A 113,250-nucleotide genomic window follows, 5' to 3' on the forward strand; every position below is an offset into this window, starting at 1 on the left:
TAAGGTGGTGGTGAAAGGTGAAAAAGCTGATCCTTTAAAAGTTCTAGAGAGAGTTCAAAGGAAAAGCCATAAACAAGTTGAGCTTCTTTCACCTATCCCTAAACCACCGTCTACGGCGGAGGATAAAAAACCAGAGGAAAACGAAAAGCCTAAATCTGATGAAAAGAAAGAAGAGGTCTTTACTCTTTCCCCCTAATACTAAAAAGATTCATTTTTTTCACCATTTTTGGCAGTAATAAAGTTTGGGGTTTTGTTTTTTGGCACAGCCTCAAGTAATCATGGTGGTGTTAAAGGTTCACATGCATTGTGAAGCTTGTGCTCAAGGAATTAAGAAACGTATTCAAAGAATGAAAGGTTCGTTTCTTCTTCTTTTCATGTATTAACGGTCTGATCTGGGAGCCAATTATATATATATATATATATATATAAATATATAGTATTGTCTTTTTTAACTTTGAATCTTTGATTTTTTTTTCAACTTTCATTTGACCCCATTTCATTTGTTTATTAAATTCAATCGACCCCAAATTTATATAATTAAAAAAAGTTGAAATTTTCACTCAGGGGTGGAATCAGCTGAACCAGATCTGAAGAGCTCAGAGGTGACAGTGAAAGGAGTGTTTAGTCCACCAAAACTGATTGAATACGTTTACAAAAGAACCGGGAAGCATGCAGTGATAGTGAAACAAGAACCGCCGCCGCCGCCGCCGCCGGAGGATAAAAAGGAAGAAGAAAAACCCAAAGATGGTGGCAAAGAAGAGAAGAAAAATGAAGAGAGTAGTGGTGAAAAAGACAAGAAAGACTCCTCTTCTGGCGGTGGAGATGACAAGGGTAAAGACAAGAAAGGAAGCGGTGGTGGTGAAGGAGGAGAAGCAAATGTGGCCGCCGGAGGAGGAGGAGAAGTGGCGGAAGGTGCGGTGGAAGAGACTAGAGTGGCGGTGGAGCTGAAGAAAAATGAATTCTATTATTACCCACCAAGGTATGCCACTGAGTTCTATGCTTATCCTCCTCAGTACTTCAGTGATGAGAACCCTAATGCTTGTTCTATAATGTAATCAACAAAAAAATGTTGGGTCCTCTGTTAATCTCCATGTTCGTCTCCTTGTTCTGTTTAATGGCTATAAAAGAAAGTATAATCTACAGTGAAACTGTAGAATTTTGCCATTTTGTATTTTTCTTTAAGATGTTATATATAATTATATCTAAAATAATGATATAGTTTGTAAGTTGTACATTTTTTTTTCTATTGGGTTAATCTCTGCCGTTTTTACTTCTTATCATTTTTTATTTATTAAAGAATCAATTGACTGATCAGTTTACACAATCACATTAAGCCATCTGATGTTTTAATAACACTCTTGGCATTAAGTCGAAGCCTTACTTATTGCAAACGCCTGGGACAAGTCAACAAACCCAGCATCCATCAACAATCGCAATAGTGAGACGTTACAGTTGCCTTTAATAAACTTTGAAGCCAAGGATCATTACTAGCAAACCTTAATAGGATTCCCACCTTCGTTATTAAAAACTAACTCATTTTGAACTTCCCACACAACTCATTTACAACACTTTTGAACAAACCTTCCCACCATAATCCAAAGTTTTGAAACCCCTCCCTTACCAAAAAATTGAATGTTTGCAGTTTGCAGTACGTGAATGTTTTATTTCATATTTTTCTCTTTGCTTTGTCAAGTTACTAATAGAGAAAAACTTTAAATCAGAATCTGACTGTTAATGAAAGATTGGGGTCACGATAATTTTCCTATTTTCAGCACTAAAAATGGATGGATTTCAGAAAAAGAGGAAATGAATTGAAATGGGTTTCTTAAGATCACCATTTGACTTTAAAATCACTTCACCAACAAATCAAAGTCACTTGATACCGTATTTCTATTTTCTTATCAATTGATATTTTTAAATTAAATGTGAAAAAAAAATCAATATTTTGTATTATCATTATATAATTTTATATACAAGAGAGAGGAGGAAGGAAAGTGTAGGGCTGTTCAAATTTCGATTAAAATCAAATTAACTTATCGAATCGATTTCATTCCTTCAGTCGGAGGCCCGTTAATGATTTTTTGAAAATTCGGTTATCGGTTAATTCGGTTCAAAATCGGGTAATTAATTGAATTAACCGAACTTCATAATTAATAATACAAATTAACATACAATGGTTTAGTGAGAATATCGGTAATTTGATCACAGGCTGGCACTTCACTGACAACGAGGGACCCATTAGCTACATTTTCGTGGACAAAAAACAAGTCAAGTTCAACGTGTTTGAATTTGGAGTGTAAGACTGGATTAACTATAACAGTTACCACACTTGAATTATCACAGTAAACTATAGGAGGATTAGCAGAACTGATTTGTAACTCTGTTAACAGAGACACTAACCACGTAATATCACTAGAAGTTACAACTAGACTTCGATATTCAGCCTCTGCCATGGGCCGAGACACAACTTGTTGTTTCTTAGAACACTACGAAACATGTGTATGACTAAAGTAGACACAAAACCCCGTAGTAGAGCGACGATCATCAAAATCAAGACCCCATTTGGCATCAGCATATCCAACCAAAGATAGTATGCTAGATCGTCGAAAAACCAGCCCATGAGTGATAGTACAATGTAAATATCTCATGATACGTTTTAAGGCTAGCAAATGAACAGTAGTAAGTGCATGCATGAATTGACGGACACGATTTACAGCATAGGCAATATCTGGTCTATTTAGAACCACATACTGAAGAGCACAAGCTAAACTTCTGTATTTAGTAGGATCATCAAGCCTATCACCTTCATCTTTAGACAAATTCGATGAATTAATCATTGGCGTATGAACACTCTTTGCATTAGCCAGAGAACTCTTGTCAAAAAAGTCTTGAATGTATTTGCGCTGGCATAAGTGAAGACTACCAGTGGAGGACCTACTAACCTCAATTCCTAAAAAATAATGAAGCTCACCCATATCCTTTAGAGAGAATTTGTTATGTAGTTGTTGAATAAAATAATTTATTTCATCAGTCGAACTGTCAGTAATAATAATATCATCCACATAGACCAAGATATAAACAGTGGACGTGGTTGAAACTTTAACAAACAATGAAGCATCAGCTTTAGATAAGACAAAACTAATAGAGATGATAAACTGTTTCAACTTTTCAAACCAAGCACGGGGAGCTTGCCATAATTCATACAAAGCTTTCGTTAGACGGCACACCAATGGCTCACCATTTGGTGCATATTGAACATATCTTGGAGGCTGCTGCATGAACACTTCATCAGTCAAGTCTCCATTTAAAAAAACATTGTTTACATCGACTTGACGAAGTTTCAATCATTACATACAACAACAAATAAAGTGGTTCAGATAGTAGCAGGTTTGACCACTAGGCTAAATGTTTCTTTAAAGTCACACTTAGGAACTTGAGAACATCCCTTTGCTACCAACTGTGCTTTTCGACGAATAACCGACCTATCAGGATTCTTCTTGATTTTGAAAAGTCATTTGCACCTAATTACTTTCTGACAGGAGGTAGAGAAACCAGTTCCCAGGTAGAGTTGGCCATTAAAGCATCAAATTTAGCTTGAACTACGAATTTCCACTCCGTATAAGTAAGAGCTTCCTCAACAGACCAAGGCTCAAAATCTACAATGTCGATTGATAAAGTTTTAGGCTTAACAATTCCTGTCTTAGACCGAGTAACCATAGTATAAGTATTTCCTACAAGAAGAGAATGAATAATTAGAGACACACTGGATTGACCGACCGGACTAGCTTCTGTGGACGAACTTGAAAGACAATGCTCCTTTATATTATTCCCAAATTCAGCCGGCGAATCAACTGAGACGGACTCACTAGGATGACACGTATCTGGTAACTCAACTGAAACAGATCAGTTAGAATTGTAACTTGGATCAGGAGGTAGAGGTAGAGGTACAACCGGTGACAGGATGGTGGTCTTCTTTGGGTTCTGCGATGAGCCGAATGTAAGAGGTCCTAATATAGGAACATATATAGAAGAACTAGAAGTCGGTGAGCAATGGCGAGCAAAGAATGAAACAGAAACCGACGTTTATCAAACACAACATGACGAGAAATAACAACCTTACCCTCTGGTGTGAGAAAATGATAACCCTTATACTAAGAGCTATACCCTAGAAATGTACATGGCTGTGAGCGAAAATCTAGTTTGTGTGACACAAAAGGACGTAAATACGGAAGCAATAATAACCAAACACCCTTAAGTGATCATACGTAGGCTCATGACCATAAAGATTCTGATACGGAAATGACCATTCAGGACAGAAGTGGGCAGTCGATTAATAAGATGCACAGCACTGCAGAATGCATAACCCCAATAATCCATAGGCAGATTAGCCTGGGCCAAAAGTGTAAGACCAGTCTCCACAATGTGTTTGTGTTTGCGCTCAGTAACACCATTTTGTTCTGAAGTATAGGGGCAGGAAAGACGATGAAGAATCCCATGGCTAGCTAGAACTGAGGTAAAAGCACGAAACTCACCGCCCCAATCACTTTGAAATTTCTTAATAGTCTTCCCAAACTAAGTGCAGACCATCTTCTGAAATTAAAAAAATATTCAACTACTTGAGATTTACGTTTAATCAAATAAACCTAAGTAAATCGACTACACATGTCAATAAATGAAACATAATACTAATTACCCCCACAGTCAACAGAAACTGGTCCCTACAAATCAGAGACAACCAATTCAAACAATTCCATATATTTAGTAGTAGAGTGTCAAAATGGCAATTTATGTGATTTTCTTTTCTGACAGGTAATACAAACATTATCAAGACATTTTTTATTGGAAACAATTCGACACTTGTCAAGCACAAGTTTAACAATCGCAGGAGAAGGGTGACCAAGTCTTTTATGCCACAGTGTAAAGACATCATCATCCAAATGACAATCTTGGATCCCAGTGTTGTTAATAGAGGGAATTGTATTAGAAAGGACAGATGAACCGGCCGAAAATTGATAGAGACCATCACGAACTTTCCCCCCAATAAAATTTTCTGTGTTTGAATGTCCTTAATAACAGAATAAGAGGGGTGAAATTCAAAAAAAATACATTATTGTCAATAGCAAATTGAGAGACAGATATAAGATTTTTCCGGATGCTTGGCACGCCCAAAACATTAGAAAGATGTAATAACTTCTTCTTTGTTGGTAGAATAGTATTCCTAGTAGACGAAATTTTAGTGGGAGCCCAATTTCCCATTAAAAGAGAAAAGGTACTTGTATATGAAGTGGAGGCATTTAAACTAGACGCATTCTAACAGACATGATGAGTGGCCCCTGAATCTGAATACTATGATGAGGTTCCTATTGGTATAGGAACATATGAGTTAGTATTATCAAAGTTGGAATCATACTGCATGGCATCCAAAAAATTAGACGTATAAAAATTAGGGATTAAGGGTAGCCCAACACACTGTGAGGAGTCAAAATCAAATATACGTGCTCGTGTTTTAGTCCGCCACGAAACCTCAGGATCATTATTTTGTATAGAGCCTTCAAGATCAACATAATTAGCATTAGGCCCAAGTGAACTGAGTCTAAATTATTGGTTAGCATTGGCCTGCCTACTATTCGGCCCACTATTCTGTCCACCAGCAGGCCCAAGACACTGGCCTGCATTCGGCCCAAAATATTACCCACTATTTTGCCCAAGGGACTGGCTTGCATGACTCGGCCTATACACCACAGCAGATGGCCCGACACAATGCTGGCCCAAATCATGCCTTAGCTCACGTCCCATATCACACTGCATGTCGCGTCTTATAGATGGTCTAACATATGAACCAAAAACATCAGGTGGGCCACCAGTAGACCCAAAACAAGCATTATTCGATCCACCAGTTAACCCAATTCCATGACCAATTTCATTAGGGTAAGAATATTAAAAAGGAGTACCCTAGCTTGCAGTAGATAATAGCCACAATTTTGAAAGTGTGGCCAGCCTCCCCAAAAATTACCACCAAATCCAGAACTACCAAAAAAAACAGAACGGCCAGAGAAGTCATCATCTTGTAGCCCTTGTCCATCATGCACAGAAGAAAATTATGTCATGGTGGAAGTGTTCGGGATGCCGTAGTTATGATTGAAACGATAGAAGCAACACTGCGTCAAATGACTGAATCGGTTGCATATTTGACACTACATTCGTGGTTGAAATCCACGCCCACATAAACCTACCGTAAAACATCTGCCACGTACATCGCGTGAAACTGAGTCGACTACCGCAGCAACTAAAGATGTTTCGACTAGATGGGCATGCATTGGAACCTCACGCGCCGCTCGCATCTGTCGACTTTCAAATTCCATAAGGACGTTAACTAATCGTTGTAAGGGAAGAGGCTCCGTTAAGAACAAGGCCAAGGCCAACACTACATCAAAATCTGGCGAGAGGCCAGCCAAAACAACTTTTACCTTTTCGACTTCTAAAACTGTCGATCCAGAAGCTGCAAGTAACGCACAAATATTTTCTATTTTTGCGATATATTCTTTTACAGTTAAATCACCCTTCTTTGTAGAGTGTAGGTCATGTTTAATATGGGAGACTTTCGCACCAGTTGAAGCAGTGAAAAGATGATTCGCTGTGCTCCATATTTCACATGCAAATTTAGCAGATGTAAAGCATGATAAAAGAGATAAACTAATTGTACAGAGGAGCCAAGAGGCTGACAACTTATCTTGTTGATTAAACATAGATGCATCTGGACTTGGAGTGAGTGCACCTTCTGGAGATGCGATGAACCTAGGCAGAGCAGACAACGTGCCCTCCAAGAATCCTTACAGCTGATATCCCTCTATTATCAACCGAATATGTTGCTGCCATTGGACAAAATTTCCTTTCTCTAGTTTCACCGTGTCATGGCGAGGAAATGATTGAATTAGAAGTGCGCTAGAAAATGATGGACTCGTATGATCAGCAGAGGTAGAATCAATTTATGGTTCCATAATACGGAAGCGGAAGCACGTACTAGGACTAGGCGACTGATACCATGTTAGATACTATGCAAAAAAGTATGAACAGAAAGATAAACTACAGAGTAATTCTTTAATCAATATTCCTTATCTGTTGAATGAACACATTGATGAAGTTTATATACTCATATAAGAATAACTGCTCCTAACCAACTAATTAACAGATTTGATAACAGACTAACAATCTTAACAATCTTTATACTATTGTTTAACACAAGGAAATAAAATGTATTAAACATAAGAGTCTCTCATTACAAGCGAAGATGAGACAAGTGTTGCAGCTAAAATAGTTGAAAATTTACATCTTTATTTTGATAATTTTAAAAGATTATTTTGAAAGACGTTTTCTATGAACTTAATTTTTTAAAAAACTTAAATTTAATTGCATGTTTATTTAAAGATAGTTTGAACGCGACTTTTAATAATAGTATTGTAATTTTAGAAATCATCCTCTTATTTGTAATGCATGAATAGCAAATAATCTCATACTTTATCAAATCAAATTAATATATATGTACATACTGCTTAAAACCGGAAAAATTGACTCTAATAAGGCGTAACTTTAACTTTCAAGACTTGATCATATTAATCAAGAAAAAACTCCTATGCTTGGGAAAAATTGAAATTAAAGTAAACTTAAGAATTTTAACTTGTACTCTATTTCTTTCTGTGTCTTAACCACAAAAGAAAGAGAGTCCTCTCCATCTTATGAACTTCAAAGAATTCTCCATCATTTGTTTATCCGCATTCTAGTTTGACTTCGGATCAACATAAATAAAATCTTCACTCTATATCTCTACTGTGGTCCCCTTGACCTTCATATCGTGGGCCATGGAAATAGTACATGAACTCAGAAACGCAACCAATAAAATTGAAAAGAAAGGAAAGGAAAGGAAAAACAAAATCACAAAGGAACGAAAGCAGACAAAAGATGGAAAGAAAAATAAACTTGTTAATCCTTTTAAATATTATTAGGTCTATTTTAGAAGAATTTCATGTGATTTTCATTAAACTTGTTGTTCTTTGAATTGGATTCTATAATGTAAGCATGATTTCTTGTAAAAGTAGCATCTGTTATTTCTTAAAATAAAGCTATGATTGAGAGACAAGAGACCCAAATAATTCAAAGGATTGAAAGATGGCAGCCATTGAGAAGTGACAAAATTTGATGGTTTAAAGTGAATTCCTTTAAGGTTATGAGTGGGCTGGTTGAACTCAATCATACCCTACTACGTACCTGACACTCGATTCTATACCACACCTCCTTGTTGGCTGCGTCACCATATTATACCCACATGCATTGTTTTCCTTTATTCCAATAATTTATAATCTAACTATGCAGGTTGTACTTTTAATATTAATGTAAATAAGTTAAAAAAAGGTTAAACTATACCCAAAGTCATTAAATTAAGTAAATTTACGTTTTGATCATTCAATATTAAAAAAATAGAAAATAGTCACTAAATTATTTGAAAGTTCTCATTTAAGTCTCCGGGTTGTAAAATTGTTATTGTGTGGCCTCCTTTATTCATACCACTTGCACCAATCAAAAACTTTCATTCTACTTTTCTTTTATAGTTCAATTTTTTTCATAAAATAGTTTTAAACATCAATAATCTGCGAATCAAAATCCAAACGGTTTTCTTCTCTTATTTTAAACATTGATTGTCAAATTTGTTTGGATCTAAGTTATGTTCTTCTACTCGTTGATGGATATTGATCTATCGTATCGATCATCAAATCATTGCTTAGAGCTCACTAGCTGGATTTTCTTTAAAAATATATTTAGCAACCTAGTGGCCTAAATAAAAACTTTTAAATAATTTAATGACTCAAATGAAAATTTTAAAATAATTCAATCATCAATTTATAATTTTTTAAAATTAAGTAATAGCTTACGGATGAGTTAAATAAAGGTTTTACTTCTTTAATCCCAGCCAAACCGTGTGCCTCCGAGAAAGCTCCTTCAACGTTAAACTTGAGAAATTCCAAAGGAAAGCCAAATTTCGAAAGAAAAAAAATTACGAGTAAACTATTTTCTGTTAATGGAGCTGTTTTTTTATAAAATAATGTTTATTATTTCAATTATTTTTTAAATTTTAAAGTTTTGGGTTCGTAAACTATGAAAGGAATATAAGCTTTTTGTGGCCAACTTGTTTGACTCTCTAATTTGTAAAGTTAAGACAATATTCTTTATTCTAAGTTGTTTTTGAATTGAAGAGCTAACTTCTCTTTTGGCATTTATTGGGAGTTCAATCCAATTTCAAAAATAGCTAAACCAATTCCTATTAAATCATTTTTTATATTATAAATGTTTGAAATTAACATCAATTTTGATTGAAAAACACATGTAACAAATGCATTTAAATTTTACTTGTCAAAATGTTTACCTTCTACTATTTTCAAAATCGATGCAACAAACATATTATCATATGTGTAATACTATGTCACTTATTATTTCGCATATTACTCATTAAAAATCTAGTTAACGGATTAATGACATCACTTGCGTCAAGATTGAAGTTTCAAAATTTAAAAAGTATAGAGACCGAGAATAATCTAATTGAAGAATATAGACTAAATCTACAATTGTATGCATGATACATGAGTAGTAATTGAATTTAATTAACTAAAAGTTCAAATTTTAAAAATATATAGACTAAAATTAACCGACTCAAAAATTAAAAGATTATATTTATAACATTCACAAAAGATATAGAGTCTGATATCAAAATTTAACCATTATTATTATTTTCTCAACCCTACTTTTGTGTCATTGGTTTTTTATAGTTGATGCTTTTAGGGTTGTATTTTTCTCATCATTACTTTTTATTTGAACATTAATCTCATTATAAATTTTTATCATATATGGGTTCTTTTTATAAAATGCTTAAAACAAGAGGATAATACGTTTCAAGTATACTCAAACTCATATTTCCTACGTTGACAATAATATTAATACCAATTATACTAATACTCAATCAACTTTACCAATTATTGGGTTACTAAATTCTGAATCTGACAAATTCCTCTCATTTAAATAATAATAATAGCATTGAAAAGTGGGGTCATTATTTTTATGCGTACTCACTCACAATGACCGCAGGTGAAAAGGTTACTGTGCTCTCTTCATGTCTTCTCTGTTTTGCTTTTTTCTCTTTGGCTTTTATATTGGAGAAATGAAGAAGAAAATAAAATTTATTTATTTATTTATTTATTTATGAAATTAAGAACAATGCCTTTTTAATATACTTTGCTTTTGAGAATTCGCCGCCGATAATCCAACATTTCCATATCTACTTCTATCTCTTCTTGTGTTTCACCCGCGCGTTACATTCACCTTTACCATCATATTTATCTAAAGGGTTAATACTTATTTTTCTCCTTCAATTTCTTTACTTATATCAATTTGGCATCTATCTTTTTCGGGGGTAAAAAAACCTCTCTTATTCTTCTTGATTTTGAAATTGAGCGAATCGGAGTAATTTAATCTTTGTCGATTTTAAAAATGAGCAACTAAAGACAATTAATCACGATGTTAATGTCTTTTGTCAATTGTATATAATTTTAATTGGTATAATAACATTTTAGCACTCAATGTTTACATGTTTTGTTAATTTGATCTTTATTATAAAAATTCAATAACTTTAGCCTCAACTTTACACAAATATTGCAAGCTAAATTTGTTAAATCATGTCCAAATTAATAGAATTTATAAATTATGAGAGCTAAATTTAATATTATATTAATAATTTTATGTAAAATTAACAAAAAATTAATGTTGTGATTAATTGTCCTTAGTTACTCACATTCGGAATTATTAGGGATTAAATTACTTTGATTGTTTTAGAGGGGGTAATTTTCTCAAAATTGAATTTGAGAGAGACTAGAGAGGTTTTTTTTTACCTTTCTTTTATCTTAACCAATCCTTAAACTTGAATCCCCTTATAGAACTCATTACCTCTAGGGTAATGCTGTTAGAAATTGATGATGTGGCACCAACAACTAATCACACGATGATATGTAGTAGTCTCTCATTATGGCAAGTGACAAATATAAATAATTATAATCTTTAAATATATATAATTAATAAAAGAAAGTATAAAATTATTTTCATGTGAAGAATAATCTAGAACAAATGGTTACTCAATCCCTTCGAAAATAATTAAAAGATCAGTTAAGCCTCTCGGCAAAAAGTGCATCCAATTGAGCCCTCTGAATCATGTTTGGTACCCAATTAAGCCCTCGAATTCATTTTTCCATTGAAGCCCCTAACAGCCATTAATTGTCGATGGAGACATGGTATTGGCAGGTGATGTGGCCAAAATGATGACATGGCACCTGACATGGGAATCTAGCATGAAAAAATGATGATGTGGAGAGTTTAATTGATTTTTATTATTATTTTACAATGGTTTAATTGATTATTTAAGTAAAAATATTTAAAATCTAAAAAATAATTTTAAAATATAAATTATAAAATTCATAAAAAAATATTAGAGAATTTTTAAATGTTATAAAAGTCTTTATAAAAATATTTAGAAAATTTATTGAAACATAATTAAATGTTATAAATTACTATAAAATTTTAGAAATTTTTAAAATTACAAAAAACTACAAATAAGTTAGGAAAATTATTAAAATTAATAGAAGTTTATAAAATAAAATTTTATTAAAAAATTTATAAAAATTATAGAAAAATTTATTATTTTGCTGGTTTGAAGTATTTGGTTTTGATAATAAATAAATGGGGAGATTGAAGTGTGATGTTCAGACTTGTTTGGGGTGTGGAGTGAAAGGTTTGAATGACGAGTTTAGTGCTTGATAGCTCAGGCTGAGTGATGAGTAGTGGAGTTCATCCACCGATCCAATTTACTATTCAATAATTAAAAACTATAAAGTAAATAAGTCTATATTAATACTTTATAAAAAAATTATTTTAAAAATAATGAAACAAAACCATTTCGGTGAGTTAGGTCTTGTTGGGCTCGAGCCTAGATAATTTGAGATGACATCTACATAAATCTTTCCATTGTAACTTATATGTTTTATTTGTAACATGCCGTAACTAGATGATATTTCTTACACACTTACCAAACATTTAATATGACATCAATTTAAGTCTTTTCATTGTAAACTTAACATGCATGAGTCAAGATAAGGACTCACTTGAAACTCACCTTACTGAAGCTCGGCGTTCCAAACTTGATCGCCCTTTCCAAAAAAGCAGCAGTAACTACTTAAAAGAACATGGATTCACTATTAAAAACTCATTTATAGATAATTTGCTATCATTTCATTTACATATGACCCCCGTGCAGGGTCTCTTATTCATATCTTATTGTTTATGCTTCATAACATTTTTACTCTTTCAAAATCCTAACATGCAAAGATACCAAACTTACTAGAGGGTTGAAACATCCACTAATAACCCCAGAAACCTTAGCTTCTAGTTTAACGAAGAAGAAGTGAATATTTAATCTTAAGAAAAACTTAAGCATAGAATAGAAGGAAGAAAAACCATCTAAAAATTCCCTTCTTACCATATATATATACAAGTGTCAAATGCATACAAAAATTGTATCTATAATGTCCTACAAAAATTGGAGAAAATATAAAAGAAAATCCAATGTTGATGCTATTTGACTAGTCAATCTATTCAAGTGTCTCCCAACCAATAGCGTTACAAAATCCATTTGGCATATCGTTCGAGCACACCTAGCATATCACACCTATAGCGATAACTCGTATGGTGTGACCTTAAAGACACTTTTTCCCCTTACAACATTAACATATATCTTGTAGGCGCATCCTACTTCACTAAAATTCTGAGGCGTACTATTTATTTGTTGTACTCTTTATTCAATTAAAGAATACTACGAGAACAAATCCTAAAATACTTCTACAGCGGATACTTTACGCAAAACTTTAGTCCGCCAAAAGCCTATAAATTGGCAGACTAACTACCATAGTAGACCAAAATAGGTAACCTTCACTTCTATACGTCTTTCTTTCGGACCCCCCATTTTTGGGATGTAACACTTGCCATGTCACTTGCCACATCAACAGCTAACGACTATCAAGGGATTCAATAGAAAAATCATTTTAAGGGTCTTAATTGGGTGCCAATCATGATTCAAATGGCTTAATAGGGTTCACTTTTCAATGAGGGGCTTAATTGAATTTTTTTCATTATATTCAGAAGGCTCATTTGGCTTTTTAGCCATGTCTTTTGTCAATTGTACATAAATTTGACTAGTATAATAACAATTTTAGTCTTTGATGTTTACATATTTTGTTAATTTGGTCTTTATTATGATAAATTCAATAAATTTAGTCTCAACATTTACACAAATACCGAATACTAAATTTGTTAAATCATGATCAAATTAATAGAATTTATAAATTATGAGAGTTAAATTTATAATATATCAATCAAATTTATGTAAAATTGACGAAAAACATTAACCTCAGAACTAATTGTCCTTAATTACTCACTTTCAAAATTGACAGGGATTAAATTACTCTATTTTTTAGAGGGTCTAATTTTCTCAATATTGAAATTGAGAGAGACTAAAGTGGTATTTTTACTCTCTTTTTTTAACTCATGAATCCCATCATAGAATTTGGTACCTCTAAGGTAATGTTGTTAGAAATTGATGATGTGGTATCAAACAACTAATCACACGGTGATACCTAGTAGTTTCTCATTATGACATGTGACAAATGTAATAGCCCGTTTTTCAGTGGTGTCAGAAACAGTAGTTTCGGCGCCACCAAATCCGACAAGTAAGTTTGTAAATATCATATTTAATATTTACAAGTTAATTGTGATTTTTAAAAAGTTTTTTGATATAGTGATTTTCGTTTCATAAATGATTTATTAAGTTTAAGTGGTTTTAGAAAATGAGGTATCGGGATCTTGTTTCTATAAACCGAGCCATAAATATTTTTATAAATATTTACGGAGTGTAATTAATGTGGTATTAAAGTTTTTTTTTGGAAAATTTTATCGTTTCGATAGTTAATTAAGCAAAAATGACTAAATCACGTAAAGTGCAAAAGTTGTGTTCTATAAGCTAAAGGTATTAAATAGCTATAGAAATTTAAAGTGGAAGTTCTTGTATGGTAAATAGACCATTAAAGGTGATATTGAATTTGAATGGCTTGGCATTAGTGTAATTTTTAAAGTTAGGTAAGGGTAATTTTGTAAATAGGTAATTAAAGATAAAATGAATAAAAGAAACCAAGCTATCATCTTTTTATTTTCTTTCCCAACCGATTTTTGCAAAGAAAAAAATTCATGGAAGCTGGAAAATTTCAGCTAGAAAAATTCCTTGCATGTAAGTTAGTTTCTTGTAATTTTTATGTTTTTAAGATCGTTGCAACTAGATCTAACTAACCTGTACCTTCGATTTTGAAACTGTTAAAGATTTTGAAGGTTTACATTGATGAATCTTGTGATTTTTTATGTTAGATGATGAATTTGGAATGTTGATTTATATTTAAAAGTGTTTTGTTAAGTGAATTTGATGAAATTTTTCGATTAGGGACAAATTTGTTAAATTAATAAAAGTACAATGATTTAATGTGAAATTGTTCCATAAATGGGCTGTTTTGGATACCATTAACATTCAGCTAAGCTCAATTCTGGGTAAAAATGATTAATTTGCATGTTTTGGGTTAGAGACTAAATTGAATAAAAGTAAAACTTTAAGGGCAATTTTGTAAAAATATCAAAATGACCAAATTGTATGAAATGAATTTTTTTATTGTCTAAATTAATATATTGAATGAAATTATTAATTTAGATCAAGATCGGGTGGAAAATCGAGGAAAATGAAAAATTACCAAAATGCCCATGCACTTTGGTATTTCTGTAATTTAGCCAGGTAAGTTCGTATGAACTATACTATGCATACTGTTGATTTAATTGAATGCTATTATATGAATTTTATTGAAAACGAAACGATATATATGTTATTAAACAATTAGCTTATAATGAAACGAGGAAAATTCAACGACGCACGACGATAATCGAGTCTCGTTTGAACCTTAGAAATTCATAGGATACAAATGACATGTCATTAGGGTTACCGATTCCAGCTCTTATGAGCTTATCGATACTCAGCTCGTATGAGTTTACCGTTATTCAGCGTAGAGGAGCTTACCGTTATTCAGCTCAGAGGAGCTTACCGTTTATAGCTCGTATGAGCATACATGTGCAGGAATTGACAGATTACAATTTAGTACACCTCGTATGTACTACCCGCATATCTACCGATATTCTAAATTGTTCAACGGACACAATTCTGTTACGAGGATATATGGGTTCAATACGAACTGGAACAAGTATTTACGTGAATTACATGAAAATGGTTTATACATTGATATATTGAAAGAAATGATATATGTATATGATGAAACAGTAAGATAATGATATGTATCATGACATGTACACATATGAATATATTTGATGTGTTGATACATGGTAATTATGTAAGTTGAGACGAGTAATAAACTCAAGTGTGACATATTGAGAAAATAAGGTTATCAAAGTTGAATTTATATGAAATATGTTCAAGTATGCTACCATGTGTTGTTGTTTGATGCTTAAGCAAGTGCCAAGCTGTTGTTTGAATGATATTTTGTTTACTTATAAGTTGCATTGAAATGGTAAGTGCTCAAATGGAAATATGCTTGTACTCATGAAAAAGTAGTAAGGTTTAAAATTATGCAAATTCTTATGAAATGGCTTATTATGTGATTAATTCGAAAAAAAAAACTATGTTTAAATGCACTAGCTTGTGGATATGGTTGAATGATATGCTATGTCTTGTATGTTATGCATATGGAACGGGTGTGGAAAGTAGTGAAATGCAAATGAAAATAAAGAAATTTGGAAGAGTTTAAAGTTTTTTAAAATCTTACTATGCTAGAGATAATATGTATAAGTGATACTATGAATTTACTCATTTTGTGAGTTGTTGAATGTGGTTTCGTGAATCGTGTAGTGTCTGTATATGATTATTCTTAATATGTATAAATTTCTTGTTGGAAAAGAATTAATCTGAATAAAGTAAGCATTCAATACTTACGTAGTTATTTTTCTTTACTTTTCAAACTATCGGAAGCTCAATCAGGTTGGAAGCTTGTCAGAGATTTATCACACTATCCAGCGATTATATTAGTAGATTTTGATATTTTGGTTAAAGTTATAATGGCATGTATAGGTATTTTGGCTAATGTTAGCCTATGTGTTTTGGTAGTGGAAATTACCATTTGGTTAGTTTACATTTTGGTCTTGTGCTGGTAAAATGATATATATTATATGGTGTATATAAGTAGCCTTGTAATGGTTGATATATGACTTGTTATGGTTGAATGATGCTAGATAGAAAAGTAGTTGAATGTGCATATTAGATATGACATGTAACTTGTTGTGAATTGGTGTTTTGCCATAGTAAGCATATATGTATTTTGATGCTAATGATTATGTGGTACAGCTGGTACCAAATGGTATGTTTTGGGTAAGTGATTTGCATATTATGTAATGATGCAAACTTAGTTAGAAATTAATCAATTATTTTGGTCAAATTTAGTACATAGTTATACATGTTTAATTGTTGCCATTTGAGGTTCCTTTGGGCATATTAGTTGGATGTTATTATACCATATATTTTTGGCTTGATTATGCATGATTTTTGTGCCTTTTGAGGGCTTTTGTGTATGTGCAAAAGGGATTATAGGTACATGTTGAAAAGGGTGAGAAAAATGACTTGTAAAATAGTCTATTTTCGTCCACACGGGCGTGTGTCTCATTCGTGTGTGACACACTGTCAGGTAGCATGGCCGTTTGTCCCCTGTAGTTTTCAAAGGGTTGCAAGTCAGGTTTTACATAGCCTAGCACACGGCCTGGCACACAGGTGTGTGAGGTTATTTCAAAGAGTACACGGCCTAGCACACGGGCGTGTGGTTTGGCCGTGTGACCCAAGTCAGTGAGTTACATGGACACGGACACGGGCTGGGACACGACCGTGTGTCCTTATTTCAAATGCCTACACGACCTAAGACACGGGCATGTCTCTTGGTCGTGTAAGTCACACGGCCGTGTGACCCTTACAGTTTGTAAACTTTCATCTTTTCCCTGAAATTTCTATATGAGTCGATTTAGTCTCAATTTATTTCTAATGTATTTTTAGGGCCTCGAGGGCTTGTATAAAGGACAATATGTATGCTATTGATTGGTTTTACTATGATTGATGATATGAATTAAATGTTTTAAAATTTTTTATAGTTCTGAAATGTAATCTCTGGTAATGCTTCGTATCCCTATTTCGACAATGAATATGGGTTAGGGGTGTTACAACAAACATAAATAAAAAATCTTTAAATATATATAATTAATAAAAGAAAGTATAAAATTGTTTTCACATAAAGAATAAACTAGAACAAATGGTTGCTCAAGTTCATTTGTACCTCGACAATTATTTGTTCAGGTTCATTCCAGATGTGCTTTTAGTATTTTATATAGTTTAAATTTTTATAAGATATCATGTTCTTGTTATAAAATTATATAAATTAAAAAATATAAAATATTTTCATATTAAGATGGACCTAGAAGAATGGTTGTGAAGCTTCAGATGAATTTGAACAATAATTTGTCCAGATTAATTTTGGGCATGCTATTTTAGAAATTGTATATATTTTATCAAAATATAAAATTTCCAAAACAATAATTAGATAAAAACCTAATATTTTATAAAGATATTTTATATAGATTATAATTATAATCTATTTTGTCTTCTCGTTCACTTTTTGTTTTTAATAATTTTTATGTAGAGACATATTAACTATTAAATTTTAAACTTAAATTTAAATATATTTAATTTTTGTTGTTATTCAATATCTAATTAAATTCCCTAAAGTCACCTTCACGCTCCCCCCAATCGCGTCGCCACCGAACTTTTATTTATTGTTGTCATTGTCGGAATGTGGAACATGTTGCATGTCGGGTTGGTGCAAGGGTCCCACGTGATGGGTCCATTGTATTTACGGGGCTGAGCCCACGTGACCCTATTCCTCCCCCTCCTTTACCATTTTCACGCTCCTTGTCCTTGCCCCCTTTAGACAAAATTTTTTATCGTTCAAGGTATACACGGGAGCGATCCAAGGACGAGCTTTTTTATGTTTGATAGGGTTATTAACGAGTAGACGTCAGTCACGGGTTTTAAAACCATTTGATTAATTAAGGTAGAAAAAGTTGTTGTCATCTCATTTAATTTTCCTAATTTCCTTTAAATTAATTTTAAATATACTTTATATATATTAAACTTTATAACAATATAAATATGTGGATTATTTAATGAATTCTTTTTTACCAATATTTCTCCAACAAGTTTTGTAAGCTAAATTAAATGCATTTATTTGTTTTGTTGTTTTTCTGTTAAGTAATGTTTTTATACGACATAAATTTATTTTATAAATTCACTCAATTGGTCCATGAATGCTTATAAAGATTAAAATAATTATGAAATTATTACTAAATTGAGTGAAAAAGATGTCATAGAAGTGATTAAATAAAAATAATATGTAAATATATATTTTACAATTTTGGTTAGTAAAATCATATGATTTTTTAGAATTTATTGTTGATATAATGTGTTTTGTTATTTCACTTAATATTTCTCAATTTAATCTTTAATCGGTGAAGATTATTAGATCATATTTCCTTCGATAATTATATTTAAAATATTCTATAAATTTAATATATCAAAAAATTATATATTTATTATAAAACTACAATGTCCCACTAGCATTGAACTAAAGATGTTGGAATTAAGAGGCGAAACACAGGGGCTGGAATTAAGTAAACATGTAGTGGGGAGGATGTAAATTCATTTACAACTTACTAATTATAGTATACGTATACGACAGTTTAAGTACGTAGAAAGGTTGAGTATACTAATTATAGCATACTACAATGGTCAAACAGCATTGCTGCGGAAAGTGAAAAGAGTAGTTTTATAACTCACATGCAATTCCACGTAGGATCCTATTAGACATACAGGTGGCTCTGTACTTTTTGTTGGCTGCATCTTCGATGCTGTAATTATTACATCTACGTAATAAAATTTAATTTCTTGGTAGTATTGATTTTTTTCCAATTAATCTAATCTGTACAAATTATTTAATCTGCTCTACAGAAGTTTGAAGTCCTCTAAATTGTCGATTATTGCGCTCCCTCTAGATTAAGTAAATTGTTGCATTTCATGCTAGTTTGAAACTCAAATCCTCTTAAATTTCATGCAAGCTTTCAAGCTTAGTCTATGAATAAATTTATTTATCCCTTATGTTTACTGTAAAAGACATTTACCTTCTATGCTTTCAAAAATACCCATTCACCCACCTCAGGTTTGAAGAAAATTTCTTAACCCCTAGAGATATATTTTCTAGGTAAATTTTAAATGAAAAGATAATTATAAAATAATTCAAATTTAGTTACATATTAAAGTGCTATAAAATTAAGTATTTTTAACTTTTTCATAAAGAAATGAATTTTTGACTTCAACTAAAATTAAATATTTTAAATTTATATTTAATTCATTTATATATAACCTTTACGGGATGAATTAATTAAATTATTTTATGTAAAATTAATTAGTTACTATTATTAAGAAAGTTTTAATGAAAAAATGGTTAAAATATAAAAATAAAAAATATCCTAAAGTTAATATTGTAATTAAATAATTAAGATTTATTTGCATCTTTTTTGATACTGTACAATAGGGTTAGTATCACTCGGTAGCTAGGGATATAACTACACCACACAAACAACATTACGTCCAAAAGGGTTGCCCAAATAAAAGCTTACTATTTGCTCCCTGAAAGCTTGAACTCGTGAACATTCTCTTGGACTATTTGGTACACTAGCAAGGTATTTTTTTATTCCACAAATAATTTTAAAAAATTGACATGTTTTTTTTAATATATATATATATATATATATATTAATACTTTATCTTTATAAGATACTTGTTAACATCCTAACTTTATTTGTGAAGTCTAAAATCTCCACTGATAGTGTATTAAATATTTTTCCATATGTATGTATGTAGTCCGAGTGGCTGTGTAGTTACCCATAAGCGCCCTACATGCTATAAGACATGGGTACAAATATCATCAAGAGTAAATGTGAAGATTTCTTAGTGGGTAATCATGTGCATTTGTATGGTGTGCCTTATTATGCATCCGCCGAGGCGCTCCCACTCTATGAACCAACTGCCTTTTTAGGACTTGAGCTCTTATTAGAATCAACAGAAAAGAACTCCAATTGGGGATAATATTGACCCATTGAGAGGCCCATCATATATCAACAGACAACACTTCGCATATTTCTCTTGACGAAGTCAACCTTCTTCAACAAGGCCTTAGCTTAATAGGATTAAGGCCTTCGGAACTTTAAGAGCCTATGATTAAGTCTTACAATATATAAACCATGTGTGGGTTATTAATCTATATTCATTATAGTTTTTGTTCCATTGTATGGAGACTTTGTATAGATTTATTCTTGTGTAGGTTTGAATATATTTGTGTTATCGTTCTGAAATTGCTTTATAATGATTAATTCCTAGTTATAATTATTCAAATATATTTTTGTAATTGCAATTATCGTTATATGTGTTAAACAAAAATGAAAGATTAAAAAATGATAAAATATATCACAAGTTCATGTACTCTTCATAAATTTAGAATTTAGTTCATGTACTTTTAATTCTAGGAATTTAGTCGCTCTATTTTTATATTTTAAAATTCAAGTTCAATTTTTAACACTGTTAATTTTGTTGGTATAATATTCGAAAAATAAACACTCATTTGGTAGTTATATAACTGAAAAAATGACATTTTAATGAATTTAAATTTTTAAAAAATTAACAGTATTAATAAATAGACCAGAATTAAAATTTTAAAAATAAATAGATTAAATTATTAAAAAAATAAAAATAAAAATATTAAAATTTAAATTTAGGAAGAGTTAAAAAATTATATTTGTAAATGTAATTGGACTGAATAAATGTGTTTTGAGAGAGTGGGAGACAGATAGTAAAGTGAGAGGTTAGTGTGTGTGGTCATCACGTGGTGACATTTAATTGGTTCTTTGTCTTGTCTACCTAGCCAGCCTATCCTACTTCCTTGTGGACCCCATTTTTCTATTTACATCTTTATTATATTATATAGTTTTTTGTATTCCTCTATGGACCGTCACTGCCTTTATTACATTAAATAAAAAATACATAATGATGTTAATATAATTTTGTATTTTTTTCTATAAAAATTTCGTATCTTTAACCAAAAAAAAAAACCTTTTCCTTCATTTTTATTTACTTTTATCCCTATTTCTTAAATATGTATTTTTTTATTTGTATGTATATTTATTAAATATTTTTAACTTATACATTTTTATATTTTATAAGTTAACTAATTGAATTGAGATGAAAATTCTAACCGATTTGGCCTTCAATAAATGTTTTTGGAATTAGATCAATGAGGAAATCAATAAATCACTGTTTTTAATTTGATTGGTCCTATTAGTCAAGGTGGTTCAAATTAAATAATTTATTAAAAGTTTAAAAATTAAAAATTATAAAAACCAACTCGTATCGATTCACAAGTTAATTAATTTTTACTACAGTAAAATAATACTCTAATCAATTTCAGATCCAATCAATTTAACCAACCTTTAATGTCAACTTGAGGGGAAGATTTTATTATAGTTTTACTTGAAATAGGACAATAGATTTTATTATATTTACAGCAAGTAAATATATCGCCCATCTAAATTTATTCTCAAACTTGTATATGTGATGATTTTTATACTAATAAATTAAAAGTGGAAATAGAATAATTGGGTAATATTATCTAATTTGTTCTTTTATGAGAAAGGTTACAGGAATCTAGAAGAAAAATAGGAAATTGGATTAAAGAAAACATGGACCACATTGATGTTACAAAAGGTATGCATTCATACGTAATTGGTACAATACTTATCTTGTAATAAATTTGTCTATGGGAATAAAAGTGATGGGTAGGAGAGGTAGGATTAGGCCTTGATGAATTTCTTACCATATCAAATTTTCTTTTATTTTAATGCATATCATAACTAATAACTCAATATATTCAGACTTAACGTAGAATAAATCTAGAGAAAACTCACACGTGGTGAGAATTGAACATTTGATCTTAAAGTTCAAGGATCTATTCTTTAATATTAAGTTAAAATTTCACTTACTAATTTAATAATCTATTTTAGACTTTTACAAGTACAAATATAATTCAAGTACAAAATAGAATCAGGCCATTGTGAACAAACAATCAAAACAAAACCCACACATGGGTTTTTTACTCAAATAATACAAAAAAATTAAAATAATACCAAAATAGTACCACAATTTTATTATGTACCAAAATGGTACAAACAATAATAATAATAATAAAGCTAGCTGATGAAGTGACAGGACCCTGGTTGAGGGTCTGCCACAGGTGGTACCAAAGGTGCCAACGGCAGATGCGGCACCAAATGTGCTACTGCCACAGGCGTCACCCATTTGGGACCATTATAATGGTCCCCAAAGTGGCAAAATGAAGCTGCGGAAAAGAAGAGAAGAGAATAAGAAGAAGGGGAAGGAGGCGCAGAAGGAAGAAAAAGGAAAAAGAAAAAGAGAAGAAGAAGAAGAAGAGGGAGGGAAGGAAAAAGAAAGGAAAAAAATAAAGAAAGGTAATTTTTTTTTAATAGAGTAAGTAATGGTATAAAGGAAATTTGTTTATTTTTGTTGTTATTATTATAATGTGATTGGTTTTGATTTAATTGAGATTTAATTTTAAATTTATTTTTTGCAAGGTATTATTTGATTAAAAGAGATATTAAGGTATGTTTATATTTATCTATATTTTCATTCATTCATAATTTAATTTTAACTTTTATGTTATGTACATTCTATGTTTTATTATTTATGTTATGTACATACTATGTCTTATTATTTTATTATTTATGTTTTATTATTTATGTTATGTACATTCTATGTTTTATTACTTTATTTTATTTATTTGTTAAGTGTGTTTTATGTTGATTAGATATATTTTTATGAAATTTATTTAGCATGTTGTAATGAGATTCTTTTACAAAAATAGTATTAAAATAAAATACCAAAAAATATGTTTATGAAAAATAAAATACGAAAATGAATAAAAATGAAAATAGTATATTTTTGAAAGTAATAAAATCCGAAAAAAGAAAAATACGAACAAAGGGCCAAAATAAGGGTTTTTAAAAATACGAACAAAGGGCCAAAATAAGGGTTTTTACTAAATTTATAAAAACAACATAAAATAATACATTTCAAACATTATGTACTAAAATAATACAAAATAATAAAATACGAAAATAGTATATTTTTGAAAGTAATAAAATCCAAAAATAAGAAAAATACGAATAAAGGGCCAAAATAAGAGTTTTTACTAAATTTATATAAAAACATACTAAATTAATACATTTCAAACATTATGTACTAAAATAATATAAAATAATAAAAAATAGTGTATTTTTGAAAATAATAAAATCCGAAAATAAGTAAAATACGAACAAAGGGCCAAAATAAGGTTTTTTACTAAATTTATATAAAAACACACTAAATTAATATATTTCAATCTTTATGTACTAAAATAATATAAAATAATAAAATACAAAAATAGTATATTTTTGAAAGTAATAAAATCTGAAAATAAGAAAAATACGAACAAAGGGCCAAAATAAGGTTTTTTACTAAATTTATATAAAACACACACTAAATTAATACATTTCAAACTTTATGTACCAAAATAATATAAAATAATAAAATACGAAAATAATATATTTTTTCAAAGTGATAAAATCCGAAAATAAGAAAAATACGAACAAAGGGCCAAAATAAGGGTTTTTTACTAAATTTATATAAAAACACACTAAATTAATACATTTCAAATATTATGTACTAAAATAATATAAAATACGAAAATAATATATTTTTTAAAGTAATAAAATCCAAAAATAAGAAAAATATGAACAAAGGGCCAAAATAATGATTTTTTACTAAATTTATATAAAAAACACACTAAATTAATACATTTCAAACTTTATGTACTAAAATAATATAAAATAATAAAATACTGAAAAGAGTATATTTTTGAAAGTAATAAAATCGAAAATAAGAAAAATACGGACAAAGGGCCAAAATAAGGGTTATTTACTAAATTTATATAAGAAAATACACTAAATTAATACATTTCAAACATTATGTATTAAAATAATATAAAATAATAAAATATGAAAATAATATATTTTTTGAAAGTAATAAAATCCGAAAATAAGAAAAATACATTGAAATTAAAAACAGAAATTTGTTTTGAAGTTGCAGGCATCGCAATGGCTCGATTGATTAACGACGATCCTCACATATCTGATGCGACTAATAATATGGTAATATATTATTATTTGTTAATCACGAGTTCTATTAAAAAAAGGATATACGTGATATATAGAAATAAATCATGTTATCCTAATATTTATTTTCTGTAATTTAACACTACCAGGGCTCGTACCGCTTGTTAAAGGGTCGGGTGAATGGTATAGGATATCCCCTGGATGAACGATTGATGCCCTACTTGGAGCAAGCTGGATTCGAGTCAGCAGCATTGATCCGGACGTTCGACTTGCGATACGATTTAATATCTACACTAGTGGAGCGGTGGCGCCCGGAGACCCACACTTTTCATTTTCTGTGTGGGGAGTGCACAGTGACTTTAAATGATGTTGCACTGCAGCTTGGGATCCCAATCGACGGGAGTCCCGTAACGGGAGTAAGTGCATTTGCTGAGCCGACTGCACTATGTTATAGCCTATTAGGAGACTCGTCCGACGATGATGAGTCAAATTTTTCGGGCTTCAAATTTACATGGCTGAAAGTCAAATTTGGACACTTATCAGCTAATGCCATTGAAGGAGAGTTGATGTGCGCTGCTCGAGAGTACATCATGCATATTATAGGGGGAGTACTGATGCCTGATTCAAACAACAACAAGGTTCATATCATGTTTTTACCTCTATTAGCTTATTTGAGTAATGTTAGCTCGTATAGCTGGGGCTCCGCAGTTTTGGCAGTGTTGTATCGGGAGCTTTGTCGGACGACAAAGCCTGCTGTCGTAGACATGGGCGGATGCCTTACATTGTTGCAATCCTGGGCACTTTATCGGATGCCATTCTTGGCATCAATTCTGGCAGTTCTAGCAGTGTTGTCTCGGGAGCTTTGTCGGACGACAAAGCCTGCTGTCGTAGACATGGGCGGATGCCTTACATTGTTGCAATCCTGGGCACTTTATTTGATGCCATTCTTGGCATCAGTTAGTCACCAACCATATGTATATCCACTAGTTAACAGGTGATAAAATATAACTTGTCATTAATTGTAATGATACTATATTGACTTAAAATTTATTTTCGTAGATGGAGTATTTATTCGGGTATCGGGATGTCATACACTGTCCCGATATACCGTCTGATGATCGAACAGTATGTCAGGGAAAGGGTAAGCTATTCTAATATTCGTGACATGTTACTTTCTACATCTTACTCACACCGTGTTAAATTATAACCATGTTATTAATCGTGCAGTTTATATGGATGCCATATCGTAGACCGAAAATTGCTGCTATTATACCCTCGTCTGCCTACGTTCATTCTCATATGTGGTGCACTAACGCACAAATTATAAATTTCAATGTAGTCGAGTGGTACCATAGGGATCGAATGCTACGACAGTTTGGTTGCATCCAATATATCCCAGATTCGCCATGCGAGGTGGGGGTGGTTCACGGCATCAACAAGAGAGGGAAACCGCAATTAAATTGGGGGGTTAAGCACCAGAGATTTGTTGCGCTATGGAACAACCAGATGGCTCGAATACCTTAGATGGTTATGGCTTCCGATTTGCAACCATCAGTAGAGTACATACAATGGTACTCTAGTTTGACAAAACCATATCTACTTGGAGGGCAGTCAATTGTAATCCCCCCGCACATGCAGCGAACTGGGGCATATGAGCCAGTGCCTGATATGGAGGTTTTTTATTGATAATATATTGTGTACCAAAAACCCCCCACATAAGTGGAACATGAGCTAAAACCAAAATTTTATTGATAATTTAATAAATCAATTGTAGATGTTAAGATTAGAATCTCACAACTAAACCAACATAACTAAATCCCTTTTGAAATTAATAAATTTGAAGGTGTTTGCTTTTTATAACATGGTAGCTTAAAGTGTCCAAGGCTACTATTTAGCAAAGTTGTTTTATTATTATTAAAATAGGAAAGTGTAATCAAGAAGAAGTCAAGGATGTGAGGAGAAACTAGTTAATTATTTTATATATGGTTTGGTGGTATGTACGTACAATTAAGTTATTGAACTTATAAATTACTGTCCCCCAACTTGGTCCAACATTTCCACTAGAAAGGAATATTTATTTATTTGAATCATTAATATTTGGAACTAATAGTCTACCTCACATGTCTTCTCTTGATTGAGAATTTGCCAGAGAAGAGGAAAAGAAAGAGATTCTCTTTCAGCTAAGATTATACAATCTTGCTTTTTGTTATTGTATTGTATCCCCATCGGATTGAATTGAGTTGTGATAAATATCAATTTTAAATATTTATACACAAAAATAATATTAATTTTAAATCTTTATTTGAATATAATTAGTCTTAGATCGTAAAATGAAATAAAACACTTGTGATTATGTTTAAAACAATAATATTATTAATTTTAGAGGCAAAATTTCATATAGGTTTTATGTATGTGGACACCAAGTCTAGAATATAAACCATGTATGTGGAAACCTTGCACCTTTTCTCTCAAGAGTTGTATAATTATAATGTTTGTTTCGTTAAAAAATTAGGTTAAAATAAGTAATAAGTCTCTGCACTTTTTTAAAAATAGAATTTAATTATTTTATTTTTAGATATCAAAATTTAAGTCTAGCTATTAATATTGTTAAATTTTTTGATGTGATATTTTGAATTTTAAAAGAAAACTTACTTAGTAGCCATATAATTAAAAAATGACATTATAATGAATTTGACTTTAACAAAACAAATAACAGTGTTAACAATTTGACTGAATTTTAAAATCTAAAAATAGAGGACTAAATTTCTAGAAATAAAAGTATAAAGACTAAAATTCAAAATTTTGAAAAGTACAGAGAATTATGACATATCTTAACCACAATACTAATATATTTTTCATAGCTCAAATAAGAATTTAAGGTTGGGGAAAAGATTTTGATTCTTATTAAATTAATGTTTTCAATGCTTTGATTGATCACACATTGAAGGGATATTCTGTGGTGAAGAATCGTTGCAAAATTCCTTTTAGGTTATTAAGGAATTGAAAGTGCACATCAATGGCTTTTGGAGGAAAAGTTTGGTCCTTTTATTATGCTTTTTTTTGGGTCCCCTAGAGTAAGTTCAAAGAAGGCATAAAACAACGGTTGAGGGTACTTCTCCTCCAATAGGTCTAAAGCTACACTTTATTTATAGAATACCATTAAGGGTTTTCTAGTTTCTCTTTTACCCTTTGATTGAAGACCTCAATTAGTGGGAAGAATGTTCATTATTTTTGACATTTTGAATCAAAGTTGTAGTAGGTCTTTAGCCTTTTTTTTATTATTATTTGGGATTCACAATCATAAAATTCGTTAATTTTCTTTTTATGTCCGGCTAAAATTTAGTGAAAGATAAGACATCCAAGGGTAAATATATATATATATATATATATAATGGTTAACCCAACCCTTGACTTGTTAAGAGTTGGATCAAAGCTTTAGATTGGAATTTTTTCTGATTAAATATAATTTTTCATCTTTTGCTATACTCAAATTTTGGATTAGTCCTTTGAGGAGGTAAGAATTATCTGGGGTTTGAAACCAAAGCTATATGTAAACTTATGTTTTGATAATAATTGAAGCTTTTATTATTACACCAATGATTAGTTAATTTGGTATCTTTTAATCTCTATTTTTATAATGTTATTAGCTTAAATAGTTACACAGTTAATTATTCCAATTAAAATGCTTAACTGGATTTTCCTTAAAACAGATGAAAATTGTGTTAACATGATAAGTTGAAAGGGTATTTTAAGAAAAATTAACGTATTTTAATCAGAAAAATAAAATGAAAACAATCAATTTTTTCATCATTCCTACTAAACACATTCATAATATGTATTCTCCCTTCAATTTTCTTTCTTGCTTTGCTAGTGCTACACGATCACATGGACCAATGCTACCTACAAAAGGTGTGTGTGAGAATTTTGGGTCTTATCCAGTTTAAAGTCTAAGATGGGCTTTGTGCTTTGTTGTTTATATATCAGAATCGTCTGTCCAATCTCGAGCTGGTTTTTTGTTTATAGCAATTGTGGGTCATCTACATTTTCATGTATCCCAATGTAGTTTACCAAAGTGATTGATATTGAAAGTTTTATATATAATGAGATAAGAGATGTCAGTTTCATCTATACATGTTACATTTATTTACAATAGCGAGGTATTGTTTAAAAAAATTGGGAGAGATGCTAACGGTGTGGCAAATTCATTGGCAAAGTCGGGGTGTTTTGGATCTCAAGTGTGTTGAGATTGATGATAATTGGATGTTGTTGAAGGCTTTATATAGTGATGGTGGAGCATCGTTGAGTTCGATTGAGATAATGGCTTCATTGTTGTTTCAACAAAGGTGATTCACCGAATCATTTGGAGCGGTTCTAAAACTGTCAAGCAGCATTAATCTGTACCTATTTGAATGTCGTTATTTTTATTTTAAGGTGTGTTGTAGTTGTATAATGGTTTTTACTTGTATGCTTTTGTCCAAGTGTGTTTCTAATCATAATTTGGAAATAATGTAGAACTATTGAATTATTAATAATAATTTCTTTGACTTAGAAAAAAATAATTAATATTAAATGGGTTAAGTAAATTTTATTAAAGTCCATCCCCTTCCGATCAGAAACTTTTAATAAAAAAATTGATCTAACCTAATTAAATTAACTTTTTTTTAAATAAAAAAAAAATGAAACGGATCAAGTTGAAACTCGATAATTCCAGATTATTATTATTTTTTTGCCATCTACTTGTGAATGTTGTGAACATAGAACACAAACTTATGAAGTGATACATGTGTAGGATTATGGCCTAATTTGGAAGGATGCAATAAAATTCCCAAGTTTGGCTTCAGTTCGGGTCTAATGGACAATTAATAATAAAAAAAACCAGCAAACAAATCCATCAATGGGTTAGCCCATACGACAATTAGAAAGAGGGATAACTCAGTGTAGGTTAGGGTGTACAAAATCCCACTCAATTGGGAAAACGTTATTAAATATTTCAAATTATTTGAGGTATTGATTTTGTTGTATCAATTTGAATTAAATATCTTAATTTAGATTTGACTTATGTAACTCGAGTTTTTTGAACAATACTAACTTTAAGTTGTTAAAAAAGGACACCAATGAATTAAATATTTTTGAATGTCTTAATTAGTAATTCTTATTCCAGAGAAGAGCTAACCCACCACTACGTCCCAATTCGTCGGCACAGAAGTACAAGTCAAACTTTAAGAGGATAAAATTGCTCAAAGATTGCCCCATCCTCAACAGTTCCAAGCAAGGCAAATCATTGTTCCTGGCAGGCCCTGGGCTGGGGATTGATCGATACCGAAACAGTGGAAGAAATTGAACTAGCCGACGTATTAGCCTTTTCACCGCAAGCCACATAGTTGTGCAATGGATCAAGCATCGATTCTCTAGGGCCATCCTTTGGGCATGTATAGACATATGAACCTCCTGATGTAATTTTTTGAAAGTTACATGACGATTCCTATAACATGACTTCACCTTACCTAATTTAATTATGATTTTATCTTTCTTAATATAAAAACTCACTAAAAACGAGACATCCAATTATAAAAATGTTAAAAAGAATAGAATTATTCCAAAATTAAATGTAATTGATTTCAAAAACATTATTTATTGATATTTATTATAATTAATTGGCATCTTAAATTTTATTTTAATATTATAAAATGCTGATTGTTTATCAATGATGTCCACCACTTTTCACACTATATACTCCTTCTTAGTTTGAATGAAAACTTTACTTTAGGTAATATATACGATTATAAATGTGATATTAGATTATAAAATTTTCAACCTATCCAAATATTATTAAAAATTTTGATAAAATAAAACTCGATTAAATCAAAAATACATTTGATTCAATTTAACTCGATGCAATAATATAAAGGAGGATATAATTTTTATCTTTGAATTTGGTAACTAAGTTCACTTTGATGTTTGTATTTTTTTAGTCTATTTTAACACTTAAATTTGACAACTAAGTTCATTTTAGTCCATGAACTTGAAAAATATAAAAATTTGATGATGTGACACTCTAAGATTGTGCCACTTCACCACTTGAGAATTAAAAAAATTATATAAATTTTTAGGTGATGGTGTGGTACAATATCATAATGTCACATTCAATGTTTTAATAATCGGATTGGTGGTCAAATTGTTCAAACCACTAGTTCCCAATTCAACCAGTTCGACCACCAAACCAACAATAATTAGATAAATAATTAAAAATTCATATAAGTCTAAAAATATAAAAATTTTATTAAACCGATTTAACCTGTACAACTGTCAATTCTTGTCTTGATATTCAATTTTTACCAATTTCAAGCAATTTATAAGTCAATTGATACAAATCATTTGTTCAAACCGTCATATCAATCAGTTCTTAGTCTATCCGATCTAGTCTTGTTCATTAACATTGGCCACATTAAGACAGAATTCAAGTTCAAGAACCAAAATAGATCTAATTGTCAAGTTTAATAACTAAAGTAGATAAAAAAATACATGTATCAAAGTGGACCTAATTGATAATTGAAAGGTCAAAATTTTATATTATGCCTAATATTAATGTTCTATAAAATCATTATACTAAATAAATAATCTAAATTTAAGATCAAATAAGAGACCTAAAGGCTCATATCCAAAGAAGAAAAAAAAGATTATAACTCCACAATAAGTTTAATACTATCATTTAAGATGCTTAGTACAGGTCTAAAGGTCGGGGTTTTCTTTTATTAATTTTCAGTTCAAGAAAAAATATGTAATAAATGAAGCAAATTCTATATAATGTTTGAATTAACTTTGAGTTTCCAATGTGGAAAAGAGTATAGGTTAGGTTAGGGGGTTCCTCGTGCATACTAAACACCGGCCTATTTAACCCAGGTTAGGCCAAGAAACCAACTTCCAAGCTTCCTATTTTGAGAATATATATATTTTTATATTGGTTGAAGGTTCCTACGGTTTTTATCTATGTTAAACCAATGCTTGGAGAATATATATCTATATAATTAATAAAATTATTGATTGATTCAGTGCGATGGATATCAACTCGGTTATAAAATTATCAAAATATTTTTTATAATCAAAATATGTCATATTATTCGAAAGTATTTTAATCTTTTTATTTTAACCAAAACCAAGAAAAATATGCATGTGGTAAGATTTGAACACGCATCCATTCGATTAAAAAATTTAAATTTACCACTCAACCAAAAATTTTATTTTGATTTTTATACATTTTTAAATATGCAAGATTTATTATCTCCACCAATTGTATATATTAATAATGTTTTTAATTGAGTTGGTGCCTTAAGTCAACTCGACACTAACTCACAATGGATGACAAAACCATGATAGTGCATGTAGTATTATTTATATGATGTATTTATGTTTTTAAATTTTGTTTTACTAATAATTTAATCTAATTTTTATTTTAATATCGTATATATTTCAAATCATACGTTTCATTTTTTATTATATATTACTTTTAAACACGCATCTATATTCTAAATCAGTAGTTTCTATATGTATTCGTGTGTGATAGGATTTTAGTTGTTTATTATAATCAACATAAATATATATATTTTATCGACTAAAGTTATACGAAATTTATAATTTCAAACTAATTATTTTACCATGGATGAAACTCAAAAATCTTTGATAGAACAACCATCTGTATAACTTATTTGCATATAGAATATAAGCCACTTTAAGATCTTCAATAATCACATTTTGCTCTAATTATTTTTAATTCAAATCAAGTTAGATACAAGAGGAAAAATTTTCTGTATAGCTTTCAATGTTACAATAATTATTGAATATAACATTGTAAGTGGCGGTTTTATTAGAATGGAATGTTGACAATTTTGATTTATAACTTTTTAATATTGAGATAATGCAATAAATATAAAATTTACTTGTAAAAGAAAATCAAATATTTTTAGAGTCCTTGTTTCACGGGTTTATTTATCATCCTTATTTGATACTGTCGAAACCATTTTTTTGAAAACACAAAAAGTTTAGTTGTCGACTTAAAAATGAAAATTGGAGTCGCTACCGATCTTTTATTGAGGTGTGATCGGATCACCTTGAAAGTAATTTTAGGTCTGCGAATTTTGAGAAAACAGGTATGGGAGTCGGTTACGCACGAGGTAGGGTTAGCACCCTCGTAACGCCCAAAATTGGTACCGAATTGATTGTTTAATGTCTCAATGTCGAAATTTTGAAAAGATTTTAAAATACGACTTTTTTTAAAAAAGAAAATTTGAATATGATAATGTACCCTTATTTTGCAGAAATAAATCGCCACACTCAGTGAGTTAGGATACAACAATTCGATCTTCAAAATTAAATTTGTTCCTTTTTTTAAGAAAGTCATGTATTTTAAGAAGGATATTCGATTATTTAAGTCAATCGGGAAATTTGAATCCAGTAAGTTAGGGATCAATTCTCTCAAAATTCTTAAACATCAAACATTGTCTTTTATTTTAAAATTAAGATAACGAAATGTCGTATCCAGTAATGTCGTATCTAGTAAGTTTGGATCCAACATTTGAAATCTCAAAAGCTTTATTTAGAAATCATAAGGTTTTTATTACAAAAGAAATACTCGACTACCTAAATTCATCAGAAAAATTGAAGCTCAATAAGTTAGGGTACAATTCTCTCGCGAATTATGAATATTGAGTATTATGATATCTAAAAAAGGGATTTTGAAACTTAAACCATATTAAACACAAAATTTTTAGCAAATGAAACACGGCGGAATAATGTACAATACTAAGCGATAATTTGTAACCAAAATGCATTCTAATGAACTACGAATAATTAGCAAATACAAACAAGCAATACAATACATCTAAGAGCAATTCTCACATCATATATTATGTTAACATTTAAAAGCTAATGAATCTAAAGTCCATCAAAACACTAAATAAATTAATACACATGAAAATGTACAAGTTTTTTTAAATAATTTAAGATGTATGAAAGAAAGGAAATTATAATTCAAATAAATTGAAAATAAATAATATATATATATATATAAGAATTTGAAATAAATCAAAATTATAGTTAAAAATAAATATCAAATGGAATAATAGTATCCGAATAAATTTTAAAAATAAATATTATAATTAAAGAAAATAACATATATTTATTAATTTAAATAAATAATATTTGTAGAAATAAAAAATCAAAATGGATAGTAACATATAATACATAAAAAATGAAATAAGTGAAATATAACAAAGTAGTTTTTTAAATGAAATAAATTACGTATGTATTAATAATAAGTGGAAAATACAATAAGATCAATAATATACATTTATGTAAAATAAACATAATTTGATATAAACTATATATACATATGTATATAAAATAGTGTTATATAAAGGTATTATTGATTTTTTAAAGCACCAAAGTATATATGAATAAACATTTTAAGAAAATGTATTATAAAAATATATAAATAATAATTAACATAAAATATATACTAATATATTAGAATAGAAAAGAATTAAAATAACAATATGTAATGAAATAAAGTAATGTACATGCATATATATATATGAAAATAAGTAAATATGTATACTAATATGATAATAATACCAATAATAACAATAGTAAAGATAATAAATTAAATGATTTTGGCAATAATAACAAAACAGATGACAAAATTGGCATTAAAGTAGTAATTCAGGGGAGAAATCTAAAACAAATAAAAGAACAAGTCCAAATTGCAAAGCGCGAACGACATGGGGGACCGAAAGGGGAATATTCCCCACCCTCCAAAACGCAGCGTCTTTAGCGTGGATTAAAATGAAACAAAAATGAAATAAGAGATTAAATTGAAAAAGAAATAATAGTACGGATTGAAGCACCCTTGAAAAGTGGAGGGCCCAGTGGCGCAAATCGCCTAACGGAGGCCAAAACGCGCGGATCCTTCCCCGGGTCGGGTCACCGCCTGGATCCGATCATCGAAACAGCACCGTTTCAAAGTCATTGTACTGACTTTAAACGACGACGTTCCAGCTTCTTGAGTAAAGTAAAAAAACCTAAAAATCTATTAACATGGAAAACCTAAAGAGAACTAAGGTTTTCTGCGCCGTTCTGGGTGTTGGAGGTACTCGAGCAGTCATTGATCCTAGCCCTTGCTCCGATGACGCTGAAGAGAGCCAGGATCGTGCTACTAGGTACGTTTCCCTCCCTTTTTTTTACTATTCCTCTTTGAAACAGCAATTGATGAACATAAAGACTAGAAAAAGAAAAGTAAAGAAAAGAATCAAGTAACCAGCAAAATAGAAAGAAAAAAAAACTCAGAAAATCACATTTCTCTGCTTTTGATTTTTTTGTATTCTCAATTTTTTTGTATATTCAATGCGTATGTGATCTTTTTTTACAGATTTTGCAATGGCCTTATATAGCCAAAAGAAAATACAGAAATCCCTCTCTTTTTTTTTTGTTTTTGCTTTTTTTCCTTATTACAATTTTTCGCTCCATTTTGTTGTGCTATTTTCTGTTCGTTTCTGCATGTTGTAGGCGTACGGATAAGTGGACGTGGAGGCTCGCGTGGATTTGGCGGGTACGGAGGGGCACGTGAGAGCAGAGACGCGTGCGGGGAGCGGCTCGAAAGCGTGGTTCATGCGAGGTCAGAGCCTGGTTGCGGCGCTGAGGGTTTGTTGCTAGGGTTTCCGCAATCTCTTTGGTGTTGGGCTCAGAATCGAGTCTAAGCTTAGGTACTGGGTTGAGATTTGGGCCATTGGGCTGGTGTTGGGTTATTTGATATTCAAGCTAGTGGGCTTAGGTAAACGAGGCTAAGTACAATTGGGTCATTTAGGTTTAATATTCTGGGCCAATGTAAATGGACTATGAACTTGGTTTTATTTATTTATTTATTTGGGTTTTAATATTTAGGCTCGGGCCGGGCAAAATTTTGGTGTTACAGATACAATCACGACCTTGTGTATGGATGATAAAGAGGTGATTTAGTGATTTGGATATTCATCAATTCTTGCATTTATCTAGATGATGGCGATACGACTAGTTTATTTTACTTGCTTATAAAAGGGTGTTGCATCCTTGACATTGAAATTGAGGTTGAAGAGAGCACAAATTAGTCAAATGTTAATGAAAATTCAAGTGCATAATTGTTCTTTATTATTTCACTTTCTAAGAGATTGAATTTAGCATTTTATAGTAAGTGTATACAAATTTAATGAAATTGAGGCCATAATTATTCTTGTGGAGTTCAGATAGATTAGATTATTAACAAATGTTGTATCAAGAATTTGTATAGTAGATTTATTCTCTATGCTTCTCTATGCAAGGCCAATAGATGTAAGTTTATCTATCGAACTACGTAAATAATCTCTTGTCTCCTTGTCATTTGTTTTTGTTATTCTTAATTGTTTCACTACATTATTATAATTCACTATTGCAACATAGATTATAACATTCATCTAGAATAATCTCCAGACTAGACATTTTTCAATTGGTATTAGAGTTTATCACCTAAAATATCATGTGAGATCCCGTGTTTGATTTGTATTATGGAGGCAATGAAAAAAGAGAGTTTTGTCTCAAGTCTATCAATGTTGATTGGAGCTTCTAACTATGCCTATTAAGAAAGGATGGGGGCTTTTATGAAGGTTGTTGATGAAAGGGATTGGAGAGCTATTGCCAATAGCTGGACAAGGCCAGTTATTACTAATTGCTTATGGCACAACAAGTCCTAATGAATAAAAAAAAAGATAATAACTAATGGAAAAATGCTAACCAACTTCAAATTGAAAGCCCAAAATTTAATCTTTAATGGCATAGATGTTGGCAGTACAAAATGATTTCAATGTACAAATCTACTAAAGATGCTTAGACAATTCTTCAAAATCAACATGAAGAGATTGTCACAATTCGCATATCCAAACTTCAACTCATCATTGCCAGGTTTGAAAATTTGAAAATGAATGAAGATGAATCTATTTTTGAATTTTATGCTTGATTATATCATAATTTTAACGAGGCATTATATCATGGTGAATATTTTTCCAAGATTAAACTGGTGCATAAGGTTCTTCAATCCTTTCCAGAAAATTTTCTATAAATCCACCTTATTGAGGAAGCTAAAGGCATAAACACTCCGAGACTTTACAAACTTTTTGCTTCACTCAAAACATTTAAGATGAATATGGAAGAGTCTAAAAGGAAAAAAAAAGTAAAAGTGGAGAAAAATATTACTTTCAAAGTAAAAAAAAAATGTTCTAACAATTGTTTAGCCAATAACTTCAATAGAAGAATTAGAAGAATAGTTGGCACTCTGACAAAGAATTTCAATATAACATTAAGAAGGTTCTCCAAAAAGGGATACACCTTTAAATATGGGAATTTAGTGTCAATATGTGAGGGGGTATAGCTGTTGGATCTGGTGCCCTGAGTGTAGTATATTCATTTGTAAACTTGTAATTTTTTCGAATAGACTGGTTAATAAAACAAATTTATTGATTATATTAATAAACTTTGTATGATTGTCCTCATATGGTTTTTGCACGCAAAGCAAAATGGAAGCAAATGTTGCTCATTGGTTGTCTAATATTTAAACTAATACTAAGTTGTATTACATAGTCGGATCATAATACAGAAAGACAACTTATATTAGTAGACGAACCTAAACATGTTCTTAGTCTAATTAGAAATGAGCAAACTGATTGAAAAACTAATATGTCGTCTATTAAGTCCAAATGAGAAGATGTTTTGTCTTAGGTATTGGAGTGGATGACTCCTAGAAGATAGAGACATATATGTGACTAATTGAACTGATAGTACATTGGACTAGACCCAAGAAGAATAGATTCTGAATCCATTTATGGATTTATTCATTTATGACGTTCATAGTGTTGCATACCTAAATCCTAAGTGGATGACAGACTATGTATGTGTGACTCGTACACCTTGATGTAAGTAAAAGCTTGAGTTTGAATAGATAAGGAACCGAAAGTTGGTACATTGGGTGTACAACTTTTGCAATATGTAGTGTCATTCACAACAGTGGAATTCATAGCCCGAGACATGGGTAAAATATCCTCTTATTAACATTACATGATTGATGAAAAGTAAACGTGGCCACGGGTCGTTCGTCTTTGTGATAGATGACTTGATTAGTATTTGATAGTAATTAACTTTTCATGAAGGAAAATGTAATGGTTACCATGAGATAAAATAAGATAATATTGGAAGAATGGATATTATCCCAAGGAGATTAAAGATGTCCTATGAGGGTAACACACTTATGACAAGGTTATTGGACGAGCATTGATCGAGTTGCTTTTGTAATGGTTTGTCATTGGGGAAAATTCAGTCACGATACTATAGTGGAATGATTTCGTGACTAAATGAGTTTATAACTAATAGGTGAAAAACTGAAACTTAATTATTATAAATCATTTAAGCCTCAATTGCATATGTCCAATCGATCCCTCCTCTAACTCTTTGAAACTAGAAATTAATTGCATGTTAGATCAAATGAACAAAAATGAATAGAAATGGTGAAATGGGAAATCATTTGAAAATGATTATTGTTTTCTCCAAAATGAAAATGGAGAAATAGAATCGTTCGTAAATGAATGTGGTTTTCTCCAAAATGAAAAATGAATTTTGTTTTTCAATTAAATGAAGTTCAAAATGAAAATAAATCATTTGGTCATAGTGAACTGTTAAATACGAAAATATTAAATAAATTTTCTCATAGATTCTTTTATGGTAAAATTGTCATGATTTTAACGGAATTAGAATTGGGTTGAAAAAAATATTAATTGGAAATATATTTAAATTTATTTTGGGAAATAGAAAAATAAATATTGGGTTAGATCAATTTATAAAGTATAGGGTTAAAAGTCTATAAAGTACTTATAATTGGACCCGACATGGAAGAAGCCCAAAAACTCCTTATGTAAAAGGGTAGAACGACACCAATAGTATTATTAACTAGGGTTGTTGCCTCCCTATACTCCTAGGCAAGGAGTTCATTTTTCTCGTTGAAATAAACTTCTACAATTCAACAAGAGTTCTATCTTCTCTCTTTATAAATAGATGACACCGGTAGTGCTATGAACACAAATTTAGAAAATGATTTAATTACCATTTTGAGGCTTTGGCTAATTGCAATTTAAGTCTCTAAGTCTTTGGACAATTAAAAACCTATAGGGATTAGACTTTTATAATTTAGCCCCTGCACCTAAATTAACTATTAATTTGGCAAAATTAGTATACCAAACTTAAAAATATATACGGACTCGGTTTATGAAAATGGGATTCTGAAACTGCATTTTTCGATACTATTGAAAATCGAGTTGTTATAGTAATAATTTTATATTGTTGGATGAATTGTTTGCATATTGCGCATACATTGGTATGTTGGATTTGATTCAATGCTTGATGAGTTTTATGAGGAATCAATATTGAGGGAGTTTTGATTATGCTTTGCTTTGATAACTTTGATGTTTGATGTTTGTAAGGATGCATCTAGGAAGGGGGAGTTTGTTTGTTGGACTAATTAGCCAAATACTAGTTCATTTGAATGGGTGTGTGAAACTTATTTTGTGCAAGTTTTGTAAAAGAAAAAAGAATCAAAGGAGAGATGGTTAGAATATTGGGTGTTTATTTCTAATTGTTACTTACTTTGAAATAAAGCAGCAAAGTAAAAGAAATTATATAGTTTTAAGTCCTTATATTGTGAGATTATTCACATCCTTTATTTGAGATAATCATGAAATTTTACTTGCTTATTATAAAAGGATGTTGAAACATAGATCGGAGTGTAGCACAAGTCTGTTAGTTTTAAGGAACATCAGAGTGCGTAATTGTTCTTTGTTATTTTAGTTTATGAATTTAGCATTGCATATAATTTGTATGATTTTGAATTTATATTCAATTATCATATATATTTTAAATGTATATAAATATGGATTTGTCAAATTCAAAATATTTTAAGAATTTCAAATTCATTATTAAATAAGTATCTAATATATCCATGAATTTGTGAAATTATCGTTAGGAGCGAAGCTAGAACTTTTTTTAGGAGGGTCGAAATTAAATTGTAATTTTTACGATAATTCACTTTCCAAAGTTATCTTGGTATACTAAAAATTATATAATGAATTCATTCCTTTAATTAAGACCTTTCAAAATAAGTTTATCAAATGAACTTCATAAATATTTTTTTCATTTATTTTAACAGTTGCTACATACTTTATAATATTAATGTAAAATAATATTTACATAATATGTTTTTCACATTAGTTAGAAGACATATAGTTTTGTTGATTGAGTCTTAACTCAATTTATATTACTATCATTACAATATATAATAGAATGTAAGTTTAAGGCGCTTATGCACGCTTTTATTCTCGATTTAGTTTGAAGGTTATGAATAGTTTTGGGATTGTATTAAAATATATAGAGTTTTTTATTATTGTTGAACCTTAATAAAAGGTTAAAATATGTTGTTAGTTCCTATACTTAGATAAAATTTAAAATTTAGTCATTATATTTAAAAGTTAAATAATTAAGTCCTCTTACTTTTATTTAAAAATCTTAATCTAATTATTAACATTGTTAGTACTTTCTGTCAAAATTTACTAACTTGACATGTTTAGTAGACTGTCCTTATATGAATAAAGGTGTTAAAACAATCGGTTCGATTCATACTCGAACTGGCCTAACAATTTTTCTTTATTTTTAATTCAAAGAAGTGTAAAATAAATTAAAAACAATAACAACATTAAACTAAAACATACTAACAAACATTACATTAAGAACATTAATTTTACTTTTCTTTGTTTATTTACTTTTTGCTGAATTTTTAAATTTAATTTTTTAATATTTTTAATTTCCATAGTACTTTTTAAGCTCCATTATTTATAAATTCATTAATTTTATATACTGAAATTATCTATAATATATTCGACCTATAATATATTATTAATAATTTGATTTAATTGATTAATTATATAGTGTCAAACTAAATTAATCGATAACAAAATTTCCAAAACCTTTAATCATCCCCAATTGAAGTAGATTCGTGATCAACCGATTAATTGAAGTAATTTGGTTTTATCGGTTAATTCAGTTAAAATCAAAAATACACACTCCTAAATATGATGTTACATATGATTGATAAAAATAAACATATTAATTTTGATAGAAATTATAAATAACGGTAATGATTTGACTAAAAAAGTAGGCGAAATAAATTTTTAACTTTTAAAATATAAGGACTAAATATCAAATGTGAATAAATACGAAGATTAATAACGTATTTTAACCAAATAAATAAATAAAAAGTACATTCACAAATCTGCAACCGTCACACCAGAAGATACCGTGGATAATCGAGAAGGAGATAACAAGGAGGTGTTGTCTCACAATTGATTCGGACACGTAAGTGGATAAAAAGAGCCGTCGGTCACCGACCTTTCACCATCTAAACACTGGGAAGATTACACGTGTCTTAGCATTTACATCATTCCATTTTTTAATTTCTGAGTATAAAATTAAAGTTAAGATAGCATGGGATCATTATGATCTCGGTGGTCAATCTATCACAACCACGTCAAAGCCACTTGTCACATCGTACAACGTCTCCAACCCTCTATCTATTGGCTCTATGTCTACATACAGAACTAGGGTTAGTCATTAGTGTGGGATGGTTTAGTTTAGTCATTAGGGTTAGACATCATGGCCATGCTAGGTTTGGGTTAGGATAATATAAAATTTTAGGTTCGGAATCGGCTCGATCTGAAAAGTAAGTTTAAAATTCTATTTAAGTTCAATCCAAATTAAAAATGTTAAGCTTGAGCTCGATCCAGTTCGCCTAAATTAATTTTTAAAATTATTTTTTATATAAAAATAAATTTTAAAAAATAATACATTAAATACACTAAAATAAATATTCCCAACAAATTAAAAAAATACATTAAAAAGTTTTATACTTAAAATAACACTAACATAGTTACAATTTATCAAGCAAATGCCTCTAAAATAGTATGAAAATTAACAATAAAACGAGTTATTAAAAATAACACTAACATAGCTACAACTTATCAAGTAAATGCCTCTAAAATAGTAAGAAAATTAACAATAAAATGAGTTATATAATATCTAAAAAAAACAACAAAACAGTAATAATATAATAGCGAAAAAGCAACGAAACAGTAACAAAACAATTGATTCGAGTCAAGCCGAGCCTAGCCCCAAAAAATCTTACTTGTTTCAACTGTTTAGAAAACGAGCCTTATTTTTTATCCTAACCTATTTTTCATGCATATATTTTTATCCAAACCCTCTAATTCATAACCAGGTCTAATTTAATTATTAATCATTGAGACGAAGACCCTCAAACAATCGCACCCAAACAATCATGTACAACCCTCACTAATTGTTATATTTGGTTCTAGTCATAGTGTTTGGTTTAGAATGAATTGGATCATATCATAGTATCACTCTACCTTAACATATAGTATTAGGCCACTTGCATTCAAGGTGAAATTAGAAATGTGTTTAACAAGGATTGAAATTTAATTATAATTTGAGTAAATTATACCAACAATCACTTAATTTTAGAGTAGTTGACAAAACAATAATCACTTAAGTTCTATTTCAATTATTCAACTTTCAAAAAGTTACAAAACAGTTTTTTTTATTGTTTTCCGTCATAAACGTCACGGCAAAGTGACATGGTAGATGACGGCGTCTTTGGTGTCAAAAAACCGTCCAGTTGGCCAGTTACTCTCAATTTAACAGCCCTACCAGCACTATTTTAGAGTTAGAGAAGAAGAAAAAGGAGGCTTTTAATCTCTTACCAAAAAGGAAAGAAAGAAACCCTTTTAATCTCTTATCAAAAAAGAACACAGTAATGGCTATTTCTTTGAAATCTACAGCAGCGGGACTGTTCCAGTTAAAGAACCACAATACCCATTCTCCATCTCGCTTTCCTTCATTCAAACCCTTAGTTTCAACTAAGAGATTCACTCCAATGGCTGCTCTTGCTACTTCTCAAACTCTTGGCATTTCTGAAACCTTCTCTAAATTGAGAAATCAAGGTAAAGCAACCATTTTCCCCTTTTTAATTGATGGGTATCTATTTCTCTCTTTTTTCTTTTTCTTTTTGTTTGCCGTTAAATTTGATCTATAGTCTTATTATGATACAAATATTATTTTATGTTCTATTGGTTTGTTTTTGTTTGTGATATTTCTGGGTTTTGAGTTTAATTTGAGTTGCAACAAGTCAAAGTAAGCATTTCTTTGGTCCTATAAGTTGAGTGGCAGAAATTAATTTGTGGTCTTATTATGATATATATATTTATATATTCAAACTTCATGTTCTGTTGGTCTGTTTTTGTTTGGGATTTTCTGTGTTTTGAGTTTAATTTAAGTTGCATTAGAGGAATCTTTTGTCTTGTTAAGATCATAGGGTATTATCAGTATGGTAGCCAGAGTTTAGTTGGCTTTCATTGCCTTATTAGATAGTGTTAACTTGCCACATCGGCTGGTTAACTTGTCACACCAACGGTTCTGTTAATATTCTAACAGAAACTATTAATCAATAACTATTTTGTCACATTTTAATAATTTTAGTGACTGTTTTGTAATTTTTTAAAAGTTGAGTGACTAAAATAAAATTTAGGTGGTTGTTTTGTCAGTTACCCAAAATTGGGTGACTGTTGGTGTAATTTACTCTTATAATTTTTTTCATAGATTAAAAGATAAGTTTGTTATATATTAATTTATAATTTCTATCATTTTTAAAGAGATTAAACAATTTTATTTTTATTTTTAAGGGGCTAAAATATAATTTTATTATATATTATTTTATAATGTCTTTATTTATAAGAGTGGATTAAATTCTTTTCCTTTCCTTGGGCCTTTAGATTTGCCTATAGTTTCTCTATTTATAGGGAAAGAGACCATTACCTTCCTTCCTTCCTTCCTTCCTTCCCATCAAAACCTCTATTCCCTTTCTCTACAACTTCGACCATCCTTCTCATCAACCCTCCACGCTGTTATAAATTAGGTGAACCGACCGTCTTTACCGTCAACTCGGTCTTGCATCAACATTACCAGAAACCACATATCTTTTGGAAGAAGAAAAATTTTGTAAAAGTCACACAAGTGGGGTATAAGTTAAATTCTTTTATTACGGATTAAAATTGAATTATAACTTTTTCCAAGGGATGAAAGTGTAACTTTACTATTTTATTAACAAGTAATTTTACAAATTTAAAGGATCAAAAAGAGAATTTAACAAAACCAAGGGGCCAAACCAAAGACTCCCCTGCCCCTGTATATGTATATATTAGGGTGACTTCACCATCTTTCCATTTTTCCTTCACTTTGTCTTTGATATCATCAACCAACCATAAACTGCTTTTTGTCTCTTTATTCATTCATCTCTATCCCCATCTCCCATTTCTCTCTTCTTCTTTTTTCTTTTTCCAATTAAAACTTTCCCTAAACCCACAATAAAACAACACCATGAGTCGTTTCTGGACTTTGCTCTCCAATCTTCATGCTTTAGCTGGGTATATTTTCTCCTGACATCCTTCTTGTTTTCATGTTTCAATAATTAGACTTTCTATTTGATTTTTGCTTTGAATTTGTAATACCTGCAGGCCTGTGGTGATGTTGCTGTATCCCCTGTAAGTAAATTTCAACTATACTAATCAATTTATATGGGTTTTCTCAATTGTTTTCCGGGGAAAACTTTTGGATTTTTTAAATTATTTTCAGATATGCCTCAGTGATAGCTATAGAAACACCAGGGAAAGAAGATGATGAACAGTGGCTTGCTTATTGGATCCTATATTCTTTGCTAACTTTAACAGAGATGGTGCTTCAATCAGTCTTAGAGTGGTAAGCTAAAAAAACAAAAATAACTTTTTACCATATTTCAGACTTGGTTAAATTTTGTTATTACTTATTAGTATTACAAAATTTTAGACTTAGTACCTAGTCCAATCATCATCGTTCTTAAAATAACATGCCGATCATATGCCACATAATATAGAGAGGGCAGCTTAATCGATATACCTAATTGATTACATTTTGATGAAAGAAATTATGATTTTAATGATTGGATTGGGTTTTTTAAATAAAAAAATTGGCAGTATAGGGACAAGTAACATTATTTGACCTATTTCAAATTTATATATATTTTTGGGTTTACAAATTGTAATTGGGTTTGTGAATGGAATGAATTATAGGATACCAATTTGGTACACAGTGAAGCTAGTGTTTATGGCATGGATGGTATTACCACAGTTTAGGGGGGCAGCTTTCATATATGAAAGGTTTGTGAGGGACCAAATCAAGAAACAAGGGTTTTTGAGAGAGAATAATAATCATAAGAGCCATCATCATCGTAGTGGGAATGCTAATTCTCCAAATGGGAAAGGAAAGAAGAAATTTGTGCACTTCATCGTCCCCAAGAAAGTAAGTTAAGAATGGTGAAATTTTTGTTTTAGTCCCTCAATTTTGGATGATCCAACTGTTAAAAAGATTCTTATGGGTTTGATTGATGTTGATGTGGATGGCAGGGGGAGCAAGAGGCTTACTGAGGGGGTGGCCAGTGGGTGTAAATGACAAGTCCATGTAATTAAAATATGATATGATATACAATCACTGTAGTGTACCATACATGGTTCAGCATATGAAGAAGTTGTTGACAATTTCACTTTCAAGTTTCAGGTCAATTGTGTGTGTTGTCATAATGGTAGGAATTGTTGGAAGTTGTTTACAATTTTTCTTTTTATCCATGCACGTCCCCATTATTGGTGGGTGAATGCTCTTCGATGTTGCCAACCATGAGTACATATCCAACAACTTGTTTACAATTTTCCATACAAAAGCAAATTAATTGTCCCAACTTCTTGAAGCACAAGATTTATAAAATATATCTCAGGTTATTCGCCCAATGTCGCCTTTCATCTTGGAAACTACCTATCTCAATTTTTTTATCTCAATTTTTTTAGAGTGAGTTTGAATGGACGATCGGTTATAATGCCTAAATTTTACCCGGCCTGAGCCCAAAATTAAAACCCAAAAAAATAAAAATAAATAATAATAAAATGTCCAGTCTTTTCTTAACAACAAGCAAACCCAAAATACAATTCTAAACCCGGTTAAAACCCAAACTCATTGACCCAAACCTAAACTGGCCTAGGCCCAACAAGTATACGGCCCAAATTCCAACCCAAGCAGAAACCCTAGCAGCTAGGGTGAGCCTCCAGCGCTGCAGCCACTAGGGCTTTCCTTCAGCCCCACGAGCCTCGCACGCCTCAACCGTCGCTCCAGCAAGCCACCAAGCCGCAATCAGCCACTGCCACTCACGCGCACTTCCGTACCAGTACCTGCACAACGAACCAGCAGCAAAATGCAGAAAAAGCCAGAGGATAACAAAAAAATATAGAGGGATTTCTTTTGTATTTCCGGCTATAAAAAAGCCATCAAGATTTGTAAAAAGGTCATCTTTTTTACATAATATCAATACGAAATACAAAAACAGAAGATTGGAGGTTTTCTTTTTCGATTTTTCACTGTTTTCTCTCTTTTTGTTTTCTTTGTTACGAACACACACACACACACACACATTTGAATACAAGAATTAGAAATATTCAGAGGAATCGAAAGGAAAAAAAGATTTGGAAGGTGATTTGCAGTTTTCTTTTCTTTTTTTGTGTTCTCTGTTTCTTTTCATTTCTTTTTTTTATATACAAAACAACAAAAAGAGAAAGTGAGGTACCTTAATAACGCCTGGAATCCTTGTTGCTTCTTCATGATCGGAGTTCGGGCAAGGATTCTGAGGCTGAAAAGTGGCGGAGCGCTCAAATAGCAGGGAAGGGAAGGAAGGTTGCGGCTATGGTTTTAGAAAATGGTAGAGAGCTGCTGATTTAGGTCTTTTTTTTCATTTTTTAATGAGGAAAACGACGCCGTTTGAGGCCTTTCTCAGTAGCCTCAAAACGGCGCCGTATTGGCCCTATAGCTCGCGCACGTGACTCGACCCGGGGAGGATCCGTGCACTTTTGCTCGTTGGTCTTTTTGCGCAATCAGTCCTCCTTTGTATTGTATTGCTTCAGTTTGGTTTGTTTCAATTTTTTAATTTATACCGCATATTTGGTTCCGATTCCAAATGGATCCACGTTCAAACAGTGACGTTTCCCATGTTTGATTTTAAATATCCGGATCTGTGTGTCTAATTGCTGTTTTGGTCCCTGGGTTTTGAATCGATTACAAATACAAACCTTCAGAAATCTTGATTTTAATTTAACCCCTTTTTGTTATGTTCATTATTATTTTAGTATTTTTTTTAATTTTATAAATTTTTTAGCATTTGCTAGTATTCTTTTTTTTTATATATTTTTACTTACCTCTTTTCGTATTTATTATTAGTATATTTCATGAGTTTAATTTTTTTGTAAAAAGGGCATTCAATTTTGTTTATTTATTGTATTTGTAAATCAAATTCTCTGTTTTAGTATTTTAGATTTGTCATCATGCATTGTATTTTTGATTTGCTATATTATTATTAAAACATTGTTTCATTACGATACATCAATATTTTATCATGTGTTCCTATTATGTAATATTATTTTATAATAATTTAATGTGTATAATTTATCAATGATTTCAAGTTATATTCCTTTAAACCAATTTTTATGTAATCTACTTATTCAAAATATTACAATATTTCACTCATCCCAATGTACATTATTATGTATTATTTACAATATGCTTATGAAATATTTACTCTAGTTCCATGCTTGTACATTTTATAATGTTCACTTCAAAATTCATTCAAATAAAGTTATTTTATTTAACATCATTCTTAATTTTCTTTTAAATCTACTCCCGACTCAAATGTATTGTTACTTTTTAAATCATTGTTGAGATGACATATTTTTACCTTAATGTGTCTTTTGAAATTGATTATTAATTCTTTTAATTTTCATTTGTTAATACTGGTATTTGCCTAATGTGCTTAAAATTATTGTTGCTATTCTTGTTTGAATTTACCTATTGTTTGCTTAATATTTTGTGTATGATTAGATTGCTAGTTATCCTATTACATTGTACATTGGTGTTCAATTATACCATATTGGTTTTAAAATAATGTTTTACAAAAGCATTATAATCATCTTATTTCAAAATTCCTAAAGGGGCTTGGTGTCTACGAGCTCTCGAGAGAATTGTGCCCTAACTTACTGGGCTACAATTCTTCTTAACGAGTTTACATCATCAAGTACCCATTTCATTAAAACCATACAATTGATAAAATAAAGCTTTTAAGATTTCAAGATGTTGGATCCTAACTTAATGGATATGACATTTTGTTACCTCTATTTTAAAATAAAGGCAATATTTGGTGTTTAGGAATTTTAAGAAAACTGAACCCTAACTTACTGGGTTTTGATTTCTCGATTGACCAAGATAACCAAATATCCTTCTTAAAACGTATGAATTTTTAAAATTTAAAAGGACGAATCTAACTTCGAAAATTGAATCGTTGCACTCTAACTCACTGAGTGCGACGATTTATTTCTTTAAAGTGGGTAGGTCTTATTTTCTAATTCGATTTTTAAAATTTAAACTACAAAGGATCGTATTTTAAAATATTTTTAAAGTTTCGACACTAATACATTAAACAATCGATTCGGTACCAATTTTGGGCATTACGAGGGTGCTAACCATTCCTCGTGCGTAACCGACTCCCGGACCTATTTTCTTAAATCTCGCAGACCTAAAATTTATTTTTAATAGTGAACCGATCACACCTTAATAAAAGATCGGTGGCGACTCCCATTTTTATTTCCAAAAGTCGATCATCATTTTTCAAATATCAAAAGATGGTTTCGACAGCTTGGCGACTCCACTGGGGACGTTTAGAGAGTTGAGCCGTAAAATTGATTGTTTTCTGTCTTATTGTTGAAAATTGATTTGGAAAATTACAGTTTTTCTTTGCACTTGTTTGCATGATTATTGTAAATTAAGTTGTATATTTTGGCATCATTTTGCATAAGACTGTTTAGTCTTGTCCTTTTAAGTGGGAGTGAGAAACTAGTCCTTCGTGAGGTTTTCACCTCCGTGCAGGATAGTGGATCACTTCTGGGATACATCCGTACCTATGTCTTCGTGAGATTTTCATCTCCGTGCAGCCATAGGGAAATGTATTCCCCTGAATCGAACTCGGTCTGTATGAGCCTATAATGGGTGAAGATCGAGGAATCTGTTGGTTCGAATACCTTGACTTTAGAACCAACCCTCATATAGTGGACTTAGGAACTTAACCTAGGTAGAGCCACTCCAAATCCCTAGTATTTACCTGATTAGATACTTTTTGTTTTCCGTGCTTGCTTATGTTTTGTTCTAACCCCTCTTTTTGTGTTTTGATTATGATTGCATTACATTGCATTTGCATCTTAGGAAAGAGATATTGATTCAAGTCCGATTACTAAATTAGAAAATTTGTCATGGAATACGGATTCCTTGATAAAGTGGAAAACAATACGACTTCCCGAATATATTCTGAGAAACATAAGAATGGCGATGGAAGAGTTCGTGACCCCGCTTCGTGGCCTAAGGATTCAAGGCGATTGTCTATGAGCCTTCGACATTCCAACTCCCTTAAAGAAGCGGACGAGCCTTATGAAGACGGGTAGGTGGTGGATCGTGACCAAGATCAAGAAAATGAGCTAGCAGTGGCATCTATTGGCGAGATGACCTCAAACGTACGGATGGAGGAAAAGATCGATGTTGTTTCTTGGAATATGAGGGTGAGGCCGTACATGTATCCGTTTTATGTAAAGGAATTTGCTTTCTAGAAAAGTTTTTTAAATGTAATTGAATCAAAATCAATGTCTCTCTAGGCATTCATTTCATGCATTACATGCATTAAAATCCATTGAAAGAGTCTAAACGAGTAAATTTATTTTAGCTAACCTGGAAAACTAGCCAACCAAACACCCTTACGATATCCAAGCAAAGACTAGAGAAATGGAACGAAGGTTGGAAAAATTAGAGCGAATGCAGATCCAGATGCATGAGCAATTGACTGAATTTCAACAGGAGATGAGAGATCAGATGCTAGAATTACAGAGAACTATGATAAACCAGTTCAACCGATTGCTAGCTGGAAAGTCAAAAGAAGTGAAAGACCCGTGATTTACTTTAGGGTTGATAATGAGGATCTTGTCTATTCCTTAGATTGTACTCCGACAAGTGTCCAGGTCCAGCCAGATGGGCGCCCACAAGGAGCACTCTTTACATCGACACAAGTGAATTGCCTGACAGGCTTAGGATCCAATTTGAGGAATGATTTAGCTAATCCTGTTGCTAATCTAGCCAAAATAAAGCAGATGAGGGTGGAGTACCCAGATACTATAAAGGCCCTAAGGAAGAAGGGGAATAAAAGGGACAATGCAGATGGATATAACAAGGGCCACTCAAAACCAATCACTGTGGGCAGGCCAAAGACGGAGACCACCAGCCATCAGAGCCCTTTAAAGCAAGAATCTGGAGTGAAACCAGGTACTGAGAAGCTCCAATTCACACCAATTTCGATGTCATATAAGGAGCTGTATCAAAGCTTATTCGATGCACATGTTGTTGCTCCTCATTATTTGACCCCTTTACAACCTCCTTATCCCAAGTGGTACGATATGAACGCGCAATGTGATTATCATGCGGGAATTTCAGGGCACTCAGTAGAGAATTGTATTGCCTTCAAAAAGCTAGTTGAAAGACTCATCAATATAGGCGTTGTCAAATTTAATGATTTATCCAATGCAGAAAATACGCTGCCCAATCATATTGATGACGAGGAGAATGAGATGTACGAAAAGGTGTTGGGAAATGTTCACATCAACAACGTGTCTGAAGACACAATTGGAAAGGGACCTTGTTAGATGTCTACCCTTATAAATTTGGGAGCGCTATAAGCAATTGGCTTGCGGAAGAAATCCCTATAGTTTTTAGAGCTTTTCTAGAGTGATGTTCAGAACATTTTTATTGTTTTTAGCCTAGAAATGATAGAAATTCCTTTGTGAAATAGGCTTATGTCTGAACGTTGTTATTTTAATGAAATACATCTTTGCAATTATTTCTGAGCCAATATATTCATTCTTTACAAACAATTCCGGATTCTTTCATTCTTTTGAATTTTTTCTAAATTGTTATTCATTCATTCATAATCATATTGTATAAATAATTATTCATAAATTTATAAATTCTTTTGCATATTCTTTGGTACTTATTATGGGTCCCCATATATCAATTACATGAATGACTCTACTACAGACTCAGATTTTCTTTTTGAGCGAGGCATGCGTTCAGAGGGATCTCAGGACTTTGAAAATGACAAAGATTGTAGCTTACCTCCGGACTTATTGAAGATGGTTGAGCAAGAGGATAAACAGATCCTACCTCTCAAGGAATTATTAAAAATTGTGAGCTTGGTAAAGATTAAAATTGACCTGACCTCAAAGATGAAGTAAGACCTTGTTCAAAGATGTCTTTGTAGGATCATACTAGGATATGCCGGATTAAGCACTGATAATGAAATCTACGCAACAACACAATGACAAAATTTACAGTGTGTATGAACGATGTAATTCTTTGCCGGGGCAATGTCTTTCTTGTTGACTCAGCATAGCTTTGCCAATTTGAAGTCGAGTTTCCATCTCTTCAAGTTTTGTTGGATTTTATCCTGATTGAAGAGGAGGATCTAAAGTTTTCTATCGAAGTCTCGCCCCAGAAGGCTCTATGAAATAAATCTGATACCAAAGAAGGTTTTTCGCATACAAGATGAAAGTGGAAGATCTTAGGTAGAGGACTTTATCTATAAAAACGTTGATTTTGGTCGAAAGAGGATAGCAATGACTTGCCTAATCCTATGAATGCAGATTCAAAAAAAAAGATCAAAATCAAAATAAAATGAGAGAAAAAAGAAAAATTAAAATCAAAGTCAAAATAAAAATAAAAAAAGAGCGAAGAAAAAAAAAGGAAAAAGAAAAGGAGAGGCCAAGGCGAAAACCCCAAAGGGCGCTTTGTGACCAAAGGTAGTTTTGAGTTGAAAACCCGAAAAGGGCGACTCAACTAATGGGGCATGGACATCACCATTATCGAAGACTTCTAATGGGCATTACTTTATTTTGAGAGGCTACTTCATGGGCCAAAGTCATCGTATACCGATACAGAATTTCAGAGAAGAGGGTATTAGAGAATGCATTGAGCTTAAACAATAGCACGATAGCTGAGGTCTGAAATCAACTCAGAAGCAGACACCACGATTCGTCACCGAATTGACCAGAGATGAACATCAAGAAAATTGAAAAATGACTGAGATTTGCAAAATTACCATTTGCCCTCCTTGCTTGCCGAACATCTATCAAGATTTCTACCAGAACAACGTTGTTCTCTTTGGTTTATGGAATGGAGGTAGTATTACCCATTGAAGTTGAGATCCCCTCTCTACGGGTATTATCTGAACTCCAATTGGACGAAGCCTAATGGGTCCAATCTCGATGACCAGTTGAACCTAATAGAGGAGAAAAGGCTGAGAGCTATTCACCATGGGCAAATGTACTAGAAACGAATGATGCGAGCCTATGATAAAAAAGGTTCGCCCCAGAAAATTTTGCGAATGAGACTTGGTGCTAAAAAAGATTCTTCCAAAAGGGTGTTAGAGGAAAATGGACACCAAAGGCCTTTTCCAAAGGAGTTCTAATCTTGTGCAAGATAGATGGTAAAAACTCACCAAATCCTGCAAACTCAGACTCAGTCGAGTATTATTTCACCTGCAGAAGGAGAAAGGACCAAGGTGAAAACCTACAAAGGGTACCTTGATTTCAAAAAAAAAAGAGATGAAAAATGAAAATGAAAAATAATGACGGAGAGGCTAAGGGGAAAACTCGCAAAGGGCACCTTAGGTTAAAGAAGATTTGAGTGGAAAACCCGAAAAGGGCGGCTCAAATATTGAATGGGGCATGAGGTAATCAAAGCAACTCGAATCTGGATCAGACTAGGCATGTGGTGATCTAGCTATGCCTGAATCAACAGGAAAGGATAGGCGACATCTTGGGGCATCGATAGAGCACTATAGATCTCCTAAACACATGTCCAACTCAAAATGGTCTTCAGAAAGTTTGTACAGAGAAGTTCAAGCTACGATATTTGGGGTACCCAATTCTCATACTATTTGTTGTTCTTGGAATACTTTTTTTCCTTTCGAAGATATACATTCCCAATTAATTTCTTTGTCATCCTTCTTTGCTATCTTTGATAATTTGTTCTTTCTAGCTATGCTCAAAACCAACTTTATTCTTATCCATTGTTATGACCTTTTTTTGCAAACATGTTGCATTGGAATAATGATTAATGGACTAATAAAACTTCCACAAAGGAAGTTTTACATATTACTCTGAAAAGTTCCTAAATAATATAGGAGCCTGAAACAGGACTATTGTTTAGAACGCACCAGGTTTAAAGTTTGGAAATTTGAGAAGGAAGAGTCTAAATTTGGACTTTCTCTTTGAATTTTGTTGTCGAATGCATTGATTGAACAAAATGACAAGACGTCGGGTTAATGACAGAGCTCAAATAAATAAGCAAGCGATGATCATCAGGCAATAGGAGGAGGTTACCTTGGAGAAGAGAGCCTCTATTTGCGTATGAGTCTTTGGTATGACACCCTGGGAATGGTGTAAGGAACCAGAACGACGTAGATCCTATATCCCTGAATTGGATAAGAGGGGATTGAGGAAAACCATATTTCTACCCTTGGATTATAGTGGGAGAATGATGGTACAAATTATGAGCCCAACAGATTAAACTTTGAGGTTTACAGTGGGGGCAATCTGACTAAGTGATTCTTCAGAAAAGCCAATCGAGCAAGAAGGTGTTGTAACAACGTCAGCCTTAATAAACTCCGAGTAATGACAACCTAAGCGATATCGTTCTCAAAAAAATAAAATTCTGCATTCATGCAAACACCATTCACACATGTCTAGTTAAGAGCATTTGATTCATTTTGATCATGTCATCCTAATCATTAGGCATAATTAGGTTCATTATACAGGTCATGTTCCCCAGACAACAGATCAATAAAGATTGCGGATCTTATCTTCCCTAGGAGTAGGGAAGCAGATCTAAGCGGCGGATCTTATCTTCCCCAGGAGTAGGGAAGCAGATCTAAGCAGCGAATCTTATCTTCCCCAGGAGTAGGGAAACAGATCGAGGATGGCGAATCTTATCTTCCCTAGGAGTAGGGAAGCAAATTTAAAAAACTAGTCCTATCTCCCTGGTCAGCAATGGGATAGGTTGAAGATTACGGATCTTATCTTCCCCAGGAGTAGGGAAATAGATCGAAGACGGTGAATCTTATCTTCCCAGGAGTAGGGAAACAGATTTAAGTCACTAGGCCTATCTCCCTGGTCAACAGTGGGATAGGTTGAATATTACGGATCTTATCTTCCCTAGGAGTAGGGAAACAGATCGAAGACCGCGAATCTTATCTTCAAGCGTAAGGAAGCAGATTTAAGCAGCAAATCTTATCTCCCTGAGGTTGCAGTGGAGAAAATTGAATTCGATAATCCTATCTTCCTGAAGTTGTAGTGGAGCGGGTTAAAGTAATAGATCTTATCTCTCTGAAGTTGCAGTAGAGTGGATCATAGCAAATCTTATCTCCCTGAGGTTGCAGTGGAACAGATTGGAGTCGATAATCTTATCTCCCTGAAGTTACAGTGGAGCGGATTAAAGTAACATATATTATCTCTCTGAAGTAACAGTAGAGTAGATCGCATCAGGCCTTATCTCCCTGAGATTACAGTGGAATACACTGAAGAATTTCAGATCTTATCTCCCTGAGATTACAGTGGAATAAACTGAAGAAATTACAGACCTTACTTCCCTGGCAATGCAGTGGAACAGATTAAAGCCACATCAATGAATCTTGTTTCCCCGACATTGCAGTTAAAAGATTAAAGCCACAATGGCAAATCTTACTTTCCAAAAGTTACGAGTTACAAATCCTATCTCCCTGATATTACAGTGGGGTGGATCGAAGCACAAATTCCTATACCTCTGAAGATGTAGCAGGATGGAATGGAGCCACTTGAAGAGGAGCACCGAGGTCCAGCACGACCGGGCAAAATTGGCTATTTTTGGAGTCTTTGCTTCGTCCCTATTACACGACGAACAAAGAGGGGCAGCTTTAATGCCCAAATTTTGCCCGGCCCGAGACCAAAATTAAAACCCCAAAAAATAAAAATAAATAATAGTAAAATGTCCAGTCTTTTCTTTACAACAAGCAAACCCAAAATACAATTCTAAACCCGGTTACAACCCAAACCCATTGACCCAAACCTAAACTGGACTTGGCCCAACAACTATACGACCCAAATTCCAACCCAAGCAGAGACCCTAGCAGCTAGGGTGAGCCTCAAAGACGCAGACCACTAGGGCTTTCCTTCGCCCCACGAGCCTCAAGACGCCTTTAGCCATTGCTCCAAGAAGCCACAAGCCACAATCACCATCGCCACTCACGCGCACCTCGCGTGCAAGACTGCACAACGAATCGCAAAGAAAACGCAGAAAAAGCCGAGGATAACAACAAAAATATAGAGGATTTCTTTTGTATTTTCTATATAAAAAACCATCAAGATTTGTAAAAGGTCATCTTTTTACACAATATCAATACGAAATACAAAAACAGAAGATTTGAGGTTTTCTTTTTCGGTTTTTCACTGTTTTCTCTCTTTTTGTTTTCTTTGTTACGAACACACACACACACACACATTTGAATACAAAAATTAGAAATATTCAGAGGAATCGAAAGGAAAAAAAGATTTGAATGTGATTTGCAGTTTTCTTTTCTTTTTTTGTGTTGTTCTCCGTTTCTTTTCATTTCTTTTTTATATACAAAACAAAAAAAAGAGAAAGTGAGGTACCTTAATAACGCCTGGAATCCTTGTTGCTTCATCATGATCGGAGTTCGGGCAAGGATTCTGAAGCTGAAAAGTGGCAGAGTGCTCAAATAGCAGGGAAGGGAAGGAAGGTTGCGGCTATGGTTTTAGAAAATGGTAGAGGTCATTGATTTAGGTCTTTTTTCATTTTTAATAAGGAAAACGACGCCGCTTGAAGCCTTTCTCAAGAGCCTCAAACGGCTACAGTATTGGCCTTATAACTCACGCAGTGACCCGACCGGGAGGATCCGCGACTTTCGCTCGTTGGTCTTTTTTGCAATCAGTCCTCCTTTGTATTGTATTGCTTGATTTGGTTTGTTTCAATTTTTAATTTATACCGCATATTTGGTTCCGATTCTAAATGGATCCACGTTCAAACAGGCAGATTTCCATGTTTGATTTTAAATATCCGGATCTGTATGCGTCTAATTGCTGTTTTGGTCCTCGGTTTTGAATCGATTGCAAATACAAACCTTGTAAATCTTGATTTTAATTTAACCCTTTTGTTATGTTCATTATTATTTTAGTATTTTTTTAATTTTATAAATTTTTAGCATTTGCTAGTATTCTTTTGTTTTTTTATATTTTTACTTACCTCTTTTCGTATTTATTATTAGTATATTTCATGACTTTAATTTTTTTTTTGTAAAAAGGCATTCAATTTTGTTTATGTATTTTTTGTAAATCAAATTCTCTGTTTTAGTATTTTAGATTTGTCGTCATGCATTGTTTTTTGATTTGCTATATTATTATTAAAACATTGTTTCATTACGATACATCAATATTTTATCATGTGTTCTTATTATGTAATATTATTTTATAATAATTTAATGTGTATAATTTATCAATGATTTCAAGTTATATTCCTTTAAACCAATTTTTATGTAATCTACTTATTCAAAATATTACAATATTTCACTCATCCCAATGTACATTATTATGTATTATTTACAATATGCTTATGAAATATTTACTCTAGTTCCATGCTTGTACATTTTATAATGTTCACTTCAAAATTCATTCAAATAAAGTTATTTTATTTAACATCATTCTTAATTTTCTTTTAAATCTACTCCCGACTCAAATGTATTGTTACTTTTAAATCATTGTTGAGATGACATATTTTTACCTTAATGTGTCTTTTGAAATTGATTATTAATTCTTTTAATTTTCATTTGTTAATACTTGGTATTTGCCTAATGTGCTTAAAATTATTGTTGCTATTCTTGTTTGAATTTACCTATTGTTTGCTTAATATTTTGTGTATGATTAGATTGCTAGTTATCCTATTACATTGTACATTGGTGTTCAATTATACCATATTGGTTTTAAAAATAATGTTTTACAAAAGCATTATAATCATCTTATTTCAAAATTCCTAAAAGGGGCTTGGTGTCTACGAGCTCTCGAGAGAATTGTGCCCTAACTTACTGGGCTACAATTCTTCTTAACGAGTTTACATCATCAAGTACCCATTTCATTAAAACCATACAATTGATAAAATAAAGCTTTTAAGATTTCAAGATGTTAGATCCTAACTTAATGGATATGACATTTTGTTACCTCTATTTTAAAATAAAGGCAATATTTGGTGTTTAGGAATTTTAAGAAAACTGAACCCCAACTTACTGGGTTTTGATTTCTCGATTGACCAAAATAACCAAATATCCTTCTCAAAACGTATGAATTTTTAAAATTTAAAAGGACGAATCTAACTTCGAAAATTGAATCGTTGCACTCTAACTCACTGAGTGCGACGATTTATTTCTTTAAAGTGGGTAGGTCTTATTTTCCAATTCGATTTTTAAAATTTAAACTGCAAAGGATCGTATTTTAAAATCTTTTCAAAGTTTCGACACTAAGACATTAAACAATCGATTCGGTACCAATTTTGGGCGTTACGAGGGTGCTAACCCTTCCTCGTGCGTAACCGACTCCCGGACCTATTTTCTTAAATCTCGCAGACCTAAAATTTATTTTTAATAGTGAACCGATCACACCTTAATAAAAGATCGGTGGCGACTCCCATTTTTATTTCCAAAAGTCGATCATCATTTTTCAAATATCAAAATATGGTTTCGACAGCGGTGAGATTAGATATTGTAGTAATATTGTAGCGTGAGACAAAATGTAGGTTAAACGCACCGTACCGCACCCAATCGCCTATTCAAACTCACCCTTAGTTTAGTTTTAAAATTTTAAGAAAAATATATCATTCCCAAACTAACTTTTACCTTTTTAATTTCCATATGATTTTACCCTCTTTTATAATTTTTCCTATAATTGATATTTAATAATCCAATTATTAATATAATTGTACTAATTATGTATGTGGAAGTTTGAATTGATTCGATATATATGTTTACGGGTCGGGTTTGGGTCGATTTTAAACATGGTATACATACATCTTATGTTTGCTCGAGTCTAACCCGGTTTAAAATATAAACTTTAAATTTTGTCCAAATCTACTCCGACTTATAAAAGACTAACCAAGCTTTATTTTAGGCATACTTGTACAATTTCAAAATTTTAAGAATATTTATATTATTTTTAATTTAATATCTAACAACTTTATATATTTTTCATTTATTAAAATTATAGATAAACAATTTAAGATTTTTAATAGGTGTACAACATAATATTATATATTAATATAGATTTCATTTTATGTGTTATAAATTATAAATTTAGAAAACAAACTTAATTGAATTCTAACCTAAATACTTAAACTCCATTTCGATTCATATTCTAAATTAGCTTTTTTTTTGGATATAATGTTGTTTTTACCATAAAATTTTTGCCAAAGGTTCTCATACCTCACTAGAGGAGCCTCCATGATCATGGATCAACAATAGATTTCCTATACAATGAGAAAATGGAACACTCGACTTATTTACGATGAAAAGGAAATTTTCAACACTAGAGATACATAATGGCAAAGTGATGTATTTCATCATCCAACTATATAAATAATAATTTTAGCTTTTAAATTTACCTTTTAAATTATTTTGTTGACACGTAAACATTTAATTTATTTTAAAATTAAGAAATAATATGATTTTTTTTTTATAAAATTAGTATGCCTTTGCATAATAATTTCAAAGATTATTAAAGAACTCAAAACTAATTTTACCCTTCAATTTTTTGGGGCTCTCAATCTCAATGATTTGTTGTTACCTTTTATTTTGATTTGAACTTAGTAATACTTGATTGAAATGGTTCTCGAGTCAGTGAACTTTTCATATTTTATATTATTAAATTACGATCTTACCCGTAATATATATGATTAACCCTAAGCTTAATTATCGGGTCGAGCTTGAGTACAAAGATTGGTTGGATAAAATACGCGTTTAGTCCATGTGCTTCTCAAAAACTAGGAATTTAGCCCATGCACCTGTAATTCTAAGAATTTAGTCCCTCTTTAGATTTTAAAAATTCAAGCCTTAATTTTTTTTTAATATGATCAAAACAGTCCAAAATGCAACACTTTGGAATGTGTACTTCCTACCATAACGTTAGGCGGTAGTTCCCCATAAAAAAAACCATCAAAACATTTCCCACTATGAGGTGAAAGTTGGGCAGCAAAAGAGGGGAGCATTCCCATGAACAAAATGCATGTCCAACAGATTTAAGTATTTTGGAAATTTCAAATATTATAATTATTTTTAATTTATTATAATTTAATTATAGTCATATAGGAATAAATTCATTTATTCAAAATAATTTTTAATAGTCTCAAAATTTTCATGTGTAATCAAAATCTATATATTGTATATTTCCCACTCTTTGTTTTTGATATTAAATAAAGTTATAACTAAAATATTATTTTAAAAAAGTTGATTATTGCGTTTTAATTTTTTTTATCTTTAAAATTTGCTTTATTAACCCAAATATGATTATTTTTATATTATTATTTTGAGTCTAAAATCTAATTATTGCATTACTAAAATGAATTAAGTCAAAGTTGAAATGATAATGCAACTTTCATGAAAATGAAAACTAGTACAATATTTTATTTTAATCAATACTCTTTAATATTAATATTTAATTTAAACTTTATTTTTAAAATTTAAAAGGTAAATCCCATTGTTTTAAATTCATTATTCTTCCTTTGGTAGATGAAGATACAACAACAACAATAATGATGATGATTCATTATTTTGTAACTTCAATGATAACCTTTTCTATGGGATATCAAGAGATTTTGCAGAATTCATATGGCATAGTGCCCCATCTACATTTATTACGTTTCAACGCTACAATTTAAAGTACTCTGATCAAGCACATCAAATATATTTTAATTTTCAAATATTTATTTTATAATTTGATAAAAGAAATATAAATTATGTACATCTAAAAAGTTTAAATTATTTGTATTTGTTTTTTAAAGTTAAAATCCCGTATGATACATTAACCCTCTATAAAAACACAGCTACAAACAAGTGTAAAACAAACCACCATTTTCGGTTCTCTATACATCTCTTGAGTTTTCTGTGGGTGCAGTATCAATGGCTAATCAAATAGATGTGATTACAAATATCATGAATGTGATAGTGCCTCCGTTTATGCTCATTGTTCTCCTTCTTGTTTATCCACTTTATCTTATTTACAAGTTCATCAACTTCATAACAAGGCTCCTAACCAGTGAAAATGTTGCTGGAAAAGTAGTGCTCGTCACTGGTGCAGCTGCGGGGATCGGAGAGGTTTCACATCCCATAATTAATCTTAAATTCCTAAATGAGTTATAACTATTGCATGCATGGTTAATTTTTTTTTTTTCATTTTTTGAAGCAAATCTCTTATGAATATGCAAGAAGAAGAGCTCGGTTGGTGTTGGTGGACGTAAGAGGGGATCTTCTAGGAAGGGTTGTGGAAAATGTTAGAAGCTTTGGATCTTCGGATGTTATTGCCATTACAGCTGATGTTTCCAAGGAAGAAGATTGCAAGAGATTTGTTGATGAAGCAATCAAGCATTTTCATCGATGTAAGTTAAATCTTTACACTTTTTTTTTTGGTCAAATTTTTATTTTAGTTCCTCTCAGATCTGGGATTTAGTCCATAAAAATACCATTAAGTCAAAGAGTAAATTGATGTTTTTGTTATAAACTTATCTTTATATAGCAACATGACGTATACGTGGTACATTACATGTCATTGTCTGATTATTTCATTAGTACATCCGTTTTAAGTTTTTAACGATACAAATAGATAAAAATTTTAAAGGTAAGGACTAATTATTTGCTTTTAATTTAATGTATAAGGATTAATTTACCTAAATTTTTAGTAAAAGATAAAATTAGTAAAGAGATAAAATACAATTTAACTCCTAGTGTAAGGTCCTCTATGGTATTTTTTTTTGGATTTAGTCTTCAAATATGTCAGGTCATAGAACTAATATAACAAAACAGTGGAATTTTTTACTAAAAGTAAGAGGATTGAAATATGTGAAATTAAAGTATATGGATTAAATATTAAATTTTGTATATTAAAGGACTAAAATCATAATTCGACCTTTTTCCCTTTTGTTAATTTGTTTGGTTCTTGATTATTTTATAATTGAAATTTGAAACATGCATGGAACAGTGGATCACTTGGTTAATAATGCTGGCCTTGCAAGAGTAAAATTGTTTGAGGAGATCCAAAACTTTTCTGATTTCTCTTATCTTCTGGTAAGATATATTACTTCTTTTAATTCCTTCTCAATTTACATTTTAAACCTATAGTACAGTGGATCAAATTATAATTATCAAAAGTTTTAAAAATAAGTACACTCAACTTCATATTTAGTGACTTGTCATCATTTTGTTTAGGTAAGTTAAAAAATCTTTTAGGGAGGGTTGAAATTAAATTTTATATTTTTATGAGACTTAAGTTGTAATTTTAATTTTGTCTTTGTATCTTTATAGTTTTTAAAACGATTAAATCAAAATTTTATAATTCTTTGGGGTAGACTATAATTTTACTTATAATTTTATAAATTTTAAGGAATTAAAATAGAATTTTCTTATTTTAGGAGTTATGACTCTTGCCTATTCGATTTACTGACAATATATGCATTCGATATAGGTTTAAATATAACAGAATTCCATATATTCTTTCAAATTTTAAAATTTGATTTCTATACACATTAATTCTCTGCACTTCTTCATTTAAATGTGGTTTCAAAATCATGATTTTCTCATCTAATTTTACAATTACGAAAAGGTAATAGAAAAAATCCCTTAATGCATATAGTTTTTGCTAATTTTGTTTTTATTTTTACAAGGGCATAAAATTTATAAATTTCTTATATTTTCTATAAAATCCTACTTTTCTTTAAAGATATATTATTTTGAAAACATATATTAAAATTCAAGAAATATATATATAATTTCAACTTTTGGAAAAATGTGTTCTTTATGGTCCTAAAGTCTTTTTTGAACTTTTGGAACTTTATTTTATTTATAATTGATACGTTTTTTTCATAAATTTAAAAAAATTATTTTTAAAATTTTAGGATTTTTATTTTTTATAAATTTTAAAGAATAAGGATCAACCAAAAAAGCCAAAAAGACTTATTATGAGATTTTTAAAAAAAATATAGGGGTTCAATGTCAAGAGTGAACTACATGGATTAAATTTTATATTTAAGACTCTAATATATTTAAATCTAAACTCATAATCTTTAAACTTCAAATCGAAAAATAATATGTGCTTAAGCACGCTTAAATTGACGTCTTTGTACACAATGTAATTGAATTAAGACTTAATTAAAAATTTAAATATTAAATTTATTTTTTATTATATAAAAATTAAAAAATATATAAAAATCTTAAATACGCAATATATACATAACAATTTAAATGTATACTTTTTCCATATGGTGTAGGACGTGAACTTGTGGGGAGTGGCATTTGGCACATATTACGCCATTCCACACCTAAGAAAAACTAAAGGGAAGATCATTGTCATGGCTTCCTCCGTTGGATGGTATCCTTTCCCACGCTTCAGTTTTTACAATGTAAGCCATTTTTTTTTTGTCATTTTCTCTATTTAACCCAACATTTATTCTTTTTCAAAATTGGATCATAAGTCGAACCAATCTCCGAACTAATACTTTAATTTATTCACAATCTGACCAATCAATCCGTATCATCCAACATTACCATACAAACGTAAATATTTTGTGGTTCAGGCAAGCAAGGCAGCATTGATCACCTTCTACGAGACGTTGAGAACCGAGATTGGCAATTCCAACATTGGCATAACAATTGTGACCCCGGGATTGGTCAAGTCGGCTTTGTCACAAAACGAACCTGCAAAGGTACACTCATACATCTATTTTTATAAGCTAAATTGACAGAAATATATAATTGAAAAAAGTATATTCTAAGATTAAATTAGAACATTCTATTTTTGTCCGTACATTATCATTTTTAGGATGTCTAGTTCTACCCATACTCAACAAACTTAGCTTGATTAATTTGAATCTAAAGTTGATCAAATTTAAAGATTACAGTATCTGAACTTGTCTTTAAGGTTCAATTTGCTACTTAAAATTTTTCTATCTAATTAGATGTTTAAACTTAGCTTAATGTTTAATTTAATACCTATTTTTTTGTCCGATTAAGTAGTTGAATTTGACCTTTTAATTCATATTAGTATTTGAACTTGGCTTTACAAATTAAATTTATTCAAATAAAATCATTTATTGTAAGTGCTAATTTAAACTAAAAAGTCAAATTTAAGTATCTAATTGAACCAAAAAATTTAAAAACTAACTTTGCAACATCCTCAAAACCCCTTGGTCGTAAATAATATAAGATAAAATCTTAGTGAAATAAGATATAAGATAAAAGAAAATGAAAGTTGCAATATATCAAAAGAGAGTTAAATTAAGAAGCATGACATGATGTATAATTGATTTCTTGATAAAATGAAAAAAATATAAAGATGATAAAAGAGAATATTGAGTATTAAAATAATAATAATAATATTTAAGTAGGTTTTAGTATATTGATTTAAAGTAAGGACTAAATCATAAATATGTGAAAAGTTTTTGGCTCAAGTGTAAATATTCAAAATTTAGGGGATCAAAGTGGAAAAATAAGAAAGTTGAAGGACCAAAAGTAAAAATAAACTAATTTACTATGATATGAAATTGGCATGTAGGGACCAAATTGAATAGGTGAAGAATTGTGAAGGACTAAATTATAATTTTACCAAATTAATCGATAATTTTAAAATATCATAAAGGGCAAAATGATCAATTAAAAGAGAGAGAACTCTAGAAGGTAAGGATGATGTTGGAGATACTTTAAAGATATTTTGTAATTATTTAATTAGATAAATATTACTTTATTAATATTTTAATGAGATATTTTGTTAATATTTTATTATAAATAGCTAGTATAAAAGGAGAGAAAGATGAAGAAGAAGAAGAAAAAATCCTCCCATCTTTCCAACGTGAGTGACAGGGAGAAAAGAAAAAAAACTTTGTTGTCATTACAATTTGGTCATTTTACCAAAAATCTATCATTTTCACCTAGAATTTTAAGAAATTTCATAATCACCAAGAGAGAAAATTGATGAGAAGATTATGGAGAACAAGAAAATTTCCTTGGGTTCAAGAAAATGAAAGTTGGGGGAAAGAGAAAATCAAGTTAAAGTTTGAAATTAATAGGACAATATAAGAACATCGAGATTTTAATATATTTTTAAGTTTAATATTATTGAAAAAAAAGTATGGAAATGATGTTAAAGTAGAGTTTTCTTATATAAGGTTTTATGTTCTTAATATGTTAGTGAAGGGAAATAAGAGGAAGTGATGGGAAATATTGTAGAGAAAAGAAAGGAGGGTGTTATAAATTTGGTTATCAACATTTTGCACTAAAATAGTTTTGGACAGCAGCAATAGTCTGACTTTGAAAATTCACCAAAAATTGTATAAATTGAATTAGAGGTTAATCAAAGTATGAAATTAAAGCCTATTGAGTCTAGTTTTACATAGAAGAAACGGTGTAAGAAAAAATAATTTCATATTATGAGATATATGAATTTTTGTGAGATAATGTCAGATTAATTTTGGGTTCCTCTATTCTGACTATATTTTTAAATTCTTAATGAGTCTATTTTCAAGAGAACAAATGGAAACATCATCCAAACCCTGTACTAAGAGATAATTAATTTTAGTAAAGAAAGGTCAAGTCGTCAAGCAATAGAATAGGGACAAATTTAAAGAATTTAATGTATTTATTGGCTAAATTATAAATTTTAAAAATTTTAAGGTAAAAGATATTTGAGTCTAGTTTCAAAAACATCAAGCGGATCTTAATTTCAAATTCTATAGATCAAGATATAAATAATTTAATAAGTATGACTCAAGTAGATGACTTTGATATAAACACATAAGTAAATATTGGAATTATAGCTAATGTTACATATAAACATCTTATGTACTAAAAGCTAAAGATTCAAACAAATATATACATAAAGGATGTGGAATGAAGAGGAGGAGGAGGAGGGAAACTATACATATGAATGTATATATATAGTAGATGAATTTGAAATGTTTTGAAATGGTTGTAGGTGATGGAATGATTAATACATGTCAGTATTATTTAAATAAATTGATAAAATAATAAGTAAATGATTGTTAATTGATGTGATATTGAATTCTTTGTTAAAATTGTATGAAGAATTAAATTAATTGACAAGATTTAGAAATAAATATGAAATATACATAAAGTGAGTAAACTAATTTTGCAAGTGCAAGTCCTCAAATGGTCTTATTTGTAAAATTTTAATATTTATGTTAATTTTATAAACTTTGTTATCTTTGATTGAATATCATGTTTTTATAACGACTTGATATTAGAAATAGATGTAAGTGGATGATATGTAAAATAAAGTGGTGGTTATGATATCTGAATACGGTTCAGATAATGATATAAAATAAATAAATAAAAATAAAGCGTGGAACTTGTAAGAAAACGGAGACGATGTCACGATAACAAGGTCGCCATGTCGCGACGTTGGTTGCGACGACAGTTCAAAAATTTTTATGAACTTTACAATTTGACATTTGATCAATTGTGGATGTTTTAATGAGCTCCTTTAACTCATAATTAATTTTATTATAGATTCAATTATTACTAATTAGTTAATGATCTACATTAATTAAATAATATGATAAATTGATTTGAAATTTTTAATAGTTACTTTAACAATGAATATGATATCTTGATATCTTAACTTGACAATCAGATTCGATATAGAAGTATTAAAAACTTGAATATTAAAACTAAATTCAAGTATTTAATAAATTGAAGTATAAAACCAAGGTTAGATATCCCAAATATAAAATCAGCCTAATCAAAATTTTTAGAACTTGAGTCAATCCTATCCAAATTCACCAAATCCAAAATCAAATGGATAAACTTGAATAGATTTTAAATCGATAATTCAAACATTTGTGAACTCTTTTTTTTCCTCATTATAATATAATTGTTCATTGGAAGAACAAATACAATGGACTGGTGTGCTGACATTTGATTGAAACTTTTGGTGGGTATAGGCAGCACTTGGATGGATCCCAATGGAATCAGCAGAGAAATGTGGGAAAGCAATAGTGAGGAGTGCATGTCGAGGAGATAAGTACGTGGTGGAGCCATCATGGGTTAACTCACTTTATGCATTGAAAGTGATGTGCCCTGACCTGGTTGAATTTTGCAATCGCTTCTTATTTATTACTGCAGAGAAAACTGCACCACCCACCACTGATGCACCCCATAAAAGCTTCATACCAACTGAATTAAAATCTGATTGATTCACTGGTTGATGTAGTCAGAAAATAAAATTTAATCTCTCCGTATATTAATAATTTCGATGAGTCGTGTTGGTAGATTTTATTTCGGGGCAAAATGCAAATAAAAGTTTTTTTTTAATTTATCGAAATAGGTTCGGTAAATAATTATTTATTGGAATGAGTTATTTTTCTCTAAAATACATCCACGTCAGCACGATGTCAAAGTACGTGACAGGAAAACACGTCCTCAAGGGCGCGCTTTGTCCACGTGGACAAAAAACGCGCTGACGTGGACATGTTTTATTGCCACTTCAGCGCATTCCAAGAGACGCGTTTTCCCTGCGCGTGAACGGTGCCAACGGCCATTATTTTACCGTTGGCCCCTCCAACGGTAAAAAAAAAACTATAAAACTCTCCACCTCTTCTTTTTTTTTCACAAATTAATCCTTTCTCAATTTCCTCTCAATTTCCTCTTGAATTTCCTCTTAAATCCCTATTTTTAATTGTTTTTTTTTAAAAAAAATAATTTTTTTAATTTTTTTTAAATCGTAAAAATTTGTACGAATTTAGCAATGGTCGGAGAATTGATTCGTCTTGATAACAAGCACATATCCGTCGAACAAATGAAAATGGTAAGTGTTAAATTATTTTTTAAATATTATTTAATATTTTTTTATTTATGCATTTTAAATAATTTATTAATTTATTATTTGTTATAAAAGTCTGTAGATCGGATATTGAAATGCTATATCCGAAATATGCATGGTCCACCATCACTGTTGGTAGAGAATTACCTGCGGGAAGCGGGTTTTTGGCACGTGGCGACGGTAGGCCGGGGATGCAAGTTGGACCCGAAACTTATCAGAGCGTTGGTTGAGAGGTGGAAACCCGATACGCACATATTACATCTTCCATGTGGAGAGTGCACTAACACATTGGAAAATGTCAATCTACAATTGGGATTGTCGGTGGACGGGTACCTAGTCACAAGGTCTGTTCAATCTGGCGATTGGGGAGCGGTGTGCTATAAGCTTTTGGGCGCTATTCCGGAGAAAATTAACGAAGGTCAAATCGAGATGGGCTGGTTACGAGACACATTCCAGGATCTGGATGATGATTCAACCGAAGTAGAAAGAATCCGATATGCTCAGGCATACATTCTTCAGATAATTGGAGGTTATCTGATGCCGAACTTGTCACAGAACCTCGTACATCTAAGATTATATCGGGATGGGCTGGTTACGAAACACATTCCTCGCTGCTGAAACTCGTTGATTTTAGAGCAGCTGGTGAATTGAGTTGGGGGTCTGCCGTGTTGGCAACATTATATCGGGAGATGTGCGGGGCGACGCGACCGAGTAAAGCTAAAATTGAAGGTTGCCTGTCACTACTGTAGTCATGGGCACGGTTTCGGTTTCCATTTTTACGTCCTCGAGTGGACCACCCATATACATTCCCACTCATAACGAGGTAATTTTATATTAGATTTTACAATTATTACGTAAATTTTTAAAAATAATAGTATGCTAAAAAGTTTATTTAATTAGGTGGAACCATCTGACAAGTTATGCTCGATTACCTACCTCTCTTGAAGATATATACGGCTTCTATTGGACGAATTGTTGGAAGCACATGTAAGTATTAAATAAAATAGATATTTCCATAATAAAATAGTCGATTAGTATTTAGTATTTAGTACATAACTAATATTTCCATCATGGTCATATAGTTTGAATGGACACCATATGAGGATCCGACAATTCGGGCAGTAATTCTGGATGAGTACTTCCAAAATCGAAACGGTTGCCATGTGAAAGTCCCATTGGTCAACTTTACGACTGTGGAGATGCACCAGTCGGACAGAGTATTACGGTAATTTAGATTCCGACAACCGATTCCCGTGGCACCTGAGATGTTGGATGGTCATCAAAAAATCGACCTACAGCAATTACATACGGATTGGCCGAGATTCTGGTCACACTACATCCAAACGTGGGAAGATCGGTATGACTATATACCTACTCAGGAACCGATCATCGTTCCAGAATTAGCGTACGTGTCAGAATACATGCCATGGTTTAGGATCAATGGGAAGCTGTATTTACTCTCGCCATAGGAGAGGCAGCGGCAATTGCGTGTCCAAATGGAACGACGTGGCCCTTTAAATCCAAGAAGAAGAGACGACGACGCAGGCCCATCAACAAGGTTCGAAAATTCACCCGGCCCATCATCAGCGCCCATAACTTCATCAGCCCAAGAACAAAGACCAAACACACCACCCGACCCAAGAGTTCAACCGATGATACCCACGGCACAGCCTTTTCAGATGATGCCAGGTGCGTATCCTAGCCCTTTTATTTATCCTAACCCTTATATGTTTCCTTTTTCTAGTCCCATGGCAAGTTGGAGTCAATGGCTCGGTTCATCTCCATTTTCGACTATGCCGAATGGACCGCCAATGATAGGCCATCGTCACAGGAGGGATCGCAAGAGGGGCCGTCGGGGAGCTCTTCTTTTTACCAAACGCCATCACCGTTTGGGTTTCAAACACCTTTGCCGTTGGTGATGCAAATACCTCCACATTCACTATTCTATCAATGTGGCTCATCGTCCTAACACCGACAACCAGATCCCCTACCGGATGAACGTAATCCCCCGAACAACCACAACCCCGTTAAAATCGGACAAAGAAGGAATCAAATACAGAATCATCGATTTGACCGCCATGTGGCAATCGAATCCGCAGCAAGGAAATTGATTTTTATTTTAAAATATTTGTACAAAATAGTTTATATTAATGTAATAAAATACAAAATAGTTTAATTTGAATATTTTGATATTATTTGATGTAATAAAATACAAAATAGTTAATATTCTTAATAATAAAAATTATTTTAAATAATTCAATATGTTGAACACTTGGCATATTATTTCATTTCAAAAAATAGCCTAATATTCTTAATAATACAAAGTTGTTTACAATGACGTTCAACTATTGCGATTTGGGCATGATCGACTTGTATGGCCTGGATTCCTACACCATCTGCACAACTTGCCTTGACTGGTTGTTTCTCGGATATCCATATTGTTACGTATTTTAGTCGAGCATGGTCGACCCTTCGGTTTGTGATGCAATTCTCTATCTGGTAACAGCTTAAAAGGAGCAAGCGATACGGGCGGCCACTTACGTTCATCTGGGACCGGTGGGAAAACGTGTCTCCAGACGTTGTACATGTTTTCTAATTTGTACATTTCATCGACATAGCTCATTGGATCCAGACGGGGATTCTGACAAGCTGCAATTACATGAGCGCATGGATAATGAGTGCATCAAACATCCCACAGTCGCAAGTCCTATATTGCAAGTGTACACGATATTGCCCGCCAATAACACCTTGGTGCGGTCTGTCAAACTCTGTCACGCGAAACCATAAGCTGTCTCGATCGTGACACACTGTGTGCATGGTGTTCGCCCACACCTTGGCATTGTTAATTTCTTGCACTGCCTTACTGCATCATACATGGCCTCCCTGCATCTGGCCTGCATAACTCACTACTTGCTTTGGAAATAGCGCCGCCAAATGAAAATATGTCTCTCACACAACCGATGTTATCGGTAGATGACACGTTCCTTTTAGAACAGAATTTATGCATTCAGCCAGGTTTGAGGTCATATGACCATATTGTAGGCTGCCGTCGTATGCTTGTGCCCATTGTTTGAAACGTATGTTGCAAAGGTAGTCCGCGCCTTCGTTGTTAATTGAACGCAAAACTACCAATATCTCATGAAAACGGTCTTTATTTATTTCATACCCTGCCAATATAAGTTCATAGCGAATATTACATACCACTTTTTCATTTACAATAAATTTAAAATGACAAACGAAATAATATTAATAGAGACTAAATACCCATGTTGGTCACTTGTCGTCGTTCGCTCTTAGATGGATATTGTCTGTAGTAGTTGGAAGCAACGTGCCTTAAGCAATATCGATGGTGTGTGCGCTGCCATAAGCTTCCATGTCGATCAAATGTAGCTAGTATACCTGTACCCCGATCTGAAATAACACAGATATCAGGTTGGGGGCACACATGTCTTCTTAACCTAGATAGAAAGAAATCTCAGTCATCAAATGAATCCTCCGGTGTTATTGCAAACGCAATTGGAAAAATTCTCCCATCGCCATCTTGTGCCACTGCAAGCAATAGCCGATGAGTATACCTACCAAACATAAAGGTACTGTCAATTTGTACCAGTCGCAAGTACATCATTTGGCGATGTAAATTGTACATATAACTCAATATAAGGTGCTCCATTAGCAAGATGGGTCTGCACCATTGCCTCCAAGCTACGAGCACCTTTTATGTCAAATGAGTCATATGTCACCGGATCAACAGAAGAACAAAATCGATACGTAATAGACAGAACTTTCATTGGCGTCGTTCCAAAAATTTACGCCTAATTCTTTTACGAAGTTCTGTCAAACCTATGTTCTGGTTAAAAACCAGTCGTACTGTATTCTCCAATAAAAAATAACACGATTTTCGGTGTGGCAAACCTCACCATCATAGTAAATAACAGCACTGATACGTTCACTCATCTTTAATTTCTAACATTCTTAGCCTCTCTAAATTGTTTTTGCTGTAACTTATACAATTTGAGAACATTTTTTGCCTCATTTATAGCCTTAGCCGAAACATGCTATAGTAGCAAAAGCACGTCCACGTGGGAGCGATTTCAAAAATTCTTCTAATAAAATATCCTGCTTGAAGCGTTTTTTATACTATTTGCTCAGAAACGTTAACTCGAAATTATTTTTTCAGGACCTACTGTAGCAAAAGCGCGTCCACGTGGGAGCGATTTCAAAAATTCTTCTAATAAAGCACCCTGCTTGAAGCGTTTTTTATACTATTTGCTCAGAAACGTCAACTCAAAATTATTTTTTTAGGACCTACTGTAGCAAAAGCGCGTCCACGTGGGAGCGATTTCAGAAATTCTTCTTATAAAGCATCCTGCTTGAAGCGTTTTTTATACTATTTGCTCAGAAACGTCAACTCAGAATTATTTTTTCAGGACCTACTGTATGAAAAACACGTCCACGTGGGAGCGATTTCCTTAATAAATTTTTAATTAAATTACTCACGTAACCCTAAACCCTAATTTAATTATTTTTTTATTAAAAAACCATAAATACGAAACCTAATCCAATTTTGAAAAAATTATAATTAATTTAATTAATAAACTTTAATCCCTAATCCCTTATTCGTTTAATTTTTTCTCCAAAACCCTAAAAATCTTAAAAACTCTAAACCCTAACCCTAACCCTAACCCTAAAAACCCAAAACCTAACGTGGGAGAAATGGGCAAAACACGTCCCCAGGGGAGCGCTTATGTGGCAGCAAAACGTGCCCTTGAGGGAGCGATTTATGTCCACGTAGGCAAAGCTCGCCCTCAGTGACGCGTTTTTCTGCCACATCCCCTGATATCGCGCTGACGTGGACGCGCTTTCAGGGAAAAGGGCCATTCCGGTAAATAATAAAATACCGGGCCCATTTCAGTAAATTTTTTAAAAAAAGGGGGCTTTTAATGGTGTTTTGCCCTTTTATTTCGTACTTTTTTGTTTTATGTATTAAAGTTTTAGATAAATTACATTTAAGTCGTTAAAATTTATATTTTAATTATTCAATTTTAAAAATTACAAAATAATAATTGATTAAAACATTAAAATTTTAAATATGATAATCTGCATGGAAATCTATATATAGTTTTTTTCTTTTTTTAATTTTAAATTTTATAGTTTTTCAAATATTTTTATAATTATTAAATAATTTATAAGTATTTTATATAAGAAAAATAATATCGTGTCAATATGAAATATACGTGAAATATCATGTCATATGAGTTGTTATGTCAACATCATTAAAAAATCAATGTTTTAATTAGCATCTCTATTAAAAACAAATTAACTCTTTTAAAAATTAAAGACTAATTTAACTCAAAAGAATAAGGATCAAAATGATAATAAAAATCCTAATAGAGTTTATTTCTAGTGGAGAAATAATCCTAATGGAGTTGTACTTGTGGATTAATGGGCAACTATTAAGTTTGTTTTATTTTTATAAAATATACCATAGATTATAGAATATTGATAAAATAAATTAACAAAAGATTATATATTTTATAACATATTTTTATAATTTTATAATATTTTACTACAGTGTACCAAAAAATCATTATTTTTGACTACATAAGTTTATAAATTTCTGATTAAAGATAAAAGTTTTTATGATTGTAGATATTTAATTTTCTTTTGAAACAAATGAATTATAGGGTAAATTATATAGATATTCTCTTTAATTATAAATTTTTTTTATTTTAGGCACTAAAAATAAAAAGTTTGTAATTTAAGTATCTATATTACATAGTTCATCATTTTGATCACTTTCGTTAAAATCACGCATGCAAGTTGACGTGACAATTAAAAAAATAGGTATAATAACACATTTAACCTTCAACTTTTACATATTATATCGATTTAGTTATAATTTTAAAAATTGGCTCTCAAAATTTACAAATATTCTCAATTTGATCAAAATTCAAAAAAAATATAAAAATACATAAATATTTTCAAAAATAAAATAAAAACCCTTCCCTCCTCGTGCCTCTCCCCCCCCCCCCCCACCGTCCCTCTCCCCGTATCCCTCTTCTTTTTTCTCCCATTTGAATGATTCAAATATCAGTGTAATTTATGGTTAGCTCTCAAATTGCATGCATATAATAAATCTCAGTGTTCAATAAATAGAATTTTCCTGAAATCCCAGATTTTCCTTGATTGTCTCATCCACCAAATCAGAAAGAAGGGCCAAGCTTTTCAACTATATATTCAGAAGCTAAATAATGAATAAAGCTTTTGAAAAATGAAGGTATGTGGAGTGAGAGTGCTTGCATGGCTTGTTTGGGGTTGGTGAATGGTGGGTTAATAGTAGATATGATTGTGTTGTGGTGGTGAGGGTGGAGATCTCCATATTTAAAAAAAAAAATTAAGACATAATTATAAATTTAGCTTAACCTTCATATGTTTTGTTAATTAGATTTTTTTAAGTTAAATTTAATTATTAATTCTTTAAAAAGATAAAATCGTTTTTAATAAAAATATTGATTAAAATATTAACGTTTAACGATGTTGGCGTAGTAATCAGCATGGTAATTTACTTATAGTTCATACTAACATGGCACTATCTATCTTATGCCACATTACCAAAATAATTAAAATTTATAAAATATCTTAAAATAAAAAATAGTATGAAGTACATGTGAATTGTTATATGGGCTGTCATGTTTAAAAATTTAATATTTTTAATCATTATTGTCGTTAAAAAATAATTTGACTATTTTCAAAGGTTGATAGTTAAATTTGACTCTTTTAAAAAGTTAAGGATCAAATTTAACTCAAAAGAAGAATAAAGATCAAATTAAAAAGTGTAAACGTTAAGAACTAAAATTTTCATTATGCCTAAATTTAAAAACAAGAGTAAAAATTTGAAAAATAAATCAAACAAGACAAATCAAAGCATACCAAAACAAAAAAGAAAAAAAATCAAACGCTATATACAACCTAAATAAAAGTATTGATTGAACCTTAATTTAGTACTGTTATTGTTATAACAATAATGAATATGCAAGTTTAAATATGTTTAAATGGGTTTGAAAGATATAAATAAAAATAGGCAAAAACTAAATAAAATGATGCTCAAACAAAAATATATTTCTAAAAAGGATAAAATTTAAGGACTCTTTTGATATATTTAACTCAATTTTAACATATTGTTAATTAATAATATAGTCTTATCTAATACTATCTAAGGTGTAAATGAGATATTGGTGTTCGCATGCTATTAGAATTTGATTCGAAAAAAATTGAACTTGATTCGGTAATTATTGAGCCAAGTTATTGGTCAATCCCATTTTGAGCTTAGTAATACTTGACCGAATGGCTGTCGAGTCTTATCGAACTTTTCATATTTTGTATTATTAAATTACGATGTTACCATTAATATATATTATTAACCCTAAATTTAATTATCAAGTCGAGCTCGAGTTCGAGCTTGGTTAAAAAAATTGGTAGGTTAAAATATGCGTATAGTCCATATACTTCTTGAAAATTAGGAATTTTAAAATTTTTTTTTGTTAAATTTAAATTAATTATAACATCTTCAAATTCAAGGTCGAAATTAACTGCTGATTTCAATTACAACCCTAATACACCCAAACCCGCACTGAAATAAAACATTAAAAAAAACGGAGGTACGTGTCGAATTCCCTACATGCAAAACTGCTACGTTGCGAAAAGTTGTAGACCTTGAAAGCCATGAGATTTCACTTGTTCTACAAATCTTGAGGAACTGGCTTCCATCTCAAAGAATAATATTTCCGAAAGAAGCCATGGATTTGGCCGATAAGTTGATGAATGTTATCGTTATTACTATATCCCTCCTTGCACTCTTCTTCCTTCACCAATATCGTTTTCTCAACTCCCTTATCTCCACTGCCAGAACCTTATTCAAAGAAAATTTGACCGGAAAAGTTGTGCTTATTACCGGAGCATCTTCCGGCATTGGCGAGGTTTGAACTAAACCAATCCTTAAATACATACATATATATATGATTATTCATTATTGGACTGATTATTGTTGGGGTTTTTTGTTGAAGCATTTGGCATATGAGTATGCAAGGAGAGGAGCTCGATTAGCACTCGTTGCAAGGAGAAAGCGACGTCTGCAAGAAGTAGCGGATGTGTGTGAGATAATTGGGTCACCTGAAAGTGTTTACATACTTGGAGATGTCTCTAACATTGATGACTGTAAGCGGTTTATTGATGCCACTGTGAACCACTTTGGACAATGTAAGAAGCACTGTACCACCTCATGATGTACCATGGAGGCCCTTATTTGCTTCTTTACTCAAAAAAGCCCCTATTAAACTGATTGTTCTTCTACTCAAACAACAAAATACTCCTATTAAATTTTAATTTCTGGTATTGTATTTTTATCAGGTAAATTAGTTTCTTTATTTTAGAATAAACTGATCATTTTATTAAAAATTTCATTTATTTTTACTATATAAAAAGATCAGGGTTTTTATTATACTTTTATTCTTTATATAATTATCTAGTTATTTTGTCCTTCACTTAACGGTAAAAAAAAATAATTTTTAAATTTTGATCAAACATATAAAAATTAATTTGTCTTTTAATAAAATAACAAAATGTCTATTTTAGTAAAGGAACCAAATGTATTTTGACTTGCTTTCATGATATTTTGCGGAATTTAGGATTTTATACTTTTCTTGGGATTCTTTGGTGATTTTTTTTAATAATGTTGATAACAGTGGATCATTTGGTCGCCAATGCTGGAGTTGCGCCGGTCTGCTTGTTTGAAGATTATGATGATATCACTAAGGCTTCACCAGCTATAGTAATCAATCATTTGGCTTTTAATAATATTCAACATGAATTGATGAAATTGATTGTAGATTAAATTAGGGATAAAATAATATTTGCCTTTAAACTTGATAATCTTTTTCGGTTTTCATGAAGAAGTGACACTTTCCAAAAAAGGGTTTTAGGTGATGATATTGTACAATATCATAGTATGGATTAAAATGGGGAAAGATTGTCAAAGTTTAGGGATTAATGTTGACAAGTAGCAAGATGAGAAAGTTACTTAGTTTAGGGACTAAAGATTAACTTATCTCAGGACATAAACTTCTGGGGTTCAGTATACAGCAGTTATTTTGCACAGCAACACCTAAAGAAGAGCAAAGGGAAGATAATAGTGATATCATCATGTGCTGGATGGGTATTTGCACCCAGAACTGCCTTCTACAATGTAAGATATCTCATCATCATTACTGTTATATATGAACTTTGAGCAATTCTAATAATGAAGTTGATGCAATAATTCAAGGCAAGCAAAGCTGCACTGATAAGCTTTTACGAGACATTGAGGATTGAATTTGGGACTCGAATCGGAATCACAATCGTGACGCCTGGATTTATCGATACCGAGATGACCGAAGGCAAATTCCTATCAAAGGAAGGCAGATTGGAAGTTGATCGAGAAATGAGAGATGTAAGTAACTTGAATGGTTCTTAAATAATATACACTTTACTGTGAGACCTAAAAACAAATGAGTCAATGTGGAAAACCAAAAATGCATCCATTCAATTATATTTTTCTATTTTTTTTTATATAAAACACAAAAATACTCTAATAAGTGAGGGTGTTTTTATTTTTTAATTAAATTAAATATTTATCAACTCATCACATTAATTCAATCAATAAGTATAGATCAAATATATAAAATTCCAAAATAATTTTAGTCTTTTACTTAATTAACCATGACATTAACTCAGTCAGTGGTTTATAGTAAATATAGATTCATTTTACTTTATAAATGAGTATTTTTATTTTTTTAATTGTTATTCGATTAACTCATTAGTGGTTTAAGTGTAGGTTCACTTTATTTTATAAAGCAATGGAATTTTCATTTTCTTTCCCAACAGATCGCTGGTTGAACTAGTCCGACCATCGGTTTTCAACCGTTTTTATAAAAATTATTAAAAGTTTAAAAAATTAATAAAGTTGGCCAATTAAATTTTTTTTGGATTTTTAAGTCAACTAGTTCAAAACATTTCGGTGTAAGTAGTTCGATTTTTTGGTCCAATCTGGTTCAAACAATATTGTTGTTTCTCAATTGGGTTGGAACTCAGATTTATTATGTAACGGGTTTGTATGAATTGGTGGCAGGTCCAAGTGAGTTTAATGCCAGTAGAGTCGGTAGAGAAATGTGCAAAGGCAATAGTTGAAAGCGCCAGGCGTGGGGACAGATACTTGACGGTGCCATCGTGGATGGAGACCACCATACTTTGGAAGGTCTTTTGCCCCGAGATTATGGATGGGTGGAACCGGTTCATGATACTAGGGCCTGGATCTTCTTACAGGGATTCACCTAGCAAGAAGATACTCCATGTAGTTAATGAAATCAAGCAGCTTCTTCTCCCTTGATGCCGAACCCCATGCCCAAAAAAACTGTGTAATATATGAAGAACTTAATTTAAATAGAAGTTTCTGTTTTTCCATTAGTTAAATCATACAAACTATACATTTGAAATCAATTTGTAGCTGTCATTGCTCTTCTAACCAGTTTTCTTCTCAAAATTTGTCAATGGATCCATGTAAATACATGCCTTGCTGTTGCAATGAAGTGAAGCTCCATGGATCCTTGATTTTTATGCAAAACAAAGGATCATGGATTCCAATACGAAATTCGAAAACCAGTTGTAGTTGTAACATGCAGGCAATTAAGGGGATATCTCAATGGGATCCGATGACCGGTGCTCTGGTGTTCGAGGAGGAGGCTTCAATCTTCTAAGAAGCAACCGTGCATCAGATGCAGAACAGCCTTGGGTCATCTCCTTGGCAATTGGAAGAGATGATGTTTTGTTTATTTCTACAAGCATCATTCCCTGGAGAATAACATTTTTGCACATAATGACGGAAGTGCCCAACAATAAAACCAATCATTTACAAGAGCTAGAGTCTAAATAAGTCATTTGTACTCGCGATCAAGCATCTTAATGTTCAATTTGAGCAACTCACAAGCTTAAACGAGTTTTTTAGTTATAATATTTAAACTATTAACTACTATACCCTTAATATATATGAACGCACTTAAACCTTGAATCCTAAATTATGTTGTTCAACTATAATATTTCTGTATATAAAACAAGTTCAAACTTGAGCTTGAGTAAATTAATCATGTGAATGAGCTTAATCTACCCAAGCTCAAATAGTTTGATTTTACTTCGAGCTTTGCTCGAGCTTCCATAATAATATTCAATTGAGCAAACCGAGTTTCAGCAGCAAATTCCTGATCAAGCTCTAGTTTCTTGCTGTTTTAGCTCGACTCAGATCAATTACAGCCAAATGAGTAAAACTAATAATTGTTGATAAAAAGTTGAAGATTGGCAAGCTTTACCTCAAAATGTGCTAAAAATGCCTGAAACTGCCTCATAATCTCCTTCATACCACTAACTTTTTGTTTGTCTGAAGAAGAAAGAGCAGAAGTGACCTCCTGGGGAGAATGACCTATTCCTTTCTGCACAACCTGGAATTCAGAAATACCAACATATTTAAGTTCTCAAGTTGCAGTAAAATCATAGCATTGCAGGTAAAAAGCCATAAGACCTAAAAAGAGGTTTTTAGAAAGAGAGAGAACATTGAGGATTGATGCAAATTAGCAAGTCAATATTGGGAGTAAAAGAGAAAATTCATGTTTCTCCTATTTGCTTTACAAAATCCAGGTTGTGTTGCTTCAGCATGAAATTACATTGTGATCAATGAGGATCTCGGAGATAAGACTGCCATCATCAACATAACACAGCAGCTCGTAAGTTGTCCTTTGCTTATACCGGAATCCCTTGACACCAGTCAAAAAGCACTACAAAAATATTTCATAAAATTAAGAAAAATTTCAGAAAGATAAGATATTAGAAACCAACTAAATATATGATGCAAGGCGATTCTAATCTAATCCTGGGTTATCCATTTTAAAATCGCTAGACAAATCTTGAATGCTAAAATTTAAGTGTCATCAAAGATTGAAATTTATTAGAAATAGGAAACTACGGATACCTTAATTTTTCCCTGTACTTGTGTAGCTTTATCTTTAATGGCAGCCCACTTGGCTGACAAACTAGCCAAGTATGTAAAGGGTACTTCTCGGTCTCCAGACAGTATGAGAGGATGTTCAACCACATCAACGATATGGACGAGCTCATCATCTGGAACAATACTTGAATTCGAGTTTGATGTAGCATTTTCTCTGCTAATGGGAACACTATCAATATGCATCCTCTCAACATCCAAAGCAACATCAGATGAAGAATTAGGCACAGCATTCGCCCCACCCATATGAGCAGTAGGATTCTCTGTAGTTCTTAGAGTAACAGTGCTAGATGAAACCAAAGTAGCACCTGCAATGTATGGATATACGGAAAAGAAGAAATTGTCATAGAATCAATCAAATAGGTCCTCAATTTGCCAAATCACCATATAAAATTTCATGTGCCTTCAAACTACAGGTGCAAAACAATTAGGGTGTATCACCAACTAAAAGCAGTTAAGAGAAGTCCAAGCAAAAGAAGTCTCTCGCTCCTTCAACAAGAAATGTCAACCTCCAGTTCTTTAACTCAAGTGAAGCAGTAAATGCTTAACTCTTAAGAGTTAATATATTTAAGCTGCCTGTCGTTGTCAAAGAGCAGGCAGAAAGAACGCAAACTAAGAGGGAAAGATCCTCTTTTTATCCCACTATTTTCCATCTCATTTTCTGCTCTGTAGGACTTCTCAAATATTACTATACATAAAAAGGCATTGATCAACATCTCCCCTCAAAATTACATTTATAACAAACATAAACAGCATGCAACCAACTTTTTGTGTACTCATTTTTTTTTTTTTACTTTGGAAAGTCAACCCATTGCATTTGATTTAAAAAACAAACAAATAATAGACAACCTCTTTCATCTGCCCGAAGAGGAGCTGAATTTTGAGATATTAAATTGTTAGTTGGCTCAACAGCATTAACACCATTTGGTGGCCATGCAGCAAGAGTTGCTCTAGTTGCTAAAGGAGGAACCACTCCTGACTTTGTTCTGCATAAGGTAGAGAGAAAAGAGGACTCGTAACAATGAAACATTCATGATTCAAAGTAAATTTTTGGGGCTCATCAATTGATTCATAATCTGTAAGATCATTCCAAGTTTCAAAACAGTTTAAATAGCAATCATTAAACTACAAACACACAATTCTGAACTAGAGACTAAATACTCCTTACTGTACAACCTTTAAGGGCAATATCTTTTGATTTTGATTATGATAACACAAAAAAATTTGTAATGCACATGAAACGAAATGGTAGACACATTCTTGGAATTGAATAATACCTTTTACCCCTAGGTGGCTTGTTTACTTCAGTAACAAGACGCTGTCGTGCTGCTTCTAAGTCCTCAACCACTCCCCCTAGAATTTGTAAACTTTCAGGGACCAGCACAAGAAGCCCATGTCGTATATGTACATTACAGATAGCAACCTACAGAATAAAAGATATAACCTGAGTACATCAAAGCTTTGGAGATCAATAGGACTTATAGGTTTTATTTTATGGGTTGACATGAATAAATGTTTCAGTGGCAAACCGAATAAGGGCTAATCTAAGTGTTGTGCCAACAGTAAAAGGAAAAGAGACCTTGCCCAACAAATTAAGCAGTTTGGACAGCAACTCATTGCGAGAAACCGTAATGAATCATTCGACTGAAAATTAAAGGTATGTCCCGTCATACAAATCAAGATAAAAACGTTGCAGAACAATGTAAAAGAAACTCTTTCTTAGAAAATGGGAATTTTTATGGATCCTTTACAATTTATGAAGTAGAGGTAATATTCTCTTGACATGAATTGATGAGACAGCATAGCTTGTCTTCAAGTAGCCATGCAAACAACTTATATCCAATGTCACACACCATCACCCTGAAAATATAGAAGAAGATTTTAAAAGATCCGTATATGACCAAATTGTTAAGTCAAAAGTCAGAAACTAATAGGCCAAAAGCTGTCAAAATGTCATTGATTCAAATTCATGCACCCAAATCAAGTGAAGATCATGCAACCGCTGGTTACCCTTCTGAAAGGGACTCTCCAAACATATTATGGACGGGAACCATTTATATGATTTATCTTGTTAAGTGACATTGTCTCAATCTGTTAAGTATTAGTCTATTAGATTTCCCATGGTCTTATATTGAAGTTGAGCCCCTCCACCTATTACCGATTAGTTTTAGCTAGGATGTTTAACATGGCATCAGAATCCTGGTTTTGTTATGTTGTTTTTTTCCTACCTAACCTCATGTGAGGTCTTGACAACCCCTGATGAAGTTGTGCACATATAGACCATGTGAGCCACACGCGAGTGGGAGTGTTTAAGTGGCATTATCCCACATCTGTTAAGTATTAAATTTTAGTTAAGCCCCTCCGCTTATTATTAGTTGTTTTTAAGTTGGACTCTTAACATATCTCAAGCATAATAAGATCATCAATATTGAAACTAGCATCCCCTATTAGAAATACCACACAAAAATCAGCAATAGCACTAGAGAAGAACCTTTAATCCAGCAGGAGCCAAAACTTGAAGATCTTTAATAGGCCTGTATTCCATGCCAAACACACGTTGAACACCATCTGTCATGGATAACTTAAGGCACCTCTTGATCCCAGAAGGTGTCTCCTGATACCTTCCTTTGAGCGGACAACTGATATTTACAATTTCATCAACCTAGAAAGATACAAAATCAACATGAACAAAGATTTGCAACATCAAAGCATTCATTTATATAATAGTTTTGAATATTTAGTGTCCTTATGACCGAACCTGCAAGACAAAGGGTCCTTTGAGATCAACAAGGTGCATTGAATCAACATTTGACGGAAGAATACCGCCGCCGGAATAATTCATATCAGAAAACAAGAATTGTTGAAAGCAAAGCTTCGATTTTGCAGAAGCATCGAGAGTCGAAAACCTAGGGACCGAGCTCTCTAGTCCTTGAACGCAAGAATCCAGCCATTCTCTCCTCAATTTGAGTCCCATTCTTAAAAGAAAGTCCCCAATCGGAGAGCCAGAGCTTTGAACTGATGTAACCGGTGCAGCCATTTCCTCCGCCAGAGGAGGAGGAGAAGGAGGAGTGAAACTTTCATCGACATCGACGAAATCGTCGTCGGAGATTTGAAGTGGTTGGTCGGGGTTAGGGTTAGGAGGAGATACAGTCACGGACTGGTTAGTGACGGCGGAGCTTTCATGTGGAGGTTCATTTTCTAGTTGTTGTTGTGGTGGTGGTGGTTCTTCGTCTTCTTCATCGGAGGAGCGGTGCAGTCTTAGTCGTCTTCTCGCCATTGACGTTGAAATTTGTGGGGATTTTAGATTTTCCCTCCACTGTAAAAATAACAGGGGCGGGCGGCGGGCGGGAAATTTGGGGTTAAATGGAGACCCGTATTAGATACCGACCCGAATTTTCTGCCCGAATTAGAGTGGGCTGCCCAATTTCTTAAATTTGGGCCTATGACTCTTCGAGTGCTTAACATCAGAATTTTGGAGTTTGGACCCACAGTTGTAATAAACATGATTAACACTGGAAATTTGAGACCCCTGCCAGCATAATAAGAGAAAGATGTTAGATTTAATTGAATGATGACGGATGTCGAGATGGAGAAGCAGTCATTCAAAGAGTGTGGTGGTAATAGCATTCGGTTCTTGAATCGAGCACATAATTTGATTGACAAAAAGTATGAGATTGTGAAGCAGGTCGATTGCACTTATAAGGAGAATTAACTGACCTAGACAAAAGCTTTCCTGTGGAGGGACCATGGATAGTTTATGGGAGTTACTTCACCGTTCAGCTATGGAGTTGGGATTTTTCTACTAAAGAACAACACCCCCTCCCATGTTGTAGTTTGGGTGAGATTACTTCATGAACAAGTTGTGAAAAATGACTGCAACACTACGGTGCCTTCGAATTTGATTAAATACAAGGGATTGCTGACCATTTGCCATGAATGTTATGGAATGATAAGGGTGATAATCAAGATCAACCGTTGGATGTTACTATGTCAAGTGACAATCCAGTGATGTTGCCAAGCAATTTGACCCTGGACAGTAACTATGAGCATGAGTAATCATACTAATTTTGTTTTGAGGAGTCATGTAATGGTAAAGGGAGCATGAGTAAGGTGACCCAACGGGCTCTTTTATCCATCAACCTAGATGAAGTGTACAACTTGAAAATAATGTTTGATTGAGGTGGAGTTTTTTCAAATTAAAATTTTCTAATGTTTTGTTATATAAAAAAGGAGTTTTAATTTTTAATTGTTTTGATATAATAAAATAAATTACAATTTTCTTTAATTATATTTTTAACTTAATTCGACTACACTTGAATTATTCTCAAGAGTCATAAAAGTTTTTGAGTACTCCTAGTCCTTTTACAAATATTTCGAGGCCTTTTAAAGTAAATTTGAGGCTATGTATCGTTATCTAGACATGATCTATTGGTACATGGTAAGCCAATAACTAAAATTACAAAATAAGGGTCAATGCATCAATAGTTGCCTGAAGGTATCAGTACATGGGCACTCAAGTATAGGTACATGCCTTACATGCATTGAAACTTGGCAAGTCAATAGCAAAAATTGCCAAATAGTGGAGCAAGGTATCAATATCTCTCATAAGTACCGATACTTGCTAATGTCTCCAACAGTAGAAACTCCCTCCAACGGCTCCATACATCTCCAAATCAATAAGAGGGTAAATATAATTCAAATATACTCAAACAAAGACAATACACAAGCTCACAAAGTTTGAGCAAAAATCCAATTTTTCTTTGTTATACTCATGTTCTTCTACAAAAACTTGTTGAGCCTATTCATTGTATATTTTGCTTTTGAGAGGTTTTCCTTTATTCTCGATTTTATTTTCACTTTGTGAGGATTTATTTAAGGGGGAGTAATTCTATCCTACCTATTCAAAAAATAAAGTCTTCCAATGCTTTGATATGTGTTTAAGGATGAATTAGTGAATTGAGGGAAATCCAAAAGTTAATGTTGCAGTATCTTATATATGTATACATTGAAAGATATAAATATAGATTATATTAAATCTCTTGTCAAATACCTATTTGATATGTGTTTAAACCATGTTACCCTCATCCACACCCTTAATAATAATGCATCTTTTACTCATTATTTTCATATTAATTCTTAAACATTTTCATTTTATTAGATTTTAACATCTCTTTGTAATTTTAAATATTGTTCCTAATATCAGTGCTCTGTGAACAATTCTTGCTCAATATCAATACTACCTATAATTTTCTAGGTTAATTTCTTGCAACAGTATTATTACTAACAAGTATTAGGTGCAGCGACAAAACAATTATATACTCTCAAAAATAAATTTAAATTCAAATTTTAGAGACGATATTATTAGAAAAGACACTTACAAACTTCAAATATAAATCATAAAATAAAAATAAAATAAAACCCAAAAAGAGTGGCTGTCTGGCAGGACCAATAACATCGGAATAAACCCAACAACAACAACAAGATCCGTATCTTTCCTAGTTAAGTAATTGTAGCAAAGCATATGCATATGGAATTGTGGGAAGTGGGTTGGCTTGCTATGGCCTTTGTGCTTATCTAAGATTGGCAGTTGGATTTGGAAATACAATGCCAACACGTGGGGATAACATAGCACCAGTTAGTATAATTACAATCCAAACGTTGAGCCTTCATTAGTTAACACTTCACTAATCCATGGGGGGAAAATGTGGCCAAATGATGCCCCCATTGGTGTTTTTTGGTGGATCCAAAAGTTAAAGCACACAATACTATTATAAACCATAATGGGGTTGGCTCATAGATGGAGAATCTCCTTTAATACATTTACATATACCTTTCATCTCTAATCTTGTGCTCTTTTCTTCAACTTTATTGGTTTATCACATGGACCCTCCATTGTTATTTGGGGGATCATTAAGGAACTCTTATACTTAATTCTATTTTAATTATAGTTTTGGTCTTTTTACTGTGTTAGACTTGATATAATTTGTTCGCTTTACTTTGATAATATTATTAGTAGATCCAACTTGATAACACATTTAGTTGCAGTTGTTGTTAAAGTGATGATATATGACCATTTAGCTGATATGTAGATCTGTTATTGGGTGAACATGGCTGATCGTGTAGTCTTAACCGTGTGATTAAATTTGAATCTATTAATAGTATTTTAAAATAGAAGAATCAAATCATGTCAAACTAGAGTAGAGGGATTAAATTGCAAAGTTTAGTATAATAGGGGGACTAAAACATAATTAGACCAACATATTCTCTTTTCTCGCTATAAATATGTAATGAAACCTGCTGTTTTTTGTTGTAGGGAGCAACAAAGGGGGGTTTGTTCTAACGTTGAAGATATTTCCAATGGAGGCTAAAGGAGTGAAGTTCGAGTTAGTGTTGATTGTCATTGCAATGGCAATGGGGGTGCTAGTTTTGAGTTCGAGTCTTGTGGAAGGTGCATTTGGGATCCAGCTCAATCCATGCACTCTCCCTCAATGTATTGCTGAATGTAAAAAGGCTTTGCATGAGAAATTTCTTAGTGCAACTTGTGCTTCAGGCCCTCAAGGGAAATTCTGCATCTGCTTAGGTTGATATAACTTGCTTAATGCTTACTTAAATTTGCCGACTGGATATGTATCTTATGATAAAAAAGAATAGATATAAATAAAATGTTTATATTGCTTTTTCTTTGACCTCGTAAGTCACACATATCCACACAAGTTACACTACTAGTAAACATGTGAATCGAACCCAAAACTTTAGAATAGATAAACACCATTTTGGTTAATAGGCCCAGTGTTTATATCGATGTAACTTATGTGCTTGATATATGGTATAGTTAGTTAAATGTTGATCTATGATTTTTGGACTCCTTGTTTTCCATAAATCACTTGTCTTGGACTCATATATGGGGTAAGAACAGTGGACTGTTTCATTTTTTTCTTGAAAAGAGCTAAAAACATATAAATTTGTCCTTGAGTTAGGTGTCGAAACCTGAAGTCCTACACAATATTTAGGAGATTTGAAAATTTTATTTAAAAAAATTGGTTTAAAAAGTTTAAGTTCGTTTAAATATGGGTTGAGTTTAAGTTTCACCTAGTTCATTTTCAAATTTATAATACACTATTTTATTTATTTTTACATATTAAATAATTTATAACATGTGAAAATTATATATATAATACTATAATTTAAATATTAAGTGGTTTATATTTAATATTTTAATAAAAAATTCAAAAAAAATAAGATGAATCAAAATTTGGACAAATAAACCCATATTTTCATATGGAACAAAATTTAAATTAATTATTTATAAATATGATGGGTTTGAATAAAAAAATTATATTTTCGATTCGAACAAATATCGAAGGAACATGTGTAATGTTGATACTATATATATAAAAGTTCGGCCCAAATCCGATTCAGTACTAGCCAATGTGTATTGCAATAAAATATAAAGATACCGAAACCTTGCCACCTAGTTCTTTCAATGTTGTCTGAAAAAATGTGACAGTAGATAATAATCAGCCCCAAACATATCTATAAAGCAGCCAGTCATGATTCATGCTAATGCTAAACGCAACAAATAATGGTGTCTCCATAGATTGTGCACTCACTATCTTAAAACCCACCATATTCAACTTCACCTCCTAAAAGGGTGTCTGGATTAGCTAGCCACAAAAATGGGTGGTCTCCAAATGGCGATTTTTATGATCAGACCAGACCAGACCAGCGATTGAAGACAAAAGCTTAGCTACTGTGTTTTGGCAAGTCATGAGTGATAGACAAGTGGGGATGGATGGTGAATTCATTGATTCTTGGGTATCAAATTGTGATGATTTGTGGTCGGGGAAATGGTTGGTAAGCTAGAGCTTTGTAGACTGTGTCGTGTAATAAAGACAAAAAAAGCTTCAATATGTTGCTGCCCAAATTGGTGGCATGCATGAATGTTCATTACCTCGTCCACTACACTGTACTTTTACCCTCTTCTTAGGGTTGTTATTAGGTAAAAAGTATTATATATGCCTTTAATTAGGATTTAGATTGTATTTTATCTTTTTACTCAAAAAAATAAGTAAATTAGTCATTTTATTTTAGATCAAAAAGTAAATAAGTTTTTCTGATTAAAATTGCATCCATTTCTTCTGTTAAAAACTAACCTCTATATGTAGCATAAGGTACATGTGGCATGCTCCATGTCATTGTTTGATTATTTTATTAGCCATGTCAATTTTTAACAATAGGAATGGATGAAATTTGAATAGAAATGATTAAGTTACTTTTTAGTAGAGGTGACAAAATGTAACCTAATAATTTTTACCAAAAACAAAACATCTGATTGTGGTTATTATTATTAAGTTTAAGCAAAGAAAAGGTAGTAGAGTTGGTGAAGTCAAGAAAATTAGTGGGTTTTAACCTAGAATTTACTAATGGGGCAAAGAGGTCCGCATGTTAGGTCGCAATTGGACCTTTTTGCGATGCTTCAATACCATTCCGGCCCATGATTATATCGAATAAAACTTAAGTCTATAATAATATATATTAATTTGTCGATGTTTAAAATTTTAATAAAATATACATTAATTAGTTAAATGTTTTTAAAAGAAGTATGAGTAGATTTAAAATGGATTTGAGTTAGTTATTTACAAATATGAATAAAATTAGGCAAAATCTAAAAACTATATTTTGGGTCAAACCGAGCTTTGACAAATATAGATTATGTTAATCCTATGCAATAATTAAACTCAATCCGACCTATGAACACCTTTACCTTACATATTTCTTCTTTGCAAATTTAGAGACGTCATGGTTGAAAAAGAAACACTTCGGACCTCCAATTTTCCATTCAACTAAATTGACAAATTGAGATTTCAATTTTTCTTAAAAACAATTAAAATCAATCATCTTATAAGTAAATGACATTAAAAATCATAAAAATAAATAATAAATATATTAAAATTATAAAAAATATATTTTAAAAACAAAATCAATCAAAACATAAAAAAAATTTAACTAAGAATAAGAATAATAAGAAATTTTTTATACTATCGATTTTTTATAATAAAAAATTGTCGGGCAACCTACTAAACCCCCAACAATGGTAAATAAAAATTTTCAAAGTGTTGTTTGTCGAGTAACTAATCAAACCCCCACAATGATAGGTATCATCCTTGAGTCATATTAAAGTTGTCTCCCACATTCACTTAGAGCCATGTACAATTCATGATAGGGGAACACCTCAAGGCAACAGGTTGTACGTGGGCACACAACCACTCACGAAGGGGACATGAGCATCTTCGCTCTTGGTGGGGTTTGAACCCCTGACCTATGGCATATAGGTCACCACTTAGGGAATATGGTACCATTTGAGCTAATTTTTATTGTTGAAGGGGTCGGCTTATTCGAGATAAGTCTTTGAAGTGTTGTCCTATGGCCAGCCTACCGAACCCCTCAACAATGTAAGGTATTGTCCTCGTGTCAATATTTTGTCTCCCTTCTCCGCCAAGAGCCTTATAGGGGTTTATGAAGGGGGAATGCCTCAATTGGCGGAGGTATGAGTTGCAAGGCTTAAAGGAGAGGTATGAGTATAGTGCATAACATTAATTATATAGATCACTTACATGCAGGGGGACTCAAACCATCAAATATAAACCACATACTTGCAAGTCCATTGGCATTCCCGATAATGTAGAAGCCAGAACCCAAGATTACTAGAAAAATAACATAAACCCAACCACAAGTAACTCAAAATCAACCTCAAACCAACACCAGACAGTACCAACAATCCTAACTAAATCTTCCCCAAGATCCCTAGCGTCCATGTAACCTTCAACATATTCTTACTAGGAAAACTACCCCCAATACTACCAATACCCTACCTTATTATTATTCACAATATTATCAAGGCAACACCAACGCCCCTCAAGATGAACAAACCTCTCAAATCCCCTATCTAGACTTATAGCAATTTATATAAATGCAGGGAAAAAATAAAGGTAATAGAAGAACAACTCTCTACATGGCAAAGGTCATATCAAAAGCAGCAGGAACATCAACAAGAACTCAACCTATGAAATGAGGAAATCTTTGAAGAGTTAAGGGTTGGAAGGGACCCTCAACAACAAACCTCCTATCCAAGAAGAAGAGATGGTCCAATCTTACCCCAACAAGCGACAAAATCAAATATGTGAAAACAACCCGACATTTGTATGCCCACGAACAACTTGTTGCCTCGAGGCACTCCTCCTCTGTGAACCATACATGGCTCTCAGTGGAGGTGAGAAACAAAACTCTGACATAACTCAAGGACAATACCTACCATTGTAAGGAGTTCGAATCGTTGCCTAACATACACTACTTCGAAGGTTTTTCTCGAAGAAATCAACCCCTCAGCATGGTTAAATCTCAAACCAATCAATTAAAGAATATCTATTTTTTATTTTAAAAAATCAGAAAAAAAATAAAATAAATCCAATTCTAATGATCATTAACATTTTTTTCTTGTTCTCGGTTTTCATCTTTTTACTTTTAATATAATTATATAAGAAATCAAATAGTTGAACAGACCAACATGATTCCTCTTTCTCAACCATGCTTTAAAAAAAAAAAAGCAAAAAGAAAAGAGATTAAAGAAACTTTAATTTCCTTGATACAGTTATCTGTCATGTAGATAAGATCCATGTAAACATCTAACAAAAAACGAAATTTCTCAAGAAAGTTCCACACATTTTTCCCCGGAAAATGCCAAAAGAAAACTGAGATTGAGAAGATATTTCTTGTTTGTTTGTTTTTCTTACAAAGTAGTCCTACCAAACAGCAATCGGCTCCCAACAATGTTAAAAAGTAAGCCTTTTGCTGTTTAGATATGGCCACGTTTATAGTCTCCTAATCACTGTAGTTGCTTTCATGCTTTATCTTCTACATTGCCTGATCCAGTTTTTAAGATTGGGGTTCCTTTTTATAATTAATCTTCGAAAAATAAAATCAAAAAATTGGTAAAAACTCATAAATTGTGTTGTTATTATTATTATTATTATTTTCGGATTATTTTAGCAAAAATATTTTTTATTTTCATCCTTGATTTTTAATTATAAATTTATTATTAACAATAATTTATATTTTAAAATTAATCAAAAAATTGAAAAAATTCGAAAATTCAACTTATTTAACTTTTGATTCAGAGTCATGCAATAGAGCGAAACAAGAAAAATTAAGAAATCGAAAGCCGACCCAAATTAGGTTATTTGGATAATTTATGGAATAATGGTTTTCAGAATAAAAGTTAAAAAAACTATATTTACAAGTGCTATTTTATTTAAATATGTTCTATTTTATATAAAAGTTTAACTTAAAATATATATAAAAGTTATTAATTATTATTCTTTGCTTGAGAAATTGTTTTAGAAGATTACTAAATAATATGGAAAAGGTATAAAACAAAATTCACTCTTTCAAAATAAATTCAAAAATAAATTGAACTCAGAATTATGATAAGAAATTAAAAATCTAAAAAATTCGATCCAACTAAACCAATCTCACTATTAATATGCTCTACTTTGTATATAAAAAAACCCTCGAATTCTCTAAAAGTTTTAAAGAAAATGAAATAATTGTATAAAGAAAAATGGGGCAAATAACCAATAAAAGCTCTTTTATTTTTAAAATTACCGAAATGCGCCAGGTTCTGAATTAATTACCAAAATAGACCATTTCTCCCAAAAATGCATCCACCTCAGCGCGTTGTCAGAGGATAAAACAGGAAAACGTGGACAAAGTGCTTCCTCAACCCATTTTTTAGGATTTAGAGTTTTTTGCAATTAGAGTTAAGGTTTTGAGGTTTTTGAGTTTTTAGGGTTTTAAGGAAAAAAATTAAATAAATAAGGGTTTAAAGTTTAGGGTTTCTTAATTAAATTAATTATAAATTTTAAAAAAATTAGAAATTATTTATAAATTATTTATTAAGTCTAACTTTATTTAAATATAGTTAAATATTAATTACAATTATTATATTTTTCTCGAATTTTAAATTTAAACTTCTACAGTTTAAAGTATATATTAAATATTAAAATATTAAAATTTATATTAAATTCCATTAAATAAAGTTATTAATACCTATTTATAAATCATTCACTAACAATCAATAAAATATTTACCTATGATCTTAAGACCTTAATTAAGGAATTATTATCCCTAAAATATTCTATTATTAATATGATTGTATTATATTAAATTTCATGTATTTTTTTGCATATTATATTATATTAATATTTTTAATTTATTATAAATTTAAAATTACAGCAAAAGATAAATTTAATATATATATATATATATATATAAACTTTTAACTCTTTTTCTGTTTTTCATAAAAAAACTCTTTTCTATTTTAAAATTTGAAAATACAAAATTCATTATATATTTTATTTTTAATTTATTATTAAAAATTCTTTTAATAAATTTAATTTTACTAAAACATTTAATTTTATTAGTTTATTTTTTAGAAGAGTTTAAAATATATAATGAATAACAACTAGTTTTATTTGATTTTTCCTTAAAAACCTTAAATACTAAACCCCAATCTAATTTTTTTAAATTTATAATTAATTTACTCAAGTAACCCTAAACCCTAATTTATTTAATTTTTCCTTAAAACCCTAAACCCTAATTTAATTTTTTAAATTTATAATTAATTTACTCAAGTAACCCTAAACCCTAATTTATTTAATTTTTCCTTAAAACCATAAACACTGAACCACGATCTATTTTTTAAAAATTTATAATTAATTTAATTAAAAACCCTAAACCCTTATTTATTTAATTTTTTTCTTAAAACCCTAAAATCTAAAAACTCAAAACCCCCAAAACCCTAACTCTAATTGCAAAAAACCCTAAATCCTAAAAACGAGAAAAGTATTTCCTCAAGAAAGCGTTTTCCTGCTTTATCCCCTGACAACGTGCTGACGTGGACGCGTTTTTGGGAGAAATGATCAATTTCGGTAATTGATTCAGAACCTAGCCTATTTCAGTAATTTTAAAAATAAATGGGCTTTTTTTGGTTATTTACCCTGAAAAATGATGTTAAAAATAAAAATAGAATGGGAACTTGATTTAACAATAAAAAAGAATGTGAAGTTGAATTTTGGAATTTAATACTCTATATTAAGAAAGATGTTAGCATCTGTAATGCTTTTCTCCAAACCTTTCTTCATACTTTCCGGTTACTATATTGCCGCTGGGAACCACGTCCGGTCCCGGCAGACATGGCACGTGACATTACGATGAATGAAGCAACGTAATCCTCACATAGTCACGTGGATTAAACCCTTCCCCCGCACGGTACGGACTCTTTAATTCAATAAAGGTGGGGTGTGATGATGATTTCACCCAAAGAATAAACCTTCTTTTTCTTCAGTTGCATCGCAAGTAACGTCTTTTAACTGTTTACATTAGCCAATCAATAGCCGACACGTGGATACCAAGATCCCTTTGTACCCTTTTAGCCTTCCTTTTGGTTTTATAAAACGCCCCTGCAGACTTCACTCTCTGTTATCTCCTCCATTGCCCATTCTAATTTCTATCTTCTTCTTCTTTTTATTTTTTTATTTTTCTTTTTCCTTTTTCGTTTGAATATTTTGAGGAATAGAAAAGAATGGATGATGAATTTGCAAAGCTTATTAGGAGAATCAACCCTCCAAGGTATTTGCTCTGTTTTCTTTTGAAGTTTCAATTCAATTCAGTTCAATTTAACCCATTTTCCTTTTCTTTTTGTTTTAGATTTTATGTTGTTTTTGTGTTGCCTTTAATGGGTTGAATTCCATTTCTTTTGTAGAGTTATTGTTGACAATGGTGCTTGTGGACATGCTACCTTTATACAGGTATCATTTTTTTTTTCACGTAAGACTGTGTTTAAGCATGTTCAGACTCATGTAATTGTTACAATAATGGTGCTAATTGAATTAAGGTTGAACCAGTATCAATAATCATGCTATAAGTAGCATAAGGTTGTACTAATAAGCTTTGGTAATATTGTGTTTTTTTTTTTTAGGTTGATAGTGTGAACAAGCATGAGATTCTCCTTGAAATAGTCCAAGTTCTTTCAGACCTTAACCTTAATGTAACCAAAGCTTACATCTCTTCTGATGCTGGATGGTTCATGGATGGTATGTTTCATAATTTTTGTATTTAAAGGCTCTAAGCAAGTTTGCGAAATGTTGTTTATAGACTCTTAAAAGCCTCCCGACAATGGTTGGTTTTGTGCCCAAGAATAGGATGTCTATGCTTGGTTTTACCTCCGGATTTTATCTTCCAACTCTACGAAAAGCTTTGAGGGGTTCACGGAGCAAGAACGCCTCCACCAACCAAGGAAATGTGAGCTAATATAGCATTTGTGGGTAAAATGTGTTCAAATCCCACCAAGTACAAATGCTCATATTTTCCTGGTGGATGGAGGCCCTCCTATTCCATGAACCCTTCGAGGCTCTTTTCGGAGTCAAGAGACCAAACCCGAGCATAAACACTCCACGCCCAATATCATCTCTTTTGAGGGATACATCAGCTCCCTATGAACACACTTGGCAAACTTTTTTCAGAGCAAGCCCGACCTCCCCCACAACAGTGCTGTAATTATATCGAACTCGTTTGTTTTTTTTTCAGTGTTTTATGTGACAGATAATGAAGGGAAGAAAATTACAGATGAAGAGACACTTGGTTATATACAAAAAGTAAGCGTAAATTGGTGGGATTCCATGTATGATATTAATATCATTACGATACCTTTTAAACCATTTTCATTTGTTAAATTCTACAGACACTTGAAACCGAAATATATATCTTAAATTCAATGAAGAGCTCAGCTAGTTTAATCCCTTCCAAAGACCATACCAGTACTACAATAGAACTAACCGGCAATGATAGGCCCGGTCTTCTCTCCGAATTATCCGCGGTTTTAGCTGATATGGGATGCAATGTAATAAACGCCGAGATATGGACACACAACGCTCGAGCCGCCACCGTTATCCATATCACCGACCGGTCAACAGGTCACGCGATCGAAGACCCGGACCGGCTTTCAACAATCAAGGAACTACTGTTCAATGTAATGAAAGGGGACAGTGATTTTAAGACACCAAGTGCAAGAATGTTTGTTTCAACATCAAGAGAAACTCATACAGATCGAAGATTGCATCAAATGTTGTTAGCAGACAGAGATTTTGAGAGACACAATGACAAATTTTCGATGGAACCACATGTAACTGTGTTGGATTGTAGTGATAGGGATTATACAGTTGTGACCATAAGATGCTTGGATCGACCAAAGCTATTGTTTGATACTGTTTGTTGTTTAACGGATATGGAATATGTTGTGTTCCATGGAACTGTCATTACAGGGAGACTGGAAGCTTATCAGGTTTGTAAATTATTACAAGGAATTTCAAATGTTTTTTTAATGAAATTTAAAGTGGGTTTTTATTGTAAAACCTCTTCTTTCTTTTTGTAGGAATATTATATCAGACATGTTGATGGGTTCCCTATAAGTTCAGAAGCTGAACAACAAAGAGTTATGGAATGTCTTGAAGCTGCCATTGAAAGGAGAACCACACAGGTTGGTTACCTTCAAACTCTTTTTTTTTTTTCTTATAAAAAGAAAAATTGTTGTTAGTGGCTATAATTGTATAGAATTTGAGATTTAATCCTTCTATCATCCTACTTTTTCAATTTAAAAATCCTAGTCTGCCATCGTAAGCGATAGTTTTTGTCAATATTTATTAACTTATCATGTTTATTTCCTGTCAATCATATGTCAGGGTCATATGGGGATTGAAGACATCTTAATCAAAATTTTAATTTGATAATTTTTGACAAAAAAATTTACAATTTTAATGACTGGATTGAAATTTTTAAATAAAAGAAAAAAGAGTAAGACTTGATTTTTATCTTTTTAAGTATAAGAACTAATAGCATAGTTTAAATTTTTTTTTTAACCTTTCGTTCTTCCCAACAATGTACTCTACAAGGTCTGAACTTATGTTAAGTGCATAGTGGTGAAGTTAAAAGGGTGGCTAGAGGCTTTGGCCCCCTTTGGTTAAATGAGAAAAAAAAATCTATTTAGCCCCTCCTCAACTTAAATTATTCAAATTAAGCCTTTTAGCACTTGAATAAATGAAATATTTACATTTTCAGCTCCTCCAAAATCTCCAAATCATGTAATTTAAGCATTTTAACACAAAACTTTTAATTAACTCCCAAATAAAATTTCCGCCTTCGCCTCCAATGTAGCTTAGCAATCCACAGTTCAAAATCTTGTTTTAAAGCTCTTCATAAAAAATTTAAAAAAAAACCTTGGTCAAATTGCAGTTTGAGTCCTTGTACTATACTCAAGTTGGGTTTATTGTGCATACAGGGTGTGGAATTGGAAGTGATAACAGAGGATCGGTTTGGGGTACTATCAGAAATCACAAGAATAATTCGTGAAAATGGATTAAGCATTAAAAGAGCAGAAATAAGGAGGAATGGTGGAAAAGCAAAAGACAGGTTCATAGTAAGTGATGCGATGGGAAATGGGGTGGTTGATCCCAAAACCATGGAAATGGTCCAAAAAGAAATAGGAGGATTTGGAGAAGAAGAAGGTTGTGGTGTGAAGGTTGAAGGGAATAATTCCTCCCTTTTATTATCTACGAAACTTCCCAAAGAAAAACACGAGACAAGGACAAGTTTCTCATTTGGGAACTTGTTTAAAGGAAGAAGTTTCCATAACTTCAATAAACTCATCAAATCTTGTTCTTAATTTATTATAATATTAATCTGTCTTTGTTCCCTACTGGTTTTTGGAGGGGAATTATAGCTTATTGCTTGTGTGTTTCCCATGTACATGTATAGGTTTGGTTTTGTATGTAAATTAATTGTACATAATTGTTTCAATGAAACTTTGGAGGATTTAAACTTAGATTCTAGATAAGTCCTTATCATATCAGCAATGACTCCATGCAATAATAAAATGTCTCTCAGCTCAACTTTCTCTAATCTCACCCTTGACCATTGCAACTCACTTCCATCCTTGATTTCATGAACTTGACCACTGCGATTGACTCTCCCTTTGAATCATTGGTTCCACCCTCGATTTCCCTACTTGCCAAGGTTGCATTTTCCTTTGCAAGAAAAGAAACTCAAAATATCCATCATGGGAAAGTGTTTATAACTTCAAATTTTAAAGATAAGTAGAGTATTTTTCACTGCATGTCCATCTGCTATATGTTATCATTATCAACCATGCAAATATAAAATACATCTTCTTTGTTGGAAATTAGGTTGGATTTTGAGGATTGTTCGTCGATGACGAAAGAACAGCTTCTTTCTAGTATCAACTTAGAGGCCAAGTCTGCAAACATGATATTATAACAAAACGTTCATGTTTGGATTTTGATTTCGTCAGTGAAAGCTGGGATTACAGAAAGTTGAGTTGAGAAGTGAGGTACAAGACATTTTATTGTTGCATTGAATCATTGTTGATGTCTCTAGTTAATGGAATAAAAATAATAATAAAAACCTTCATAAATGGATGTTGTAATTTAAGCTCTTATGTGTCATTTTAATCTATTAACAATGTATACAATTATTACTCAATATTCGCTTTATATTTATAAAGAAATCTACTTTATATTTCTAAATAAATTTGAATATTCATCCTTCTAATTTACTTTACTTTTTAAGTTATTAATTTAAAACATTGAATTAATAAATTCATATATTCGACCATTTTGGAAGGTTGAACAAATAATTTATTTGATCCGGATATGAATTTAAATAACTTAATTAAATGCAGATAATAAATTTATTTAAACAAAGATATAAAGAAAGTGTTTGATAAATAAAATTTCAAGCTTCGTTTTTGGCTGATTGTAGTATTTAATGAATGAAAGTTTTTTCACAACTAAAACCTTCATATATTAAAATATTAGATGCAATAACTTCTTCTGCTAAAACTTTCAAAACAGAAAACTTTGAATAACTTTGAATGAACAACTTTTTCCACAGTTACATATCTGACCATATTTGCTCAAAAATTACTCCTTTTGCCACATACTCTCAAACCTAATAAGAATGCCAAGATATCAATAACCTTCAAAGCTCAAAGTAAATCTAAAAAATATTCACTAATTAATTTCCTTAATGAATGTTTTAATTCCTTAGTAATAGTGGTTTATTTCAATAATTTCACCCAATAAAAACTAAAATATTATAAACAAATAAATACTTAAGAATAAAATGTGTCATACATTTGTCATTTTACACATACCAACTTACAACTATTAGTTAAAATTTACCAATAGAATGTGAAACCAACCATTGCAATCAGTAAATTGCCAACAGTGGAACCAAAAAATTTAACCCAAACAAGAGTCCATCCAAAACCAATAGCATGTTTGGTTAGGGGGAATAGGAATGCATTCCCCCCTATTCGGTCGGCCCACCACCAAACCAACGTTTGGTTGGCTGTAATGCCATTACAGCCTGAATCCATTCAGGCCCTATTACATGAAAAAGCTGTAATAGCCATTCATTGCCCACATATCCAATTGGCTATTCCATCCAGCTCTCTTTTTTCATTTTCTAATTTCTGCCCTCCTTCATCTTCTCCCACAGATCTGTAACTCTCTCATTCTGTTCCCATATTTCAAGTAATTTTTTCCTTCTTTGATTTTTCCATTCTTTTTAACGTTTCTCTTCTGTATTTTTTGTCGCTTTTGCAGCCATGGTTCTCGAGGTAAGCTATTCAATTAGATTCCTCTTTTGATCTCCTTCTTCTAAATCATCAATTATTTTAGTATTTCCGTCTTCTTTTTTCGTTACTCAAAAGGGTTTTGTTGATTTTTCTTTTTTGGTTTTCAATTGTCAAATCGGTCAATTAGGTTACTATGATATGCATTGATAACTCAGAATGGATGCAAAACGGTGATTATTCTCCGTCTTGATTTCAAGCCCAAGCTGATGCTGTTAGTCTTATCTGTGGAGCTAAAACCTAGGTAAAATGATTGCATTTTAATGGAATGTTGATGCGATCGTTGAAAGCACCAAAAATATCTTATCCCTAATAAATAATGAAAAAAGAATAGTAAAAGGGAAGTAGGGTCAAATCCTCAGGGACTGGACTTGCAAAATATCTTGTTCCATGAAATCCCATGCAAAATCTTGCCCAAGAAAACTTGCGTTCCTGAAAACAAATAAAATAAAAAAATAAAAGAATTAAATGTTTGGATCTGAAAACGAAAAATAAAATAAAAAGAGATTTAAGAATATTGAATCGAAAATTAGAGAAATTAAAAATAGAGTTGAGAGAAAGGAAATTCTTATGGGAGATTCCAGCCTCCAGTTATCTCGTTCCGCCTTGAGTTCAATTCTCGGCTTTTAGATGATCCTTCCCAAACTGAATAAGTCAGTTATAGTGGAAGAGGACGCCTACGACTACCAGCTCCAAGGATTTAGACTTACGATTTAGTGGAACCTGACTCTAGCCAACAATTGCTTCTGTGGGATCGTCTTATGCTAGATCAACGCTTCTCAATGGCGAATCCCACGCCATTTTGTCTCTTGGGCTCACCAACCTCTGACGCAGTAAGCTAACGAACCAGCTGTGCAACCTTCCCAAAACATACAAAGCGACCACCTTTACATACGTTGAAAAGCTTACTTCTTAAGGGACATGGACGAAAGCGTCTGCCCCTTAGTGCGGAGAAACAATGAATACTCGTTGAGAAGGCTAAGTACTTCTAAGCCTCAAGAACCCTTTTTGGGGAATATCGACAACCTTCGGCTAGATGGGTTTAGTGGCTCATGGTTGTAGTGGAAAAGAAAATAAATATAATAAAAATAAAGATTTTATTAAAAGGAAATATGAAAAGAATAAAAGCCTAGACTTTTGGGGAGAGAGCGTTTATAGAAAAAGGTTCATCTCTTTTGAGTCACTTCACCCCCTATTTATAGTGCTAGGGGAGATAATCTAATCCTACTTAAATTCCTAAAAGATAATACATTTAATTGAAGATAAATAAAGATAAATAAAATAAAATCCTAAAAATAATCCTTAATAATTATCTCAATATTAATTATCCTAATATAATTAAAATAGAGTTTAATAGAATAAAATCTCTTCTTTTTACATTTCAACCCTTGTGTCCTCCATGCTTGCACTTTTGGCACCAACTTTTCCTTGTGTCGCACATTGGCCCATTTTATCTCTAAATTCACGCTTTTGGCCCTTAATTTTGCTTTTGCCTCAAATTTAGTCCCTATGAGATAAAAGATCATAAATAGCTCAAATTAGCAGGATCATACTCAGAATAAATACATAATTAATACATAAACATACGTTATTCTAGAGTGTTATCAAATGTAAAATTATGGGAATTTGATTTCGTTTAATGAATTAATGGCAGTCTAATCCGAAGAATACGGTGGGGATTTTGACTATGGTGGGAAAAGGAGTGCGTGTATTGGCTACTCCTACTAGTGAACTTAGAAAAATCTTGTCTTGCATGCATGGTACTTATTTTTTTCAGTCATGTTTGGAGACTATTAGAACCTTAGGAGTACGTGTATTGCTTTACCATTGCACTCCTAAAGAGAGAACTTGGGTTCGAACTTAGAACCTTAAAGACAAACCCAAAAGGATTAGTCTTTATGAACTTATAACGGACATGGAGGATACTTTGTTTCCTTCTAATAAGAAAAATTAACGTATATGTTGAAGGAAAACAACATTAATAGTTTTAGTGTTTTACGGCTTGTTATTTGGATCATACGAGTACTTTGCTTTACTTAACTTTAGCAAATTTGTACCATGACCTATGTAAAGCATGCAATTCTGTGAGAAATCCATGTTTGATAACCTCTGTGAAAGACGAGCAGCTTTTTTATTAGAGTTTAGAAATGGAGAACTTGTCATTGCTGTTGGGTTTCAGGAGTTATATTTAGTGTAGCTTGTCATTTTGATGCAAAAGTGGCATGTAATTAATGAGTAATCTATGATATTTTATTTACATATTTTTGAATTAAAGGTCATCTTCCTTCCACTCTATTAGCTATGTCATCATTGTTACCTTCTGATTCTCTATGTACGTTTCAATGCATACAGGTCTTGAAATAGGGGGTGAGATGAACCTAGCAGTTGGAATTCAGATTGCTTAGTTGGCTCTAAAGCATTGCCAAAACAAAAATCAGCAGCACAGGATTATAGTTTTTGCTGGAAGGTATGTTATATTGGCCATTGATTTGCTGGACGGTATGCAACCATCAAGTACTTTGGAAATATTAAGATGCAGTTTACTGGAGAAATTCAATGCATTTACTTTTATTTATCTGTTTATGCTTTTTTTTTTGTTGAAAAACCAATAATGATGAGTAATGGATGTTTGGTTCTGGAACATCTTGTTTGAAGAAATTGTAATGACAGTTGAAGAGGATGTGAGAGGAGACATTGATGTGATGATTTTGCAATTATATATTTGTCATTGAACCATATTTGACTATGATCTTAAGTTTTGGTGCTAAATCGCCGTTGGTACAACAATCTAATAGATTTCTACTTCAAATTAGATTGTGTTCCTAGTTTGGATTGTGTGTCACTTTTAGAAGGAAATTTGATTAAAAGCATAGAACATATGTGCAGACCTTGAGAGAAAATTGCAAAATTTTACTGCTGTATACTCCCTTGGCCTCAAAGCAAATGGTTAAAATGCTTAAAACCCTTACTGTTTAATCCTTGAAATTGTTGAGTTTACAGTTTTCCTTTGAAATGATTGGAAAGTGCTTGATGTGGTGCAGGGACTCGTAGCTTCAGCAATGGTGTTTGCTATACAAATATATGTTGTAGATAGAGGAGGCCCTTTGTTTGTCTCAATGTATTTGCCTCTGCAAACCTTACTTGCGGCTTTAATAGCTACTGTTACATTGGGTAAAGAATTCTACTTAGGAGGGTAAGCCTTAACTTTTAACCCACACATTCTTGCCTATAATCATACTTTGCAGGGTTGGAGTGACATTGAATATAGCTTGCAAAATATGTGAAACTTGCAGGGTAGTAGGAGCAGCATTGATAATAGTTGGATTGTATCTGGTTATCCTAGGAAAAAGTGAAGAGAGCAAGTATCTGTCTGAAAATGAACCAATTTATTCAGTGTCTGAAAATAATGACATGGAATCCACCTTCATTCGGCCATTGCTGGGAAATAAATTGCAAAGCTGAGGCAAATGGATGAATTTTCATATCAACTCCATGGCAAAGTCAGTAATCCAATCCACACTAATGCTATTTGAAGCAGCTTTCTGCTATTGAAATTGAAGAACAAACGTGAATGATGGAGTTTCCAACAATTGAAATGGGAAAAAGAAAAGTTGAATTGTTTTGATCAACATGCATCATGGATGACATATGAAATCATTTTTTATTATTAATTCTGAATGGAACATAGAGGGTGCATTCTCTGAGCTCTAACAGCCATGCTTATGTATTTATTTATGTTTATTTAACCCGGTTGGTTTGGATCATCATTTTGTGAAGAAATTCAATGGTAATGTTGTACCTTTTTTATGTTGTAAAATTTTATAACATATGAATTATGACATATAAATTAATGAAATCATATAACATTTTGTTAATATATGAATATTATATTTATGCAAAATATAATTCTCAAGTTATTTATTACTTCTAATATTTTTTGTAGAATAATTAAATTATTTCATTCACTAATAATATTTTAACACATTAAATATGTATTGCGGTTTAAAAATAATAAATGAGATTATATATTATTTTTATATTATTATATATTATGATTTTAGTAAATTCATATAAGAATAATTATTTTAAGAATTTTATTAAATTATATATTTTTATTAAATTATATTTAATAATAATTATGTTAAAATATTATTAAATTATTTATTATTTATATTAATAATTTTATTAAAATTTAATAACAATAATAATCATCTACCTTAAAAAATTCTACTAAGTATTTTAATCATTTTAGTTTTTTCTTTATGTTATTACAATATCATTCCATTCAACCAAACACAAGAACACTATTACAATTTTTTTCCATTCCATTCAACTAAACAATTGAATTACTATTACAGCTCTATTCAATTACAGTTCTATTATATTACAGCGAACCAAATGTGCCCCAAGAGTTATCCCAACCCGCTTTAAATATTATACCATATTACTTCTATTTTATAATTTAATGTATCATATAACTTTTCATCACATATAGATAACATGTATGTTAAAATATTAATGTTAATAAATATATAAGATACAAATGTTTATAAATTTAGTGAAATAAAATATAAAATTACTAAAAATAAAATAAATTTAATATATACTTCCATTTTTGGGGGTTGAATGGATAATATAAATTCATTAAAGAAAATCACAAAACTAATGATGAATTGGCCAACATGTAAAAATAAAAAACATTGATTGATAATTCATTAGAAAATCACAAAACTTCAGCACAAACAACAAACTAGTCATTTAGAAAGTTCAACCACAAAAGTATATGAATGTTCCTCCGGAAAAAAGAGTAAACCCGAGTCGAAAATCGATCGTACCTTACTACAACAGACTATTTAATCAACAACACGAACTGCGACAAAAGGTGTATTAATTCCTCTATGTCATCCTCTGTGCAGCTTCCTTTGCAAGAAGCTTCTCCTTCGCTTTGGTTCGGGCTTGTGACTTGGAGCCCATGATGCCGCCACCCCACTTCTTCCTATACTCGTCGTACTTGTCATTGAAGTTTGCCTGCAACGTGCATCATGAGTGAATACTACGATGTGTGACTTGATCATATGTTAGTTATATACTATATTGTATGCGTATTCCTACCTTGATTGCCTCGAGTACTTTGCTGAATTCCAGCTTATCCTCATTCTTAACCGTGGTCAAACACAAGACGGAAGCAGTTTTCTTGTGGACAATCTGCAGTAGTACACTAACACAAATAAGTAACCTGCTCTTTAACATCATAATTTGGAAGAGAAAACACGGAAATATGAAAGAAATTTACCGATCCCAAACGTGATTTTCCCTTAACAATGCAATATGGGACCTCCATTTTCCTGCACAAAGCTGGAAGCCACACTACCAACTCTATGGGATCCACATCATGAGCAATAACAACCAATTGAGCCTTGTTCTGCAAAAGAATTATGAAGGAACTATTATTCTTAAGTGATTCACAATAAAAATAAAGCATTCGGTGAATATGAAGAAATTCAAGGGCAACCTGCTCAATAAGGTAAGTAACATGGTTAAGACCGTATTTCACAACAATTGGTTTCTTAGACTCGGGGGCTTTTCCTTCAGCCTCGGCCTGGGCCTTTTTCAAGAGACGTTCCTTCTTGGCCACTTTGTCCTCTGGCCTGTACTTGAGGAGCAACTTGAACAGACTTGTTGCTGCAACAGGACACGAGATAACCAATGTTTAATGGTTAAAATTTAATAGTAACCATTATAATCAGAAACGGTAATCAACAGCGAGAAATGTGAAGGAGGCAGAGTTATGAAAACAAACATAGCAGAATAAGCAAGTTTTTATACGAACAAACCATGTCACCCCATGTATGTTATATTTCAAAATAATACGGCACATGAAAACCAATATTGATTATAAATTCTGATTTGCAATCGTTTTTCAAGTGAACTGGTTACCAAGAGAAAGGTCAGAAATATACATTTAAAATAGAGTAAATTGCACCAAACGTCCCCAAACTATGACTCGCATTCTAAATCGGTCCCTAAACATCAAAACACTGTAATTACACCCCCTAACTTCGGAAGTTATATCAACCAAGTCCTTTGGCCACTAAAACCATTGATTTTACTGTTAAGTGACACCTCATATCCTAGATAGCATAATTTAAAATTTAAGAAATAAGGTATAAAATTAAAAGTTTAAAAAAAAGTTACAAAGTGAAAATAAACCTTGTATTGAGTAAATTGCACCAAAGTTTTGCCGTTTTGCCTTTTTTTTCTTTCTATTTTCTGTTAACTTTAACATTTAATTTTTTCTTCTTTTTTAAATTTTAAATAATGCCACATAGGATTTGATGTATCACTTAAAGCTGAAATTAAATGTTTTAGAAACAGAAGGACTTGATTGCTATAAACTCCAAAGTTTGGGGGTGTAATTGAAATGTTTTGTACCTTGGGGACCAATTTAGAATGAGAGTCATAGTTAGGGACGTTTGGTGAAATTTACTGTTAAAAGTAAGTACCTATACTAAAAATCCATTTCCCCGAACTTGTTCTACACAAACATCTAAGCTAAGTTTAACATGAAACAAGAACAAAGAGATGTTCATTCAGAAAATAGTCAGAGATTAAAGAAAACAGCAGTTGAGAATCCACTTGAATCAAATATGGCGAATCTAATGCATAAGTTAGAAACAAGAGAAGATTTTAGTGCAGACCGAGGTTCTTGTCAAGAGTCTTGGTGAACTGGTTCAATGCTGGTGGAACCTTCAACCTCTGCTTGAGGATCCTCTTCTTCCTTTGAATACGAACAACCTTAGGCCACTTCACAAATCGATGCAAATCCTTCTTAGGAGGTAAAGCCCCTCCAATGCCGAACTGCTTTGGACGCTTCTCAAACAACGGATTGACAACCTTCTCCTAATATCAAAAATCAAAATAATAAACCAATAGTGAGACCACAATCAAGTTACTTGAGGGGTTCGGCAATTAAGAAAGGAATGAAGAATGAAGATTACTTGTTTCTTCTTGGCGGGCACAGCCACCTTTCCACCTTTCTTCGGCCCCTGCATTTAGCAACAAAAACGAACCCTTTTAAACAAGTACATTGATTCAAAATACAAAGGACAAGAATTTACAGCAAAAGGACCATGGTCCAAGAGCTTCTTCAAAATTTATACAGAAATACAAAACATTAATCATTTTAGGTAAACTAAGAATTATGCTAATCTTTCAACGTAATAACTGTTCACTATATTGTAAAAAATAGCTATCATTGACCAGTTTTCATTTCCTAGAAATTTAGAAATATCAGCTAATTCTGAACCAATTATTTACAACAAGTTTATCGGGTACTAATCCTCTAACTACATCTTGTTCGACATTAAAATCTCAAAAAAAAAAAAAACTACACAAATAAAACACGGAGTGAACTGTATCTAGAGCAAAAACAAACATAAAAATGAGAGAAACTGTGGGGAAAATTCGAGAGAAAAACTAGACTTGAATAAACATAATTAGAAGATGATTAATTGAAATGGGGTTGTCGGATTTACCATGTTTTGCACCTCCAAAAGCTTCTTCTTCAAAGCTTTCTGTGATTAAGAACGGCGGAAGAAAACCCTAGAAAGCACGTAGAAAGCAAACGCAATGAACAAACTAGGGTTTATATTAGAACAAGGCCTGCGTTTGGGCCAGTGGTAAAAGAACTGTGGGCTTGTTGGAGACTTTCTATTGGTCTTGATTGTTAACCATTTAAATGGGTGAGAGACGTGAAATTTGCCCGATGGTCCCAAAAATTGCCCCAATTTGATTTAAGGTTGCATTTTGGACTGAATTTCTTAAAAATATGGTCTTTTAAAAAATTGTATGATTAAGTTATTTTTTCGAAAAATTATGGGATTAGACTGAAATAAAAAAATACTTTCAACTGGAAGCGTTTTCAGCTAATTTGCAGGAAAACGCTTATAACTGGAAGTATTTTCCTTGTGATCCATTTTTTTAGAGTTAGAGTTTTGGTTTTTTTTAAGTACGGTTAGGTTTAGGGTTTTGTAGATTTTAGGATTTAGGGTTGTGTAGGTTTTTTTATATTTTTTTAAGTTTTTTTAATATATTCTTTAGTTTTTTTATATTTCTTTTTTTATGTAAAGTTAATAATTATTTAATTTGATATTTACAAGTATCGTATTTACATCAATCGTATATTCGAATTATTCATGTTGTAAAATTTGATTCGATTCATAACCGAAACTCAAACTACTCGATTTGATTATTTAATTAAATCTTATTTGTATTTTTTTCAAATTTTTTTAATGCAACTAAGTTTTGATCAGTTTTTTTTTTACAGGAGATTGAGGTTGATCGGATTTTTCTGTGCATTATTTTTGAACTTTCTAAGTATTTTCCAGTGCATTTTTTTCAAACTTTCAGATTTCTTCAGAAAATACATCTCGAAAATCTCAAGATATCTGATGGGTGAGTGGGAAAAAGTGGTAAAGCAAAAACACTCCACGTAGGACGCGTTTTCAGTGCACTATCAGATAAAAGCACTGAAAGAGGATGCAGCTGGATGCGTTTTCATGCCATGTCAGTTGAAACGTACTTTCAATTTTTTTTTCTAACTGTGCACTAAAAACGCTTTTAATTGAGCGCATTTTCAGTGCTTTTTTATGACAATGCACTAAAAACATATATTACGTGGAGCGTTTTCACTCTAGCACTTTCAACTCCCCATTCACCCCGGCTTTATAAAAGCATAACTTTCAGCATTGAGTAGCATAAGACATTTACAAGCAAAAAATAAAAAACAAAAGAAGAGGAAGTTCACACATAAGGCATTATTTGGAGTTACCACGCAATTTGCATCAAGTAATGATCGATTTGTGTTGTTCATATTTAATTGTAACACTATTATTTTGCATAATATTTTTATTTTGAACATGTGGAATAGGTTATTTCATTGAAAATGAGTGAACGAATTAATATTATTGTTTATTATGACAGTGGAGTGCATGACACCGAGAATGGGGTCATTTTTTATGAGAAAACACAGCGCGGTTGGCTTTTAACCCAAATATACAATTGCTAGAGCTACGTGGAAGAATTAGGTGAAATATTGATTAATCTAACCAGATGAGAGTATCATCACTTAAATATCGATTTTGTGCTTCGGTCGACGTCGTTAGATATGACGCTTTCGATATCAAAGGCGCGAGGGAGTTGGAGGCGATGGTGCTGACACATATTGCCAATGGATTACCAATTCTCGAGTTATATGCGAGATTTGCAAGCACAAATGAAAGCCCTTTAAGGTCAACATATGTTCTAGTTCGAGAGGCCAAAATGGAAGAACAAGTCGAAAGTCTATCGACACAGTTGTGCGGTAGGTTCACTGTTTGTTAGAAAGTTTCCATTATGGTATCCCAGAATCATCAATGGGAAGACATTTAAGGGTGTGCAAAATTCGGGTAAAACCGAAAAAATTCGGTTAACCGACCGAATTCGGTTAATCGGTCGGTTAACCAAATATTTTCGGTTGGGGTCGGTTAATTATTTTTAAATTTTTTGGTTAACGGTTAATTCGGTTCGAAACCGGTCGGTTAACCGATTTTTTTGGTTTAACTAAAAAAATTAATAAATAAAATTATAATATATAAATAGGTCCATTATTCACCTAAACACAATCCAAACCCAAGTATTCAACCCAACCCAATTACCCAACCCAACTCAATAATAAAAATTATAAATAATTTAATAAATAAAAATAAAATTCTAAAACTAAAACTAAAACTAATGTCTAAAAGTCTAAAAATAATTTAATTATATAGAGATTCAATTTGGTTAATTCGGTTAATTCGGGTAATTCGGTTAATTTTTAACCAAAAATAAAAAACATATAATTTTCTGTTAATTCGGTTAATCGACCAAATTAACCGAAAATTTTTCGGTTCGGTTAATTTTTTTGAAAAAATTTCAGTTCGGTTAACGGTTAAAGATTTTGAAAGGTCGGTTAATTTGGTTAATGTTATTTCGGGTCGGTTAACCGGTCGGCTAACCGAATGAACACCCCTAAAGACATTCACTGTTTGTTAGAAAGTTCCCATTATGATATCCCAGAATCATCAATGGGAAGACATTTATCTATTTTGCTCTAGAATTAAACCGCGACAAGCAGAATGTCCAACAGTCTGGGTTTGGTGGTAAAGTAGAATACTGGACCCCTGCATAACACCCAGTTAGAGGTTTTGATTTGAACTTCAGTCAGCCGATGTTCAACATTGGGAACACTTACAAGGGAATGGCATCAAGTGATTTTAGTTATTTCGACAATCATACAAGAATAGATGATGTACTCCCTACGACATCCACTGGTGATGGGACATCCAACCCTGGATGTAGCACCCTAGGTCTGGCGGGTCTAATATTTTGGTGTATAGTAATAAAATAGTCTATTTGGCGAAGTGGAATCCACCTAATTTCATATTGTAGCGTATACGTGTAGGTATATAGTAACCGCCACATAAGTAAGTAAGGATTTTATTTCATGATGTTCTGTTATATTAAGGAAAAGTATGTGTTAAACAATAAATGAGTATGTATGACATGAGTTTTCACCAAATGTATAATACGTCTTGTTTGTTTGGAGTATTGTGCTAGTTAGATTATAAGTAACTTGGTTAGAAATCAACTAGGAAGTCTAGCCTGATAATTGTGAATGTAGTGTACTTATTTATGTTTCTCTCAGAAACTGTAAACCATCAAAAAGATAAATTCTGAAATGTATGACACTTGTTAAGTTCCACTAAATAAGTTGGGTCATATTTATATGTGTGAGATGGGTTCTGAATGAGGTTCTTCTTATTCCTTAAAGTGTTGTTCTCTGATTCTTTTTTCTCAAATCAAATGGTATCTCTTCCTCCTTAAGTTGAAAGCTTGATTCTGGGTTTAATAAGTGGTTATTCCATCTTTAGGTAAGTATTACAACTCTACATGTTAAAATTTGAAAGAGTAAGACTGTAAGAGCGGTATAAACAATAAAGCTTTAAGTACAAGTTTTGCATAAGGTAGTCAACGATTGAGATGATAAGTAAATTGTATGTATAAGAGTTGTAATAGTGACTTTTCTATTTCTAAGCAGTTGTTGTTGCTGATTCGAAAGGGATGTTTGAGTCAGGAGCTTAGAACTGTAATAGGTGAGAATCAGGTAAGTTTCTACCTAGACTCTTTTATATGAACTGTTCAAATAATAAGTATATATATACACATTCGTAAATGAGATGATGATGTCTACGATAAATGGCAAGGGTATGGGTATTGTAAAAAATAAAATGTATGTAATAATGTGCATAAAATTATGTTAAAAGAATAATGTTTGATAAGGTGATTATCTGACTAAGTAAATTATGAGCTAATGTTCTATTGTGAAGCCTCTAGTAGGGCAGTTATATTGCTAACTAGACTAGTATATCACAGATTGAAAATGAGTGTAAGACCATAAAGTAGTGGCTCATGGCAGCTTGGTATGATTTGGAACCATTCATGGTGTAGCCTTCAATAATATGGAACTAGAATGGCAGAAGACGGTACACAAATGTGTGTAAAACCATGTGGTTAAGACTCATGACATGATATGATATGTTTGTATGTATTATCTATGATGTAGCATTTGATAATATGTAAATCAAAATGACAAATTACGATACATGAAATTCTGTATAAGTCTCTGACGGAGAAATCCATGACATACTTTGTGAAATCCGTTAAGACAGTAAACACGAGACATTGTATGATGCCTTTATGGCATATCCTATTTGGCCCTTGTGGTGTGATCTATCGTATATGTCTGGTAAGGTGTGTATATAGGTCTTTATGGTAAGTTATCTAAAAATTAATTATATAATTGTACAGAATTCGAATGATGCCCTCGTTTATTTCTCTTGAAAATAGACTCATTAATAATTTTAAATATATAAATTATAACCCATAACTATTTTTGTATAAATTTTAATGATTTTTCCAAGTCAAAACAAGGAATTCCAAAATCATTCTGACTCTGTCTCACCCAAATTCAAATATCTCATAATATAAAATTCTTTTGTATACACCGTTTCTTTTATGTGAAAATAGACTCATTCAACTTCAATTTCATATATTATTCAGCCTCTAATTCAATTTCCACCATTTTTTGCGATTTTTCAAAGTCACACAACTGTTGTTGTCTAAACTGTTTTGTTGCTGAATGTACTCTTTCAAAAATTTTTCACTTTTTCTCACTTTTCTTTTTATCGATCAAGGTCAATTTCTCGTCTTTCTTGATTTATAACAACACATTTAACTTATTTAACACTCACATTATTCAATTTAGTTCAAAAATCACTCTTTGGAAAAAATTGCATTTTCGCCCCTAAACTTTTCATTAATTCTTATTTCATCCCTAGGCTCGAAAAATGAAATTCATACAATTCAATCCCCTGTTCAAGCCTAAACTAAATTCATATATATCTATAACAGTCCATAGATTTCACAAAAAATCAGAATTTTCCTTTAAATTCCACAAGTTTAACATTTAGTTCTTAAATCTCAATTTCACCCAAAATCACTTTGTAAAAGTTGTTTATTTACTAACAACCTTTCATTTTCTACCATAAATTTTCAATTTCCAGCATGCTCATCCATGGCACAATTTCCATACATTGATAAATTTTCAAATAAATCTTCAAAATAGAGAGAACATGTTATCTCGATCTCAAAAATATAAAAATGATTAAAAACTGGACATGGTTACTTACCAATTTATGCCAAGAAAGTCTCTTTTCTCTCTTATAGGGTTTCCATGTAAATTTTGGGGAAGAAGATGATAGAAAAAGATGATATGTTCATGTAATTAATTATCATCTTTTAATTTCCCCAAATTCAATTTAGTCATTTTTTCTCAACTTCCATGGATGATTCATCCATAAAATCTATCATCTTTTGATTGATAGTCTATTTACCATATAAGGACCTCTAGTTTTGAATTTCATAGTTATTTAACCCTTCTAGCTTCTAGAATTCAATTTCTACATTTTATACAAATAGGTCCTTTCATTAATTAATCACTAAATCGATAAAATTTTCATAGTTATATTTTCATACAACCTTCCTATCATAATGCAACCCATGTCAAAATTTTAAAATAAATTTTTCCTTGTCGGATTTGTGGTCCCGAAACCACTGTTCCTACTAAACCCAAAATCGGGCTGTTACACATTTTGTAATACCCCCTACCCGTATTCGTCGCCGAAATAGAGTATGAGGCATTACCGGATTTTACCGAATTTTTTTTTTCAAGATAGATTTATCATATTCATAAGATAATTTCATCACATACCAAAACCAAAATTTGTTAGCCATACCAATGGCTAACCATACATTCATTTCACATTAACATCTAATTTACTAGCTTATACATGCCATTGATTTCCAAAATAAAGTTCCTTTATGTACCGAGATCTCGAGATTGATAGTGTGATGTGTCTCCGACCAAATCCGACCTCCGAGCTCTTAACTCTACAAACAGGGGAAAAAGAAACAGGGTAAGCACTTTGTGCTTAGTAAGTTCATGCAATAGGAATTATACTTACCATACTTATACATCCATCATTTAATAACACAAACACACATCCAATTCACATAAACATATACCTATCACATACAAACTCAACCTCATACAAATTCATTACAAAGATAAATGATTGATGAGCTCATCAATTCCATGATTTCCATTTCCTTGTTATTTTTCCATATTTATCCCGCTAAACTACTTGGAATTTCGATGGATATTCAGGGGTACACCTAAGTGTACAAATCCGAGTCCGTCAATTCATATTCATGTGCGCACATTTCCATTTCAGAGAGCACACTCCATGAACCTCATCCTTACAATGGGATTACCGGTCGAGCTAAATCACAGTAATATAAACTCACGAGTATTGTCGGGATTACGGTCGAGGCTAAATCCTGCAACGACAATTACTCTAATGAGCTTGGATCCGAATTACAGTCGAGCTAAATTGAGACCTAATTCGGATTACCCGTCCGGGCTAAATCCATTTTCCATATATTCTTCGGGAGGGCTATATCAGGATAGGATCACTCGTCCGGGCTAGATCCTTTTTACCGTCAATTCCTTTTCAGAGATCCATCGAATTTTCCTTTCATTCAACCGGGATTTATTTCCTCTTTTCATCCAGAATATCAACACTTCATCAGTTATCATACAATAAACATCCAAATCATATTCACATCAATAACAAACATTTCAAGCATTTATGAATATAATTCAAGTTACACGAACTTACCTCGACAATTGTTCGTAAACAAAAATCTACTAATCCCGAACTTTTTCTTTTCCTCGATCTTGCTTCGTATTTGAATTTTCTGGATCTAAATAAATAAATTTAATCATTAATCTAATACATTTCATGTTCATATGTAACTTTCTCTACAATTCCATTGTTATTTATAGTGCATTCAAAGCTGCCTCACTGAGTCACAGTCACTAAATTATTTATATCTTGAGCTAAAGAACTCCAAATTAAGATCCGTTAATTTTCCCTGAAACTAGACTCACATATCTTGTTACCATAAAAATTTCAGAATTTTTGGTGTAGCCAATAAGTACAGTTTATTATTTAAAGTTTCCCCTGTTTCACTGTATGACAGTTCTGATCCCTCTTCACTAAAAATTAATTATCTCACTATACAGAATTAGGATGATGCTTCCCTTTATTTCTTCAGAAAATAGACTCATTAAGGATTCTAACCATATAAATTATAACTCATAATCATTTTTTTACAATTTTTAATGATTTTACAAAGTCAGAACAGGGGAACCCGAATTCATTCTGACCTTGTCTCACAAAATCTATTATATCTCATGATTTACAATTCCAGTGCTTACACCGTTTCTTTTATAAGAAACTAGACTCAATAAGATTTAATTTCATATTTTATTCACCCTCTAATTCAATCTCTAAAATTTTTGGTGATTTTTCAAAGTCAGAGTACCGCTGCTGTCCAAAACTGTTTTAGTGCATGGTGTTAATTACCATTTTTCCCTTAAACTTTCAACAATGATATTTTCGTCCCTGATCAATTAACCTCTCAATTGAGCTGATTTTTCTCAATCAACACTTTATTATATCACTTTAAACTACCTTATAACCTTTGGAAATCAGAATTTCAGCACTAAACTTTAATTCCAAACTTTTTCACAATTAGGTCCTACAAATCAATTTCTATTGGAATTACCTAATAAAATCATCTCATAAACCAATTAAAGCTTTAATTTCATCCTATCTCATCATAAAATTCCAGCACATATTCATATCAACTTTCAAATTCATTCATAAAATCAAAAACTAATGAATTTAGTAATAGGACCTAGTTGTAAAAGTCTTAGAAACACAAAATTACAAGAAAAGGCA

General features: G+C 31.8%; 7 protein-coding genes across 9 annotated transcripts in view; 5 read left to right on the forward strand and 2 right to left on the reverse strand.

Annotated features, from left to right (window-relative positions):
- The window catches only part of LOC105786011 (heavy metal-associated isoprenylated plant protein 7), a 1,949-nt gene extending 679 nt beyond the window's left edge, over positions 1 to 1,270 (forward strand). The window contains exons 3-5 of the mRNA XM_012612254.2: positions 1 to 175; positions 267 to 354; positions 565 to 1,270. The exon at positions 1 to 175 is cut by the window's left edge and continues 34 nt beyond it. Of these exons, the coding sequence (XP_012467708.1) occupies positions 1 to 175; positions 267 to 354; positions 565 to 1,055 (754 nt within the window). The 3' untranslated portion in view covers positions 1,056 to 1,270. The remainder of the gene's footprint in view (positions 176 to 266; positions 355 to 564) is intronic.
- Positions 1,271 to 42,377: 41,107 nt separating this feature from the next.
- On the forward strand, positions 42,378 to 45,260 carry LOC105785993 (HVA22-like protein e). 2 transcript variants are annotated; one of them, XM_012612232.2, is made up of 5 exons: positions 42,378 to 42,611; positions 44,181 to 44,207; positions 44,299 to 44,421; positions 44,772 to 45,000; positions 45,105 to 45,260. In XM_012612232.2, exons 2-5 carry the CDS (start codon positions 44,191 to 44,193, stop codon positions 45,123 to 45,125), a joined length of 390 nt encoding a protein of 129 aa, XP_012467686.1. In that variant the 5' UTR covers positions 42,378 to 42,611; positions 44,181 to 44,190; the 3' UTR covers positions 45,126 to 45,260. The 2 variants fall into 2 exon arrangements, with proteins under 2 accessions (XP_012467686.1, XP_012467669.1); XM_012612215.2 differs by lacking the exon at positions 42,378 to 42,611 and adding an exon at positions 43,500 to 44,090.
- A 14,677-nt stretch (positions 45,261 to 59,937) lies between these two features.
- On the forward strand, positions 59,938 to 66,458 carry LOC105785986 (11-beta-hydroxysteroid dehydrogenase-like 3). Its single transcript, XM_012612202.2, has 6 exons — positions 59,938 to 60,226; positions 60,315 to 60,507; positions 61,107 to 61,192; positions 62,392 to 62,523; positions 62,698 to 62,826; positions 66,079 to 66,458. Exons 1-6 carry the CDS (start codon positions 60,032 to 60,034, stop codon positions 66,328 to 66,330), a joined length of 987 nt encoding a protein of 328 aa, XP_012467656.1. The 5' UTR covers positions 59,938 to 60,031; the 3' UTR covers positions 66,331 to 66,458.
- An 8,237-nt stretch (positions 66,459 to 74,695) lies between these two features.
- LOC105785979 (11-beta-hydroxysteroid dehydrogenase-like 6) lies at positions 74,696 to 77,486 on the forward strand. Its single transcript, XM_012612191.2, has 6 exons — positions 74,696 to 74,932; positions 75,020 to 75,212; positions 75,698 to 75,783; positions 76,066 to 76,197; positions 76,276 to 76,440; positions 77,119 to 77,486. Exons 1-6 carry the CDS (start codon positions 74,753 to 74,755, stop codon positions 77,374 to 77,376), a joined length of 1,014 nt encoding a protein of 337 aa, XP_012467645.1. The 5' UTR covers positions 74,696 to 74,752; the 3' UTR covers positions 77,377 to 77,486.
- On the reverse strand, positions 77,425 to 82,357 carry LOC105785968 (recQ-mediated genome instability protein 1). Its single transcript, XM_012612181.2, has 8 exons — positions 81,797 to 82,357; positions 81,530 to 81,700; positions 80,316 to 80,461; positions 79,888 to 80,024; positions 79,006 to 79,346; positions 78,701 to 78,811; positions 78,350 to 78,478; positions 77,425 to 77,837 (listed from the first exon to the last, which is right to left on the reverse strand). Exons 1-8 carry the CDS (start codon positions 82,313 to 82,315, stop codon positions 77,673 to 77,675), a joined length of 1,719 nt encoding a protein of 572 aa, XP_012467635.1. The 5' UTR covers positions 82,316 to 82,357; the 3' UTR covers positions 77,425 to 77,672.
- A 10,205-nt stretch (positions 82,358 to 92,562) lies between these two features.
- LOC105785942 (ACT domain-containing protein ACR4) lies at positions 92,563 to 95,971 on the forward strand. Its single transcript, XM_012612156.2, has 7 exons — positions 92,563 to 92,724; positions 92,858 to 92,903; positions 93,074 to 93,188; positions 93,682 to 93,749; positions 93,836 to 94,435; positions 94,526 to 94,630; positions 95,429 to 95,971. The coding sequence occupies exons 1-7, from the start codon at positions 92,678 to 92,680 to the stop codon at positions 95,810 to 95,812; spliced, it is 1,365 nt and encodes a 454-aa protein (XP_012467610.2). The 5' UTR covers positions 92,563 to 92,677; the 3' UTR covers positions 95,813 to 95,971.
- A 6,518-nt stretch (positions 95,972 to 102,489) lies between these two features.
- LOC105785951 (60S ribosomal protein L7a-2) lies at positions 102,490 to 105,489 on the reverse strand. 2 transcript variants are annotated; one of them, XM_012612166.2, is made up of 7 exons: positions 105,340 to 105,488; positions 104,803 to 104,850; positions 104,503 to 104,704; positions 103,317 to 103,486; positions 103,098 to 103,226; positions 102,917 to 103,009; positions 102,490 to 102,832 (listed from the first exon to the last, which is right to left on the reverse strand). In XM_012612166.2, the coding sequence occupies exons 1-7, from the start codon at positions 105,340 to 105,342 to the stop codon at positions 102,701 to 102,703; spliced, it is 777 nt and encodes a 258-aa protein (XP_012467620.1). In that variant the 5' UTR covers positions 105,343 to 105,488; the 3' UTR covers positions 102,490 to 102,700. The 2 variants fall into 2 exon arrangements, with proteins under 2 accessions (XP_012467620.1, XP_052489766.1); XM_052633806.1 differs by having other exon boundaries at positions 103,098 to 103,486; positions 105,340 to 105,489.
- Positions 105,490 to 113,250: the final 7,761 nt, after the last annotated feature.

This window comes from Gossypium raimondii, chromosome 7, assembly GCF_025698545.1.
Source record: "Gossypium raimondii isolate GPD5lz chromosome 7, ASM2569854v1, whole genome shotgun sequence".
Taxonomy (NCBI): Eukaryota; Viridiplantae; Streptophyta; class Magnoliopsida; order Malvales; family Malvaceae; genus Gossypium; species Gossypium raimondii.

Coding starts and splice junctions, on each gene's coding strand:
- LOC105785993 (XM_012612215.2), top strand. CDS start 44,044: ATGAGTCGTTTCTGGACTTTGCTCTCCAATCTTCATGCTTTAGCTGG. Junction 44,091..44,180: donor AATCTTCATGCTTTAGCTGG/GTATATTTTCTC, acceptor TAATACCTGCAG/GCCTGTGGTGATGTTGCTGT. Junction 44,422..44,771: donor CTTCAATCAGTCTTAGAGTG/GTAAGCTAAAAA, acceptor AATGAATTATAG/GATACCAATTTGGTACACAG.
- LOC105785986 (XM_012612202.2), top strand. CDS start 60,032: ATGGCTAATCAAATAGATGTGATTACAAATATCATGAATGTGATAGTG. Junction 61,193..62,391: donor CTGATTTCTCTTATCTTCTG/GTAAGATATATT, acceptor CATATGGTGTAG/GACGTGAACTTGTGGGGAGT. Junction 62,827..66,078: donor CACAAAACGAACCTGCAAAG/GTACACTCATAC, acceptor TGGTGGGTATAG/GCAGCACTTGGATGGATCCC.
- LOC105785979 (XM_012612191.2), top strand. CDS start 74,753: ATGGATTTGGCCGATAAGTTGATGAATGTTATCGTTATTACTATATCC. Junction 74,933..75,019: donor CATCTTCCGGCATTGGCGAG/GTTTGAACTAAA, acceptor TTTTTGTTGAAG/CATTTGGCATATGAGTATGC. Junction 76,441..77,118: donor TTGATCGAGAAATGAGAGAT/GTAAGTAACTTG, acceptor AATTGGTGGCAG/GTCCAAGTGAGTTTAATGCC.
- LOC105785968 (XM_012612181.2), bottom strand. CDS start 82,315: ATGGCGAGAAGACGACTAAGACTGCACCGCTCCTCCGATGAAGAAGAC. Junction 80,025..80,315: donor AAGCCACCTAGGGGTAAAAG/GTATTATTCAAT, acceptor TACCTTATGCAG/AACAAAGTCAGGAGTGGTTC. Junction 79,347..79,887: donor TCTTCGGGCAGATGAAAGAG/GTTGTCTATTAT, acceptor CATACATTGCAG/GTGCTACTTTGGTTTCATCT.
- LOC105785942 (XM_012612156.2), top strand. CDS start 92,678: ATGGATGATGAATTTGCAAAGCTTATTAGGAGAATCAACCCTCCAAG. Junction 92,725..92,857: donor AGGAGAATCAACCCTCCAAG/GTATTTGCTCTG, acceptor TTTCTTTTGTAG/AGTTATTGTTGACAATGGTG. Junction 94,436..94,525: donor GGAGACTGGAAGCTTATCAG/GTTTGTAAATTA, acceptor TTCTTTTTGTAG/GAATATTATATCAGACATGT.
- LOC105785951 (XM_052633806.1), bottom strand. Junction 103,487..104,502: donor GACTCTTGACAAGAACCTCG/GTCTGCACTAAA, acceptor GTCCTGTTGCAG/CAACAAGTCTGTTCAAGTTG. Junction 103,010..103,097: donor GAAAATCACGTTTGGGATCG/GTAAATTTCTTT, acceptor GTACTACTGCAG/ATTGTCCACAAGAAAACTGC.